Source organism: Diceros bicornis (assembly GCF_020826845.1).
Source record: "Diceros bicornis minor isolate mBicDic1 chromosome 30 unlocalized genomic scaffold, mDicBic1.mat.cur SUPER_30_unloc_6, whole genome shotgun sequence".
NCBI lineage: Eukaryota > Metazoa > Chordata > Mammalia > Perissodactyla > Rhinocerotidae > Diceros > Diceros bicornis.
The window spans coordinates 514,039-658,217 of NW_026690904.1; the positions used below are offsets into that span (position 1 = coordinate 514,039).

General features: G+C 44.6%; 1 pseudogene; it reads left to right on the top strand.

Annotated features, from left to right (window-relative positions):
• The first annotated feature begins 53,706 nt into the window (after positions 1 to 53,706).
• On the top strand, positions 53,707 to 54,274 carry LOC131402194 (methyl-CpG-binding domain protein 3-like 1; annotated as a pseudogene).
• The last annotated feature ends 89,905 nt before the right edge of the window (positions 54,275 to 144,179 follow it).

Sequence of the window (144,179 nt, forward strand, 5' to 3'; positions counted from 1 at the left end):
GCTTAGGGTTAGGGTAGGGTTACTCTTAAGGCTAGGGCTGGGTTATGATTAGCTAATGCTGGGTTATGATTAGATAGGGCTAGGATTAGTGTTATGGTTATTATTAGTGATAGAGGAAGTGGTTTGAGTTTCGGTTAAGGTTAGGTTTAACGGTAGGTATAGGATTAGAAATAGGGCTAGGTTTTGTGTTAGGACTGGTTTAGGGCTACAGCAATGGTTAGGGTTAGGGTTACGCTTGGGTTACGTGTAGGGTTAGGGTGAAGTTTAGGTGTGGGGGTAGTGTTAGGGTTAGTGTTATGGCAAGAGTTATCGTTAGGGCTGGGATTAAGGTTAGGTTTCATTATTATATTTAAGGTTAGGTTTCTCTTTAAGTTTATGGCTAGATTTATTTTTAGGGTTAGGATGAACCCAACTTTAGCTAAGATGAACCCAAATTTAGCTCTAAGCCTAAGCTTATCGCAAACCCTAACACTAGCCCTAGCACTAACCCTAATAGTATGCCTAACCCTAACACTCAGTGTAACTGTAACAATAAACCAACTCTAACCCTAACTTTAACCGTAGTCCTAGCCCTAGCCCTAACAGTAACCTTAACACTAGCATAACACTAACTCTAACCCTCCTCCTAAGCCAAACCAAAGCCCTATGCCTACTACTACCTTTTCCATTGTCCCAACTCTAAGGCACACCCAACACTAACGTCAGACCTAATCCTAATCCTACCCCTAGCCATAACCTCAAAACCAGCCCCATCCCTGACACAAACAACCTACCCTAACACTAATAATAACCATAACACTAATTCTAGACCTATGTAATCATAACCCATCCATAGCTAATCATAACCCAGCTCTAGCCCTAAGAGTAACCCTACCCTAGCCCTAAGCAACACTAACCCTAACCCAAACGGTAAACCTCACCTTAAACATAACCTTAAACTTAACATTAACCCTAGTAATGACCCTAAACCTTACACTAACCCTAACATTAACTTTAGCCGTAACCAACAATAAGCCTAACCCTAATTGTAACACCAAGCCTACACTTTGCCCTGGACCTAACTCTAAACCAGTCCTAGACCTGACCCTAACCCTGGCTCTAGAAGGAAGCATGAAACTTCACCAAGCCCTATATCTAACGCTTACCTTAGCACTAACCCTAGCAATGGCCATAAACCTAACATTTACGCTAACCCTAACCTTAGCCCTAACCAACAATAACCCTAACCCTAATTGTAACAGTAAGTCTACTCCTTGCTCTGGACCTAACCCTAAACCAGTCCTAGACCTGACCCTAACCCTGGCTCTAGAGCGAACCGTAAACATTCACCAAGCTCTAGAACTAACCCTAGTTTTAGCACTAACATCAGCAATGTCCCTAAACCTAAACATAACACTAAATCTATCCCTAACCCTAACACAAGCCCTAAAACTAACAGTAACCCGCACCCTAAACACAACACAAAACCAAACACTAAACCTAACCCAAACCCTAACCAGAACTGTATCCCTGACGCAAACACGAACCATAACTCAAACTAGAACATGAACCCTAACACTAACACGAACCACAACACTAACCCACATCATAACCCTAAGCCTAACATGTACCCTAACCCTAACCCAAACACTAACCTGAATGCTAACCCTAAACTGAACCCAAACCCAAATACTAACCCTAACCAGAACTCTAATCCTAATCTAACCCTAAGCCGAACACTTACTCTAACACTAGAACTAAGCCTAAACCTAAACCAAACCCTACACCTAACCCAACCAACCCCTAACCTGACCACTAGACCTAACCTTAACATTAACCCTATCCCTAAGCCTAACCCTAACCCAAACCAAATCGTAACCATAACCGAAAGCATAACCCCACCCTAACGCTAAATGTAACCTGAACCCAAACCGTAAGCATAACCTTAACACTAACCCTAATCCTACCATAACCCTAAACACTGACACTAACACTAACCCTAAATAAAACCAGTGCCCGTACCCTAACCCTAACATTAACCATACCCATAACCCTAGCCCTAACTCCAACCCAAATCCCTAACGCTAACCTGAAACCTAAACCTAACTGTAACCTGAAATCTAACCCTAACACTAACCCTCAAACAAACCCTAACCCGAACACAAACCTTAGACCTAAATGGAATCCAAACATAAGCTTAACCCTAACCCTAACAGTAACCCTCAGCCTGACACTATCCTGAAACCTAACACTAATACTAACCATAAACCTAACCAGAACCTTAACCCTTACCTTAACCCAACCCAACCCTAAAACTAAACCTAGCCTTAACTCTAAGCCTAACCATAACCCAAACCCTAGCAGTAACCCTCAGCCTAACCCGTACCTGAACCCAAAACTTAACCCTAAACCTAACCCTAACACTAATGCTAACCCTAAGCGAACCCAAACCTAATACTAACCTTAGCCCTAATCCTAATTCTAACCCTAAACTTTACACTAACATGAAACCTAATGTTAACCACAAACTGTACTTGAACCCACACCATGATCCTAAACCTAAACCTAACCAGAACACTAGCCCTAACACTAAGTCACACTCTAAGCTTAAACCTAAGCTGAACCCTAACCCTAGCCCTAACCCGAATCCTAAACCTAATCCAAAGCATAATCACAACCCTAACCCTAACCCTAACACTAACCATAATGCTCAACCGAACCCTAAGCCTAACCCGAACACAACCCTAACATGAAACCTAGCCATTACCCTAACACGAACCCTACCACTAATCCGACCCTAACCTGAACCCGAAATCTAACCGGAAACCTAACCCTAATCTGAACACTAATTCTAAACCTAAACCTAAACCTAACACTAACGCTAACATGAAGCCTAACCCTAATCATCAGCCAACCAATCCTAACCCTAACCCAAACCTTAATGATAACCCTAACCTTAACACTACCCCTAAACCAATCCATAACCCAAACCCTAATTCTAAAATTAACCCGACCCTAAACCTAACTTTAATCCAATCTTGAATCCGTAACCATACCCTGACTCTAATCCTAACCATAAAATCAACCTTAACCCTAACACTAACACTAACCCTAATCTTCACCCGAACCCTAACCCTAACCCTAACCCGAAACCAACTCTAACCTGAACCCTAGTCCTAAGCCTAACCAGAACCCTACCAATAATCTTAACCTTAACGCGAACCTGAAAGCTATCTCTAACCATAATCTGAACACTAACTCTAAGACTAAACATAAACTTAACCCTAACATGAACTCTAACAGTAACCCTAACTCAACCCAACCTTAACCCTAAACCTAGCCCTAAGCATAAGCCTAACCCTAACCCAAACCCTAACCTGGAGCCCAAAAGTAATCCTAACCCAAAGCCTAATTTGATGCTAACCTTAAACCTAATCTTATTCTGACCCAAAACCTAAACCTAACCCTAATCTGAAGACAAACCGCACAGTAAACCTAAGCCTAAACCTCACAGTAACCCTAATCCTAACCCTAACCCTAGATGAACATGAACTAGAACCGTAAACCTAAACCGAAACTTGCACCTAAACCGAACCAGAACCCAACCCTACCCCTAAAACTAAAACTAACACTAAGGTGAACACTAACCCAAACCCGAAACCTAACCCTAACTCAAACGCTAACCTGAACCCTAACAGTAAACCTAACCTGATACTGACACCAAACACTAAGCATAACCGTAAACCAAACACCAACCCTAACACTAAACATAACGCTAACCCTAACTCTAACCCGAACCCAACCCTAACCCTCAATCTAACTGTGATCCTAAACCGAACACTAACTCTAACCATAACCCTAACCTGAACCCTAAGCCTAAACCTAACCCTAACCCTAACGTTAACTCCAAAATGAACCCTAACTGTAACCATAATGCTAACTCTAACATGAAAACTAACCTTAACCATAACCCGAACCCGAATCCTAAACCTAACCCTAACTCAAACTCAAATCCAACCTGAACCCAACCCTATCCTTAATCCAAAACTAACTCTAAACCTAGTCTTAAACCTAAGTTTAACCTAACCCAAACCCTAACAATAACCCTAACCCAAACCCGAACCCCACCCTTAAACTTGTCTCTAAACCCAACCTTAACACTTTCCCTAAAACTAACACAAACCCAAAGCCTAATCCAACCGTGACGCTAACCCCATTGAGACACCAAACCCTGAACCTAACCCTAAGCCAAACACTAACTTCATGCTAAACGTTAACATAACTCTAATCCTAACCATGACAAAATAGCAAAACATAACCCCAACTCTATCTGGAACATGAACCAGAAACCCAGCCTTAACACTAACACGAAAACAACCCTGACGTTACCTAACCCTAAACATAACACGAACATTAAACCTAACCCTACCAGCAGCACTAACCCGAAACTTAATCCTAACTATAACCCTAATCCTAGCCCGAATCTAACCCTAACTCTAACCAGATCCTGAAACTGAACCCTAACCCTAAACCTAACCCTAACCCTAACGTTAACTCCAAAATGAACCCTAACTGTAACCATAATGCTAACTCTAACATGAAAACTAGCCTTAACCATAACCCGAACCCGAATCCTAAACCTAACCCTAACTCAAACTCAAATCTAACTTGAACCCAACCCTATCCCTAATCCAAAACTAACTAAACCTAGCCCTAAACCTAAGCTTAAACCTAACCCAAACCCTAACAATAACCCTAACCCTAACCCCAACCTTAACCTTGTCTCTAAACCCAACCTTAACACTTTCCCTAAAACTAACACAAACCCAAAGCCTAATCCAACCGTAACGCTAACCCCATCGAGACACCAAACCCTGACGCTAACCCTAAGCCAAACACTAACTTCACCCTAAAAGTTAACATAACCCTAATCCTAACCATGACAAAAAAGCAAAACATAACCCTGACTCTATCTGGACCATAAACCATAAACCCAGCCCTAACACTAACACGAAACAACCCTGACGTTACCTAACCCTAAACATAACATGAACATTAAACCTAACCCTACCAGGAGCCCTAACTCGAAACTTAATCCTAACTATAACCCTAATCCTAGCCCGAATCTAACCCTAACTCTAACCAGATCCTGAAACTGAACCCTAACCCTAAACCTAATTCGAACACTAGCCCTAACACTAAAACTAAACCTTACCCTAACCTGAACCCTATTGCTAACCCTAACCCTAACCAAAACTCTAATCATAATTCTAACCCTAATGCTAACACTAACCCTAACCCGAATCCTAATCCAAACCCAACCATAACCCTAAGCCTAGCCCTAACTCTAACCCTGAATTGTACCCTAAAGTTAACCCTAACCCACATCCGAAACTAAAACCTAACCCTAAATCTAACCAAAATCTGAACCCAACTTGAACCCTACACCTAAACCTAGCCCTAACCCTAAGAAGAAACCTAACACTAGGCTAAGACTTTCTCGAACCCAAAACCTAATCATAACCCTAATCTAAATACTAACCCTAAACATAAACCTAACCTGAAACCTAACCTGAAATCTGACCCGACCATAATCCTGAGCCTAAAACGATACCGAAACCAAACAGTAACCCTTACGTTAACCTGAAAATTAACACTAACACTAAACCTAACACTAACCGTAACTCTAATCGACACCTAATAATAACTCTAATACTAAACAGAACCTGACCACTGACCCTAATCCTAACCCTAATTGTAACCCTAAATTCTAAACCTAACCCTACATGTAAAACAAACCCGTACCAAGCCCAAACCCTAACCCTACCCAGAACCCTAATCCTAACTCTAACCCTAACCCCAACTCCAAAGGTAACACTAACAGTAACAATAACCTGATCACACCCTGAAGCTAAAGTGAACCCTAACTCTAACCTGAAATCTAGAGAGGTCAGGGATCTCACTGTCTTTCCATCTCTCTGGCTCTCTCTGTGTCTCCCTTTGTCAAGGACCTGAGGAGGGGGGGAGGCGCACCCTGCCCACGTCACCTAACTCTCCCGTGGGCCATTCTTTGTCTGGCCACTCCGGGAGCCTTGCAGCTTGAGTTCAACCACTCAGGCCAAGGGCGCATGCACAGCCGTCGGGCCTTAGGGGTCCACAGTGAAGGCCCCGCCCACCCGTGAGGCTCAGACCAGGTGGGGCACTCTTTTGCGTCAGCCAGGTGAAGGGGAAGAAGGAACACCACCATTCTTGACTTGGTTTCAGCTGTTGTCTCTCTCCCATCCGACCACTTTCACTCAGCTCGCTGGATGCTTCCCTTCTTTAGAAGTGGTGGTCTGGCCCTGTTAGCGAAAGGCGGACTGGGGTGCGAGGTCGATGCTCTGCCTGGGCCAGCTGCTTCATGCAAGACCTCATTTCTTCCTAGAAAAACAAAAGCATGGCCTCACCCCACACCTCCACTTGTCGACTCCAGCCAGGTGGAGGAGAGGCTCTGTGGAGTCAGAAGACCTGAAATAAGCATATGGCAAAGCTTTGAGTGTGGCCCCAGCAGGCCACAGGCACAGGGAGCTGTGGCCACACTGGGAAAACCCTTCTGGCAACAGGTCCCAGCCTCTTCTCTGGAGTCGGGAGGGCCTGGCCTTCCTAGTGCCCAGGACATGGCTCTGGAGAGAAATCCACGAAGAAGGGCACCAGCGAGGCCCTCTTCCTGAGGTCGCCAGTGCCAAGCCCAGGGCAACTGGAAGGATGGCTCAGCTCACCTGCTTTGTCCTAAGTCAGCTGGCTGGCCGGCCGGCCCATACTTCTCGGCCAGGCCCCGACCAAGGGGACATGTTCTGGAGGAAAGAGCCCTGGGGCCTGCTGCCAAGTTTTCTGGGGTGTGTGCTGGACACTGTCAGAGGTGGAAGCTGCCTTGCAACCAGTGTGTCAGACCTGGGATCTATCTGCCTCCCACACCCAGGTCCCTGAACTCCCCAGGCATCCCGACGGAGGACGATGGACTTGACAGTGGTGAGAGGGTGGGGGCTGGTGGTGATCCTTTTCTGGGATGCCCTGGGAGATGGCCTCTGCGTAAGGGCTGTCCCTGGCCAAGTCTGAGGGAGGGACCAAGCACAGGGGTCTCAGCGGCAGAGAGAGAGCCCCCTTCCACCCTTTCCCTTCAATTTCTTTTGGCTGGCCAAATCATTAACAGGATAGGTTAGCTGGAGAAAATAACCTCAAGCTTAATAACATGGGTAGATGGGAAAAACAAGGAAACTGAGTTTCTAAACACAATGGCAGAGTTCTCCTCTTCAATACTATCTCCAATTCAAGACAAAGGAGGATGTTGGGGCTGAGGTTTTCAGATTTGAGAGGGGAAGAAGACCATTCTCATGGATAGGGACATGGAAAGCTTTGTCTGAAAGTTTTCCCCTGCTCTGGCATCAGGTCCCGAAGGGACAGCATGGAAGTGACAAGGAACCAACTTCACTGTGGTGGGGCTGGCCCAGGGGCGGACATGGGGGTGGCGGGGAGAAGTGGGATGGTGTGTGAGTTGGAACCAGTGGTGGAGGCAGTGACTCATAGTTCAGAGATTTCTCTCTCTCTCTGTTTCTCTGTGTCTCTCTCTTCCTCCCTCAGGGACCTGAGGAGAGATGTGGACTCAACCTACCCACCTTGCCTACCTCTCTCATGGGCCCATCTTTCTCTGGCCGCTCAGGGACCCCTGCGGGCTTGGGTTCAATGTGTCAGGCCAATGGCGCAGGCACGGCCACCAGGCCTCGGGGGTCCTCATTGAACGCTTCACCAGCCTGCTGGTCTCTGACCAACTGGGGCGCTCTCTCGCACCTGCCACATGCAGGTGAAGAAGGAACTCTGCCTTTCTTGACTTGGCTTCAGCTGTTGTCTCCCTCCTATGACCCCACACCCACTCAGCTCGCCAGCCACTTCCCTTCTTTGGAAGTGGTAGTCTGGCCCTGGCTGCCAAGGCGGACTGGGGTGCGAGGTCAAGGCTCTGCCTCAACCAGCTTCATCGTCCTGGGCCTCATTTCTTCCTGGAATGACCAAACCATGTCATCACCACCCCCCCGCACTTTTCAATTCCATCCAGGTAGTGGAAAGCATCTGTAGAGTCACAAGTGCGGAGACAGGCATATGGAAATGCAGTGAGTTTGGCCCCAGCAGGACGGAGGCCTAAGGATTGGGGCCACGCTTGGTGTGCCCTTTAGGCGACAGGTCCCAGCCTCCTCTCTGGAGTAGTGAAGCCCGGGCCGTCTAAGCGCCCAAGGTTAGGGTTAACTCTAACTTTAACCGTAACCGAACCCCGAACCCAAACCCTATCCATAACTCAAACCCTAACCCTAATTCTAAACCTAACACTAACACTAACCCGCATGCTAATACTAAGCCTAAACTGAACCCTAACCCTAAATACAACACTAACTGAAAAAAACCCTAAATCTAAACTGAACCTGAAACCTAACCCTAATCCTAAACAGAACCCAAAACATAGCATAAAGCTAACACTGACCCGGCCTACCTGTAACCCCAAACTGAACCGACCTCTAGTGATAAACCTAACCTTTACCAGAACCCTCACCCTTAGCATAAACAGGACAGTAACGCTAACTCGTGCCTGAATGCTAAGTCTAAACAGTACTGAAAACCTAACCCTAACCTTAAGTAGAGCCTGAATGCCAACTCTAAACTGAAACGGAAACCTAACCCAAACCATAAAGCTAACACGAACACTAAGCCTGTCCCTAATACCTAACTCGAATGCAATCCTAACTGTAAACTGAAACTGAATCCTAACCCTAACACTAACACTAACCAGATTAGTAATGCCTCTCCCTAAACAGAACCCTAATGCTAACTCTAACCCCAACAGTATCACTAACCTTAACCCTAACCTGATCATAACACTAACCCTAAACTGAATCTGAACACTAACCTAACATGTAGCTGAATCCTAACCCTAACCAGAAACCTAACATCAACAATAAACCTAACCTTAATCCCAACCCTAACCCTAACCCTAACACTAACCATAACATTAACATGAATCATTAACCTATCCATAACCTGAGGCATAAACCTAACAATAACCTTAACCTAATCATAAAGCTAAACCTAACCTGAATCCTAGTGCTAATGCTAACAAGACGCCTAACCCTAACTCTAACAGGATCCCGAACCCGAACCCTAACCCTAACCCAAATGTGACCACTAACTATAACACTAAACCTAAACCTAAGCAAAACAATAAGCCTAACCAGAACCCTAACGTGAACCCAACCCTAACCCTAAACTGAAACCAAACCCTGAATCTAACATTAAATGTAACCTGAAACCGAACCATAACCTTAACACTCACCCTATCCCTAAACCTAACCTAAACCATAACCCTAATCCTAACCATTAATCTAACTCAACCTTAATCCTAACATGAAACCACCCTAATCCTAACAGTATACTTAACATGAACCCTAACCCTAACCCCAAACCTAACCTTAAAACTCTACCTACCAATAACCCTAACAAGAATGCTAACCCTAACCCACCTGAACCCTAACACTAAAGCTAACCCTAACTCAAACCGTAACCCAAACCCTAACCCTAACACTAACCCACACCATAACCCTAACCCTAACCGGTACCCTAAATCTAACCCAAACCCTAACCCTACACCACATTTGAACCCAATTACTAACGCGAATCCGAACACTAACCCTAACATAACTCTAAACTGAACCCTTAGCCTAACCCTAAAACTAACCCTAAACCTAAAGCAAACACTAGCTCTAACCCAACTAAACCCTAACCCGAACACTAACCCTAAACCTAACCAGAATTCTTACCCTAAGCATAATCCTAACTCAAACCCTCGCCTGAACCAAATGGTAACTGTAATCCAAAGCATGACGCCATCCCAGCATTAAATGTAACCCAAACCCGAACCCGAACTCTAACCCTAACACTAACCCTAATCCTAACGCGAGCCCTAACCCTAACCCTAACCCTAAGCCTAATCCTACGCTAACTCTAACCCTAAACCAAATCCCGAACCCAAACTGGAACCAGAACCCCAATCAGACCACTAACTCTAATCTTACACCTAACCATAACCTTAAACCAAAACCGAACCCTAACCCTTGCACTAACCCTAAACTTAAGAGTAACCCTAAACCTAACCCTAACCCTAACCCTAGCCTGAAAACTAACACTAAACCTAACCCAAAACATAAACCTAACCCTAACCCTAATCTAACCCACCCCTAAACCTAGCCATAAACCTTGGCCTAACCATAACCCAAACCATAGCAGTAACCCTATCACTAATCCGAACGGCAACCCTAACCCTAAAACTTCCTAGATCCCCAAAACGAAGCCTAACCCCAACACTAGCCCAACAATAACCCTAACACTAATAATAAACTTAACCCTAAACCCTAAGATTAACTTTAAGCCCAAAGAAAACGGGTGCTGGCCCTGACCCTAACACTGACCAGACCCCTAACCCTAGCTTTACAACAACCCAAACCCTAAACCCTAACCTGAACCCTAACCCAGACCGTAACCTGAACCCTAACACTAACACTAACCCGAACCCTAACCTGACCCCTAAGCTTAAACCTAACTGTAAGCCAAACAGAGCCTAAGCATAACCCTAACGGTAACCTTAACCATAAGCCTCTCCTGAAACCTAACACTAATCCTAACCCTAACCCTAACCTGAACCCTAACCCTAAACCTAACCGGAACCCAACCATAACCATAAACCTAACCCTAACAGTAATCATATACCTAACCCTAACCCGAACCTGCACCCAACTCTACCACTAACCCTAGGCCTAACCCTAACACTAACTCGTACCGGAACACTAACCCTAGCCCTAAACTTTAACCTGTACTCTAACCCTAATCCTAACCTGAAGCCTAACCCGAGCCTAACCCTAACCATAAACAATCCCTAACCTGAAATGGAACCCTCACGCTAATCCAAACACTAACCCTAAAACTAAACTTAACCTTATACCTAACCCTAACCCAAACTGTAAGGCTTACCCTAACACGAAACCTAATCAAAACCCTAACCTGAAGTTGTATCATAAAACTAACCCTAACTCTTATTCTAACTCTTTCTCTGACTCTAAACCTAACCTGTACCCTAACCCTAACACTAACCCTAACTGTAACCTTAACCCTAACCTTAATCCTCACCCGAAACCTAAACTTAACGCTAAACATAAACCTAATCCGAACCCTAACCTTAACCCAAAACCAAACCTAAACAGAACTCTAGCCCTAACAATAACCTGAACATTATCGCTATCCCTAACCCTAACCAAACTAACCATGACACAAACACTAACCCAAACCCTAACCCTTTTTTTTTTTATTATTTTTTTGTTTATTGCAGTAACATTGGTTTATAACATTGTAAAACTTTCAGGTGTACATCATTGTACTTCTATTTCTGCATAGGTTACATCATGTTCACCACCAAAATACTAATTACAACCCATCACCACACACATGTACCGAATTATCCCTTTCACCCTCCTCCCTCCCCCCTTCCCCTCTGGTAACCACCAATCCAATCTCTGTCCCTATCTGTTTGTTTATAGTTGTTATTATCTACTACTTAATGAAGGAAATCATACAGTATTTGACCTTCTCCCTCTGACTTATTTCACTTTGCATAGATGCAGAGAAAGCATTTGACAAGATACAGCATCCATTTATGATAAAAACTCTGAATAAAATGGGTATAGAAGGAAAGTACCTCAACATAATAAAGACCATATATGAGAAACCCACAGCTAATATCATCCTCAATGGTGAAAAACTGAAAGCTATCCCTCTAAGAACAGGAACCAGACAAGGATGCCCACTGTCACCACTCCTATTTAACATACTCCCTAAACCCTAACCCTAACCCTAACCCAACCAAAGCCTAAGAGTAAACCTAGCCCTAACCCTAAGCCTAACCATAACTCGAACTCCAACAGCAACCCAAACACTAACCCGAACCATAACCCTAAACCTAACCTAAACTTGAACCCTAATGCTATCTGTAACCCAACCCAACCCTAACCCTAACCCTAGCGCTAACCCGAAGCCTAACCCTAACCCAAACTCTATCACTAAACCTAATCCTAACTCAAACCCGAACCCTAACCCTAACCCATTCCTACCCCTAAACCTAAAAATCTCTAACCCAAACCCAAACCAACTCTAACTTTAACCCTAGCACTAAACCGAAGCCTAATCCTAACCCCAACCCCAAACCTAATAGTAACCCAAAACCAAAGGCTAACCCTAACCCTCACCCTAACCGTTAGCTAAACTGAACTCAAAACCTAACCCTGACACGAAGCCGAACCCGACAATAAGCAAAACCCTAACACAATCCGGAACCCGAACCCTAACCCTAACCCCAATCAGAACACTAACCGCTCCCTAAATGTAACACTAACAATAACTGTAACCCTAATCCTAACCCTAAACATAACCCGAAACGTAACACTAACACTAACCCGAACAAGAAGTTGAAACCTAAATCTAACCTGAACCCCATATCTAACCCTAAAATGAACCCAACCCTAACCCTACAGCTAACCATTATCCTAACATGAATATTAACCCTAAAATTATCAGAAACCCTAACCTGAACCGTAACCCTAACCCTAACCCGACTCCTAGCTCGACACTAACCCTAACCCTAACATGATCTTGAAGCTGAACCCTAACCCTAACACTAACCTGAACACTAACTCTAACACTAAACCCAATCCTAACCCTAACCCCAACCCTTTACCTAACTTTAAACCTAACACTACACCGAACCATAACCCTAAATCCCGCCCTAATTCTAACCCTAACCTTAACCCGAATCCAACCCTAACCCTAACCCTAACACTAAGCCAAACCCTAAAGCTAAGGCTAACCCTAAACCGAAACTAAAACCTAATCGTAACATTAATCCGAAAACTAAACATAACCCTATACATAACCCAACTCCAACCCTAAACTGAAGGCAACCGTAATGCTAATCCTAACGTGAACCCTAACGTTAAAGCTAACCCTAAACCAAACCTGAAACATAACCATAACCATAATCCAAATACTAACACTAAAACTAAACTTAATGCTAACCCAAACCATAGCCCTTACCCTAACATGAATCCTAACCCTAACTCTAACCCAAAATCGAACCATAATTCTAAACCTAAGTGTAAACTTAACATTAACCCTAAGCCTAACCCTAATCCTAACCTGAAACCTAACCCTAATGTTAACACTAACCAGAACCCGAACCCTAGCCCTAACGTGAACACTAATACTAAATCTAATCCGAACCCGAACCTGACCCCTAACCATAACCCGAACCCTATCCCTAACCCGAACATGAACCCAACCATAGCCCTAAACCTAACCCTAATCCTAACATGAACCCTAACCCTATCTCGTACCCTAAACCGATCCCTCACACTAACCCTAACCTGAAGACGGACCCCATCCTAACCCCAACCCTAACCCTAACACAAACCCTAACACTAACTCTAACTCTAACACTAAACAGACTACCAAACCTAACCCTAACCCTAAGCTGAACCCTAGCACGAACCTTAAACTAAAGCTAAGCCGACCACTGACCTGAGGGCTAACTCTAACCCTAAACCTAAACCAAAAGAGTACACGAATCCTAACTCCAACCCTAACCAGAACCCTAACCCTAATCCTAACCCCACCCCTAACCCTAACACTAACCCTAAACTAAACCCTAACCGGAACCATAACCCTAACGTTAACCCTAATGGGAAGGCAACGATAGCCCTAATTCTAAGGAAACAGTAACACTTACCCTAAGCCTAACCCTAACTCAATCCTGAACCCTAACTCTAACCCTCACCCAAAGCCTAACCCGACCCTAACACTAACCAGAATCCTAAGCCTAACCTTAACCCCAATCCTAAATGTAACCCTAGCCATAAACCTAAACCAAACCAGTACACAAACCCTAATCTGAACCCTAAGCCTAACCTTAACCCTAACCGGAACCCGAACCCAAACCCTAAACCTAACCCAATCCCTAACCCAAACTCTAACACGAACCTTAACCCGAAAGCTAGTAATGATTCACACTTGGATACAAAGATGTTTCTTTCTGTCAACTTACAAACCGAGAGAAGAAAGTGTGTTCTCTAAGGAATTTGAGAGTGTTCCTGTCCCTAGGAACTCCACGGCCCTGTTTCCAAACCTCCTTTTGGATGGTGATCATTAGCAGGTGGAAGGAAGGGAGATGGGGCATGAAGGTAATTCCAGGAATGGATGTTAGCCATAGTTTAACTCAGCTGTAGTAGTGATTGCCCCTCAGATACCAAGATGTTTCTTACCATCTTCTCACAAAGCCAGGATAAGAAAGTGCCTTCTCTAAGGAATTTGACTGAGATTCTGTCTCAAGGCCCTACATGGTGCTGTGCACAACTTTCTTTGGGAAGGCCATCCTTAGCAGCTGGAAGGAAAGGAGACTGGGCATGAAGTTACTTCCAGGAATGGCTGGTATCCATCGTTTCACTCAGCTCTAGTAGTGATTGCCACAAAGATAGAAAGATGTTTCATAACATCTACTTACTGTCCAGGATAAGAAAGTGCCCAGTCTAAGGCAAGTGAGTGAGATTCTCTCTGAAGGCCCTATGTGGACCTGTGCAAAACCTTTTTGGGAAGGCAATTTTTAGGAGTGGGAAGGAAAAGAGATGGGGCATGAATTTACTTCCAGGAATGGGTGCTATACATAGTTTATCTGAGTTGTAGTAGTGATTGCCACTCAGATACAAAGATGTCTCTTACTATCTAAATACAAACCAGGATAAGAAAGTGCTTTCTCTAAATCATGTGGATGAGATTGTCTCTCAAGGCCCTTCATGGGCCTGTGTAAACCTGCTTTGGCAAGGCGATCCTTTTGCACTGGAAGGAAGGGAGATCTGGCAAGAAGTTTTTCCCAGTAATGGGTGTTATACATAGTTTAACTCAGCTTCAGTAGTGATTGTCACTCAGATAGGAAGATATTCCTTTCCATCTACTTAGAAGCCGAGATAAGAAAGTGCCTTCCCTAAGACATGTGTGTGAAATCCTCTCTCAAGGCCCTCCATGGCCCTGTGCACAAGCTCGTTTTGGATGGCGATCATTAGGAGCTGGGAGAAAGGGAGATTGGGCACCAAGTTGTTTCCAGGAATGGGTCTCATACATAGTTTAACTCAGCTGTAGTAATGATTGCCACTCACAAACAAAGATGTTTCTAGCCATCTACTTCCAACCCAGGATAAGAAATTCCGTTCTCTAAGGCATTTGAGAGTGATCCTGTGTCAAGGCACTACAAGGCCCTGTTTCCATACCTGCTTTGGGAAAGTGATTCTTTGGAGCTGGAAGGAGGGAGATTGGGCACATAGTAATTTCCAGGAATGGGAGTCATACTTAGTTTACCTCAGCTGTAGTAATGCCTGCCACTCAGATACAAACACGCTTCTAGCCATCTACTTAGAATATAGTATGAGAAAATGCGCTCTCAATGGCTTATGAGTGAGATGCTGTCACAAGACAATGCACAGTCCTGTTTCCAAACCTGCTTTGAGAAGGCAATCATTAGGAGTTGGAAGGAAGGGAGAGTGGGCACTAAGTCATTTCCAGGAATGGGTGTTATACTTAGTTTAGCTCAGCTGTAGTAATTCATCCCACTCAGATACAAACATGCTCCTAACCCTCTACTTAGAATCTGCTATCATTAAGTGTGTTCTCTATGGCTTGTGAGTGAGATTGTCTCAAGGCACTACATGGTCCTCGTTCCACACTTTCCTTAGGAAGGCAATCCTCATGTAACGGAAGGAAGGGATATTGGGCCTGAACTTCGTTCCAGGAACTGGCATTATCCACAGTTTAACTCAGTTGTAGTAGTGATGCCACTCAGAGAGAAAGATGTTTCTTACCATCTACTTACAAACCGGAATAAGAAAGTTCCTTCTCTAAGGCATGTGCGTGAGATTCTCTCTCAAGACCCTACATGGCCCTGTGCAAAACCTGCTTTGGGATGGCGATCCTTAGGAGCTGGAAGGAAGACAGATTGGGCATGAAGTTACTATCAGGAATGGTTGTAATACATAGTTCAATTCAGCTGTAGTAATGAATGCCTCTCAGATACCAAGGTGTTTCATACCGTCTATATTCAAACCGGGAAAAGAAATTGTGTTCTCCAAGGCATTTGAGAGTGATCCTGCCTCAAGATCCTACATGGCCCTGTTTACAAGCCTGCTTTTGGAAGGAGATCTGTAGCAGCTGGAAGGAAGGGAGATTGGGCATGAAGTCATGTGCAGAAACAGGTGTTATACATAGGTTAGCTCAGTTGTAATAACAATTACCACTCATATAGCTACTCGTTCATAGACTGTTACTTACAAGGGGGTTGAGAAAGTGCCTTATCAAAGGAGTATGAGATTCGTTCTCAGGGCACAAAATGGCATTATGCTCCAAAACGGGTTCAGGTTTTTCACCATTACAAGATGGAAAGTAGAGAGGTTAAGCACAAATTTATTTCCAGGAATGGGCGTTACACATACTTTTGCTAAGCTGTAGGAAGATTGCCACTCATATATAAACTTGCTCATGGACTTCTACTTAGAAGCCTGCATCAGAAATTTCCTTCTCAAAGGAATGTAAGATTAATTCTCAGGTCCTGAAATGGCATTATTTTCCAAATTATGTTCCTGGGTGAACAAAGTGATCCTTACAACATGGGAGGAAGAGAGATTATGCACAAAATTGTTTCAGGGATTAGGTGTTATACACCTTTTAAATCCGCTTTAAAAATGATTATCACTCATTTACAAATTTGTTCGTGCATATCTACATATAGGCTGGGATTAGAAAGTGCCTTCTCATAGGAATGTGAGATACCTTCTCAGGGTCCCAATGCCAATATGTTCCAAAACATTTAGGTTGGTGATGCTTATGAGCTGGAAGGAAGAGAGATTGGGCATCAAGTTATTTTCAAGAATAGGTGATATATATTTCATCTCTGCTGTAGTAATGATTGCCACTCATATTCAAACTTGCTCCTAGACATTTACTTACAAGCCAGAATCAGAAATTGCCTTCTCAAAGAAATATGAGATTCGTTCTCAATGGCCGAATTGGCATTATTTACCAAACCTCGTTTTGGGTTGTGATCCTTACGTGATTGAAGGAAGCGAGATAAGGCACAAAGTTATTTCTGGGAATGGGTGTTATACAAAATAAAGCTCACCTCTATTAATGATTGAAACTCATATAGCAACGTTTTCCTAGACATCTACTTAGAGCCTTCTCAAGGGAATGTGTGTTTTGTTGTCCAGGTACAAAATGACAGTATGTTCGAAATCTGGTTTAGGTTTGTGATCTTTATGAGATGGAAGGAAGAGAGATTAGGCACAAAGTTACTTCCAGGAATGGGTGTTATGTGAAGTTCACCTCAACTGTAGTAATGATTGCCAATCATATACAAACTTGTTCCTAGACATCTACGTAAAATCCAGGATCAGAACATTCCTTCTGAAAGCAATGTGAGACTCCTTCTTTAGGAATGAAATGACATTATGATCCAAATCAGGTTTAGGTTTTTGATCCTTACGAGATGGAAAGAAGAGAGACTAGGCACAAAGTGATTTCCAAGAATGGGTGTTATACCAAATTTGTCAGCTGTAGTAATGACAGACACGCCTATACAAACTTGTTCCTAGATATCTACTTCTAAGCTGGTATCAGAGAGTGTGTTCTCAAAAGAATGTGAGATTCCTTCTAAAGGCCTGAGAGGGCACTATATTCCAAACCTGGTTGACGAACGTGGTCCTTATGAGCCGGAATGAAGAGAGTTTGGGCATGAAGTTATTTCCAGGAATGGCTGTTAGTCACAGTTTAGCTCAGCTGTAGTAATGATTGCCAAACAATACTTGTTCCTTGTCTTCTACTTAGAAGCCGGGATAAGAAGGTTCCTTCTGAAAGGAATATGAGGTTCCTTCTCTTCTTTCTTTGTGAGGAAGATCAACCCTGAGCTAACGTCCATGCAAATCCTCCTCTATTTGCTGAGGAAGTCTGGCCCATAACTAACATTCGTCCCAATCTTCCTCCACTTTATGTGGGATGCCACCACAGCATGGCCTGACAAACTGTGTGTCGGTGTCTGCCCGGTATCTGAACACGGGCCACCAGCAACAGAGGGTGCACACTTAACCACTACGCCATGGGGCTGGACCCTATGAGGTTCCTTCTCAAGGCCCAAAATACCATGATGTTCCAACAATGGTTGATCAAGCTGATCTTGATGAGATAAAGGAAGAGAGATTAAGCACAAAGTGATTTCCAGGAATGGCTGTTATACATACTTTAGCTCCTGTCGTCATGATTGCCACTCATATGCAAACTTGTTGACAGAACAAGTTCCCTACATACAGGTCGGGAACACAAAGGGCCTTCGCAAAGGAATGTGACTTTCCTTCTCAGGGCCCAAAATCGCAATATGTCCCAAACCTGGTTTAGGTTTGTGATCCTTACTGGATGGAAGGAAGAGAGATTGGGCACAATGACAATTTCATGAATGAGTTTTCTACATAGATTAACTCAGGTGTAGTAATGATTGCCACCTATATACAAACTTGTTCCTAGACATCTACATAACCCCAGGATCAGAGAGCAACTTCTCAAAGAAATGTGATATTCCTTCTGAAGGTCTGAAACAGCAATATGTTCCAAACTTGGTCGAGGAAGGTCGTACTTACGGGCTGGAAATAAGAGAGATTGAGCATGAAGTTTTTTTACAGGAATTGATGTTATTCATAGAATAGCTCATTTGTACTAACGATTGCCACTTATATAGAATCTTGTTCCTGGACATATACTTAGAAGCAGTGATCAGAAAGTGCCTTCTTAAAGGAATATGAGATTCCTTCTCAAGGCCGGAAATGGCAATATGTTCCAAACGTGGTTGAGGAAGGTGGGCCTTATGATCTGGAAGGAAAAGAGACTGGCACGAAGTTATTTTCAGGAATAGGTGTTATTCATAGTTCAGCTCAGTGGTAGTAATGATTCCACTCATATACAAACTTGTTTCTAGGGATCTACTTAGAAGCTGGGATCAGAAAGTTCCTTCTCAAGGTAGCGTGAGATTCATTCTCAATGCCCGACATGGTATTACATTCAAAACCTTGCTTAGGAATGGAATCCTTTAGAGCTGGAAGGAAGAGAGATAGGGTAGGAAGTTATTTTGAGGAATGGTTCTGATACATAGTTTAGCTCAGCTGTAGTAATGATTGCCACTCATTTAGAAACTCGTTACTAGACATTTACTTACAAGCCGGGATCAGAAAGTGCTTTCTCAAAGGCGTGTGAGATTTGTTCTCAAGGGCCTGAAGTGGCATTATGTTCCAAAGATGATTTAGGCTTGTGATCCTTATGAGATGGAAGGAAGAGAAAAGCACAGCTCTATTAGTGATTGCAAATCACATACAAACTTGATCCTAGACGTCTACGTGCAGGCTGTGATCAGAAACTGCTGTCTCAAAGGAATGTGAGATTTCTTCTCAAGGTCTGAAATGGCAATATGTTCCCAACTTGCTTGAGGAAGGTCTTCATTACGAGCTGGAAGGAAGATAGATTGGGCATGAAGTTATTTTCGGGATTGGGTGTTATTCAAAGAATAGTTCAGTTGTAGTAATGATTGCCACTTATATGGAATCTTGTCCTGGACATCTACTTAGAAGCAGAGATCAGAAAGTGCCTTCAAAGTAGTGTGAGATTCATTCTCAAGGCCTGAAATGGCATCGCATGATGCATGAAACTTGGTTTATATTTGTGATCCTTATGAGATTGAAGAAGGAGAGATGAGGCAAAAAGTATTACCAGGAATGTTTGTTATAGACAGTTGAGCTCAGATCTAGTAATGATTAACACTCATAAACATACTTATTCCTAGACATCAACATTCTGGACAGGATCAGAATGTGCCTTCTCAAAGGAATATGAGTTTCCATCTCAAGGAGTGACATGGCAATATGTTCCAAACCTGGTTTAGCTTTGTGATCCTTATGAGTTGGAAGGAAGAGAGATGAGGCACAAAGTTATTTTCAGGAATGGGTATTATACACAGCTTAGCTCAGCTGTAGTAACGCTTGCCACTCATATACAAACTTGTTCCTAGACATCTACTTCCACTCTGGGATCAGAAAGTGCCTTCTTAAATGAATGCGAGAATCATTCTTGGGGCCCAACAAGGCAATATGGTTCCAAAGTGGTTTATTTTAGTGATGCTTAGTGCTAGAAGGAAGAGAGTTTTTACATGAAGTTATTTCGTGGAATGGTTATTATAAATCATTTTACTCATTTGTAGTACTGATTGATGCTCCAATATAAACTTGTTCCTAGACATCTACTTACAAGAAGTTATCAGTAAGTGTCTTCACAGAGGAATGTGAGATTTGCTCTCAACTACCAAAATAGCATTATGTTCTAAACCTGGTTTAGGAAGGTGATTGTCACTAGCTGAAAGGAAGAGCGAGTGAGCACAAAGATACTTCCAGGGATGGGTATTTTATACAGATGAGCTCAGATGTAGAGATGATTGCCATTCATATACAAAATCGTTTCTAGATATTTGCTAATAAGCCTGGGTCAGAATGTGCCCTCTCAAAGGAATATGAGATTCAATCTCAAGGCCTGAAACTGCATTCTGTTATATACCTGTTTTAGGTTTCTGATCTTTACGAGATGGAATGAAGAGATAGTGGGCATGAAGTTATTTCCAACAATAGGTGTTATACATAGTTCAGCTAAGTTCCAGTAATCATTGAAATTCAATTACTAACTTGTTCCTAGAGCTCTACTTAGAACCCAGGATCAGAAATTGCCTTCTCAAAGGAATGTGATATTCATTCTCAAGGCCTGAAATGGCAATATGTCCCCAACCTGGTTAAGGAAGGATGGACCTCATTTGCTGGAAGGAAGAGAGACAGGGCACGAAGTTATTTCCTTAGTTGTTACTGGCAAAAGTGCCTGAGCAGTGGTATTTTGTCTTTCCATTGAGAATGCAGCCTCAGTGCAGGCAACGGACCAAAAGGAAGAAAAGGCACTTTCCATTATGACTCTCAAAAGCTAAATGGAAATGTTTTTCTCCACAAAGTATGTTCATTAGATGGATACAATAGATATTCTCTCCCAGCTGCAGTTTAAAGTTTAAAAGCTCTCAGGGGTACATGCTCCTTAAACCTACTTGCAAACAGAGTTAAGCAAGAACTTGCTGACATTACATGGGAGAGAATTCTCTTTTTTTTGTGAGGAAGATCAGCCCTGAGGTAACATCCGATGTTGATCCTCCTCTTTTTTGCTGAGGAAGTTTGGCCCTGAGATAAAATCTGTGCCCATCTTCATTTACTATATATGGGACGCCACCACAGCATGTCCTGGCAAGCTGTGTGTTGGTGCATGCCCAGCGTTGGGAAACTGAAAACCTCAGGACACCAAAGTGGAGCGTGCACACGAAACCGTTTGCACCACCAGGCAGGCACCAGGGAGAAAATTCTTAAGTAAATGTCATTAACAACAATGTTGGGAGAGGCAATTTTCAGGATAGTCTTCTACAGATGCAAGGAAGAATTTCGCTCCAGACTGATCTTTCCTATTACAGATGCTATAGATACTATCTCTCAAGTGTACTGAAATTTTCAAATCTCTCATATGAAGATGTTACTTACACTTATTGGGTATCTGTGTTAAACAAAAATGTTCGTCATGATATGCTAGTGAGACCCTGAATGTAGTTTGAACTGCAGTGTGTTCAAATTCTCAAGATGATCCTAAAAAGCTACAAGGAGGAGTTTCTCTGAAGAGTCAACTGTCATCGAATGGATGGTAAAGATAATCTGCACCACCTGTAGTGATAGCTCTCCTAGTAAGATGATCCTGAAAACTACTAGCAAACTTGGTTGCTTAGTGGTGTTTTGTCATTCCATTAGGAAGACAGCCTCAGTGCAGGCAATGAACGGCAAAGAGGAAAAGGTACTGAACCACATCATCCAAAAATCTACAAGGAAGAGTTTTTCTGCACAGAGTACTTTCATGTACTGGATGTTATGGATATTGTGTCCCAGCTGCGGTGGAAAGTTTAAAAGCTCTCAGAGGCAGATGCAGCGGAAAGCTACTTGCAATCTGAGTTCAGCAATGTCTTTCTTTCATTTAATAGGGAGAGAATTACTAAGTGAATGTTGTTCACTGCAAGGATGCAAAGGAAATTTTCAGGCTAGTCTTATACCGATATTAGCAAGAAATTTTCTCTACAATGATCTTTCATTTTATAGATGTTATAGATACTCCTATCTGTACTGAAATTTTAAAACCTCTCATATGAAGGTATTCCTAACAGATACTTGCAACCTGTGTTAAACAATAGTGTTGATAATGATATGCTAGTGAGACCCTGAAGGTAGACTGAACTACAATGTTTTTAATGTCACTCATGTATATGATTCTAAACAGCGACACGTAAAGATATTCTTCACACGGTACTTTCATTGAATGGATGTGATAGAGTTTCTTCCCGGTTGTGGTGACAATTTTAACATCTCATAGGAATGTGTTCCTAGCAGCAACTGGCAAAATAGGTTTACAGTGGTGTTTTGTCTTTATGTTGTGGAGGAGGCCTGAGTGCAGGCAGTGAACTGCAGAAATGAAAAGGCACTTTGCAAGATGATCTTAAAAAGCTAAAATGATATATGTTCCTCCACAGAGTACTTACATGGAATGTATGGTATAGATATTCTGTCCCAGCTGCAGTGGAAAGTTTAAAAGCTCGCAGAGGCAGATCTGCTGAAAGCCACTTGCCATCTGAGTTCACCAAGATCGTTCTTGCCTTACCTGGGAGCGAATTCCTAAGTGCAGGTCGTTAACTACAATGGTGGAAAAGGCAATTTTCAAGATACTCCTATACAGATACAACCAAGAGATTTTCTCCACACTGAATTCTCATTTCATGGATGTTATAGATACTCTCTCCAGCTGTACTGAAAATTTAAAACTTCTCATATGAAGATGTTACTAACAGATATTGGCAACCTGTGTTAAGCAATAGTGTTCATTATGATATGCTAATGATACCCTAAATGCAGACTGAACTGCAGTGCCTTTAAAGTCATTCATGAACATAATCCTAAGCAGGTACAAGAAGAGGTCTTCTTCACGGTATACTTTCATTGAATGGATTTGGTAAAGCTTCTTTCCGAGGTGTGTTGAAATGTTGAAACTCTCAAAGGAAGGTGTTCCTAACAGCTACTGGCAGAGTAGGTTTAGCAGTAGTGTTTTCTCTTTAAATCAGGGAGGAAACGTGAGTGCAGGCAATGAAATGCAAAGATGAAAATGCAATTGACAATATGATCTGATGAAGCCAAAAGCAAGTGTTTTCCTCCACATGGTACTTACATGGAATGGATATTATAGATAAGTTCTCCCAGCTGCAATGAACATTTTAAAAGCTCTCAGAAGATCATTCTTAAAGGACCCTGCAAGTTGAGTTCAACAAACGCTTTCTTGCTTTACTTGGGAGAGAGAGCTGAGTGAAGGCCATTAAATTCAATGAGGGAAAAGGCAATTTGCATGATGAACGTACACAGTTACACGAACGAGATTTTCACTAAACTTGTCTTTCATATTATGGATGTTATAGATACTGTCTCCCAGCACTACTGAAATTTAAAACCCCTAAGATGAAGACGTTGCTTTCAGATATTGGCCTCCTGTCTTAAGCAATATAATTCATCATGAGATGCTAGTGGGAACCTGACTAGTGTTTGAACTGCAGTCTATTAAAAGTCTCTTCTGAAGATGACCCTTAACAGCCACAAGCTGGAGTTTCTCTGAAATGTCGACTTTCTTTGAGTTGATCTTAACAATAATCTGCACCACCTGTAGTGATCATTCGAAAGCTCTCCTAAGAAGATGCTTTGATGGTTACTGGCAAAGATCATTGAGCAGGAGTGTTTTGTGTTTCCATTGGGAAGGGAGGCTCAGTGCAGGCAATGAACGACAAAGAGGAAAAGACACTTTACCATATGATCCTAAAAAGCTAAAAGGAAGAATTTTTCTCCACAGGGTACATTCCTGAAATGGATGTTATTGATATTCGCTCCCCGCTGCAGTGAAAAGTTTAAAAGCTCTCAGAGGGAGAGCCTCCTTAAAGATACTTCCAAGCTGAGTTCAGCAAACATTTTTTACCTGACGTGGGAGAAAGAGCACGGATGAAAGTTATTTACTGCAATGTTGGAAAAGGCAATTTTCAGAATAGTCCTATACAGATACACGCAAAATATTTTCTCCACACCTGAATTTCAATTGATGGATGTTATAGAGACACTTTGCCAGCTGTACTGACATTTGAAAACCACTCATATGAAGATGTTACTTACAGATATTGGCCAACTGTGATAAGCAATAGTGTTCATCATGATACGTTACTGAGAACCTGAAGGCAGACTGAACTGCAGTGTAGTCAAAGTCTCTTCTCAAGATGATCCCAAACAGCTGTAAGAAGAGTTTCTCTGAAGAGCCCACTTTCGTTGAACGTAGGGTAACGATAATCTGCACCACATGTAGTGATAGTTTGAAAGCTCTCCTAGGAGTGTTTCAAAGAGTTACTCGTCAACATCGTTGAGCAGTGGTATTTTGTCTTTCGTGTGGGAAGGAATCCTCAGTGCAGGACATGAACTACAAATAGGAAAAGGCACTTTTCTATGTGATCCAAAAAACTAAAAGGAAGACTTTTCCACCACACAGTATGTTCATGGAATGGATGTTATAGATATTCTCTCCCAGCTGCAATGGAAAGTTTCAAAGCTCTCAGAAGGAGGTGCTCCTTAAAGATACTTGCAAGTTAGTTCACCAAGGACTTTCTGGCATTACAAGGAGAGAATTACTATGTGTAGGTCGTTAACAGCAATGATGTAAATGGCAATTTTCAGGATAATCTTATACAGATATAAACAAGAGATTGTCTCCAAAGTGAAATTTCATTTTATGGATGTTACATATACTGTCTACCAACCGTACTGAAATTTTAAAACCTCTCCAATGAGGATGTTACTAAGAGATATTCGTCACCTGTGTTAAGCAATAGTGTTCGTCATGACATGCTAGTGAGACCCTGAACGCAGATTGAACTGCAGTGTATTTGAAGTCATTTATGAAGATGCCCCGAAACAGTTATAAGCAGAAGTTATCTTCACGGTGTACTTTCATTAAATAGATGTGATAGAGCTTTTTTCTGAGCTGTGGTGAAATATGTAAACTCTCATGGGAGGGTGTCCCTAATCGCTACTGGCAGAGTAGGTATAGCAGTGGCGTTTTTTCTTTACATCCGGGAGGAAGCTTGAGGGCAGGCAATGAAATTCAAAGATGAGAATGCAATTGACAATAAGATCCAAAGAAGCTAAAAGCAAGTGTTTTCCTCCAGAGTACTTACATGGAATGGATGTAATGAATAGGTTCTCCTAGCTGCAGTGAAAAGTTTACAAGCTCTCAGAGGAAGATCGTCCTTAAAGATTCCCAAAGGTGAGTTAAGAAACACTTTCTTGCATTACATGGAATAGAGAGCCTGAGCGAAGGTCATTAACTGCAGTGATCTAAAGGCAATATGCAGGCTGATCCCATAAAGAGACAAGCCACAGATTTTCTGCATATTTCACTTTCATTTTATGGATGTTATAGATAAGCTCTCCCAGCTGTACTGAAAATTTAAAACATCTCAGATGAAGATGTTACGTACAGATATAGGCCACATGTGTTAAGCTATAATGTTTGTCATGATATGTTCATGAGAGCCTGAAAGTGGATTGAACTGTAGTGTACTAACTATCTCTTCTCCAGGTGATCCTAAACAGCTACTATCAGGAGTGTCTCTGAAGATTCAACTTCAATGGAATGGATGTTAAATATAATCAGCAAAACCCGTAGTAATACTCTGAAATCTCTAATACGAAAATGTTCCTTACAGCTACTGGCAAAATTGGTTGAGCAGTGGTGTTTTGTCTCTATATAGTGAAGGAAACATCATTGCAGGCAATGAACAGCAAAGAGGAAAAGGCAATTTACCATATAATCCTAATACCTAAAAGGAGGACTTTTTCTGCACAGATTATGTTCATGGAATGGATGTTGGAGATATTCTTTCCCAGATGCAGTGAATTGTTTAATAGATCACAGAGGAAAATCCTCCTCAGAGATACTTGCATGCTGAGTTCAGCAAATATTTTCTTGCATGTCTTGGGAGAGAGAGACTGAGTGAAGGTCGTTAACTGCAAAGAGGGAAAAGGAAATTTGCAGGAGATTCTATATAGATGCAAGGATGAGATTTTCTCCACACTTGACTTTCATTTTAGGGATGTTATAGATACTCTCCTCTAGCTGCAGTGAAACTGAAAAATCTCTCATATGAAGATGTAACCTATGATATTGACCACGTGTCTTAATCAATAGTGTTCATCATAATATGCTACTCAGACCCCGAATGCAGATTGAACTGCAGTAATTAAAAGACTTTTCTCAAGATGATCCTAAACACCTACAAGCAGGACTTGCTCTGAACAGTCAACTTTTATTGAATGTATGATAATGATCATCTGCACCACCTATAGTGATAGTTGGAAAGTTGTCATAAGACGTTGTTCCTAACAGCTACTTTCAAATTTGTTTGAACAGTGGTGAGTTGTCTTTCAGTTGGGAAGGGAGCCTCAGTGCAGGCAATGAGCGACAAAGAGGAAAAGACACTTTAACATATCCTAAAATGCTAACTTTAAGAGTTGCTCACCACAGAGTAGGTTCATGGAATGGATGTTAGAGTAATACTCGCCCCACTGCAGTGGAAAGTTTAAAAGCTCTCAGAGGCAGATCCTCCTGTAAAGTACTTGGAAGAAGAGGTCAGCAAGAACTTTCTTGCTTTACATGGCGAAGAATCCCTGATTGAAGGTAGTTAACTGCAATGTTGATAAAGGCAATTATCAGGATAGTCGTATACAGATAGAAGCAAGAAATTTTATACATACTGCACTCTCGTTTTATGGATGTTATAGATACACTTTCCCAGTGTTACTGAAATTTTAAATCCTCTCATATGACGATGTTACTATCAGATACTGGCAAACTGTGATAAGAAATAATGGTCATCATGATATGCTAGTGAGACCCTGAATACAGATTGAACTGCAGTGTAGTTAAAGCCACTTAAGAACATGGTCATAAACGCTTACAAGGGGAGGTTTTCTTCATGGTGTACTTTCATTGAATGGATGTGATACAGCTTCTTTCCGAGCTGTGGTGAAAAGTAGAAACTATCCTAAGAAGGTGTTCCCAACAGCACTGGCAAAGTAGGTTTAGCAGGGGTGTTTTCTTTTATATCAGGAAGAAAGCCTGAGTGCATGCAATCAACTGCAAAGATGAAAGGCACTTTACAATATGATCCTAAAAAGATAAAAGGAAGTGTTTACCTCCACAGAGAACTTACATAGAATGGATGTTACAGATATTCTCTTGCAGCTGCAGTGCAAGTTTACAAGCTCTCAAAGGAGTATCCTGCTTAAAGCTCCTTGCCAGCTGAATTCAGCAAGTAGTTTCTTGCCTTACATAGGAAAGAGAGCCTGAGTGACGGTCGTTAACTACAATGATGGAAAAGGCAATTTGCAGGAGGCTATAGACATACCAGGCAGAGATTTTCTGCACACTTGACTTTCATTTTATGAATGTTACAGATACTATCTCCCAGCTGTAGTCATAAGTTTAAAAGCCCTCCAAGGAAGAGCTGACTTACAGCTACGGGCCTGTTGGGTTCAGAACAGGTGTTCTTTCATTATATTTGAGGGAAAGCCTGAGTGCAGGCCATGAAAATCAATGATTGAAAATTTCACTCATCAAGATGATCCTCAACAACTAAAATGAGTGTTTTTCCACCATTTATGTTATTTCAATGGATGTTATAGATATTTTCTCCAAGCAGTAGTGAAAAGCTTAAAAGCTCTCTTCGGAAGATCTTACTTACAGCTAATGGCAACATTTGCTCAGTCAGAATATTCTCTCCTATACTGTGAGAGAGAGCCTGAGTAAATGTCGTGAGCTGAAATGTTTGAAAAATTACTTTCCAGTGCAAATGCTAAATAGGTACAAGCAAGAGTTTTCTCCACATTGTGCTTTTCATAAATGGATATTATAGATATTCTCTTCCTTGTGCAGTGAAAAGTTTAAGCCCTCTCATAGGAAGATATTCCCAACAGCTACTGGCAAAGTGAAATCAACGTGCACATTCTTTTGTTCCATGTATGAGAAAGCCTGAATGAAAGACGCCAACTGCAACCTTTGAAAAGGGACTTTTCAAGACGATCATAAACAGATCTAAAAAAGGAGTTTTTCTTCACACTGTACTTTCATTGAAAGGATGTTACAGATAATCTGTACCAGTTGTAGTGAAAAGTATAAAAAGTCTCATTAGAGTATGTTCCCTAGAGCTACTGGCAAGCTGAGTTCAGCAGAAATGCTCTTTCAATACATTAGATAGAAACCTGAGTGTAGACTATTAACAGGTTATGTGTGATATCAGTCATGTGTCCTTTGTGAGATTACTCACATATTTATGTGTGAAATCACGCCCATTGTTAAGAGTGACATCACATCAATAGTGACATAACTCCCACTGCTCTTTGAGATCAGTGACATGTAAATTGTGACATCACTCCCATTGTGTGAATGCGATATCACACCCAATGTTATGTGTGATGTGACACACTTGTTTATGGGTGACATCACAGCCCTTTGTGTGTGCCAACATCCTCATTGCGTGTCACATTCCATCAATTGTGAGTGACATCAACTTTAATTGTCATATGATATCAAACCATTATTATGTGCGGTGTCACTCCCAGTATTATGTATGACATCACACCACTTGATTGTGACAACACTCTGATAATGTGTTTGACATCACTCCAACAGTGTGTGACATCGCTCACATTTTGTGTGTGATATCATTCCAATTGTTATGTGTGACATCACACCCATTTTGAGACATCACACACTTTGAGCAGGATAAAACTAGGTTAGCATGTCACATCTCTCAAATTGTGTGATATCACTCCAGTTGTGTGAGGGCAGTCATATTGTTAACTTTGATATGACATCCACAGTTTGTAGGAAATCACTCCCAGGTTTCTGTTAAGTCTTTCCCATTTAGTCTAACTTATATCCCGATTGTGTGTTTTATGTAACTCTCATTGTTATGTATGAATTCACACTCATTATCCTTATAGATACCACTCCAAATGTCCATGACAGCACCAGGTTGGTGTGTGGTTTCACACACTTTGTGTGTCTGACCTCACTCAAAGTCTGTATGACATCACACCAATGGTGTATGTGTGATAGTGCTCACATTTGTGTGTGAAAACACACTTATGATATGTCTGACACCATTCACATTTTTGTGACATAATTCACATTTTTATGTATGACATCACACCTATTGTGTGTGTGTGACAACATTCACATATGTTGACATCACACCGATTGTGTGTGACATCACTCGAATTTACCATATGAAATGGCTATTCTTAAGTGTCATGTCACTCCCAATATTCTGTGATTTCACATTAATTCTCGAGGACATCAGTCTACTAGTGTTGTGACATCACTCCCATGGTGTTTCTGTGACTTCACTCATATATTTTGGGTGACGTCTTTCTGTTATGTGTGATATCACGCTTGTTGTGTTGTATGACATCAGACCAATAGTGTGACATCATTCCCACATATGTGTGACATCAGTCACATGTCCTTTGTGATATTACTCACATGTTTATGTGTGACCTCAGTCTCATTATGTGTGACATCACATCAATAGTGTGACATTACATCCGCTATATGTGACATCAGTGACATGTCCCTAGTGACATAATTCACATTTTAAGGGTGACATCACTCCCACTGTGTGCATGTGATATCACTCCCACTATTTTGCTTGGCGTGACCACATGCTTCTTGGTGACATCACATCAATTGTTTGTGTGACAACATCCTCATTGTGTGTCACACCACAACATTTGTGTGTGACATTAACCTTAATTCCCGTATGATATATCAACCATTATTTTGTGCAGTGTCACTCCCAGTATTATGTATGATATCACACCAATTGAGTGTGGCATCACTCTCATAGTGTTTGACATCATTCCAATGGATTGTGACATGTTTCACATTTTGTGGCTGACATCACTCCAATCGTTATGTGGGACATCACCTCCATTTTGGGACATCACACAACATGAGTGTGCTAACAATAAGATAGACGATCACATCTCTCAAATTGTGTAATATCACTCCCATTGTGTGTGATGGCAGTCATATTCTTAACTGTGATGTGACACCCACTATTATGTATGACGTCACTTCCAGGTTTCTGTGAAATCTCTCACATTTTACTCTGACATATCGCACTGGTGTGTTTTGTGTAACTCTCATTGTTATGTGTGAATATTCACTCATTTTCCTTAGAGACACCACTCCCATTGTCTGTGACATAGCGAGGTTGGTGTGAGCATTCACACACATTTTGTGTCTGACATCACACCAATGGTGTATTTGTGACAGGGCTCACATTTGTGATTGAAAACATACCCAATGATATGTGTGACACCATTCACCTTTTTTGTGACATAATTCACATTTTTATGTATAACATCACACCTATTGTGTGTGACAACTTTCACATGTGTTGAAATCAAACCAAGTGTGTGTGGGTTAGGGTTAGTGTTAGCATTAGGTTTAGAGTTTTGGTTAGGGTTAAGGTTAGGTTTAGGGTTAGGGTTAGGGCTAGGGCTGGGTCTAAGGCTAGGGTTAGGTTTATCATTAGGCTTATGGCTAGGGATAGGGTTAGGGTTATGGCTAGGGTTAGGTTTGCAGGTAGGGTTAGGTCTAGGGCTATGTTTGGGTTTAGGGCTAAGGCTAGGGTTACTGCTAGGTTTAGGGTTATTGCCAGGGTTATGGATAGGTTTAGGGTGTGTGTTAGGGCTGTGATTAGTGTTAGGTTTAGGGATAGGTTTAGGGCTAGGGTTAGTGTTAGGGTTAAAGCTAGGGTTAGGGTGAGGGTGAGGGTTAGAGTTAGGGTTACTGCTCGGGCTAGGCTTATGGCTAAGTTTATTGTTATGGTTAGGGTTAGTGTTAGGGTTAGGGTAAGTGTTATGGCTGGGGTTATGTCCAGGGCTAGGATTAGGATTAGGTTTAGTGCTAGGTTTAGGGCTAGGGCTACTGTTAGCTCTAGACTTAGAATTAGTGCTAGTCTAGGGCTAGTGTTAGGTCTAGAGCTGAGTCTAGGCCTAGTGTTCTGGCTAGGGTTAGCCTTAAGTTTACAGTTATGGTTAGAGCTTGGTCTAGGTCTAGGTCTAGGGCTAGCATTAGGGCTAGGGTTAGAGTTAGGTTGAGGGCTATGGTTAAGGTTAAGTTTATGTTTTTGTTTAGTCCTAGTGTTGATGTCAAGCTTAGGGTTCTTGTTATTGTTCAGATTCAGGTTTGTGTTTGGGTAAGAGTTTGGGTTCGTGTTTGGGTTCTGGTTCGGTGAGGTTTAGGGTTAGGCTTATGGCTTAGGGTCAGTTTTAGGGTTAAAGTCAGGATTAGTATTAAGTCTGTGCTATGGTTAGGGTTAGGTTACAGATTAGGGTTAAGATTAGTGTTAGCTTTAAGGTTGTTAGTGATAGCGCTAGGGCTAGTGTTAGAGTTAGGTTTATGGATAGGATTTGGGTTAGTGTTAGGATTAATACTCCGTTTAGGGTTAGGGTTACACATAGTGGTAGGTGTTGGTTTTGGGCTACAGTTCGGTTTAGTGTCACTGTTATGGCTAGGGCTAGATTGAACATTATGGTTAGTGACATGGTACAGGTTAGGGCTAGGGTTAGGGTTAGAGTTAAGTCTAGGTCTAGCGTTATGTTTAGGGCTATGTCTAGGATCATGGTTAAGTTTAGGGTCATGGTTTGTGTTAGACTCAGTGGCAGGGGTACTGTTAGGTTTAGGGTTAATGGTTGGGCTATTGGTTGGGAATGGGAGAGATCGGTTTAGGGTCATGGTTAGGGTTAGGATTAGCATTAGTGTTGTGGCTACGGTTAAGGATAAGGTTAGGGTTAGGGCCAGGGTTCGGGTTAGGACTGGGGTTAGACTTAGGGCTAGGGATAGGTCTGTGGTTATGGTTAGTGTTAGGGCTAGTGTAAGGGTCCGGTTTAGGTTTGGGTTATAATTAGGTCTAGGACAAGTGTTAAGGTTAATATTACACTTAAGGTTAGGATTTGGCATAGGCCTAGGTTTAGGCTTAGGGTTGTTTTAGGCTTAGGATTGGGATTTGGGTAGCGGTTTTGGTTGGGGTTGGGGATAGGGTTACTGTTAGGGCTTGGAGTTGGGTTAGGAACAGAGTTCTGGTTAGTCTTAGGGCTAGGCCTAGGGCTAGGGCTAAGGTTAGGGTTAGGTTTATGCTTGGGGTAGGTTTAGTGTTGGATGATGGTCAGGTGTATGGTTAGCATTAGGATTAGGTTTTGAGAAAGGCTTAGCTTTAGGTCTAGGGTTAGAGCTAAAGTTAGGTTTAGGGTTAGAGTTCAGTTAGGTTTATGGCTATGGTTAGCGTTAGGGCTAGGTTTAGTGCTAGGATGCTGGTTAGGGCTAGGGCTGGGGCTGGCTTTAGGCTTATTGCTATGGCTAGGATTAGGGTTAGTGTTAGGGTTAATGTTGTGTGCGTTAGAGTTTGGGTTATGGGTAGGGTCAGGGTTAACTTTAGGTTTATGTGTAAGGTTAGGTTTATATTTAGGGTAAGCGTGGGGCCGGCCCTATGGCTTAGCGGCTAAGTGCATGGGATCCGATGTTGGCGACCCAGCTTTGTATCCCAGGTGCACACCGACACACCACATTTCCGGCCATGCTGAGGCCGCGTCCCACATACAGCAACTAGAAGGATGTGCAGCTATAACATACAACTATCTACTGTGGCTTTGGGGGAAAAAATATGGTAAGCATTGAGGTGATGGGTAGGAGTAGTGGTAGAGTTAGGTGTAAGGTTAGAGTTTGGTTAGAGTTAGGGTTGTGGTTGGGGTAGGGTTAGGGTTTGGACTAGGGCTAATGTTAGTGTTAGCATTAAGGTTAAGGTTAGGGCTAGGGTTAGGGCTAGAGTTAGGCTTAGGGTTAGGGTTAGCATTAGTGTTAAGGCTAGTTTTAGGCATAGGGTTAAGGGTAGGGTTAAGGTTAGCACTATGTCTAGGGATAAGGCTAGGGTTAGTGTTAGTTCTAGGGCTAGGTCTAGGGTTACTGTTAGGGTTACAGTATGGGTTAGGGCTAGGCTTAGGGTTAGGGTTAAGGCTATGTTTAGGGTTAGGCTTAGGTTTAGAGCTAGATTTATATCCGTGGTTAGGGTTAGGGTTAGGACTAGGGCTTGTGTTGGGGTTAGGGCTAGGGCTATGATTAGGTCATGTTTAGCATTAGGGTTAGGGCTACTGTTGGGTTAGAGTTAGGGTTAGGGTCAGGTCTACGGCTAGGGTAGAAGTTAAGCCTATGGCTAGGGTTATGGTTATTTTTATGGTTACAGTTACGGTTATGGTTACAGGTAGGTCTCGGGTTAGGTTAAGGTTTCTGTCTAGGGTTTGGCTTATCCCTAGGTCTATGACTAGGTTTAGGGTCAGGGTTAGGTTTAGGGTTAGTACTAGAGCTACGTTTAGGTTTACGTTTAGGGGAAGGGTTAGAGTTACAGCTAGGTTTAGGGTAGGGTTAGAGTTAGGGCTAGGGTTAGGGTTCGATCTATGGTTATGGTTAAGGTTATGGTTGTGTTAGGTTTAGATGTAGTGCTAGATTTATGGGGAGGTCTAGCGTTAGGGTTACTATTAGGACAAGGGTTAGTGTTAGGACTAGGTTTAGGCCTTGGATTAGCCTTAGGTTTAAGCTTAGAGTTTGGGTTAAGTTTATAGCTACAGTTAGTGTTAGGTTTAGATTTAGTGCTACAGTTAGGATTAGGGCTAGGGCTGGTCTTCGGTTTAGAGTTAGGGTTAGTTTTGGGTTAGGGTTAGGACTAGAGCTAGAGCTAGGGCTATCATTAGGGTTACGACTAAGTTAGGGATAGTGTTAGGGCTAGGGTTATGCTTAGGATAAAGGCTAGGGTTAGGATTAATGTTATGGTTATGGTTAGGGATTGTTTCGGTTTTCAATTAAGGGTAGAGGTAGGGATAGGTGTAGGGTAAGGGATAGGTTAGGATTAGGGATAGTATAGTGGTAGGAGTTGGGTTAGGGTTATAGTTAGAGGAGTGGTAGGCTTAGGGTTAGGGTGACGGTTGGGTTCGGGTTAACGTTGCGATGAGTGTTAGGGCTGGTGGTAGCATGAGAATTAGCGTTAGGGCTAGAGTTAGGGTTAGGGCTAGGATTATGCTGAAGGCTAGGGTTTGGCCTAGCATTAGGAGTAGGGCTAGGATTAGGGTTATGGTTAGCATTATGGGTAGGGACAATTTTAGGGCTACAGCTAGGTTTACTTTTAGGTTAGGGTTATATTTAGAGTTAGGGTTTGGGTTATGCATAGACTTAGGGTTAGTGTCACGTTTAGGGCTTGTATCATCTTTAGAAGTAGGATTAGGACTAGGGTTAGGGTTAGGGTTTGGACTTGGGCTAGTGTTGGCATTAGGGTTAGGGCTAGGATTAGGGCAGAGTTAACATTAGGGTTAGGGTTAGTGTTGGGTTATGATTAGTGTTGGGTGATGGTTAGTGTTAGCGTTAGGGTCACCTCTAAGCTAATGTTGGGGTTAGGCCTAGAGCTAGATTTAGAGTTAGGATAAGTTTTAGGTTTAGGGTTAGTCCTAGAGCTATGTTAGAGGTAGATTTATTGTTAGAGGTAAGTTTAGTTTAGGGGCAGGGCTAGGGCAATTGCTGGGGCTCGGCTTTTGTTAGGGACAGAGTTACGGTTAGTGTTAGTGATGAAACTAAGGTTAGGGCTGTTGCTTAGAATAGGGTAAGTGTTAGGGTCAAGGTTAGCCTAGGGCTGAGTTAGAGTTAGGCTTAATGTTAGGCTTAGGGTAATGGGTAAGGTTGTTGTTAGAGATGGTTTAGGGGTAGTTTTAGGGTTAGGGTTAGTGATAGGGCTAGTGTTAGGGTTACGGTTAGAACCAAGGCTATGGACAGGGTTAGGGTTAGCGTTAGTGCTAGGACTAGGTCTAGATTTATGATTAGGGTTAGGGTTAGTGTTAGGGTTCGAATTATGGCTAGGGCTAGGGCTAAGTTTAACGTCACATCTAGGGCTAGGATTTGTGTTGGGTTAGGGCTAGCTTTGAGGGTTAGGGTTAGGGATATGGTTAGGGTTAGAGTCAGGTGTAAGGGTAGAGTTTGGCATAAGGTAGTGTCACGGTTTGTGTTAGGGTTAGAACTAGTGTTAGGCTTAAAGGTAGGGCTAGGGCTAGGGCTAGAGTTAGGTTTAGGGTTAGGGTTAGGGTTAGGTCTAGCACTAGCGTGAGGGTAGGGCTAGGGCTAGAATTAAGGTAAGATTAGGAGTTATAGTAGGGTAAGGATTTGCTTTAGTGTTAGGTGTAGTGCAGGGTCACGGTTAGGGCTAGGTTTAGGGTTAAGGGTAGGGTTAGTGTTAGGGGTATGAGGATGGGTTTATAGTGGGGAATGGGGATGGCTTTTTACTGTTTGTTTAGGTTCAGGGTTAGTATTAGTGTTTGTGCTAGGGTTATGGATATTGTTAATGTTAGGGTTAAGGTCAGGGCCATGGCTAGGGTTAAGGATAGGTCTAGATTTAGGGCTAGGGCTAGACCTGGGTTTATGGTTAGGACTAGGACTATGGTTAATTTCATGTGTAGGGCTGGGTTAGTGTTAGGTCTAGGTCAATGGTTAACGTTAACCTTACAGATGGGGTTAGTGCTAGGGTTAGGGTTACGGCTAGGGTTATGGTTACTGTGAACGATAGTGCTAGGGTTAGCGTTTGGTTTAGGGTAGAGGTTGGGTTGGGGTTGGATTAGGGTGAGAGTTAGGGCTCAGGGTGGCGATGGAGTGTTAGTGCAATGGTTAGGGTAGGACTATGTTTAGTGCTAGGTTTAGTGTTAGGTTTAGGGCTAGGGTTAGTGCTAGGTCAGGTTTAGGGCTAGGGCTGTTGTTGGTTTTATGTTTAGGGCTATGGCTAGGATTAATGTTGGCGTACGAATGGGTTAGGGTTAACGTTAGGGGTAGCGTTATGTGTAGAGCTGGGTTAAAGTTCGTGTTAGGTTTAGGGGTAAGTGTAGAGGTCGGGGGGTTAGGGATCGGTTTGGATTAGGGTTAGGTTTAGATTTAATAGTAGGTGTAGGTGAAGGACTTGGACTAGTGTTAGGGTAAAGTTTAGGGATAAGGTTAGGTTTGGTACAGAGTTAATGTTAGTTTTATGGTTAACGTTAGTGTTATGTTTGGGGTTAAACTTGCGTTAGGGTTAGGTTTAAGCTTAGGGTTGGGGTAGGGTTTGGATTAGGATTAGGGGAGGTGTAGGTGTAGGGATAGAGTTAGACTTAAGGTTAGGGTTTGTGTTAGTGCTAGGACTGGGGTTAAGATTAGTGTTAGGCTTGGCTTAAGGTTAGGTTTAGCAGAGCGGTACATGTAGGGGTAGTGTTAGGGTTAATGTTAGTGTTAGGGTTAGAGGTAAGTTTAGGCCTAGGGCTAGGTTTAGGATTAGGGCTGGGGCAAAGGTTAGGATTATGGCTATTGTTAGGAATAGTGTTATTATTTGAGATGTAGTTGGGGTTAAGTTTGGGTTAGGGTTAGGGTTAGTTTTATGGTTATTGGTAGGGTTGGGGTTAAGTTTGCATTCGAGTTTGGCCTATGGTTATGGAGGGACTAGGGTTTCGATTACGGTTCTGGTTAGTGGAGGAGTAGGTGTAGGGATAGGTTTAGGGATAGTGTTCGGGGTAAGGTCAGTGGTAGTTGTAAGGATTGGGTTAGGGTTAGTTATAAGTTTAGGGTTAGATTTAGGTTTACGTCAAGTGTTAGAGTTGGCATTAGGGTCTAGAGCCATGGTTAGGGTTAAGGGTAGGTTTATGTTTAGGGGTAGGTCTGGGGTACAATTAGGGTTAGGGTTTGGTTTTGTCTTAGGTTTAGGGTTAGGGTTAAGGATGGCTCTAGGGCTGGTTTTAGAGTTAGGGCTAGGGTTAGGGTTAGGGTTAGTTCTAGGTTTAGGACAAGGGTTTGGGTTAGGGTTAATGCTAGGATTAGTGTTGGGGTTAGTTTTGTGGTTGGGTTAAAGAGTTAATGTTAAAGTTCAGGGTAGTATTAGGGGTAGGAGTAGGGTTAGTGTTAGGGTTAGTGTTAGAGTTAGGGTTAGGGTTAGACTTAGGGGTAGGGGTTATCTAAGATTTAGGGTTATAGTTACAGTTAGACATAGGGTTAGGGTTAGGTGTAGGGCTAAGTTTAGGGTTATGATTATGCTTAATATTAGTGTTATTGTTATCACTAGGGATTGGGTTATTGTTAGGCTTAAGGTTAGGGTTAGGGTTACGGTTAGGTTTGGGTTTAGAGTTGGGTTAGTGTTATGGTTCATGTTACCTTCAGTCTTATGGTCTGGGTAAAGAGTGTTTTAAGGATAGGGGTAGTGTTACAGTTAAGGTTAGGGGTAGTGATACAGTAAGCTGTGGGAATTGCATTAAGATTAACATTAGGGCCAGGGCTAGAGCTAAGTCTAGGGTTACGTTTATGGTTAGGGCTTGGTCTAGGGCTTAGACTAGGGTTAGGTTCAGTTTTACTGTTAGGTTTAGTGTCAGATTTAGGACTAGGCATAGGGCTGCGTTAGTGTTAGTGATCGGGGTTGGGCTAAGTTTTAGGCCCAGTTTTAGGGTTAGGGTTAGAGTTAAGGTTAGGTCTAGGGCTGGGGCTCGTTTTAGGATTATGGATAACAGTAGGGTTAGTGTTAAGGCAAGGGATAGTGTTAGGGGTCAGGTGAGGACAAGGATTAGCATTAGGGTTGGGGCTGGGTTTAGGGCTAGGGTTAGTTCAAGACTTGGTTCTAGGTTAGAGTTAGCATTATGGTTAGAAGTAGATTTAGGTTTAGGGTAAGGGTTATGGTTAGGTTTAGGGTTAGGTTTATGGCTATGGCGAGGGTTAGGGCTAGGTTTAGTGTTAGTTTTAGGTTTATGGTTATGGTTAGGTTTAGAGCTAAACATATGTTTAGGGTTAGTCACACCGGTAGGGTTAGGTTTAGGGTTACATAAAAGGTACAGTTACAGTTAGCATAAGTTTAAGATTAGAGGTAGGCGTAAGGATAGGGGTGGGGTTGGATTAGGGTTATGGTTATGGTTAGGTTTTGGGTTAGGGTTAGTGTTCGTGTATTGGTTAAGGTTAGGGCTAGGGACAGGGCTAGACTTAGAGTTATGACTAGTGTTATGGTTAGTGTTAGAACTAAGGCTAGGGTTAGGATTAGAACTTGGGGCTAAGATTAGTGTTAGAGTTAGCATTAGGGTTGGGTTATGCTTGGTGTTACAGATATTGTTAGGGGTAGGGGTAGGTGTTTGGTTAGGTTTAGGTTTAGGGGAGTGGTTGGTGTATGGGTGGTGTTAGGGTTAATGTTGCATTAGGGTTAGGGTTAAAGATAAAATTAAACCTAGAGTTAGGGTGAGAATTACGGTTCAGGTTAGGGTTAGGGTTAAAGTTAGAGTTAGGTTTGGTTAGGGTTAGGGGTAGGGTTAGGGTTAGTGTTGGGTTAAGTTTTGGTGTGGGGTAGTAGTAGGGGTAGGTGTTGGGTTAGTGTTTGGTTTAGGGTTAGGGTCAGGGTTAGGGTTAGGGTTGTGGTGAGAGTTAGGGGTAGGTTTAGTGTTAGAGTTAGCATTAGGGTTAGAGTTCAGGTTAGGGTTAGGGCTGATAATAGGCCTAGATTTATGGATAGGTTTAGGACTAGGGTTAGGGTGGGTTAATATAAGGGTTTTGTTAGGGTAGTTTTAGATCTACGGTTAAGGTTAGTGCTGCGTTAGAGTTATAGTTAAGCTTAGTGTTTGGTTTAGTGCTAGGGTTAGGGTTAAGGATAGTGTTATGTCTAGGCTTAGTGTTAGGGTTAGGACTAGGGCTAGTGTTGGGTTTAGGGCTATGGTTAAGGTTAGCCTTAGTGTTAGTTCTAAGTTTAGGGATAGTGCTAGTGTTAGAGTTAGCGTTAGGGCCAGGGCTTTGGAAAGCGCTAGGGTTATCATTAGGGCTAAAGCTAGGTCTATAGTTATGGTTAGGTTTAGAATTTGGCCTAGAGCTGGGGTTAAGGATAGGGATATGGTCATTTCTGGGGCTAAGTTTAGGGTCAGGTCTGGGGCTTGGATTTGTGTTAGGGTTGGGGCTTGTGTGCAGTGCTACGGTTAGGTGTAGGGTTAAGTCTAGTGCTAGGGTTAGGGTTATGGTTAGCGCTAGCTTTAGGGTTAGTGTTATGTGTAGTGCTAGCATTTTGTTTAAGCCTAGTGTTAGACTTAGCAATTGACTTAGGCTTAGGGCTGATATTAGGGTTAAGGTTAGGTTTAAGAGTAGGTTTAGTGTTCAGGTTACCATTATGTTTAGTGTTTAGGTTTGGCTTAGGGTTAGGAATAGGCTTAGGGTTAGGGCAAGGGTTTGTGTTAGGAGTCTGTGCAGGATTACGGTTAGAGTTATGGTTGGGTTAGACTAAGTGTTAGTGTTAGGGTTAGGTTTAGGGCTATGACTAGGGTCTGGGGTAGTGGTCAGTGTTGGCTTAGGGATAGGGTTAGGGTAGTGCTGTGGTTTGTGTTAGGTTTAGGGTTAAGGTTAGGGATAGGGCTTGGGCTAGAGCCAGGTTTAGGGTTAGGGCTAGCATTAAGTCTAGGTTAAGTGTTATTTTAAGACTATGGGTAACATTAGAGTAGGATTAGGGTTAGGGCTATGGGTAGGGGTAGGCTAAGTGTTTGGGTTAAGAGTAGGGGTAGGGATAAGGTCACAGTTAGGGTTAGGTTTAGGGTTAAAGTTAGGGGTAATGTTAGGTGTGGGTGATGTCTCGTCTTAGTGTTATGGTTAATATTAGTGTTTGTGTTAGCGTTAGGGTTCTGCATATGATTACTGTTAGGGGTAGTGTTAGGCTTAGGCTTCGGATTGGATTAGGGTTAGGGTTAGGGTTTGGGTAGGGTTAGAGATAGTTTATGGAGAGAAGGAGGAGTAGGGTTTGGGTTAAGGCTGTGTTCAGTTTAGGGTTAGGATTAGGGTTCAGGTTCTGGTTAAGGTTAGGCTTAGAGTTCAGATTAGGGTTTGTGTATTGGTTTGGTTTAGGATTCCAAACAGCAATCTGTGCCAAATTTTTTTTAGGTATCATGTGATCCTTACTAGCTGAAGGGAAGGGAGATGTGGTATGGATTTATTTCCAGGAATGGGTGCTAGACATGATTTGGCTTAGCTCTACTCTGGATTCCCTGTCCTATACAAACCTGTTCCCAGGTTTAAGGATAGGGTTAGGGTTAGGTTTTGGTTACGGTTAGAGTTAGTTTTATAGAGAGAAGGCGTGGTAGCTTGGGGTTAGGCTTGTGTTAGGCTTGGATTTAAGATTAGGGATAAGGATAAGGTTTGGGTTAGAGTTAAGGTGAGGGTTAGGGTTCGGGTTAGGGCTAGTGTTGTATTAGTGTTAGGGTTATTGTTAGGCATAAATTTAAGTTTAGTGTTAGCCTTAATGTTTAGAGTTAGTGTACTAGATTTAGCATAGTGTTAGGGTTAGGGTTAAGGTTAGGACAAATGCTAGGTTTAGACATAGAGTTAGCGTTATGTCTACTGTAAAGTCTGGGTCTTAGGACCAGGGCTAGGGCTAGGATTAGTTTCAGCTGTAGGTTGGGTTCGGGCTAGATCTAGCCAAGTGTTAGGGTTAGGGTTACAGTTAGGGTTAGGGTTAGGGCTAGGGCTAGTGCCAGGGTTAGGGTTAAGTCTAGGACTAGGGTTAGTGTTAGAGATAGGGTTAGGCTTAGGCTTAGTGCTAATTCTTGAATTATTGTTATTGTTAATGTTAGTGTTGGGGTTGGAGTTGTGTTGCAGTAAGTGTCAGGTTTAGGGTTAGTGGTAACCGTAGGTTTAGTGTAGGGGTAATTGTAGGTTTAGATTTAGGGTTAAGGTTAGGGATATGGTTACGACTAGGGCTATGGTTAGGGTTAGGGTTAGGGCTATGATGAGAATTAGGCTTCACGTTCGGATTAATGTTAACATTAGTTTTAGGGCTAAGGTTGGTGGTGTATCATGAATCCGAGCCCAACTTTAGCTCTAAGCCTAAACCTACCCCAAGCCCTAAATCTCTCCCTGACCTTAACCCTAATCATATGCAAACTAACTGTAACTGTAACCCTAAGCCAACTCTAACCGTAACTTAAAACCTAGTCTTAGCCCTAGCCCTAACAGTAACTCTAACCCTAGCATAACCCTAACTCTAACCCAAACCCAAACCGTACGCCTGTTCCTACACTTTCCATTGTCCCAACCCTAAGGTACAGACGACACTAACATCAGACCTAACCCTAATCATACCCCTAACCATAACCTCAAAACCCGCCCCGTCCCAAACCATAAAAATGAATCTAGTTATAAACCTAAAGAGAATCATAACTCTAAATGTAATAACTAAACTTAGCCCTAAAACCAGCCCTAACGATAACTCTTGCCATAACACTAACACTATCACTACACCTACTCCTAACTCTCACCATAACCCTACATGTAATCCAACCCTAACCCTATCTCTAGCCCTTGATGTAGCCCTAAACCAGTCCTAACACAAACACTAGCCCTATTCCTAGTCATATCCTTATTGCTAAACCTAAGCTTAACTGAAACACAAACCACCTTACCTAGCCCTAGCCCTAAACATAATCCAGCCCTAGCCCTAAGCCTAACACTAACCCTACCCCGACCCTAACCCTAACCCTAAACCTAATATGAACACTAACTCTAAGACTAAACATAACCCTAACCCTAACATGAACACTAACAGTAAACCTAACCCAACCCAACCCTAACCTTAAAGCTAGCCCTAAGCTTAAGCCGAACCCTAAACCGGGCACCAAATTTAACCCAAACCCGAAACCTAATCCGAACTAAACATAAACCTAATCTTATCCTGACCCGAAACCTAACCCTTACCCTAATCCGAAGGCAAACCTCAAAAGAAAGCTAAGCCTAAACCTCACAATAACCCTAATCTTAACCCTAACATGAACACAAATTGGAACCCTAACCCTAAACAGAACCCTAGACCTAAACCGAACCAGAACCTAGCCCTATACATAAAACTAACACTTACGTGAACACTAACCCTAACCCGAACCAGAATCCAAACCCTAAACCTAACTCAAACGCTAACCCAAACCCTAACCTGATACTGACACTAAACAGCAACCATAACCCTAAACCAAACACTAACCCTAACACTAAAACTAACGCTAACCGCAACCTTAACCCGAACCAAAACATGACACTAACTTGAACTCTAAGCCAAAACCTAACCCTAACCCTAACAATAACCCTAATCCAAACACTAACCCTAACCATAACATTAAGCATATCACGAAAAATAACCCTAACTGTAACCCAAGTCTGAATCCTAAACCTAACCCTAACTCGAACCCAAACCCAACCTGAACCCAGCCCTATCCCTTATCCAAAACTAACCCCAACCCCAGCCCTAACCCTAAGCCTAAAGTTAACCCGAACTCTAACAATAACCTGAACCCCAAACTTAACCCAGACTCTAACCCGAACCTTAACCCTAACCCTAAAACTATCACAAACACAAAGCCTAATCCGACCCTAACACTAACACCATCAAGAACCCAAACCTTAACTCTAATCCTAATCCAAACACTAACCTCACCCTAAACCTTAACATAACCTTAACAGTAACCCGAATCCTAACTGTCCCAACGAAGCAAAACATAACCCTAACCCTAACCAGAAAATGAACTCGAACCCTAGCCATAACCCTAACCCAAAAAAACCCTGACCTTAAACATAACCCTAAACCTAACATGAAAATTAACCCTAACCATATCAGCAATCCTAGCCTGAAATGTAACCCGAACCCTAAACCTAATCTTAGCCCGACTCTAACCCTAACCCTAACCAGAACACGAACCTGAACCCTAAGCCTAACCCTGACTCAAACACTAGCCCTAACACTGAAACTAAACATTACCCTAACGTGAACCCTATTGCTAAGCCTAACCATAACTTGAACTCTAAACATATTTCTAACCCTAATGCTAACCCTAACCCTAATCAAAACCCAACGCTCACCCTAACCCTAACCCTAATCCTAGACCTAAATCGAACCCTAACCCTAATCGGAAACCAAAACGTAAACCTAACCCTAACCATAACCCAAACCCAACCCTAACCCTAACCCTAACCCTAACCCTAACCCTAACCCTAACAAGAAACCTAAAGCTAAAGCTGAGCATTTTTCGAACCCGAAACCTAATAATAACCCTAATCCGAATACTAACCCTAACCTCAGCCTAACCCAAATCCTAACACTAACCCGAACGCTAACCTGAATCCTAACCCTAACAAGAACCCGAAACCGAACCCAAAACCTAACACTAACCCGAAGCCTAACCCAACCAGAACCCTAAGGCTAAACTGATATCAAAACCAAGCTCTGACCCTGACATTAACCCGAATACTAACACTAACACTACACCTAACCATAACCCTAAATCTAACTCAAACACTAACTCTAACCCCAATACTAAACTGAACCAGACCACTGACCCTAACCCTAACCCTAAACTCTAAAACTAACCCTACAGGTAAAACAAATCTGTACCAAACCCAAACCATAACACTAACCAGAACCATAACCCTAATGCTAACCATAACCCTAACCCCAACCCCAATAGGAACAGAAACCATAACACTTACACTAACCAGATGATAACCCTATGCTAACTGAACCCTAACCCTAACCTGAAATCTAACCCAAAACTGACAATGAACTATAACACTAACGTCAACCCTAACCCTAACACTAACCTAAACTCAAACATATCATTAACGCGAATCATAACCCTATCCCTAACTAGAACCATAAACTTAACCCTAACCAGAAACATATGCCTAAATATAAACCTAACACAAACCCGAAAAGTAAACCAAACCCTAAAACTGACAGTAACCGGAAACCAAACTTAACACTAACGTAACACTAAGAGTACCCCAGGAAATGGTTCTGGGGAGAAAAGAATGATGAAGGACACGTGTGACGCCTTCTGTTTGAGTGCAGAGGTGCCAGGCAGAGGGCGACAGGATGGCTGGATCGGCTCACCTGTTTTCTCCAAAGGAGGCTGGACAACCAGCCAAACACCCTACCTGGGCCAGGCCACTTCCAGAGGGGACAAGGTCAAGAGCACATAGCCCTGGGGATGGCTGCCAAGTCTCCTGGGGTGTGTTCTGGGCCCCGTCAGAGGAGGAAGCAGCCTGGCAACGGGTGTGCCAGACGTGAGATCAGGAGGCCTCCCACACCCGGGTCCCTGTTCTGCCCAGGCCTCACGAGGGAGGACGAAGGTCGTGGCAGTGGCGTGTAGGGTGGGGCTGCCGGCTAGCCTGCCCCGGGATGTCCTGGGAGAGGGCGCCTGGGGATGGGCTGCCACTGGAGAGGTCTGAGGGACCCACCCAGCTCCAGGCAGTCGGGGGCAGAGAGAGAATCCCACTCTGCCCTTTCCCTTAAGTTTCTTATGGCTTGCCAAACCGTTAACAAGACAGGTTCGCAAGAGAAAATCATACTCAACTGAAGAATATGAGTGCATGGCAGAAACCCGAGAAAGTGAGTCTCTCCACACAAAGGTAGAGATTTTCATTTTGCAAACTCTCCTGAGCTTATGAGAAAGGAGGATGTTGGGGGAGGGCATGCGGAATTCAAGACTGGAATAAGACAATTGTCATGCAGAGGAACATGTAATGTCTTGTAGGAACCATTTCCCCTGCACCGGGGTCAGGTCCGGAAGGGACAGCACAGAGGTGACCAGCAACCCTCCTCTCTGTGGTGGCAGTGGCCCCGGGGCAGGCGTGGGGGTGGTAGGTGGAAGCGGGATGGCGTGTGAGTTGGTACCAGCGGTGGAGGCAGCGATTCAGAGGTCAGAGATCTCTCTTAATCTCTCTGTCTCTCTCTCTCTCATCTCTCCCTCTGAGACCTGAGGAGAGAAAGGTGGGGCGCCCTACCCACCTCTCCTACCGATTCCATGGTCCCTTCTTTCTCTGGCAGCTCTCGGAACCATGTGGGCTTGGGTTTAACCCCCTCAGGCCAAGGGTGCATGTTGGGCCACCCGGGACTAGGGCTGGCCTCGGGGGTCCTCAGTGAACGCCCCATCCTCCCACCAGGATCTGACCAGCTGGGGCATCCCTCGGTGACTACCAGCTGCAGCTGAAGGAGCTCCACCCTTCTTGACTTGGCATCAGGTGCTGTCTCCCTCACCTCCCACAATACCTCACAGATCGCAGGCCTCATCACTTACTTGGAAGGGTGGGTCTGTCCAGGGTGGCCACAGTCAGACTGGGGTTCGAGCTCAAGGTTCTTCCTAGGCCAGTTGCTTTGTCCTGGGGCTCATTTCTTTCTGGAAAGACAAAGCCATGGCCTCACCCCACGCCTAGACTTGGCGACTGCAGCCAGGTGGAGGAAAGGATCTGTGGAGACAAAAGGGCCGAGACAGGCATATGGCAAAGCAGCAAGTGCAGCGCCAGCAGCCCGTAGGCATTTGGGAGCCTATGCCAAAATGGGCAAGCCCTTCTGGGGTCAGTTCCAAGCCTCCTCTCTGGCGCTGGGAAAGCTTGGCCTTCCTAGGGCCCAGGCTAAGTTTCTGGGGAGAAATCCGCGATGGAGGGCACTCGTGAGGCCCTCTGCCTGAGGTCACAGGTGTCAAGCCCAGGGCAACTGCAAGCCTGGCTCTGCTTGCCAGCTTTATCAAAAGAAGTCTGGCCAAAAATCCGAACCTGGCACCTAAGCCAGGCCCCTTCTGAGGGGACAAGTTATGGAGGACATAGCCCTGGGGACCTCTGTCAAGTCTCCTGGGGCGTGTGCTGGGCCCCGTCAGAGGAGGAAACAGCCCGGGAAGCGGGGTGAGATACCAGAGATCAGGCAGCCTCCCACACCGAGGTCCCTGTCCTCCCCAGGAATCCCAAGGGAGGACGATGGTCTTGGCAGTGGTGAGAGTGCTGGGGCGGGTGCTGAGCCTGCACGTGGATGACCCAAGAGAGGGCGCCGGGGTATGGGCTGCCCCTGGCCAGGTCTGAGGGACTGACCCAGATAGGGGTTGTTGGGGGAAGAGAGAGAATGCCCCTCCGCCATTTCCTTTCAGGTTCTCATGGCTGGCCAAATAATTAACAAGACAGGTTCCATGGTGCAAATCAGACCCAGCTGAAGAACATGTGTCCATGGGAGAAACCCGGGAAACTGAGTCTCTCCACACAATGGCAGAGACTCTCATCGTGCATCCTCTCCTGAGTTAATGACAAAGGTGGATGTCGTGGGTGGGCTTGTGGGAAGGGAGAAGGGAGGGAGAAGATTGTCATGCAGAGGGACATGTAAAGGCTTGTCTGAAGAGTTTCACATGCAATGGGGTCAGGTCTGGAAGGGAAGGCATGGAGGTGACCAGGAACCGGCCTCTCTGTGGTGGGGCTGGCCCTGGGGCAGGCGTGGGGGTGGTGGGTGCAAGTGGGATGGCGTGTGAGTTGGCACCAGCCAGCGGTGGAGGCAGTGACTCAGAGGTCATGGATCTCTCTCTCTCTCCCTCTCTCTCTCTCTCCCCCTCGGGGACCTGAGGAGAGGAAGATGGCCTGCCCTGCCCACCTTGACTACCTCCCCCATGGGCCCTTCTTTCTCTGGCCGCTCCGGGAGGCCTACGGGCTTGGGTTCAACCCCCCACACCCCTGCACAGGTCAAGGGTGCATGCACGACCGCCGGGGCCTAGGGCTGGCCGCGGGTGTCCTCAATGAAGGTCCCGCCCTCCCTCCAGGCTCGGACGGGTGGGGGTGGACCTCTGGCGCCACCCAGCTGCAGCTGTTCCATCCCCCCCCTTCTTGACTTGGCTTCAGCTGTTGTTTCCCTCCCCTCCCCCACTCCCACTCAGTTGAAGGCCGCTTCCTTTCCTTGTAAGCATTGCTCTGGCCCTGATGGCCACAGGTGTATTGGGCTTCAAGCTCAAGGCTCTGCCTGGGCCAACTGCTTCATCCAGGGCCTCATTTCTTCCTGGAAAGACAAAGCCATGGCCACACCCCACTCCTGCTCTTTGCGACTGCAGCCAGGCCAGGTGTAAGAAAGGCTCTGTGGAGTCAGAAGGGCCGAGACAGGCAGATGGCACCAGAGGGCTAGGGACCCAGGGCCAAACTGGGCAAACCTTTCCGGCGACAGGTCCCAGGTTCCTCCCTGGAGTCGGGAAGTCCTGGCCTTGCTGGTGTCCAGGCCATGGCTCCGGGAAGAAATCTGCCATGGAGGGCACGCAAGTGGCCCTCTGCCTGAGGTCGCAGGTGTCACCCCCAGGGCACTGCAAGCCTGGCTCGGCTTGCCTGCTTTATCCCAAGGAGGCTGGCCAACTAGCCGAACTTGACACCTGGGCCAGGCCCCTTCCAAGGGGACGAGTTCCAGAGGACACAGCCCTTGGGACGGCTGCCAAGTCACCTGGGGCGTGTGCTGGGCCCCCGTCAGAGGAGAATCAGCCTGGCAAGTGGTGTGCCAGACCTGAGATATAGCGGCCTCCCACACCTGGGTCCCTGTCCTGCCCAGGCCTCCCGAGGGAGGACGATGGTCATGACAGCGGCGAGTGGTGTGGGGCTGGCGCCGAGCCAGCCCTTGGATGTTCCAGGAGAGGCACCGAGGGATGGACTGCCCCTGGCCAGGTCTGAGGGACCGACCCAGCTCGGGGCTGCCGGGGGCCAACCACAGCATGTCCACAGCCCTCTCTGCAGACACAAGCACCAGGCAAGCACCTGCCAGGGCTGATCCCATTAGTCCCTACAAGATCACCATGAAATTTATCCTCCCCCTCAACTTTTCAGGACAGCAAACTGAGGCTCAGAGTGATATGGGGATTTGCACAAGGTACACAGCTGACAGTGGGCAGAGTCACCACTGTGCTGAGGGGTGAGTGGCTACTCACCTAGTAAACAGCTGGTCCAGGACCTGGTGGCATGTGTCTGAGGCCGAGTAGTTGACCATGAAGGTGGTGAAGCTGGAGATGTTCCTACTGAGGAAAGCTGGTGCAATGGACTCTGTCAGCTTCTCCATCATGCCTGCCTGGAGGTCACGCATTCTGCAGGCCTCATTTAAATTCACAGTGGACTCATCCTCACACTGGGGGAGAGGAGGAGGAACATACAGTAAGTGACATCATGGTGAACCACCAGGAGGAATGAGGTGTCTCTCTACCATCCTGTGTAGCTTCTGGGGAGGAGTGGAGGACCAGATTCCTTTGGGAGTGGGACTGTGGGGCACTGTAGTGAGAAAATTCTGGAGCAGCGGTTCCCAGGGGAATCTCATATTTGAGTCTGGGTTCTACTACTGCCTTGTTCTTCTCAGGGTCCTGGGTGTGATGACACCTCTGCACCCACACTCACCTCAGAGCAGCCCTGGTCATTGATGGACTGGTGCACTTGTGTCGACTCCAGGGAGATGGCAAACTGGAAAGCATCCACCAGCTCCTCGACCATCTCCTGGGTGCAGCTCTGCAGTGACAGTGCCCAGCGGTCAGGACAGGAGGGATCAGGGGCCTGCCTGGACTTTGCCACAGTGGGAAACTCCACCACAGATCAGGCACAGAGGGGAATCTGCATAGACTCCACCAAAGAAGGAATGCGAGGACAGCTTGAGGGCCTGGCATTCAGATGCAGATAGAGGAGCTTGGTCCCCAGCACTCACCATCCTCTCCTGCAGCCAAGATCTTGAGTATGAACATGACACACTGCCCTACTCCCACCATCTAGCTTCCTGCTCCTGCCCAGGCTGGGTCCTCCTCATCCCCAGCTTCCCTAACTCCACCTCCCCCCCACACAGACACAATGAGGGTCAAGGGGTGTGGGGCTCTCCTTTTGGGATCACAGTTCTGGCCTGTCCTAGAGTGGTCTGCCCTGGCCTACACTGTTACTTCATGGTTCCTCCTGCCAAAAGGCCACAAACATTCGCAGTGAGGGCTGAGCCAATGTCTAAAGCGACTTAACACGCTCTCTTCCTTGGCATTCTGGGGGCCAGAGCCTCGGAAAGTCACGGGACAACACGAGAACATCCTGCTGTGTCGAGTGTCTCCACTCAAATGAACTGGACTGGAGGCTGTGATTACAATGTTGGTGCCCGGTAACCAGAGTTTTAAGTTCTATTGGGGGCTGTCACCAAGGAAGTGACGTCACTTCTTCAAGTTTCTATTACTTGGCCCCATCCTTCAATCAGACCCACTCAAAGCCCCCGCTAGGCTGTTGGCTGCTCTCCCTCCTTGCCCATGTCATCTCCATCACTGTATACAAATAGCCATCACCACCCTCCCCACAGCTCCTTGGGAGTGGATCTAGGCCCCAGCTTTGAGGAGACAGAGCTGAGGTCAGACCTCTTTGTTCCTACCACTTCTGTGTCCTGGAAAAGCTGCTGTGCCTCTCAAGATCTCCCCAGTCTCCCAAGCTTCACAATGAGGATTGGGCTAAAAACAGCTTCCTAGGGACCTCATCAGGTGTATATGTAATAATACGTACAACACCTGTGGGCTGGTGTCACATGTGTCTAATATACACACTTAGAAATGGAGGAAGTACAAGGAGTAGGACATCACATAGAATACCAGTCAGAACTTTTCTGGGTCCCAGATGTGTGAACTTTGGTAAGTCACTGCCGCTCTGAGCCTCATTTTCAGGTCTGCATCCTGAAGGGGTTGAAATTAGAGGAAATTCAGACATTGTGATCCACTGTTATTAACCCTTCCAGGGTCCCCTGTTTTACTCAGAATCAGTCCCAAGAGGCTGATTTTGGCCTATGTGCTGGGAACCTCCACAATGATCCCAATGCTCTCTGCCTCCTGGAGTGCACATCCTGTGTCACCACTAAGTGGTCAGTATCTGGCTTCTGAACCACAGAACGCAGCCAAGGTGATGGGATGTCACTACCAAGTTTTAATTACAAAACGTCTCTCACTTCCTGCTTACTGGTTTACTTGGGTTCCCTACTTACCTCCATCCTTCTGTTTCCATCTCTTTCTCTCTCTCTCTAAAATCACCAGAACTGGGAAACCAAGTGCTGATGTTTTCAGTTGCACTATGTAGAGGCTCCATAGGAGAGAACTGAGGGAGTGTCCAGCCAACAGACAGACAGGAGCTCAGACATTCAGTCCAAATGGATCCTGACAAAACCCATGTGAGTGATCTTGGGTGGGAATCTTCCCCCATTTGAGCCCTGTTGAGACCACAACCCTGCTTCACACAGACTTTGAGGCAAAGGCACCCAGCTAAGCCATGCCAGATGCTTGGATCACAGAAATTATGAGATATTATATATTTGTACTGTATAGGTGGTTGGTTTTGGAGTAATGTTGTCACAGAGGAACAGAAAGTAACAGTCTACCGTGTCCCAGGATCCAGCCTGATCACCCTCCTTTCTCCCCTCACTCTCTCTTCTCAGGCTCCCTCCAGCCACACTGGCCAAATTTCTGACCTTCCCTAGTCAAACTCGCTTCTTCCTGTGAGTCTCTGCGCCAGGGAGCCTTCTCCTTGACATACTAACTCTTCCCAGACATACGCAGGAGTGCTTACACTTGTCAATCTGGTCACAGCAAAGGTCTGAAATGCCTCAGAGAAGCCTTTCAGAACCTCCTACCACAGTCTCTACCATCACAGATCTCACATCCAGAAGAGCATTATATGATTTCCTCCTCGTTCCTCCCATTGAGATATAATGAGTGCATGAGGAAGGGCTGTCTGCTTTGGCTGATGCAGAGACAACTCCTTCTGGTTATAGCAGGCACACGACTGTCTCTTCCAGGCCGAATTTTTCTCACCACGAGTCCATTGTTTAAGGAAATCATCATTCCCTCTCTTTCATGGGACTGGTTTCCACAAGAACACAGTGAACCAGCCCATCTCCCTGTGCTGCATCACCATAAACCCACAGCCAGAAGATAAGCACCAGGTTAAAACACCACCAGATCCTGAATTCAGTCACTGCTAAGACCCTCCCATCAATGTTGTCATTCAATGGTGACTCCTGAGGACACCTTTCCCCTGAGACCCACTCCCAGCCTGTCCTCAGCTTCTTACAGTAACACAGAGATTTCCTCAGAGTCCTCCCAACCTGGGCAAAAAACATTCTGAAATGTTCTCTTTATTAATTTTCAAGGACTGGGGACATAGGTAGATGTAATTTGAGTGTGTATGTGCAGTAGTTTCTATGCACGTAGTCTGTTTTTCAGACACAGATAAAATAGTGTGGCTACTGAGTGCAACAAGAAAATGAATAACTGATCAAATTTTTTCATGATGTGAAGTCTTTAGAGAGTAAATGTCATGGTTAAGAGCACAGACTATGGAGCTAACTCCTCACGTCCAAATTCCAGCTCAATCCCTTATTAGATATTCGTATTGACCAAGTTATTTACCTGATTGGTGCCTCAGTTTCTTCATCTGTCAGTTGGCAATAATGATCAGCTTACCTATTTTGTACGTTTATGGAGAGTATTAAAGGAGTTAATGTTTGAAAAATGCTTGGAACAACTAGTGTATTGCCAGTGCTGTACCTATATATTAGAAATAAAATTTAGAAATTCTTCTGACACTGCCTGTGAGCCCCAGAGGGTGAGACTGTTGCCTGGATGTATGTAGAAAGCACTCCATGACATACGATGAATAAATGAGTGAACAACATTGGCGAATGCATTACCAATGTCACCTATGTCACCCTACAGGCATTCCCAAGCCGAACCACAGGCAGACATTCCTTCTCTGTCCTGCATCACAGTCCCTGGAGGAATGACTGGGGTTTCTTGGACCCTGGTAACTGTGCCCACTAAAGGTTCTTTTCTGTCAGTAAACCCCAGTCTTTGTCCAATTGCTGCAGCTCACAGGGTCTGCGCTGTGATGTTTGTCTTCACTAGAGGGAGAATTGCCATCCCCAGAGCTTGGCACACGCAGAGCCTGAGTCTTGGAGAAAATGATTCCCTTGCCCTGGAGCAGGTAGAAGAGCGCAGGGACAGAGTGGGATTTGGGGAAAATCGTCCAGGTGTTGTCAGAAGGGATGGAGGCAGGGGATGTGTCAGCAAGGACTGGTCTGGTTGGTGGGCCTTGGTGGTTAAATAGTAGAGGGGCTGGGAAGTTTCATAGCTTCTAGCATAATACAATCAATATGACGGTCATAAACTCAGAATCAGCCTGATTAAGGCCAAATTAACCCAATGTCAGCTGTTCCCTGACTCTCTAATCCAGTAGTGACTTATAATAAGGGTATTCTTGATCTATCATCTCCTTTTCATTGATTGGCTAGAGTAATTATTCTTTACATAGCCTGTCTATTTTTACATAGTAAAGAAAATGTGAGTTTTAAAACAACCCTCCTTGGAAAAGTCTCCCTAACATATTGAATTAATAACAGAAGCCAAGACAGGAAATTCATCACTTATCTTGAGCTTTAGTCTCTGGTTTTAGATCTTCCTAACTGGTAATTTACCTACACTTCTGCCTTCTTTCTTGAGATTAGTCCACTTAGGACTAAGTAAGAGTGCCACCTCACACCATGTGAGAAGTGGTGGGACTCTAGGAAAAGGTTTGTTTCATTCTGTCAGTGTGTGTGTGTGCGCGTGTGTGTATGAGACTTTTTGCTGCATCTGGCAGTGTGGGCCAGTGTAGACTCCTTTTCTAGGGAAAAAATTTCCCTAATCACTTTCTCTGGACTTTCTTTTCACTGATGGTTTCACCAGCACTGTCCAATAGTAACATTAAGCACATAATAAATTCCATATTATGGAATTTAAATATTTTTTGTAGTCACATTTTAAAAAATGAAAACAAACAGGTGAAACTAATTTTAATAGTATATTGTAACCCACTATAACCAAGATATTATCAATGTGGGTGCAGTCTATACAAAACTTAATAATGAGAGTTTACATTTTTTCCTGAGTTTCATAAATCCAGTGTGTACTTCCCACATACAGTACAATCTCCATTTGTAAGTAGAATTTTTTCAGACATACATTCTCTGCACTGAGATTTAATGTTCACAGTTGTCAAATAAGAGTCACTAGGAGTGGGGTGGATGATAATTTCACTATTGATTTAAGCTTTAATGGAGTTATGAGCACCAACTGGTCAATGGGTTAATCAAATGAATAGTCATTTAATATAGAAGAATGGTATGATTTGGGATTTAGAAAAAAACTGGGGACTGTGTGTCCTGACAGGGAGCTCCAAGGATTTTGTTGTTGAGAGTGACAAGGACAAAAAGAGAATAAAGTCATACACATAAGTGTCTAACAACATGGGGGGGAAGCAATGACCTGCTATAGTCCTGAGTTTTGACCTCATGGTTACTTTTCTTGACCCAAATCTCTTTGATGATGTCCCAGGACACAGGTCAGATTAATCCCCACATGGAGGGGGGGGTAGAATTACAAGGCATCTGACATAATTGTCTTGGGAAGGCAGGCTTCATTTGCAACTCTGATACACTTTCACAATTTATTTTTATATGGTAAGAGGAAAAGAAGTATGATGGTCCAATCATCACAGAGGAAGTGAAATGATTGTGGAAAGCAATCAAAACCAAAGCCTGGTTTGAGCATCTCCATCCCTTTGAGAATGTCCAGTTACATATTCAAGAGGCCAGTTACTAGAATCACATCCTATCCTGGCAATGATGTCAGATGTCATCAAAGGGAGGAAATCTTGGACCTGCCCCAACAACTCTGCTGGCAGAAGAGACTGCAAGGTCTCCAGGCCTGCAGAGTACAGGAGAACTGTTAAGTGCTTTGGACCTTGCCAAAACCCTGCCCAACCTTGCACCTAGTAGCACAGGTGTATCCCTGCCAGGTGAGCTCGCAGGTGTTCTGAACTCCAGTCTCATGCCCACCCCTGCCTGGTCTTCAGATTCGGCAGAGATGATCCCAGGAGCTTGTCTGTACATCCCACAGCTCCTTTGCAAACGTCTTCTGGTGACTGAGGAAGATATCAGGAAACAGGAAGGGAAAGTGAAGACGGCAAGAGACAGACTGGCGGTAGCACTGATGCAGACACACTCGCTAGTGAGGCAGGGAGAGTGAGGGGCCAAGAAGGACATCCCGACAAACACGATGAAGAAAACAGACGACGGTGCAGATGACATGGAGCTCACAGTACATTAATGCCTCCGCAAGGGTCCTGAAGTCTTCTTCCTTTGACCTCTTGAAACTTTAAGATATACCAATAATTTTCTTTTCTTTGATTCCTTTGCATGACAGAAGATACAGACAGTGATACTTCGGAGGTGAGAGATTGGGTTTCAGGTGAGGAGAGAAAGGAGATCTTTCCTTCTCATTTTGTTCTCTCATTTTCCTTTACTGAGTGTTATCTATTTGTATTTTAAGACCAAGAGTTATCACAATCAGGGTATTCCTTAGAGTTTTGCCTTCACAGTCACAGAGAAAACATACATAGTCCAAATGGATTGTCCTTTTTGTGTAATATTGCAATAAATTCCAACATAATATTTCACTAAAGAGCTGTTATATCTGTCTTCTCAAAAAAGACACCTACTTCTGGGTCTCTATTTTTCTGGTATTTGTTGCATGTGGAATCACAGTTGCATATAATGAGATACTAGATTGTCCCTTTTTTTAGATTTATATGTGTTGGAAATTTGATTCATGAAAATTGATATGCCATTGTGGTATCATGCTGTCAGGAGAACGACTGTTTTCAGCATCACAAGTCTCACAATAAGCCAGTGTGTTGGGATTTGTCTATTTGCCCGATCGACTATGTTGCACTCTTCAAATCCTCTTTATCATTACTTACTTTTGTCCCACAGATTTATCAGTTTCTAAGAGCAACGTGTTAAACAATAATAGAGTATCTTAGTATTTATATCTTCCCTAAAAAATGAGTTATCTTTTAGCTAAATTTTCTCTCCTCTATTCTTCCATGTGGTAATCATCTGGAATTTTCGTTCGAATGTTTTTAATGTCTTGTTTTAAAACTAATACTAAATTAGACAGACGGTTTTTTCCTTTCCTCATGACTCCTCTTATGTTTTCCTGGGTTCACATTTCTTCTTCCTGATGTACATTATTTACCGGTTCTTTCACTGCAGGCCTGTGGGAGGTCAACTTTGAGTCTGTTTGTAAGTCAGAAAATGTCTTTCTTTCTTTGACACATAGTTTGAATAGGTTTTTAATTTAGCTTTGTAGTAATTTTTTTCCTTCTTTGTGAAGTTATTTAATATTTCTGAGCCTCCACGTCTTTAGCTTAAAATGGGAATAAATCCCTAAAATTGTGACTGTAACTGAGATAATACATGCAGAGATTTCCAGTCATGTTGCTTAGAAGAAATTAGTCAATAACCATAACTATTATCAATCATTATAATGATATTATAATAATCAATATATAATAATATATTAATGTATAATAATAATTATACATTAATTTATAATTCTAATGTACAGTAAATAATGTATATTTTATGCAATGTATAATAATAATATATTAATATTGTTAATCATTAGAATCTTCATAGTGTACATTCTCGGAGAATCACTGCTTCAGATTGAGAATGTGAAGCTCATACACAAATATTCTGAGAGAGTGCCATGACTGTGACTTTAATTCTCAGCCCTTGGGTATCTTCAGCTGTGGTCGTCTGCACAGTGTGTACAGATAATGTAATCTGTTCCCACAGACGCACTGCAGAACAGCCCAGTCTGCCTCATGCCTGGGATGCTCTAGGCTGCTTGATGGGGAGCCGCTGCTGTGAGGCTAGTTGGACTCTGTACAGAGAAAGATGAAAAAAGACTCTTTATTTTCCCTCAGATTTCTCCCATCGAGTATTATTCACTTTTACACCCAGAGCAGATACTCTCTTCCCAGAGCCTTGGTTTTTCTCTGGGATTCAGGCTTCCCAGATACCTAGTCATTTCATCTCCCAAGGCCCAAGGTGACTGCAGAGTCATGTCTCACCCACTCCTCCCATCTTGGCCTGTTTCCCGTCATGGAGCACCCATGAGTGGGGAGAGGTGCCATCAAGGGAGATTGATCTGAAAATCCTGGTGAATATGAGCTTCAGAGAATGAAGCAGAAAAGGGGAACCTGAGACTGCCAGGGCTTCAGTGGGGGAGGAATATAGAGGAAACGAGAGGGGTGTGATGGCTGCACAGAGTGAAGGGGAGGGATGTTCCAAATTTTCCTAAGAAGGGAAAACTTGCATTGAAGTGGGGATTCGATTTTACATGATGGCAACGTCTGTGCTGGTTTCACCAATTCTGGTGTCCCTGAGGGATGAACTGGTGTGACACCACAGGACAGAAGTTGCAGTCACTTTCAGGACTTAAGGAAGGTGACACCTTTCAGCTTAGTCCCCCGTGAGCCAGTCAGAGGCCAAGTCTAGACAGGCTCGGAGCCTGTGTCCATCCAATGTGGTTTCGTTCTGTTCCAGTCAAGCTCCTCTGGACCCCAGCAGGGAAAAAGGGACCTCAGTTCTAGTCATATCTAGTCATCACAGCTTCCGTAGGTCGCCATGAGGCTGGTTAATAGCCCAGACATCGTCACTGGACCTCACTGTCGCCCACCTTCTTCCGCTGGCAGACAATGACTTGTGAGGTGAGGAGAGCGCATCAGCATGGTCCAGTTAGCTGCCCCGTATGGGAGAGTCCAGGGGAAGGAGATGCCAAAGCCACAGAGACCCAATGCCTCCTGTGTCTCTCTTTCTTTTTTCCACTTAATTTTCACCCTCAGTCCTTCTTTTCCTTCCCTTTTCCCTCGTTCGGCTCTCTCTCCCTTTCTTTCCCCTACATGTTCTAGCTTAATTGAGGTATTAACGACATACAGAAAACTGCAAACATTTAAAGTGATCAATTTGATACATTTTGATTATAACTTATTGAATCATCACCAGAATCAAGAAAAGGAACACTATCTTCCCCAAATTTACTCATGTTCATTTTAATTTCTCCTTCCCTGCCCTTTGCAAACACATTCTCATTCCCAGGCAACGAGTGATCTGGTATATGTCCCTATAGATTTTACTAAAATGTTTATAAATGGGATCATATACTATGTACTCATTTTTTACTGGCTTCTTTCACTCAGCATAAATATTTTGACATTTATGCTTGTCATTGCATGTACTATGAATTCATTCTTATTCCCAACCCTTCCCTGGCAGCACTGTGCACACACCCGAGCACTTCCCATGTTGGCGTGAAAGCCAATACTAATGCTGCATCCCCAAAAGTAGGAATGCGCCTTGGTGCAACTCTGGGAGGGGTTGGCGTGAGCCCTGGAACCACACACGAATGCTTTCCTGGATGGTTGGAAAGCGCACCATGCCACTGCAGTCCCAAAGATTGGCCAATGCTCAGAACCCATGAAGAAGCACCAACCACCAAACACAGAGGCTGGCATGAGCATAAGAAAAGGCAGCAGCAGATATACACTCATATGCAAATGATTTCCCAGGTGGCACAAATATCCATAGTAGTGCTGCGGTGTCACAACTGTGCACGTGCCTCCATGTGGTGGCAGCTCTGAGCCCAGTGGGAATGCTTTCCCAGCGAGTGGAAACACCCACTGTACCCACACAACTTCCAGCATATGGGGTGGGATCAGAAACACAGCTCATCTTTCCCCACAGTGGTAGCAGCTAGAATTTGTGACCTGATACTACCACAAATACACAGGCAAAAGATCAGTTCATCAAACACCATAAGGAAATACAGTAACACTTCAGGGCAGAAGGAAACGACAAATCTCCAGAAACGAAACTTGAAGTCACAGAAATTTACAATCTAAATGACAGAGTTCAAAATAACTGTCATAAATAAACTCACCAAGTTACAAGAATGTTCAGAGAGTTCGATGAACTCAGGAATAAAATTAATGAGGAAAAGGAATACTTCATCAAAGAGACTGAAGCTATTAAAAAATATCAAGCAGAAAATCTGGATATGAAGAATATAATTAAAAAGATAAAAAAGAATCTAGAATCCTTAAAAAATAGAGTTGATATTATGAATGAAAGAATTAGTGATTTAGAAGATAGAAATATAAAACTGCTTCCAGTGGACGAGGAGAGAGAACTCTGATTTTTAAAAAAGGAAGGAATTCTTGTAGAAATATACGACTCAATTATAAAAGCAACATAAGAATTATATGTATTCCAGAGGGAGAAGAGAGGCAGAAAGGAGCAGAGAGCTTGTTCAAAGAAATAATAGCTGAGAACTTCCCAAACCTGATGAAGAACCGGACTTACAAATACATGAAGCCAACAGAACGACTAATAATATCAACGCTAAAAGACCTTCTCCAAGGCATATAATAGTAAAATTGGCAAAAGCCAATGACAAAGAAAAAATATAAAGGGAAGCAAGACAGAAGAAAATAACCTACAAAGGAACACCTAGCAGGCTTTCAGCATATTTCTTAGCAGAAACTTTACAGGCAAGGAAAGAATGGAATGATATATTAAAAATACTAAAAGACAAAGACTTTCAGCCAAGAATACTCTATCCAGTGAAAAGATCCTTATGATACAATGGAGAAATAGAAATTTTCCCAGATAAACAAAGGCTGAGGGATTTCATTGCCACTAGATCTCCCATACAAGCAATGATCAAGAACGTACTCATACCCAAAATAAAAAGAAGGCAAATGTCTACAAAGCTTTGAGCAAAAAGATAAATAGACAGACAAAATCAGAAAGCTACAGCTCTGTTTCACAACAGGGTAGCAAATGCTTAATTATAACTTAAAATAAGAAGGGAAGGAAAGCATCAAAAGTAACTATAAACACTTCAACTTAGTCACAAACTCACAACACAAAAATGAATAACTTGTGACAACAATAACTCAGAAGGAGAAGAGAAAAGGGATGGAACCTGCTTAGCCTAATGGAGATAAGAGGCTATCAGAAGATGGACTATCTCATCTATGAGTTCTTCATACAAACCCCACAGTAACCAGCAAACAAAAAATCAGAGCAGAGCCATAGATCACAAAAAAAGAGACAACCTCCATGAAAACACCCAAAGTGAAATGGTAGTCAGAAACACAATGGAAGAGAAACAATGAAAATATAGATTAGGTGGGATTAAGCCCTCAAGTATCAATAATCACTCTAAATGTAAATCAATTGAATTCTCCAGTCAACAGACACAGAGTGGTGGGGTGGATTAGAAAACAAGACCCAACAATATGCTGCCTCCAGGAAACACATCTCAGCTCTAAAAACAAACAGGCTCAGAAGGAAGAGATGGGAGAAAATATTCCAATCAAATGGCAAAAAAAAAGAAAGTAGGTGTTGCCATACTTATATCACACAAAGCAGACTTCAAGATAAAAAAAGACTATGAGAGACAAAGCGGGGCAGTATATAATGACAAAGGGGACTTTCCACCAAGAGGACATAACACTTATAAAAATATATGCACCTAACACAGCAGTAAAAAAGAATATAAAGCAACCCTCTATAGAGCCAAAGGGAGAAATTAACAACAACACAATAATAGCAGGGTAACTGAACACCCCACTTACATCCATGGATTGATCATGCAGAGAAAGGCAACAAGTCAATAGTGTAATTAAATGAAACGTATGATCAGATGAACTTAATCGATATACATAGAGCATACCCTCCCAAAACAACAGAATACACATTCTTCTTAAGTGTACATGGAACATTCTCAAAGATAGACGATATGTTGTGAAACAAGGCAAGCCTGAATAAATTTAAGATTGAAATCATATCAAGCTTCTTTTCTGACCACAAAGCTATGACACTTGAAATCAACTACAAGAAAAAAGATGGGGAAGTCACAAATATGTGGAGACTAAAGAACACACGACTGAAGAACCATTAGATCAATGAACAAATCAAAGGAGAAATCGAAAAATACCTGAAGACAAACGAAAAAGACAACAAAACACCTCTTATGGGATGCAGCAAAAGCAGTTCTAAGAAGGAAATTCATAGTAATACAAGCACACCTCAACAAACAAGAAAAATACCAAATAAGTACCCTTAAACTACACCTAATAGAATCAGAAAATGAAGAATAAATGAAGCCTCAAGTCAGCAGAATGAGGGAAATAATAAAAATTAGAGAAGAAATAAATGAAATAGAGACTAAAAAAACTGTAGAATGGATCAATGAAACAAGGAGCTGGATCTTTGAGAAGACTGAAACAAGATTGACAGACCCTTAGCCAGACTCACTAAGAAAAAAAGAGAGAAGGCTCAAAGACATAAAATTAGAAATGAAAGAGGAGAAACTACAACAGATACCACAGAAATCCAAAGGACAATAAGAGAATACACTGAACAACTTATATGCTATCAAATTGGATAACCTAAAAGAAATAGATAAATTCTTAGATTCACACAACCTCCCAAAACTGAATCAAGAAGAAATAGAGAAAATGAACAGACCAATCACATGTAAAGAGAACGAAATGGTTATCAAAAACCTCCCAAATAACAAAAGTCCAGGACCAGATGTCTTCTCTGGAGAATTCTACCAAATATTCAAACAAGATTTAATACCTATGCTTCTCAAACTATTCCAAACAGTTGAAGAAGATGGAACACGTCCTAATTCATTCTATGAGGCCAACATCATCCTGACAGCAAAAGTAGCCTAGGACAGCACAAAGAAGTAATATTACAGGCCAATATCACTGATGAACACAGATGCAAAAATCCTCAACTAAATATCAGCAAATCGAACACAGCAATATATTAAAAGAATCATATACCATGATCAAGTGGAATTTATACCAGGGATGCAGGGATGTTTCAACATTCGCAAATGAATCAGTGTGATACACCACATTAACAAATTGAAGAATAAAAATCACATGATCCTCTCCACAGATGCAGAGAAAGGATTTGACAACATGCAACATCCATTTATGATAAAAACTCTCAATAAAATGGGTATAGAAGGAACGTACCTCAACACAATAAAGGCCATATATCACAAACACACTGCCAACGTCATACATAAAGCCATTAAGTATGGCTTTAAGTTTTTCACTTAAAGCCATTCCTCTGAGAACAAGAAGAAGACAAAGGTGCCCACTCTCGCCACTCCCATTCAACATAGTACTGGAGGTTTTGGCCAGAGCAATTAGGCTGGAAAAAGAAATAAAAGGAATCCAAATTGGAAAGGAAGAAATGAAACTCTTGCTGTTTGTAGATGACATGATTGTAAATATAGAAAACCCTAAAGAATCCATCAGAAAACTATTAGAAATAATCAACAACTACAGCAAAGTTGCAGTGTACAAAATCAACTTACAAATATCAGTTGCATTTCTATACTCTAATAATGACCTAACAGAAAGAGAACTCAAGAATACAATCCCATTTACAATTGCAACAAAAATAAAAAAGTGTCTAGGGATAAATTTAACCAAAGAGGTTAAAGACCTATACAATGAAAACTATAAGACATTATTGAAAGAAATCAATGATGACATGAAGTAATGGGAAGATATTCCATGCACATGGATTGGAAGAATAAACACAGTTAAAATGTCCATATTACCTAAAGTAATCTACAGATTCAATGCAATCCCAATCAGAATCCCAATGACATTCTTCATAGAAATAGAACACAGAATCTTAAAATATATATGGAAAAACAAAAGACCTCAAATAGCCAAAGCCATCCTGAGAAGAAAGAACAAAGCTGGAGGCATCACAATCCTAACTTGAAAATATATTACACAGCTATACTAATCAAAATGGCATGCTGCTGGCACAAAAGCAGACTCATAGATCAATGGAGCAGAACTGAAAGCCCAGAAAGAAAACCACACATCTGTGGTCAGTTAATCTCTGACAAAGGAGCCAAGATCATACAATGGAGAAAGGAAAATCTCTTCAATAAATGCTGTTGGGAAAACTGGACAGCCACATGCAAAAGAACGAAAGTAGATCATTATCTTCCAGCATACACAAAAAATTACTCGAAATGGATAAAAGACCTGACTCTAACACTTGAAAGCATAAAACTCCTAGAAGAAAATATACGGAGTGCAGTCTTTGACATCGGTCTTAGCAGCATCTTTTCCAATACCTTGTCTACTCAGGCAAGGGAAAGAAAAGAAAAAATATACAAATGGGACTACATGAGACTAAAAGGCTTCTGCAAGGCAAAGGAAACGATGAACAAAATGAAGAGACAGGGCTGGCCACGTGGCTAAGTGGTTAAGTGCACGCGAACCTCTACTGGCGGCCCATGTTCGGATCCCGGACACTCACAGACGCACCGCTGGTCCGGCCATGCTGAGGCCGTGTCCCCCATACAGCAACTAGAAGGATGTGCAACTATGACATACAACTATCCACTGGGACTTTGAGGAAAAGAAAAAAGGAGGAGGATTGGCAATAGATGTTAGCTCAGAGCTGGTCTTCCTCAGGAAAAAAGAGAAGGATTAGCAGAGATGTTAGCTCAGGGCTGCTCTTCCTCACAAAAAAAAAAAAAAAAAAAAAAAACGAAAAGACAATCCACCAACTGGGAGAAAATATTTGCAAATCATATATCTGACAAGGTGTTAATCTCAAAAATATATAAACAACTCATACAACCCAACAACAAAAAACAGATAATCCAATCTAAAAATCGGCAGAGCATATGAACAGACATTTTTCCAAAGAAGATATACAGAAGCCCAACAAGCACATGAAAATATGTATAACATCACTAACTATTAGGGATATTCAAATCAAATCTACAATGAGAGATCACCTTACACCTGTCAGAATGGCTAAAACTCCCAAGAGAAAAAATAACAAATGTTGGAGACGATAAGGAGAAAAGGTCACCCTCACACACTGCTGGTGGGAATGCAAACTGGTGCAGCCACCAGGGAAAACAGTATGGAGATTTCTCAAAAAATTAAAAATAGAAATACCATATCTTCCAGCTATCCCACTACTGGGTATTTATCCAAAGAAACTGAAATCAACAATTCAAAGAGATTTATGCACCCCTGTGTTCACTGCGGCATTATTCACAATAACCAAGACATGGAAGCAATCCAAGTACCCTGCTACAGAGGAACAGATAAAGAAGATGTGGTATGTATTATATACAATGGAATACTACTCAGGCAGAAAAAGAAAACAGGATCGTCCTGTTTGCAACAACCTGGACGGACCTTGAGGGTATGATGATAAGCAAAATAAGCCAGACAAAGACAAATAGCATTATTTCACTCATATGTAGAAGATAAACATACACAGGGATAAAGAGAACAGATTAGTGGTTACCAGAGGGGAAGGGGGCTGGGTGTTGAGTTAAAGGGGCACATATGCATGGTGATGGATAAAAGTTAGACTACCGCTGGTAAGCACGATGCAGTCTATACAGAAATTCACAAATAATAATGAACACCCGAAATTACACCATGTTAAAACCCTTTATAATTTCAATACAATAATTAAAAAAGAAAAAAAATAATTCATTCCTCTTTATGGTTGAATCGTATCCGACTGTGGGGATATATCACACTTTGTGTATCCGTTCACCAGTAGATGGACATTTGGGTTGTTTTCCATTTTTATCTACTATAAATAGGTTGTTATCAACATGTGTGTACAAGTCTGTGTATAGAAATATGTGTTTATTTCCCTTAGATGGATTCCTAGGAGAGGAATGGCTGGATAGACGTATGTAATTATTAAAGACGCATCCAAGCTATTTTTGACCAGCACTTGATGAGAGTTTCAGTGACTTGACATCTTCAACAACACTTGCTATAGTCAGTCTTTTTAATTTTAGCCACTCTTAAGTGTGGTGGAATCTCATGATGACTGTAACTTACATTTCCCCAATGACTCATGTGGAGGAGGAGAAGGCAAGCCACACACAGACTGGGAGAAAACATCTGCAAAACATATCCCTAGAAAAGGACATGTATTTAGAATATATACAGAGCTCTTACAACCCAATAGTAAGAAGACAAGCAACACGTCATGTCTTACCAAGACACAGCAGATCAGGCCTGTGATGAGCACCAGGAGTCCCGCCAAGCAGATGAGGATGAGGGCCCAGAAGGGGAGGTCTGGGGAGACATGTGGTGGGGTGAGCCACGTCCTGTCATTGCCCCAGAGCTCTTGGTGACCCCACTGTGCCTCAACCCTCCTTGACAAGGGTTGGCCAATATTCTTCATCATCCAAGACCCTGTGCGCATGGTTCTCTTCGAAGAGACACAGCATCAACATAGTCGCCCCCTACCATGGGCTGGGGCTTCCTGCAGGTTTACCAGGCTTCTCAGTCAAGGCATCATCTCTGTTTGGAGAATACTCTGGAAGTGAATGAAATGGAGAATGCATGTGAGTGTGTTTCACTCTTTTTAATAAAACTTTTTAGACACAGAAAATTAAAGGGAACAGTCTCATAAACATCCATCATCTAGATTTAACAGTGTATATTCCATCTAATTAAAACAATATTGCATCAATGTATAAAGTATTAACACTTTCCAACCTTGATTCATCCCATGTTTTCAATGAAATATTAAAGTCAAGTAGACATCATGATGTTTCACCCAATTTTAGTTTCCATCTCTAAAAAGTGAGCACACTTTGCTACAAAATACAAGACCATTATCACAGAACAAAAGTGTAATAAATTAAACCAAATTCATACCTCTGGGAACAGAGGACTGAATTTGGGCTGGACTTTCTTATGACAGCCGGGGGCAGAATGGGTCATCACAGTTGGAAAGCCTATGGGATCTCTCTAAATTTGTAAAATCCAACTCAAAAGTGTTCTTCTGTGCCTAGAAACACATCATCCCCTTCTCCTTCAACTATTTGCTTAATATTCATTTTCTAGGATTAACCTACAATGTAATTTCCTGCAGGATGTCTTCCCTGATTTCCGCCTGCAAGCATGAGTTTGTTCACATCAAATAATTGATAAGTTTCAAATCTCTATTCTTGTTATTCCCAGCTACAAGATAAACTCCAGGAGGGTAGGACACACAACACCCAGTGGGCATGGGGGGAGGGGTGCATGTCCCACTACTTGTACCTCTACCCAGACAACCTCTTAGAGGTGTGCTGTCTAATATGGAGCAGCTACAAGTATCTTTTGAATTAAAATTAATTTTAGTTAAATAAAATAAAAATTCTAGTACCTCAGTAACAATAAAGACCAGTCACAATACCATCTTTCGAGTACTCAACAGCCACATGTGGCTGTGCACTGGAGAGCACAGATATAGAACATTCCATCACTGCAGAAAGTTCTAGCCCATTGGTGATCATCTAGAGCGGGAATTGGCAAACTATAGCCTGTGGATCAGAAACTACATCCACCCCCAAACCTGTGACACTGCTTCACACACAGCTGGAGGCCCTCACTGACCATCTGGCCCAGTTGCTGTCAGTGCAGAGATAAGGAAACAAAAGTCCAGAGAGGGGAGGTGACTATCTTTAAGTCACAGAGCTGTCTAAGAGAAGGTGAGGGCCTCCTATATTACACTGGTTTCCTTTTCTCTCTCTCAATGGTGGGTAAAGACTGGGGGACTATGCCACCTCCTGCCAGCCTGAGAAAGCTCAATGCTCTCTAAGCCCCAGGAATCCAGAGTCCCAGAAAGGCCTCACTTTCTTTCCCAATTACCAGGGAGCTGTATCATCCCCAAGGATACTCTTCCTGTCCAGGGTCAAGTTCTGCAGCTGGGTCCATTCTGGGTCAGCCACAGGAATTCCTCATAGATGGCATCTCTGTGCAGTCTCTGTGCCAAGTTGGCAAGGTACACAGGGAGTATGCTCCAGTGTGGTTACTGTGGGGGCCAGACCTGGTAGGGCACAAGGGATGAAAAAGTGTGTCTGGAATTCTACCCTGATTTTAGATTCCCTGCTTCAGGGTCCTGTAGAAGATAAGTTTCTGCAATAATGTAAACATTTGTCTGCAATACCATATACACACATTATTAGCCCCATGTTGTTATCAAGCACTTAAAATGTGGCTAGTGTGTGTGAGTGAGGAACTGAATTTCTCACATAATTTCATTTAAAGTAATTAATTTATAAATAAATAACCACAGGGAGAACATTTTTGAAACTTTGGAGTAAGGACTTCTGCAAATGCATAAAAACAATGAGAACACTGGTAAAAATGGTCAAAATCAAATTTTCAGAAGTCTAGAAATTAATCAACGGCATGTAAGAATCTGAGGATGGTTTAGTGAAGAAACATGGTGGAATCTTGACAAAGGGAGCCAAGTTTGTGGCACTATAACTTGCACTTTCCCATCCTGCTCTTACAATATCCTCCATAACTTTGAAAACTGTCATTCTCAGAACTAGAGTGGCTGAGACATCCAGAAGCCCAGCAGCCATAATGGGTTTGGAGCTCTCAAAAGACCCATCCCCACCGAACTCTCACTAGCTGACCTGCCTGGCAGCTCCCCGAAAAAGCCCCATGTTCAGGGCTTGTAGTTACTTGACTCAGAGCTTGCCCAGGGAGGAAAGTCCGTCCCCAGGGCACTTGCTAAAAACAATCAGGGCTAATTGTTTTCTATTGTAGTTGCCTGAGGGAGTGATACCAGCTGAGGCAGGCAAGAGGTGAGCCAAATCTTAGAAGAAAAATTGGGAGAATGAGATGTCCACAGGGGCCTTTGAAAAGCTCCAGTGTATTTGTGGGCATCTAGAAGGACACAAGGGCTCAGGGCTGTGGCACGCCCGGGAAAGACTTGAGAACATCTTAATCTCTCACCGCTATTTGAAGGGTTGGCTTAATATCTGAAAACTTGATTATGTAATACATCATATTAATAGAATAAGGGCCAATACCACGTAATCTCAACCACATATACAGAAAAGAATTTGACAAAATACAATGCCCTTCATGTCTAAAAAAGTAAACACTCAACAAATTAGGAATAGAAGAAAACTTTATCAACATATAAACAGCATCAGTGAAAAACCCACGGCTAACACCATTTTCAATGGTGAAAGACTGAAAATTTCCCCCTAAGACCAGGGACAAGAAAATGATTTCTTCCCTTATCTCGTATGTTAATCACAGGTACTAGAGGTTCTAATGAGGGCAATTAGGCAAGAAAAAGGAATAAAAGAAACTCAGATTGGAAGGGAAGAGGTAAAACTATTTGTTTTGCAGAGGAGAAGATATTGTATATAGAAAAACCTAAAAAATACACTCCTCCCAACACACAATATGTGAACCGTATAGCAATAGATGTATAAAAAATTTAAATTGCCCCATGTGCTTAGTGGCTCCACTACTGGACAACACAGTTAGACTGCTGATATTTGTTGAAAGTTTCCAGAAGAGGAAGAGGAGGAGGATGCTGGAGGTTGGTGGCCCCAAATGTTAATGCTTTTCTCATCTTCTGAAAACCTAAGGAAGGAGATGGTAGGATTAGCTGATAGGGATGTGGGGCAGAATGGGCACCATGTCAGTGACATTCAGATCAAGGATGTGTCACTTGAGCTCAGAGTCATCAGCCACTAGCTCAGCCAATGCTTCCAATCTCCTCAACATACATCAAGTCGGTGACCAGGCAGGAGTGGAATATATCTCACATCTGGCTGCTCTTGTAGAGCTTGGTGACCTAGAACAAACGCGAGGGAGAGTGGGTGAGATGGAGGTCTCCTGGGGATGCAGGGGGCCACTGGAGCCAGTGAAAGATCACAGACTTTGGGGCAAGGGAGACCTGACTTCAAATCCTGGCTCTGCCCCTAACTCACTGTGTCACCCTAGGCACAATACTCCCCTATCTGAGCTTCAGTTTACCCAAGTGAGAAATGGGCAAGACAGCTAGGACATCACCTCTGGACACTGAGAGAACCCAGACATGCAGGGAAAATGAAGGGTTGAAACAATCACGTAACAGATGTAAGTCAGGCAGAGGAATGACGCTGCCCTCAGGGCAAGGAGGACGGGAGAGGGGAGACCCCCACATGTTCCGGGGTGTCTCTCGGCAGGGCGGTGTACTCCGAGGATGTGGGATCCAGGTTGCTGAGGTTCCCAACGATGATGCAGAAGTGTAGTAGGTGCTCTCTGTGGATGGATAAACTCTGGGCTGCAGAGCATGGAGCCACTGAGAGGAAGAGCAGACAGGTGGAGACTCTCCATTCCCAGCACAGAGGCATGGTGGCCCACGGGATCAGGGTGCTGGTGCAGACGGTGTCACCCTGGTGGCTGCCCCATCCTTCTCAGGCCTGGGGAGAGAGGGATGTGGGGACTCTAGTGAGAGGTCCTGAAACCTCTGGGGGTGGGGGCCAGAACTGGAAGGAGGAAATGGGAGGACAGTGGGGAGACAAAGACGGGTGGTCACAAAAGTGGTCATTAAGGGCAGATGCTCAGGGGAGGGTCTCACCTGAGGGAGACCAGTCTGCAACTCGAGTAGAAGGGACCCAGGCTGCTCCTCTTGAACTAGGAGCCAGCGGGGGAGGAAGGAGGAGGAGGATGAGCAGGAGGGACAAGAGTTAGGGGAGGGGCTCGGTGGGATTTAACCCACCAGGAGCTGCTGGGACCAGGGTCTCACCAGGCTCTGCAGGACCCTCACAGTGGAGTTGAATGAGGCTGAGCCATTGCTCCTGTCTGATGAATACCAGAGAGTGGAGATGGGGAAGGTGACTGTGAGGGTCTTCAGGTTGTGCCCCAAAGCTGCAAGACGAGAGGGAGTGCGATGGCCATCACTGAGTGCTGGCCTGAGACCAGAGCAGAGTCCTGCACTAATTATCATCTGTCGTCTTCTCTCACAGTGGCACCACCACCCACCCGTGTGGTCACCCAATTCAGAACCAGCATATCTGCTCAGCTCCCCTTCCCTCCCAGTAACACCCATTCACCTTGCACACTGGTCCTCACATACACTCCATCCCTGTCCCAGCTCAGGTCTTAACTTCCTTCACCCAGACAAACACCCCAGCAGGCTCACTGGATGCTCTGTCTAAAGGATGTTCTACATGGACTACAAGAAGAATCTTTCTGAAATGAATACCTCACTAGAGCCACCACTGCTCTAGTACCACCCATGGCTCCCTATGGCCTTCAGTGATTAGTTCAACCTTCTTGACCTGGCACTCAAGGCTCTACTCAATCTGGCTCCTGCTGAACTTTCAGTATCATTTTATTCATCTACTGCACTTTAAACTTCATGCTTTGCGCAAACCAAATTCGTTTCAATTCTCCCCTTACAGCATGTTGTTTCTGGCTGGAGCCTTTGCTCATGGAATCCACTCTGCCAGGAAAACCCTTCATCCTCTATTTGCCAGGCTCCCCCCTTTTCATTCTTAAAGACTCCATTCTGGTGAAACTTTCTCTAGCAAGCTCTTCCCCTCCAAATTATGCCAGGTACCTCTCCCTGAAACATCCCACATTGTATTATAATGGTGTGTTAATTTCACAAGACTAGGGGCTCTCTGAGGTCTGGCCTTAGACTGAATCGTTGATATAATCTTTGTGATCAGCATGATTGCCCTAAAACCAGAATGTCACACCCTGGCTTCCCAGCTCCTGGATCACAACTGGCTGGTGGAGGATAGGGGCCGGAGAACTTCTCCTGGGAAGGACAAGGGGCCCCCGATACCTGTGGTGTCTTCTGGTAGCACAGGTGTTGATCAAGTATGCAGGGACGTGGTGGCTGGCTCGGGAGTTGTGGCGAGTGCTGTCTTCAGGGAGGGATAGAGTGGGAGGAGACCCCAAGCTCACCAGGGCTCCAGCAGTGGCTGTCCCAGGACCACCATTCACAGATGAATCATAAATGAGAGTGAGGGGATGGGTGACTGTGTGAGTAGAGGGATGAGCAAGCCTGTGGATGAGAGGAGCCCAAGAGAGAGAGATAGGTGAACAAGAGAGACTGAACTCGGAGGAGAGACAGATGGATGGGCAGAAAACTGGACAGACGGATGGGATACCTGGAAAAGGAGGACAAAGGGCGGCGCTTTAGCAGAATTAAAGTGAAAATCACGTGGGGTCTGAATGTGTGGAGAACATGTCTCTGTCAAAGGCTTTCTCACACTGGGCTGGGACTCTCCACCAGAACCCGGGAGGGAGTAAAGGGATGAATTAGGGCCCTTCCAGGTCCTTCTCTCACCAAGGACAGCAGGTGTAGGAGAACATGTGCTCCCCATCTCCAAATGCGGACGGGACCCAGGAGATCAGGTCCAGGAATACTCACTGTTGGTAGTCAGGGCCACGGCTCCATAGGTGTAACCTGTGGAGAGAAGGCAAGAGGAACTGAGCAAGAGTTGGGGTGAACATAAAGGATTAAGGAGAGGGAGGATGTAGGGACCTTTGTTGGAAAAGCAGATGGGAAGGCAGAGGGGAAGAGGGGAGGGGTGTTGAGGGGGGAGGCAACGAGATGGAAGGTGGCTGGACCCAGTGATCACACAGTGATGAGAAGTCTGAACCCAGACCGGGTGGATAGAGAGATGGATCATAGCTCACTTTAGAGCAAAGGAGGCAAAACAGAACTTCGACTGGGAGAGACAGCGTGGCTGTAGCACAGGCCCTCACCACTGACATAGAGGCTGTCCCTCTCCAGGGTGAAGGAGCCCAGGTGGGAGAAGCCCTGGGTCTCATGGCTCAACTCCCAGTAGAGTCACTCTCTGTCCAGCCCTGCACGTGCACGGGTCAGAGTGGAAGGTGCAGATGATGTCCACCCCAGTGGCTGCCCTACCCTTCTCAAGCCTGGGGGAGTAAGAACATGGGGATGTGGAATACTGAGCAGGGATCCTTGTGGGTGTGGAAGGCGAGAGAGGGGAAGGGAGGAGGCTGAGGGAGATGCTGAAGGGGCTGCTCTGATGCCTGCAGGGGCTCTCCTAGGTGTCACCCATGTGAGACAACCCCCTCACAAGTAATGCCTGACATCCTTTAGGATGTGGAGGGGGGCATGTGAGTGGCAAAGAGGGGTGAACACACAGACCTGTGCGAGGGGGCACCTGCAAGTCTGCACGGACAGCAGCGAGGAGCACAGTCAGTGCCCTGTGCCATCTGACACATGCAGGCAAGAAAGTACCGTTACATTCTCTCGGTTCTACACTCCACGGTCTTTTCTTTCTACTTAGTTCTTGCTCCACAGCCATCAGCCAGGCGTAGGGAACAATCATCTTATTCCTAATTTTATTCCCAGCTCCTCCCATCTCGCCTCTTAAGTCTTCATTCTTAACCATGAAGTCCATTTTAACCCCCGTGCTTATACCAAACACTGATTGCATCATCCTTCTACTCGCATTTCTCCAGAGTCTTCCCACTGGTCTTAGAACAGAGTCCCAAGTCACTCCTGACCTTGTCCAGCCTGTCCCCCACACTGGTCTGGCTCACACCTCTCCCCCTGTGTTGATTCGGCTCAGCCATCCCTCTTCTCAGTTCATGGACACACCGGGCTCTCTGCTTCAGGGGTGTCCTCATGCGGATCCCTCTGCCTGAAACACTTTCTTGAACACACTCCCACACCCTCACTCCAGTCTAACCCTCCAACTAGCTAAATCCAGTTCCAACTCTAGCTCTCAAGCTAAATATCAGTCCTTCTCAAGAGGGCTTCCTTGCCCCCTTAGGTTGAGTCCCCTTGTCCCAAACTCCCACATCACTCCCATCATTAACTGTCTAAAATCCAAATAACCAAATACAATATAAATTCCATGGATGTGGGACAAGGTCTCTCTGGTTCTCCAGGTCCCCATGCATGTGGCCCAGGGCCTGGCTCATGAGATGAGGAACCATCCCGGTTTGTCTAGGACTGCCCTGGTTTGAACACTAAACGTCCTGTGTCCTGGAAAAACCCTCTGTCCTGAATAAATGAGGATGTTTGGTCACCATAAATTATACACTCAGAGACTATCTATTGCATGACAAGCACACATTCCCCTCAAGAACATCACAGGAAAGCTAGAATGAAAAAGGCACACATACACAAAATTAGTAGAAGCCAACAACTAAATACAAAATTACTTAGCAAGATACTCTGCAACGTGAATCACTAGACCGTTATTTCAGAAAAGTTTCAAGAAACAAAGTTAATTCCCTTTAGAAGGCAAGGTGGTGTGGACAGTCTTTTTGGAGACTATTGCCCTTCCCTTCAATCTACAGTGTTGCTTAGTATTCCTCCAAATGATTTGAAATGTCATAAAGAAAAAAATGCTCTAAATGAATCTGGCTACTGGCAAATTCAATTTTAAATTTGTTATTAATACAAGGAAGTTCCAATCATCTTTTTCCCTGAATGCTCCTCTATTTCAAATTTTTGTGGAGGATTGATAGGACTTTAGAAGTCAAATTGAATGGTTCTAAGGAATGTTGCTGGGTATCCCTGCTAATATTTCATGGGATGTCTTCTAATACTACATACACACGCAAAACATTTTTGTATTTATTATATATAAATCCTGACTTTTGAGTATTATGCAATGCAAGTAAATCTATATTTTCTACTATAATCCACATTTGCAGTTCTTTACGTTTCTTTCATATGTTCTTATTTGCATATAACTGTACTTACTGAAATATTTACCACCCAGAACCACACACAGTTTACCATCTTTCCCTTGAATATAATTCATCAAACATCAATAATTTTTCTCAAGATACCCTCACTCTCAGTGAGTCCATGTGGTGACAACCCGAGCCCAGGAAACCCCACTGGCAGGTCTTCTGCACAGCGGAGGCTGCCGGAACCTGTTGGTACCAGGTCCACAGGGTACTCACCTGGTCACACAGAAATCCATGGATCAGTGAGGACAGGTGGACCCTGAGCCCGGTTTCACCTCAAAGTTGAGCTCCACAGATGCTTTTCGTGTCTGAGGGGAGAAAAAAAAAGCGCAAACAAGCTTTTGAGGCCTTTTATAGGGTGTTGGATGGAAAGGCCACACCATTCACTCTTCTTTTTTTGTATTTACTGATTTAACTGTAACTGTTGGTTGTGACAGGATTTTCCCAATTCCTATCCAGCCACCTGCTCCCCGAGATGGGAGAAAGCAGCTTCGTGCTGTGTACACTTGAGTCACTCAACTCGGCTGGACAGAGACGTTTTGGTGACTCTGGACTCTTTAAACAAGCTTGTCATTTAGGGACCCTGTAAGTGACTCGCTGACTTGTCAACAATTTCCACACTTCATTCAGGGCTCGGGAGATTTTCAGGCCCTGGAGCAGGTTTCCCAACCTCCGCACCACTGACATCTGGGGCCTGGCAATTCTGTGTCGGGCTGTCCTGGGCCCTGGAGGATGCTGAGAAGCATTCCTGCCTCCCCCTCTAGATGCCAGGAGCGTCCCCATTTGTAACAACCAAACACCGCCTGCAGATGTGGATAAGCCCCCTGGGGACAAAATCACACGGAGGACGGTGTTGGGGACTCTGAGGAGGGGACGGCGGCGCCCAGAGCCTGGAGGAACAGCAGCCTCGGGGGCCCTGAGCCAACAGCCTGGGGGAAATGGAGCTGCGGGGGGACGGAGAGACGTCGGGCACTGACGGGGCTGCCCGCGGCCCAGGCGCATCCCTGGACCCCTACCCGAGCCGGGACCGCCCGCTGCTCACCAAGCCCCACCCCTGAGAGCAAACGTCCAGGAGATTCCGATCTGCACCAAGAAGATGGAACACACCGCGAAGCCCCCGGCTCCATCCATGGCTGCCGCCCGTGCTTCCACTTCCTGTCTTGGGCGGGCGTTCGGGGAGGACGGAAGTTCGGGGAGGACGGTCGTTTGGGGGCTCCGGGTCGAGGCGGCGTGCAGGTCGGGGCGGGGCCATGCACCCCAGCCTTGAGGGAGGTGTCTAGTTTCTAGAGTGAGTGCTAGGGCGGGCAGCGGGCTGGGTCAGCAACAGTGACAGGACCAGGTCTAGGGGCAGGGCTGTGGGGGGGGACAAGGGTGTGGGCGGGGACCACGCTGTGGGCGGAGCCAGGCCCGAATGTTGTGGGCAGAGACGAGTTCCAGGGACGTGAAGAGGCAGAGGTGGGGCTGGAATAAGTCAGGTGGACTTGACAGGGGGAGGAAATGAGCTCCAGGGGCAGGACTGGAGGCACAGCTTTCCCTGGACCCCTAGACTGTACAGGTAGCTGGATGTTGAACAGCTTTTCTTCATTCCTTTCCCCACCTTTACACAGACACATAGAATGATGTGCCAGATGGGGAACAGGTGTCAGAGCATGGCTGACTTCTGGGAAGCATCAGTCATTGTGGGGTGGTCATAAAGAGAAGCCTGGAACTTGCTCAGGAAGTTTAGACAGGCAAGAGCAGGACAGTGTAGGGTGGTGGATCCCAAGGACAAATGGTCTCTTAAAATGACATTGGAGTCCGCAATGTCACGTGCTACTGCAGAGCATGTCAGAAAAATCATGAAAAGTCCCCAGTGGATTAGTAAGAGACATGGCTTGTGAGGTTAGCAAGAGAAGCATCCACAGAATGGGGATGTGATTGGGTGGGCACCCTGGAAACATAGGCATTGGGATATATGTGAACTTTTCACAATGGATCCCTGGCAAGAGGAGGAGAGGAGGGGCGTGGAGGGTGAGGACTCTTAGGAACGCTGGCTGAGAGATTAGTTTGTAGATGGTAGAGATTTGTGCGTATTTGAAACTTGAGGGATGATTCCAGTAGGGAAGTTATGGAAAGCACAACAAATAGTGAGGGCATAATGCCATTAAAATGGAAGAATAAGATAAAAATCAGAGTGGTTTCAGCCAAAAAATCAATTTCTTTGGATATAACAACAGAAAAGTTGTGATAAATGAATTCCTTATGAGGAATATATGTAGATCTGATGACTAGAGAGTGAAATAGTTCTTGTCTGGTGGTTAACAATTTATCTGTGAAATATGGAGGAGGTCGGAATATAGAGATTTATGGAACTCAAGAAATGGAAAAAATGAGCAGAGCATTCAGGAAGCATTAGAGAAATGCATATAGGTCCATTGGTTGCTGTGATTCTCTGTTGGGATCCACAGGCTCCTGGTGCATTCTCTGTTCAGTGCAAGTGTCAACATGGCATGGCAGGTATTTGAAATCATCTGAAGTGTGCAGGGTGGATATGGTGGCAATAAAATATCTGGGAGTATGGTCAGTGAATGATTGAAATGATGGGCTGTGAATCTGAGATTACTAGAAAGGATTAGGAGAAGAAAAGAAAGGTTTGTGAAGATATTCCTACTGGAGTAATCTAGTTTATTGAAGAATGGTTATTTAGAGTGGATTTCTTTGTGTACAAACTGGAAATGTGGAAATTTGTGGTGGGAATATGGTGTTTGTGAATTACTGACTGGGGAGCAGGAGAATTTTGGGTGAAGATAGGATCGGGGTGTGGAAGTGAATGACTAAGGATGGAGTAGTGAATAATTTCATTAGAGATGAGGCAGTGAAAGGAGCTCTGGAGTACTTGGAACTCTGTGTCCCAATAACAGTGGGCTGTGGGGCACCAGCATGTGTGTATTTGACCATGACAGAGAGCGGAAGAGAGGAACGTCCTGAAGCAAGATGGCGGAGGGAAGTTGGTCTGTATTTGACACTGGATAATGACCTTGAGCTTTCTGTCCTTGTCTCACTTCAGCTTGATGATGTCACTGAATCCTGTTCTCCGTGTGGTCCCTGTACCAGCAGATCAACATCACCTCTTAGAATTGAAAATTCTCTATTCCTTCCCCAGACCTACTTGGGTTGAGTTCCAGCAATCTGAGTTTTAAAAACCCTCCAATGATAGTGATGCACAGTGTGATTTGAGACACATGTCTCCAGGGAGAGAAGGAGGGCGGAATATCCACGTGAGCAGAGAACGTTCTCCATGGATGGTAGTCTTCATCCTCCATTTTGTTCAAATTTCACATTTTATTTTGTTTTGAAAGAGAAAGCTCCAAAAATATTCCCCGACTTCATAGTGGAAACAGTAAGATCATGAAACTAAAACCATTCAGAAAACTAAATATCTATGCACCCTGAAGCCTAAGCAGCTGCATATTCCAGAGGCCAGTTACTGGAATAACTTCCCATCCTGGTGGTGAGGTCAGGTGCAGTCAGTGGGAGGAGACCCTGGAGAAGCCGCAGCAAGGCTGTGGATACAGTAGACTGCAGGGACTCCAGGCCTGCAGCAGTAAAGGAGAACTCTTAAGTTCTTTGGAGTCGCAAATACCTTCGAAACAGTCACACAGCCTGGTCCATGTGAATCCCTGGACCATGCAGGGGCTGATGGATCTGCACACCAGCTCTGAGCCCACCCTGGCTCGCTGTCCATATTGGGCAGAGATGAGTCCAGGAATGGGTCTGAGTCGCTCACAGACCCTCTGCAGGCAACAGGTATCTTCTAGAGATATCAGGAGACAGACACAGAAAGTGAAGAAAAGCATGGGAGAGACTGACTGTGGTCTCGAGGACAGACGAGATTGCTGGGGAGGCAGAGAGAGCAAGGAGCCAAGAAGGGCATCCTGAAAACAGTGAGGAAAGCAACATCGGTGCTGAAGAAAAGCTGAGTGGCGCCGTTGAGAATTTCCCCATGAGACAGGCTTGACTCTCACAGCATCTCTTTGTAACGTCCATCATGATCTTGACCTTTCATGGTAAACCTCAATTTTACTTTACGATGAGTTTTCTCCTTTTTATATTAAAATTGATAGGATAATTGAAGCTGAGGAATTAGTGTTTTGAACTTACATTTGTTTTTTCTAGACCTTACACTCAATGAAGTGATGATACCTACTAGAATGAGATTTGTCTTTGAATGTATATTAAAGCCGATTCCATAAATTTTTATTATGATTTTGCATCTAATTTTTTTTTTTCGCTGAGAAAGATTTACCCTGAGCTAACATTTGTTGCCAATATTCCTCTACTTTTTGTGTGGGTCACCATCACGGCATGGCTGCTAATGAATATTGTAGGTCCGTGCCTAGTAACCGAACCTGGGCCACCAAAGCAGAACATGCCAAACTTAACCACTTGGCCAGGGGCCAGTACGATGATTTTGCATCTAATTATAACTTAAAATCCATCAGTATTTCCCTTCATTGTCACATGGTAATTCAGACATATGTGATTTCTATATCATGAATTAAGTATCTCTTATCTGTTACCTGGCAAACTTGTGTAGCTTTGATTTTGGAATCTCAAGAATGAGCATACCCCCTGTGGACATTATTTTCCACTTAGAGAACCTTGGCAACAGGCTCATTGCCTTCCTTCCCACACTAGATCCAGAGTCGTGGAAATGTGTTTTCCTTGCACACAGCACAGAGCACATAGGAATTACTCAACAAACATGTGATAAGTGAATAATTGGTGGCATCATCAGGTCATTCACAGAAGCCAGACTGAGAGAGAGCTTCCTTAGGTCAGAAGGAGAACCATTCCTTTATATTTGTGATATTTTAATTTGTAACATTATAATGTGGACACCAAGTATAATGTTTTTATCAAACTTGTGTTCTGAAGGTTTTCAAAAATCTCTAAAACTCAGAGTACAGAAAAATAAATCTCTGTGACCCTGTTACTTGCTTCAAACATTGTCAACTCGTATACCATCTGACTTTGTTTATCCTCACACCAAGACCCCAAGAATTAACCAGAGGACATGGCTGAGAGCACATCATTTCAGCTGTAAATATTTCAGTTTCTCTTACAGATGAGGGATTTTTGGAACACAAACACAATAACGTTATCACACACAAAAATAAAAATATCATTCATATAATCAACTATCTAGTCAGTATCCAAAGTCTCCAAGTTTTGTCAAGGTTATTTCCTGGTTTGACATTTTATTTGAGTCAGGATCTTAATGAAACCCTTCTTTTGCAATTGGTTGATCTGTTTTTGAAGTCGCCTCAGGAGCTAGGTCCTGCCTGCCTTTAGTCCATTTGTTAATGAGCTTCCTTGGGCCTTGTCCTCTCCACGTGCAAGTTTTGATCTTTTTACATTGTTTTCCCCACTTAGAGCTGATGTTATTCCAGAGATTGAGCTAGAAAACTACAAGTTCCTAAAATTTCTTCAAAAGAAATCTCAACTAGAGAAGCAGAAAACGTTCCCTGTTCCTCAAGAATGTAGAGAGGCAGCCCCTGCCTGTGGCACGACATGGTCCTAGGTAGTGCTGTTTTAAAGACACCCACATTTCAGTGGTTGTTGCTCTGCCTGTGAAAGTACCTTCAACCTTAAAATCCCAAGAGAACAGGCGGGGGGCCATGTCTGCTCCTGGAGGAGCTGAATGATACTGAAATGAACTGGTATTCGGAATTAGGGGGACTTGGGTGTGTTCCCACTAGCCAGCGAAGGGGTGGACCTTCTCCCTTCACCCACATTCAATAAGCTGATGACCCAGAAGAGTTCGTGATTCAAGGAGAACTGTGAGATTCAGTGTCTCACTTACATGCCTACAGAAAGCGAGAGAACCACACCACAGCTCCCAGACTGTAAAGAGAACAGGACTTTAATATAATATTCAAATATGGCATTTATTGTTTACAACAAATAACTACTGTCCCTCCACAACGTGTGAATAGGTGCTGGGGTAGAGACATCAGGGAGCTGGGCTGAAGTCGTCCCCTCTCTCTTGGGTTTAAGGGGACCTCAGAGATCAGTTTACAATGTTCCCCTTCCCGTCAGAAGGGAGGAGGTGGCCCAGTGCATCCCAAGCATCCCAGCTGTGTCCCCGCTGCTGAGGATGGGGCTGTGATAGGCCACTGGTACGGGGCTCAGTGTTTGGGCTTGGGGACTGAGTAGAAGAGTCGGGTTATACTGGGGGGCCTCCCTCAGAATCATGGCCCCCCACACTGTCCCCACTGCACTGAGTGCTGCAGGCTCTGTGCTCAGTGCTGTCATCCACCAGTACCCCATTTATCCCTGCCACGCAAGAGATCATTTAGTATCACCTATTTCACAGAGGAGGAAACAGAGTCTCAGGAAGCTGAAGAGAGTCACCCCAGTCACAGGACTGCTCAGTAGTGGAGCTGGGATCCCAGTGCCAGTTGTCTGACTCCCCAAGGGCACTTTTAGCCCGAAGTTTTACTGAACCAATAGGAGTCAGTCACCACAGCCCAGACACTCACTCACCACTGACTTTGATGATGGCGGGTTCTTCTTATCCTTGAGTATTCTGCTGGCCAACTAGGTCTGGGAATCCAGCTGGCAGGACAGGCTGTAGCTCCAGGACAGAGAGGCACCTGTGAGCCTAACAGGATCCACACTTCAGGTGTCCCTCCACTGCCTGCCCAGCAGCTGGAGTCTGGGTGTCCCAGAAGTTGCCATGCAATAAGACTTGGGGCTGAGTGGGGGGCCACGGAGACAGGCTCTGTGGACTGGCCAACAGGGAGCGTCCATCCCTGCCCTCACCCAACTCCTGCCCGGCCTCACTTATCATTCTCGTTGAGCAGTTCCATGTCCTGGAACCAGGCCCCAAATCACTCCTCGGGCTCTAGGTTGTAATTTTTTATGGCCACTTGGAGCAGCAGGAGCTCCCTCATGACTGGGTATTCTTGGGACTAGAGGGAAAGAGAGGCTGCAGATAGGGCCTGAGTGGGGGATGCTGCATGGACCTTGTGGGTGGTGAGGAGTGGGGCAGGGGAACAGTCCTTTAAACTGTCCTTCCCTTCAGTTCCATCCAGGCTCTACCTGTTCACAGAATGGGAATGATCAGCCCCTCCTCCAGGAAATTTTCCTTGATGTCATCCTCCCCTCAACCCACCCAAAAATTGGATGGGTCTCCCACTTCTCTGTTATCAAACTCTTCCACTCAATGTAAGACACAGTGGGTGGAGCCAGGGACTGTTCTGCCCAGAGGGTCTCTGATTTGCTCCTTCTTCCCCTTCCTGCAGGGGGTGTGGCAGCTGTTCACTTCAGTCCTCTTCTCAGGTTGATCTCATTCCCCTGGAAGGCAGACAGCAAGAGTCAATCAGACAGAGCCCCCTAGCCTGACTAGACCCCTATGCCCACCCCTTCTCAAGTTGCATTACTGTCAGGTCCCCAGAGGGGACCGGGCATGCAGAGAAAACAGGACTTGGACCTAGGCCTGGCTCTGGGTTCCAGAGAAAGAGGACATGGGGGAGAGGCTAAGGGACCTGGCAGCACAACCCTCTCTGATGACAGACTTGGAGGCTGAGGCCTCAGGCAGAGGGGACTGCTCAGCCACTTATGTGTTGCCTGACTTGGAGGGGCCCGAATCCTCTCTCCCTCTACGGGCAGCATGGGAGGGATAGGCTGAGTCCAGCTCAGATAAAACCTCACGCAGCTGTGCCGTCAGGCAGCTCTGAGCTTCCCCAGCCTGGGGAACCGGAATGGGTGTCTCAGGTGGAACCTCTGTTCACTCATCCATAAGATGTGCCTGATGTCCCAACTCCGAGGGGCGGCTGCAAGGCTCTCATGAGACATGTGCCAAGTGCTGAGAGTTCAGAGCTCAGTTCAGGGGCTCCCGCAGCCCAAGGCTCAGGATCCTGTTTCTCCCTGCCTGGTTCTCAGGTTCACCCACCTTGAGATTATCACCCATCAGCAGGTGCAGCATCAACAGGTGACCAAGGAAAGTGCCAATATAGGGGATGACACTCTGTGACATCAGAGTGTGGGTGGGATGAGCCCTAACTCTCAAGTTGGTGCCCTGCAGACCCTCCCTGAAAAGTCCTCACCCTCAGCCTCCTGGCCTACACCAGGGTTCCCACGAGGAGCAGCCTAGGACCCTTAGCAGCCTCCCCTCAATTCCTCCTCCCTGCACACCCCAAGAACACCATATTCCTGCTCCTCACCTCCCAGGGCCGGCTTCTGGCAAATCACAGGGTATGTGGTCTCTGGCCCTCCCCACAACAACCCAACCTGCACCAGACCTTCCAGACCCTCCTCCTGGTAACTTCTACTGGGGGATTCAGGCACTGTGGCACCAAGAGGAAGGGCCGTCCTCTCTTGATTTGAGGCCTGCATCTGGGAAGGAAGAGCCCCTCCCCCACAGGAACACTCACCTGCTGCTGCTGCTGCTTCTCTTGCACTCTCTGGGGGCTGATCTGAGGGGGGGCAAACGTGGAGGGCCCCTCCTGCTAGGGTCGAGGACAGTGTCCGTAAGGCCATAGTCCCCTCACCATATTTCTCTCCAGCACCACTGGCCTCTGACCCTGGACATCTGACTCCATGCAACTGGTACCAATAGCACTCCATCTTCCAAGATGTTGTGATTCTAGAAGAAGCCCAGCTCCAACTCTCACTCTGGGTGTGAGCTTGGGCTTTGGGTCAGGCCTCCCCGAGCCTGTTTCCTCATCTGGAATATGTGAGAACTCCAGCTACCTCACAGGTTCTCCTGAGGACTCAGTGTCACATGACATTGTTCTCACCCTCACCCTTCCAGGTGGAGCAGGCAGAAAGCTCCCACATTCCTTTCCTCCCTCTTACCTCATCATCACCCTGTGTGGCCTGCAACTGAGGCTCACCTGGGGGAGGACTGACCCCCAACTTCACTTTCAGCTTTCAGGATTCAGTTTGGAATGAGAGTCTGAGTTTCATTCTGTCTGTTGGCCTGGGCAATCTCGTGATTCTCTCCTTTATAGTCGTCCACATTGGGCAGCCCGAAAACACTGGTATTTGATTCCTCAGTTACAGAGATTCGACAGAGTGAGAGAGAGAGAGATGGAACATGAAAGAGGGAGTAAGAGGATGTGAGAGACTTTTTTAGTTAAAATTTAGACAAGACATCCCATCACTTTGGCTGTTATTATGTTAAGAAGCCAGTTACTAACTACTTAGTGGTTCCACTGGGATGCCTATAACATGGGTGGGGCTTACTGGGTACCACTGTGGAGATTGCCCACCTCATAGTTCAAGACGAGGCACTTGGGTGGCATTCTCCCTTAAACAGGAAACAATTGAATGGTTTTATGCCACAGGATGACAGTATCTAAATTTCCATTAGTTTCAACCTCCTCATGATGCTGACATGAAAATGAGGCCAAGTTGGAAGCGACTGTTCCAATATCACATTGCTAGAACCCAGGCCTGTTTTGAGTGGTGTTCTGTGCTACCTGTCACCCCTTCTTGTTATTCTTCCATCTCTAAGTTTGTGCCTTAGGTACATGGGACACCAGCCCACAGGGGTAATAGATGTTATGTCATATACACCAGGTGACATCCCTAGGAAGTAGATTCTAGCCTGATCCCCATGGTGCAGGTTTAGGGACAGGGGAGGACCTGAGAGGTACAGGGACTTTCTCAGGGTGAAGAACTGGTAAGAAAAAAGAGGTCTACGTTCATCTCTGTCTCCTCAAAGCTAAGACCCGACTTGGGTTTCCAGGGAGCTGTGGCTAGGGCTGTGTAGGCTCCTTGTGTATAGTTCAAGAGATGACATGGGGGAGAAGGGTTAGCAGCCAGGGCACAGGAGGCAGCTCTGGACAAGTCTGATTGAGGTAAGGCGTCCAGGTAAAGGAATCTTGAAAAATGACCTCACTTCCTTGTTCATAGACCTCAACAGATCTTAGAACTCTGGTAACCAGGCACCCACAACCCCCCATCCAGCTCACATGACTGGAGACAGTCAACAGGCAAAAATATTTTGTTGGTGTATCCCAACTTTTGGAGGATCTAGGCACAAAAAAAACCCAGAAAGAGAAACTTTTTGGTAGTTGCCGACGTTGGCTCAGCCCTGATCCCCGAGGCCACTGGGCGTCTAGCAGGAGGCAGTGAAGGGTAACACGGGGCAGCCCAGGAAAGGCTAGTGCAGGCCAGGACGCAACTGTGATCCCACCTGATCAGCCCCACACCCCTTGTTCCTCATCGTGTGTGTGTGTGTGTCTGTGTGTGTATGTGTGGAGGGAAGAAGACAGGGTATGAGGGGCAGGCCATTCCTGGGCAGGAGCTGGTTGTTAGGTGTCGGAAGCATGGTGGGCCTGTCATATTCATAGCCCAGGTCATGGCTGGCAGCATGAGAAGTTGATCTCCTCTACTCTTATGTTACTGAGCCATAGAGGTTTCATCTCTTTTCCTGCCTGACCACAGTTCTTTGCAGGGATGTCCCTCTGTGCCTGAACTGAGGAGCAGACTTTCTCTTGAGGGATGACCCCAGTGGCAGTGTGCAGGCAGCCCTTCATTCCTTCTGGCCCAGATCCGGAACAGTCTTTGCAGAACTCCAGTCAGTAGGTCATTGAGGAGCTGCCCAATGGTTTCAATTTCACCAACTCACTAGGAAAGGGGAAGGTGCCTGAGGCCACAAACACCATCCAGTGCTGCTCTGAGATGAGAGCAGGAGCAGAGGGTCTCCACACTCAGGACCTTGAGATGACCAGGTTGGACCAGAACTAGGGCATGACCAGACTGGGGCTGTCCCTTTTTCAAGCTAACGGGGATGTACACGCAGGTAACTTTGCCTGTTTTGGAGCTGAGCTGCCATGACCCTCTTACCCTTGCCCGGTGTGAGCTTCTGGAGGCCACTGAGGCAGAGGCAGAGGGTAACTGGGACTGCAGGCTGGATATTCCTGGAAGGGAAGTGGGATCTTTCCTGTGTTTAGAAGGACACATGGAAAGTCAGCTATGTGGGTGAATCTTTCTCTTTGTTCCACTGTAGCACCAGCTGCAGAGCTCCAGCCAGTGGAAGGAGCAGAGCAGTGGGCAGTGGTGGAGGGAGAGCTGGCTACATCTCCGTTCACATCACCACTACTAGTGCTGAGGCCAGCGTCCCCTCCTTCAGCCGTGTTGGAGCTGGAGCAAGGGCCAACATCGGCTCCAGCAGCAGTGAGAGCTGCTGAACTGAAGTCACCTACACCATCATTTCTAGTGGGAAGTCCATCTCCACCTGTGGCTGTTAAGGAGCGTGAGAAGAAGCCCAACCTCACGGCCTTCTCTCCTAAGCTGGTGGTGGAGCAGTTGACCGTGATGGATGTGGTGAACAGCTGGGCTCTCAGCGCGAGGAGGGGCAGGCCTTCCCTATGCCATCGTTGTCCCAGACTTGATCCAGACTCCCATGATCTGGGCCCAAATCCCAGCTCCACCCCTTCCCAACCATATGAGCTGGGCAACTTCCGGAACACCCAAGCCTTTGCTGTCCACCTGCAGACCGTAGAGGTATACACTAACAGTACCTGCTCCATAGAGTGGCTGTGCCGGCTCCATGAGGTAAAAGAGATGGAAAGCTGGGCAGGGCCTGGCCCATCAGGGGTGTAGGGGAACTCACTGTGTGCAGACAGGACTACGGTGGCCAAGCGGTCTCCTCAGGAGGGTCAAGAGCCTCAGGACTTGACACCTGATGTGTGCTTCAGTACAAGGGAGACAGACAAGGCCAGTGGTTGCAGCTGCCATGGGGGAATGTGCATCAGAATGGGGACTGGTACCAGAGCGGAGTTCAGGGTGGTGGCAGATGCCCCCTTGGCATGAGCAGAGTTGAGCCACCATCTGGAGCTTGGAGTTAGCCAGGACGGGCTGGGTGCAAATGCCCCTCTCCCTTCCCTGCCGGGATTGGGTCTTGGGTCATCCTGTGTTGGGTACCCTAGGTGGACAGAGAAGAAAACGCAGGGACTCTCACAAGGCTCAGGCCACATCCTGAGCTTCCTGAGCTCCAGCTCTAAACTGTGACAACTGTGTGCGACTTTAGTGGTTGTGGACACAGAGGTGGCCTGTGGCAGGGCTGGATGACACTCCCCCTGTTCCTCAGGAGCTCTTCTGGAAGGTGGTGCCCACTCAGTGCCTGGGATCCACCTGGCGCAAGAAGAACAAGCCTGGCAGTGAGCACTAGACACCCACCATCCAGGCCACCATCGACCAGTTCAGGAGGGTGGCCAGCCTCGTCATCACCACCTGCCTCAGGGACGTGAGTATGACAGCCCAGGACAGGGCAAGGGTGGTAGAGCACTGGGTCTAGGTGGCCCAGGTGTGCCGTGGGAGGCCCAGTAGAGAACCTCTCTGGAGAATTGGGAACTGCCTCTCCACCTTTATCAGCTCCCAGGATTGAAGTGTGTGATCCAAGCTCCTGCAAGTCCCTAGGCCCTTCCTGCCAGGACCCCCGCTGACCTTGACTCCAGGTCCCAGTGGGAGGATGCTCACTTCCTACCTGGCTCCTTCCCTGTGTTGAGCTAAACTCCTTCTCCTTGTGAGTGTTACTTTCTGGGTCCTAAATGTCCTTCTGGGGCTCCCTGAGTATCTGTTTCATCCAGGAGGGGCGATTTAAATAGAAGGGGACTGAAGCTAGAGCAAGCGGGGCTCCAGTGCCCAACCTCACACCTCATTCTCTTCCCTTACCCAGGAGTGCGAGATCTGGAAGACCTTCTCCTCACCCCGCACTTTCATCTCTGCTCTGCAGAAAACCTCCACAAGCCACCTGAAGAACACAAGGGGAGAAGATTCCCTGTGGGTAGGCCTCTCTCCATAGGAGGACCAGGATGGATGGGGGATCTCCTGTATGTCTCTCATTGGTGCCTCAGTCAGCCGGGAACTCCTGGAAGGCAGCAAATGCTGGGTACAGGGCCTGGGAGTGGGTAGTTGGTCTCTAAGTCTCCTGGTGTCCTTAGTGAACCAGTTCTGCTTCAGGACTCGGTTTCCCTAAATGTCAGGTACTGAGTTGAGCCACATTGGAGATTTTCATGTGTTTATAGCAACAGAACTCTATGGCCAGCTGAAACTCATAGTGGTCAAAAGAGAGCTGCTCTGTAGAGCTGGGGAGTGGAGACCCCAGTGACCAACAGGAGAGTCCCCTCCCAGTCCCATGAGCCCTTAGCGCTCAGAGGAGCCCAGTGAGAACACTCCTCCAGGCAGGTTGAATCTCTTGGGTTGTCAAAGAAAAGGGATTTGCACTCAGACCCCTCACATTATCCCTAAATTTATCCTTCCCTCTTTCCCCTCCCCTCGGGTAAAGCTCTGAAAAACTTAAGGAGCTCTATAGCCAAGATGAGTCCTTGAGCAGAGAACTGATGACCAAGATAGAGTGGAGGCTGTGGGTCTGGAAAGAGAGGAGAGGGGAGAGGGGCAGGGGTACTGGGCAGGCTGTGGTTTTGATAGTTTCTCACTTGAACTTTCTCTGAAACATTCCCGTCTATCTTGTCTAGGTTAACAAGCAGAGGGATCTGTTCAGCTCATGGGCAGCAGGGTGCCATTTTTGGGCAGGAGGCCCTGGTCATGGGACACAGTGGTGTTGGCTGGGCTGTTCCAAGAGGAGTTGCCGAGCTGGTGCCATCAGTATGTCTCTGGCTTCCGTGCACATCCATCCTGCTGGATGTAGCTTCTTCCAGGCTGTTGCGGTGGGTTTAGCCCTCAGCCTAATCCTGTCCTCAGGAAGCCAGGCCCCTGCTGCTCCTTCTGTCTTCACCATGTCTCCAAGGGGAGGACTCCCTGCCTGTGCCAGGGACATGCATGGCAGAGGATTCCCATGGTCCAGGTGGACAAACAGGCTGCTCATCCTTGGGCCTGAGCAGCTGGACCAGAGACGGATGTGTGTGCTTTTGGGGACCCCCCTCGGATTGCTAGAGTAGTCACTCGTGTCAACCACAAGAGTCTCACCTGAGTGCCTGGTTGACAATGACATATGTCCCCAGGGGCTTATGAGAAGCATCTAGGCAACTCATGGATTCTTAGTGGATCCTGCTGAAAGGACGTTTGGAGCTTCACGTAAATGAGGAAGCAAAGCGTCCTGTCACCACCTTCCCTGTGCATCAGAGGTGGCACATTGGGGGTTCAGTTCCTGAGTGGATAAAGAAAGAGTTCAGGGCAGGGGAATGTCCTGAGGGGTTCCTTGGGGAGGAGAAGGCTTTGGCATGGCCTCTGGCGCTGCCTGGGGGCCAGACACTCCACGAGACTGGGGCAGGCAGGAGCCATGCAACCAGACTCCCAAGACACCCCGTCCTCTCCACTGCTCGGCCCAGGACCAAGCTTTGAGAGCTCAGAGGACAAGACTGTTGTCAGTGGTGGGGCTGCGAGCTAGTTGAGGATGTGGGAACAGGGCATCTGGCTGGGAGTGTCAAGCGGCCTCTCCTCTTTGGGCCCCTGAGCAACTCACTGCCCCTGTTTGGGCCTCTGTCTCCTCATCAGGGAAGGGAGGGATGGTGATTGTGTGGTGCAGGCCTCACAGGGTGGTGATGAGTTAAGAGGGAGGAAGACTGTGGGAGCTTTCTGCCTGCTCCACCTGGAAGGGTGAGTGCAAGCACAATGATGACAGTCATCTGACATTGAGTCTTCAGGAGTACTTGTGACGTAGCTGGAGTTCTCACACCTTCCATATGAGAAAACAGGCTCGGGGAGGCCAGACCGAAAGCCTAAGCTCACACCCAGAGTGAAAGTTGGAGCTGGGCTTGTTCTAGAATCACAACACCTTGGAGGATGGAGTGGCATTTGTACCAGTTGACTCGAGTCAGATGTCCAGGTTCGGAGGCCAGTGGAGCTGGAGAGAAATGGGGTGAGGGGAGTATGGCCCGTTGACACTCTCTTTGACCCTGGCTGGAGGTGCACTCCATGTTTGCCCCCCCACAGATCAACCCTCAGAGAGTGCAGGAGAAGCAGCAACAGCAGCAGGTGAGTGTGCCTGTGGGGGAGGGGCTCTGCCCTCCCAGCTGGAGGCCTCAAATCAAGAGAGGACAGCCCTTCCTCTTGCTGCCACAGTGCCTGAATCCCCCAGTAGAAGTGACCAGGAGGAGGGCCTGGGAGATCTGGTGCAGGATGGTTGTTGTTGGGAGGACCAGGGACCGCAGACCCTGTGATTTGCCAGAAGCAGGCCCTGGGAGGTGAGGAGGAGGAGTGTGGTGTTCTTGGGGTGTGAAGGGAGGAGGAATTGAGGGGTAGCTGCTAAGGGTCCTAGGCTGTTCCCAGTGGGAACCCTGGGGTGGGCCAGGAGACTGAGGGTGAGGACTTTTCAGGAGAGGGTCAGCAGGGGGCCGACTTGAGAGCAAATGTTCATCTCACCCACACTCTGATGTCACAGAGTATCATCCCCTATATTGGCACTTTCCTTGGTCACCTGTTGATGCTGTACCTGCTGATGGGTGATAATCTCGAGGTGGGTGCACCTGAGGACCAGACATTGAGGACCAGGATCCTGAGCCTTGGTATGTGGGAGCCCCTGAACTGAGCTCTGAGGTCTCAGCACTTGGCACATCTCTCCTGAGAGCCTCACAGCTGCTTCTGGGAGCTGGGGCATCAGGCACATCTTAGGGATGAGTGAACAGAGGTTCCACCTGAGACACCCATTCCGGTTCCCCAGGCTGAGTATGCTCAGAGCTGCCTGACGGCACAGCTGCTTGAGGTTTTATCTGAGCTAGACTCAGCCTGTCCCTCCTATGCTGCCCATGGAGGGAGAGAGGATTCGGGCCCCTCCAAGTCAGGCAACACATAAGTGGCTGAGCAGTCCCCTCTGCCTGAGGCCTCAGCCTCCAAGTCTGTCATCAGAGAGGGTTGTGCTGCCAGGTCCCTCAGCCTCTCCCCCATGTCCTCCTTCTCTGGAGCCCAGAGCCAGGCCTAGGTCCAAGTCCTGTTTTCTCTGCATGTCCGGCCCCCTCTGGGGACCTGGCAGTAGTGCAACTTGAGAAGGTGTGGGCCTAGGGGTCTAGTCAGGCTAGAGGGCTCTGTCTGATGGACTCTGGCTGTCTGCCTTCCAGGGGAATGAGATCAACCTGAGAAGAGGACTGAAGTGAACAGCTGCTGCACTCCCTTCAGGGGAGGGGAAGGAGGAGGAATTCAGAGACCCTCTGGGCAGAACAGTCCCTGGCTCCACCCACTGTGTCTTACATTGAGTGGAATAGTTTGATAACAGAGAAGTGGGAGACCCATCTAATTGGAGGGTGGGTTGAGGGGAGGATGGCATCAAGGAAAAAGTCCTGGAGAAGGCGCTGCTTATTCCCATTCTGAGAACAGGTAAAACCTGGTAGGAACTGGAGGGAAGGAGTGTTCCCAGGACTGGTCCCTGCCCCACACCTGGCACCCGACAAGGCCCATGCAGCATTCCTCACCCAGGCCCTAAATGCAGCCTCTCCTTCCCTCTGGTCCCAGGATTACTCAGTCATGAGGGAGATCCTGCTGCTCCAGGTGGCCACAAAAAATTATAACCTAGAGCCCGAGGAGCGATTTGGGGCCTGGTTCCAGGACATGGAGCTGCTCAACGAGAATGATAAGTGAGGCCGGGCAGGAGTTGGGTGAGGGCAGGGGTGGACTCTCCCTGTTGGCCAGTCCAGAGATCCTGCCTCCGTGGCCCCCCACTCAGCCCCAGGCCTTATTGCATGGCGATCTCTGGGACACTCAGACTCCAGCTGCTGGGCAGGCAGTGGGGGGACACCTGAGGTGTTGTTTCTCTTAGGTTCACAGGAGCCTCTCTGTCCTGGAGCTACAGCCTGTCTTGCCAGCTGGACCCCCAGACCTAGTTGACCAGCAGAATACTCAAGACCAAGAAGAACCCGGCATCATCAAGTTCAGGGATGAGTGCGTGTCTGGGCCGGGGTGACTGACTCCTAGGTGTTCAGGAAGGCTTCGGGCTAAGCATGGCCTTGGGTAGTCGAACAGCTGGCAATGGGATCCCAGCTCCACTACTGAGCAGTCCTGTGACTGGGGTGACTCTCTTCAGCTTCCTGAGACTCCATTTCCCTCTCTGTGAAATAGGTGATACTAAATGATCCCTCGCGTGGCAGGGACAAATGGGGTACTGCTGGTTGACAGCACTGAGCACGGGGTCTGGAGCACCCAGTGCAGTGGGGACAGGGTGGGGGACCATGATTCTTCCAGGCCACCAAGATAACCCCACTCTTCTACTCAGTCCCCAGGCCCCAACACTGAGCCCCGTACCAGTGGCCGATCACAGCCCCATCCTCAGTGCCGGGGACACAGCTGGGAGGTTTTCCATGGAGCGGGCCAGCTCCCCCCACCTGACAGGAAGGGGAGCATTGTAAGCTGATTCCTGTGACCCCTGATGCCCAAGAGAGAGGGGACACACCCACCTCAGCTCCCTGATATCTCTACCCCAGCAACTACTCACCCACTGGGGAAGCACAGAAGTTAATTGTTGTAAACAATAAATGCCATATTTGAATATTATATTAAAGTATTGTTCCCTTTACAGTATGGGAGTTGTGGTGTGGATCTCTTGCTTTCTGTAGGCATGTAAGTGAGACACTGAATCTCACATTTCTCCTTGAATCACTAACTCTTCCGGGTCATCAGCTTATTGTATGTGGGAGAAGGGAGAAGGGCCAGCAACTTCCCTGGCTAGTGGGGACACCGCCAAGTCCCTCTAATTCCGAATACAAGTTCATTTCAGTATCATTCAGCTCCTCCAGGAACAGACATGACCCCCAGCCCGTTCTCTTGGGATTTAAATGTTGAAGGTACTTTCACAGGTAGAGCAACAACCACTGAAATGTGGGTGTCTTTAAAACAGCACTACCCAGGACCATGTCGTGCCACAGGCAGGGGCTGCCTTTCCACATTCTTGAGGAACAGAGAACATTTTCTGCTTCTCCTGTTGAGATTTCTTTTGACTAAATTTTAGGAACTTGTAGTCTTCTAGTTCAATCTCTGGAATTGCATCAGCTCCAAGTGGGGAAAACAATGTAAAAAGATCAGAACGTACACGTGGAGAGGACAAGACCCAAGGAAGCTCATTTGCAAATGGACTAAAGGCAGGAAAGACCTCGCTCCTGAGGCCCCTCTAGGGGCTCCCTGTTCACCCCTGACCTGGATTTGAATCCTGATGTGATCCTTGTCCAAGACACTGAATTCCTTTTCCTGCTTGTTTTGTATCCAGGAGGAAAGATTTGTGATGCAGCTTTTAAGGCTACTGCTGGGCCTCGTTCCATAAACATGACTGCTCCCTGTGAACTAGGATTTTCAGCACCCCTGCCTTCCTTAAGCAATTCCCTTTAGGGCAGAAATTCCCTAGAATGTCCCAAGCCTCCTCTCTGGCTTGGCCAGAGGATCCCCGGTGAGCTCTACTTTGACAATATAAGGGGCCATAATCCTGGCCAGTGAGTGACCCCACACTGTCCCTTGCTGTCCAAGGTGACATCTGAGCCTATGTCGTTCTTAGGTCCATCATCTTGGACAATCCTCCAGTTTACACACTAAGTGTTGGTGTTACCAACTCGTCCAAATGGGGCAATTGGGCCCAAGTCCTTAAACTGTGTCACCCCTGGGTGGCTGTGTTTTCTTCCCCAATCCTGTGCTGTGATTACATTACTACAACCTCCTGGGGTGTGAAGACTGTTTGGAGCTTTGAAAGATGAGGTATGACAGGGGTGTGGGTGGCTCCAGCAGGGAATGCCACGGAACTGATAGTCCATAGACGTGCATGAACACAGCCTTACCAATTAAAATACTGAAATGCTTCTCATCTGGTGGTGAACAGACACTGCTCTGAGCTGACACAGAGAACCCACCCCATGACTAGGAGATTTCAAATTGTTACCAAGTGGCATTTTGAACCTCATCACTTGTGAACACCCTGTAAGACAAGGGACAGATGAATCGCTTGGCACTTGTGAGTTATCCCCTCCTTTCTGATGGCTGCAAGTGTCACCCAGACACACAGGCTGCATTCTGCCAGGGAAGCCTTGTCAGGACAGCCAGAAGTTGAGGATGAAGCCTGGTTCCCGTCATCCCAAGCCCTTCCTGACACGGTACAGCCACCCAGGAAAGTGACTTGGTAATGAAAATACTGGGAAGGCCGTACTTTCCCTCCAAAGAGAAAGAGAAGTGCCAACAGTGAAAGCTTGATCCCACAAATAGACAATTAAATCCCAACAAGCACTGGTTTCTTTCAGTATCACTGATGCTGAAAAGATCTCTTTCGATAATAGCACGATCCCTCAACTGCCATGTCCATTTTCATTAATCACATTTCCAACACATATGGATCTAAAAAACTGTGGGAAATCTGGTATTTCCTTAGATGCAACTCTGAATTGGCATGCAACAGAGAACAGAAAAATGGAGACCTAGAAGTAAATATCTAATTTGAGAACATAGACACAAAAGTGCTTTTGAAATAATATTTTGGAATCTATTGGAATACTATACAAAAAGAATAATCCACTTTATGTAGGTTTTACTGTGACTGTGATGGGAAAAGCTGAATCATCCCGTGACATTGATAACTGGCTGCTGACTTTAAAGTACAAATAAATATTGTACATAGTAAACGAAAATGTGAAAACAGCATGAAAATGGAAGATCTTTCTCTCCTCACCCGAAACTCAACCTCTCACCTCAGAAAGAAACCGCTATCTATATTTTCTATGTCACGCAGCAGAGTTTAATAAAAGAAAAGTATTGGTATATTTTAAATGTTCAAGAGCTCAAAGCAAGGAAACATTAGGGACGCAGCCATGAGACCTCACTGAGGCGCCTGCTCCATTTCATCTGCTGTCAGGACGGCCTTCTTGGCCCCTCACTTTCTCTGCCTCGCCAGCAAGTCTGTCCGCCATCAGTGCTATCACCAGTATCACTCCTTTGCTCTTCACTGCCCTTTCCTCCTTCTTGACACCTTCCTCAGTCGTCAGAAATTGTTGGCAGTCGAGCTGTGGAATGCCCATATCACCTCCTGGAATCATCTCTGCCACATCTGAAGACCAGCAGGAGTGCGCAAGGGACCTGGAATGTAGACCACCTGCGATCCCACTTGGCAGGGATTCACCTGTGTGACTAAGTGCAAGTTTTTGCAATGCTTTGGCAAGATTGAAAGGACTTACGAGTCCTGCACTGCTGCAGGCCTGGAGTCCTTGCGGTCTCTCGGCCCAGCAGACTTGGTGGGGATGGTCCAAGGAGTCCTCCCAGGGACCTGTCATTGCGAGGACGTGATGGGATTCTAGTCACTGTCCTCTTGAATATGTGACTGGACATCCTCAAAGGGATGGAGCTGCTTAAACTAGGCTTTGCTTTGGACTGGTTTTCACAGTTATGTTGCTTCCTCTGCGAAGACGTGACTGACATCCTTCTTATCATACTTCTTTTCCTCTTACCCTACAAAAACCAATCATGAAAGTGGGTCAAATGATAAAAGACGCCTGCCTTTTTAGGACAATTATCCTGGCTGTTTTGTACTTCCACCACCCCTCTATCCTCTGGGGATAGATCTGACCTGTGTCCTGGGATGTCATCAGGCAGATTTGCATCAAGAACGGAAAGCTCAAGGTCAAAATTCAAAGCTACTCCAGATCATTTCTCCCCCTCCATCCTGTTAACATCCCCTCCTTGTTTGAGTGTGATTCTTTTCTCTTCTTGTCCTTGTAACTCTCAACCGCACAAGTCCTGGCACTCCCACTCAGGACAGCCAGTCCCCAGTCTTTTACTAAAACCCAAATATTACTATTTCTGTGTTTTCTATCTACTCATTTGCTTAATCCATTGACCACGTGGTGTTCATAGAGGTTAAATCAATAGTGATATTATCAACCACCCCGTGTTAACGACTTCCTCCAATCACCCAGATGTTCACATAATACTAGTGGTTATGTTCAAAAGTAAATAATTCAGAAAACATATTCACCTACCACAAATTCCTGATCTCTAATATTTTTATTCAAACACTCATACAGTAGATACCTGTCCCTCAAGATCAGAAGTAATGCCAGATCACCAATCCTCACCGTAATTTCCTCCTACACCTAACTAATCCTGGATTCCATGGATTATGATCACAATAATTTCCTTGGAAATATAAAAAATTCCTTACCACTCACTTATTTTGTAAACCTCGAAACCCAGAAGATCCCGATTATCTGCCATGCCGCAGCTACTGCTGGTCTTATGACAAGCTGAAGAAAAAGCACAAAACATGACCTTTTGGTATCACTGTAAACACAAGACCGTCTGCATCAACTGGGAAGCACCCGTAATGCCTGGAAATTTTGTTCTCCTTTTTTTCTGTTGGCTCAATAACAAAAAGACAAATCAATTTAAAAAATGGGCAAGAGACCACAATAGACTTTTTCCAGTGAAGACATACAAGTGGCCAATAGGCGTATGAAAATGTGTTTGGCATCGTTAAGCATCAGGAACTGCAAATCAAACCCACAATGAGGTATCACTTCACACTTGTTAAGATGGCGATTATCAAAAAAACTAAAGATGACAAATATTGGTGAAGATGTGGAGAAAAGGAAGCCTTGTGGGAATGTAAACCTGTATAGCCATTATGGAAAACAGTAGGGAGGTTCCTCCAAAAAAGAAAACTAGCATATGATCCAGCAATCCCACTTCTGATGTATACCCACAGGAATTGAAATCAAGGTCTCAAAGAGATACCTGTACTCTAATGTTCATTGCAGCTAATTCACAATAGCGAAGATATGGAAGTAACCTAAACGTCATTGATGGATGAATGGATAAAGAAATGGAATATTCGTCAACCTTGAAAAAAGAAGGAATTCCTACCATTTTTGACAACGTGAGGGACCTAGAAGATATTATGCTAAGTGAAATAAGGCAGACATAGAAAAGCAAATACTTATATGTGGAATGTAAAATTGTCAAACTCATACAAGCAGAGGTTAGAATGGTGGTTGCCAGGGGCTGGAGGGATGGGGAAATGGAGAGCTGATTATGAAAGGATACAAAGTTTCAGTTATCAAGATAAATAAGTTCTGGAGATGTAGGATATGGCGAAATGCCTTCAGCTAACAAAACTCTATTGCATACGTCACATTTGCTACTTGAGTAGATGCTAAGAGTTCTTACCACAGAATGATAGTAATAAAGGAGGTGAGAGAAAACTTTGGAAGGTGATGGATATGTTTGTGACCTTGATGTTGGTGACAGTCTCAAGGGTGTATACTTATGTCCAAATTCATCAAGCTGTATATAGAAAAGTATGACACCATCGTTGATTCTTCTGCACCTTGAAATATGCCATGTCCTCATCACAAGAGAAAACATTTGTAACTATGTATGGACGGATGTTAACTGGACTTATTGTGGTGAACATTTCAATATATACTCAAACATTGAATCATTACGTTGTACCCATGTAACTGATAAAATGTTGTATGTCAACTTTACCTCAATAAAAAAACCACAACAGACAAAACCATTTGAATATTGTAAATGAGTTCAGTGAATCCCTGAAAGTGCCCCATTCCCATATGAGAGTTACAGGAAGCAGAGAGGATGAAGTAAATGGAAGAAAGTTGTAAAAACCAGTATTCAAATTAAAATCATTTAAGTTGCTATCAGCTCCTTGTGGCAAAGTTCTGTGAGCACTAATCTTCTTTCACATTTTTCCTGGAAATCATACTTTCAGATCCAACCCATAACAGTTTCATCATTTGCTCTAATGAGACAATTTCAACTTAATAAATAAAACCAAAAGCATCCCTTATGTATGAATAAAGTTAGTGAACTTTACAGAGAAAAGAGCATATTTGCACAATCTCAATAAAGGAAATAGAAGAACTGAATGATGATCAAGTCTCATTCAAGCTTATCTTTGAAAGCCAGTAAGACCAGGTTATCTTTTCAAGGATGTGTATAGAGCTTTCAGCCTTGGAAGATAGAAATAGTGGCCTCCTCTGGAGCAAAGGGCAGGCTTGTTTACCCCCCAGTATAATAAAACTAACACCCCCCACCCAGGGCAAAGGTTAGCAGACATCTTGCCCTTTATTAAAGATTTGAGTTCCTTAGGCTCTGAGATCTTGCAACCCTTTGAATGTGACCTGGCCCACTGTGTATCACCCTGTAGAAAGTGAGATTTAGTGAACCGGTGTAAATGCTGATACTCTGGCCACTGCTATTGCTGTGTCTTTAAGTCCTTTGTCTCTGACCCATGGGTTTCGTGTCTTTTGTCAGCATCTGTTAAACCATTGTAGGCTAACTTATTAGCTTGCAGGTAAGGTAAAATATCACACCTTTCACAGTTCCCGACAAGCCCGTAAAGTAACTAGTAGTCTTAGGAACAGAGAGCTATCCAGAACAATATGCATGGATGGTCTTCACAGAAGACTTCATGCAACCAAAACTTCAATAAGTCTCTCTAATCTCCTTTATTTCTACCCCAATTAGAAGGAGAGGCACCAAGCTATTACAGACCTAGGTCTTGTGCAAGCCACCTGGAGACCTAGTGACCAGAAACTTCTCATGGGGAGCAAAGACAGATGGGAATATTTCCAAAATGGACCCATATGCCTCCCTATCATCCAAAAGACAGTACATTATCTTAATTTATGATGATTTGAGTCAATAAAATCTTGTGATGGGCCAAAGATACACTTCTAAGAGGAATGAGGTACATAGCAGTTGTAAGCAGATTAAGACGCTTGGTGAATATCAAACGCCGAACTAAATGCAGTGTTCTAATCAATTATAAGGTACAACAAATTTAATAAGGTCAATTAAATGATATTTAATGGTATCCTTGATTATTACTCTGAAATAATGAACAAGAAACTCATGTAGATAACTATCATTCGTCTTACTTTAAAATATGGTAGTCAGGACTGTTTGAGATAAACTGGAGATAAGGAAGGGGAGAAATAGATAAAAGTTAGCTGCTCTGAAGCCACTGTCAAGACCCCTGGATCTACTTGTAACCCACGAGATCGAGGCAGACGGCTGTGTACCTAGATCCTCCTGCACTGTGGTTCTTAGGGATGTCACGGAGCTGAAGCAGCTTCCTGAATCGTGTTTACACGTCCATGTGTACAATACCCTTGACCATGGTGATGAACCACCATTCAATCATGCCTTACACCCCCCTAATTAACAATTAGATTTCAAAATCATTGTATCATTACTTGATCATTTATTTCTCAAACCTGTGGGATGCCGAGCTAAAAGAAAATTAAATTTCAATGGTTTCTTTTCTTTGAAGGACCAAGATGTTCTTTCACACTTGGAATCCGGGTTACAAGATAAATCCATCAAATCAATGGAAACAACTTAAGAAATGGACAGAGGGATACTTCATTCACATATACACAGTTTGCACTGTGGCAAAACTAGAGTTATATTTTTAAAAATTAGAATTTTTTGAAATTTTAGAGATATTAAAGACTTTATTCTGCTTATACTCCCTTTGGTTTACCAAACCAAACTCACCCTTTAATGGGCGTGTCTAGCATTGAGTGCTAATAACTGCAGCTTTTTTAAATTCTTATTTTTCCCAGCTCAAAAACCAAGGGAAGAGGTCATCAAGAGGTCAAGTCTAATCTACCTACAGATGTGGCAGGATTAACTATGGATGTTCAAGCCAGACATTGCCAGCAGAACCACATCTCTTCACCCATAGGTGAGTTTTTACAAGTAATATCAGGGACTTAAGGATATCAAAGGAAATTCTTTATTAAGAATCAAAGTTATAGATTCCTATCTTGGGTTCATTACTTTGAATTTTTGAACCAAATCATGTATATCGATTGGACCGTGTTCAATTCTGTGATCTTTAGAAGACGCAGCCTATAGCTGAAGAGAAATAGATACAACACCAATATCTTACACTCTCTGAAGCACAACTGAGAGCCACTGGAGTCAGAAGTTTTCAAGACAAGAAAAAGTCATCCTTCATTTGAACAGAAAGAGTAGAGGCTATTCAAAGATTCAACTTTAAATTGTTAACATGACTTGTTAGAATGTGATGGAGCAAGCATAATACTTTCTAAGTTTCATGATTTTTCTCCAGAATAGTGAGATGGATGACCTTGAAGTCCAGCTTCCCCATACATGTCATTATTCAGTGATGAAATTAATTTCCCTATAAAACAATTCCCATAAAATTGTTACAAATATATCATAGTCTCTGACTAAAAGGAAACAAAGCAAATTGAGCAGTTGAAAGCAGTGTAATAAATTCCACACAAGGATCTTATAGCAGCATTATGTATAATAGTGTAACTGGATGTAATCACTTTGCTATCAAAGAAGATATAAACAGATCATGGTATGCCTATTCTTTGGAATACCTCTAAAACTTCTAAAAAGGTAAATTAGAATGATGTGCACTGATAAGGAGAGAGGTCTATGATATATGGTTTGGGAAACAGCAAATTGAAAAAAGATGTAGTTATGAAATTTATTTTTAAAAAATAACTTTGTGTATTTACAAGATCATAGGAAATTTCCAGAAGAATAAGCCACAACCTCTTAACAAGAGTTCCTTCTGAGTAGGAGAGTGAGTTTTCAGGGAAGGGGATGAAAGGGGAATGTTTCACTTTACTCTACATAGATCAGTGTAATTTGACTTTTTTTACAGTGTGTACTTGTTTCATAATTAGAAAAATGTGTGATGTGACCGTTTGGTGCAGGGCAACAGTATTATGTTCAGCAGTCTCTGTTCTTTATGTTACTGCACAGCATGGACTGTAGGAGAAAGCCCAGAGGAGCAACGAAGACAAAGAAGACATGACACCTGCAAAAAGTCAATGGAGTATTTCTACATAACAAACCTTCCAGGTGAGTGACAACCAGTATCTTCCACTGCTCTAGCTCTCTCAATGAACCTAGAACCTGCCCAGGGTAAGCCGGAGGACCACGCCCGCTAGTCCACTCCCTGCCTGGAGCCTGTTTGTGCAGGGTGACTGCCATCAAGCAGACAATGGACTCAGGATGGGGCGTGTGCCTTTGGGGAGGCTGGCAGAGAGGCATAAAGTGGAACACCAGCTAAGTGCAAACCTGAGAGGTGGAACTCCAGGTGGAGACACAAAATATACCAAGAAACTGTGTGAAGTGAAGGAAGCTATTTCATCTCTCTGAGCTTCAGTGTCCCCCCTGTAATGTGTGGATCACAGGCCTACTTCACAGAGCTGTTGGTGAAGATACATAAAAGTTACTGTGACAGCAAGTGTCCACATTATTAACAAAGTCATATCTGACTTCAAAATAATCGATGAAAAGAATAATGCTAATGAGACCAAAGACGGGATGCTCAACATTGTAAGCAGCCCCAACAACATGAGAGTGAGAGGAGCTCCGAGGAAGCAGGGTTCATCACAGCTCCACTGGAGACGATGAACACGGGCTACACCAGTATAAGTCGCTGTTGTACAGTGACTCATGTAGTGAGGGTGGGTCCCTAAAGACACTGTGAAATCCAGTTACACACAGTGGCTCCTAGGAAACAACTACAAAGCAATCAACTCAGCAGATAGGAATGGGAAGGGGGTGAGCATAGGAGGGTCAGAGCCACAAAATCTGACAGAAGACACTGGACCACGAGCGCTCAGCTCTGTCAACAGCTGCTGTGGTTGCACCAGGAGATCACACGTCTGAGACAGCCATTGTGGGGACTGCTGGGAGTACAGTGGTCACTGCAGCCATACCCCAACAGCAGTTGCATCGGAGCACACAGACCCCGAGACTTTCCTCTCCATTAATCCTTGTTTCAAAATGAGGAATATCCTCATTTTACAATGTCTCCTTCCAAACCTTGTGGACGAGTGTCATCAGAACCCCCTGAAGAGGTCACAGACCAGAGTAGGATGGAACACTGGGGGTGGGGGAGCGGCATTGCACCTGACCACAAGGACTATCACCCGGGTCTATTGAACACGAGAGAAGAACCCGAGGATGTAGTCTAACGAGAATTCCCCATGTTGCCAAATTCAGAGACACTGCAGAGTTTCTTGTCCGTTCTTTAAAAAAATGTTAAAGAATTCGTGTCATTAATTCATAACGAGGCAAATTCTTCACATAGTGACAGGGTCCAGTTTCCATGACCAGCTTATTCAGTTGTTTTGATAATATCCCACATTCAAGAATTGGAAATGTAACCTATTGGGATGTGTAATATAAACAAGGACTTTTTTTCATGTAGATCAACACCCAAAGTTTTAGGGAGGACATAAATCGTGAAAGCTGCTAACCATTCCTCCACAGGATTCAATAAGACTTTTAAGTTAATTTACCAATCTCAGGAAAAGAGAACTTTTCTTTTTTTTTTTTTTAAATAACTGCAAATGTGTATTATAGTAGAAAATATAGATTTACTTGCATTACATAATACTCAAAAGTCAGGATTTATATATAATATAAATACAAAAATGTTTTACGTGTGTATGTAGTATTAGAAGACATCCCATTAAAGATTAGCAGGGATACTCAGCAACATTCCTTACAACCATTCAATTTGACGTCTTTTTTTTTTTTTAATTTCTTGTTTATTGCAGTAACATTGGTTTATAACATTGTAAAAATTTCAGGTGTACATCATTGTACTTCTATTTCTGCATAGATTCCATCATGTTCACCACCAAAATACTAATTACAACCCATCACCACACACATGAACCGAATTATCCCTTTCACCCTCGTCCCTCCCCCCTTCCCCTCTGGTAACCACCAATCCAATCTCTGTCCCTATGTGTTTGTTTATTGTTGTTATTATCTACTACTTAATGAAGGAAATCATGCGGTATTTGACCTTCTCCCTCTGACTTATTTCACTTTGCATTATACCCTCAATGTCCATCCATGATGTCACAAATGGCTGGATTTCATCGTTTCTTATGGCTGAGTAGTATTCCATTGTGTATATATACCACTGTTTCTTTATCCATTCGTCCCTTGATGGGCACTTAGGTTGCTTCCAAGTCTTGGCTATTGTGAATAACGCTGCAATGAACACAGGGGTGCATGTACCTTTGCAAATTGGTGTTTTCAAGTTCTTTGGATAAATACCCAGCAGTGGGATAGCTGGATCATATGGTAGTTCTACCTTGATTTTTTGAGGAATCTCCATACTGTTTTCCATAGTGGCTGCACCAGTTTGCACTCCCACCAGCAGTGTATGAGAGTTCCCTTCTCTCCACATCCTCTCCAACACATGTTGTTTCCTGTCTTGTTAATTATAGCCATTCTGACGGGCGTCAGGTGATATCTCATTGTAGTTTTGATTTGCATTTCCCTGATAGTTAATGATTTTGAACATCTTTTCATGTGTCTGTTGGCCATCTGTATATCTTCTTTGGAGAAATGCCTGTTCAGGTCCTTTACCCATTTTTTAATTGGGTTGGTAGTTTTTGTGTTGTTGAGATGCATGAGTTCTTTATATATTTTGGAGATTAAGCCCTTATCAGAAGTATGGTTTCAAATATCTTCTCCCAATTGTTAGGTTGTCTTTTTGTTTTGTTGATGGTTTCCTTTGTTGTGCAGAAGCTTTTAGTTTGATGTAGTCCCATTTGTTTATTTTTTCTATTGTTTCTCTTGCCCGGTCAGACGTGGTGTTTGAGAAGATGTTGCTAAGACCGTTGTCGAAGAGCTTACTGCCTATGTTTTCTTCTAGAACTTTCACAGTTTCAGGTCTTACATTCAAGTCTTTAATCCATTTGGAGTTAATTTTTGTGTATGGTGTAAGGCAAGGGTCTACTATCATTTTTTTGCATGTGGCTATCCAGTTTTCCCAAGACCATTTGTTGAAGAGATTTTCTTTTCCCCATTGTATGTTCTTGGCTCCTTTGTCAAAGATTAGCTGTCCATAGATGTGTGGGTTTATTTCCGGGCTTTCGATTCTATTCCATTGATCTGTGTGTCTGTTTTGGTGCCAGTACCAAGCTGTTTTGGTTACTACAGCTTTGTAGTATATTTTGAAATCAGGGAGTGTGATACCTCCAGCTTTGTTCTTTTTTCTCAGGATTCCTTTAGCTATTCGAAGTCTTTTGTTGTTCCATATAAATTTTAGGATTCTTTGTTCTATTTCTGTGAAAAATGCTGTTGGAACTTTGATAGGGATTGCATTGAATCTATAGATGGCTTTAGGAAGTATGGTCATCTTAACTATGTTAATTCTTCCAATCCAAGAGCACGGAATATCTTTCCATTTCTTTGTGTCTTCTTCAATTTCTTTCAGAAATGTTTTATAGTTTTTGATGTACAGATCTTTCACCTCTTTGGTTAAGTTTATTCCTAGGTATTTTATTCTTTTTGTTGCAATTGTAAATGGGATGGTATTCTTAATTTCTCTTTCTGCTACTTCGTTGTTAGTGTACAGAAATGCAATTGATTTTTGTATGTTGATTTTGTATCCTGCAACTTTACCATATTCGTTTATTACTTCTAAAAGTTTTCTGGTGGATTCTTTAGGGTTTTCTATATATAAAATCATGTCATCTGCAAATAGTGACAGTTTCACTTCTTCCTTTCCAATTTGGATCCCTTTTATTTCTTTCTCTTGCCTGATTGCTCTGGCTAGGACTTCCAGTACTATGTTAAATAGGAGTGGTGAGAGTGGGCATCCTTGTCTGGTTCCTGTTCTTAGAGGGATGGCTTTCAGTTTTTCACCATTAAGGATGATATTAGCTGTGGGTTTCTCATATATGGTCTTTATTATGTTGAGGTACTTTCCTTCTATACCCATTTTATTCAGAGATTTTATCATAAATGGATGCTGTATCCTGTCAAATGCTTTCTCTGCCTCTATTGAGATGATCATGTGATTTTTATTCTTCATTTTATTAATGTGGTGTATTACGTTGATTGATGTGCGAATGTTAAACCATCTCTGCATCTCTGGAATAAATCCCACTTGATCATGGTGTATAATCTTTTTAACGTATTGTTGTATGCGATTTGCTAGTATTTTATTGAGGATTTTTGCATTGATGTTCATCAGTGATATTGGCCTGTAATTTTCTTTTTTTGTGTTGTCCTTGTCTGGTTTTGGTATCAGGGTAATGTCAGCTTCGTAGAATGAGTTAGGGAGCTTCCCCCCCTCCTCAATTTTTTGGGAGAGTTTGAGAAGGATACGTATTAAGTCTTCTTTGAATGTTTGGTAGAATTCACCAGGGAAGCCGTCTGGTCCTGGACTTTTTTTTTGGGGGGGAGGTTTGTGATTACTGTTTTGATCTCCTTACTGGTGATTGGCCTATTCAAATTCTCTACTTCTTCTTGTTCCAGTTTTGGAAGGTTGTATAATTCTAAGAATTTATCCATTTCTTCCAGATTGTCGAATTTGTTGGCATATAGCTTTTCAAAATATTCTCTTATAATCTTTTGTATTTCTGAGGTGTCTGTTGTAACCTCTCCTCTTTCATTTCTGATTTTACTTATTTGTGCCTTGTCTCTTTTTTTCTTGGTGAGTCTAGCTAAAGGTTTGTCTATTTTGTTGATCTTTTCAAAGAACCAACTCTTGCTTTTAGAAGACTTTTAAGTTAATTTACCAATCTCAGGAAAAGAGAACTTTTCAATTCAAATTTTTTTTTTTTGCATTCAAGAGTACAGTACAACCAAGAGAATGAGCATAAAAAAATTAACAAGAAGGTCTTGCTTGCATTTCATCTTTTGCAAATAATCAGGATATTTTATGCTCTGTTCCTTTCACTACTCTAATCAATTTTTAGAGAATACGGTACATCTGACTATCCCGGGGCTTGTTAATCCTGGAACCTTGCCGGAATCCAAAGCATAGATGTTAAAACTGACGGGTTTCAAATGCTGCCCAGGTGCTGTCTACCACGAAAATGCCTCTCCCAAAGCCGGACCACTGGTCTCTTCCTGAGAGATCAGAGTCATCCCTCATGTCCCTGAGAGACTGGCCACTCAGGCCTGAGCTGAGATTAGGTGATCAATATAAAGGGCAAAATCCTTAAGCTATTCTCATCCTAACGATGCTGTTTTGGAGACCTCTGTACTGGAATGGGTTAGTGAAAATGGCCTACTAGATACTTGCCTGGGAATTGTGTTGTTCTACTCTGCCCTTAGCAGATCCTGGGGAATCCAATCATTAACCTCAAGGATGCTTCAACTTCCACATCTGTGAAAAAGGCAAGCAACAGCCAATGTCACCACCTTGTAAAACTCCAAAGTTGTGCTTCCAAGAGGGACCACAAGGGCGAATTTCTCCCAAAAGCTGATGAAATGATGGCACTTTGGCTGGAGAAGGCAGAGGGCAGCAGGCAAAGTGGAAAGTTTCTGGCATGTCAAACCAGTTCCCATAAGCAGTTTAGAGAAGCACCTGGCCCTGGACTAGGTAGGAGGCTGTGGAAAGACCCACAAGCACACAGGGGGGAGGAGGAATCAAGCAAAGGAGGGGGGCGGTGGGGAAGAGGTGCCAGTCTGGGCTTCAATTTTGGACAAAAGCAGTTGCATGCTGCAGGCCCGAGGCTTCCCATGCATCTGCCACACTCTCCTAACTCCCTGGTCCCTTTCGTCCAGTCACATCCTTCTGGGAATCAGTCCACATGGAGCGGGTGCAGGACCTGAGTCCTGAATCAATGGTTTGGCCCTCGGCCAAGCTCACACCGCCCTGCTCCTCCCCCCAGGACCAGGCACCGCCCCGTGCCCAGAGCATCCTGGGAGCTCTAGTCCTGCAGCCCTACAGGTTGCCAGCTGGGAGCGGTTAAAAGAGAAAAGCTCCCAGCATGCACAGCTCATGGCTCCAACTCTTGCCTTGTCCTTCGACCCATGGGCCCCACCCCTCTGCTTCTCCATCCCACCCTCTTCCCCACCTGTTCTGTATACCACGCCCAATCTCCATGCCCTGCCCACTCCTCACAGTATGTGCAGTGTGGTTGGGCTGCATCCCTTGAGTTCGGTACTCAGGTAGGGGTGGGGCTCACAAGCCTGGCTATTGCTGAGGTTGCTTGCAGCACCTGTCGAAGCCCCCTGGCCAGTATTTGAAATGTAAATTCAATATGTAAAATGGAAATATCAGGTGCCTGGGATCCTGGAATTTGCCTTTTCAATGCCACCTGTACTACCATCCCCCCTATGTCTCCAGGCTGCCATGATCCTCCCTCTGGACCCCGTGGTCAGGGTCGCTGCAGAGATCCTCCCTTTGCACCCAATCTGCCTGAATGGCCCATCCCTTGGTCAGGAGTTTTTGAAGGACTGCCCTGAGCCATGTCATAAAAAGGAGAAAACATCACATTGGACAGCCCCAATTCCTGCATTATACAGACAGGAAACTCAGGTGCACTGGCAAGTGACCCCTAAGCCACTTCAGGGGACAATAAGCATGCCCCTACTCCCACTCTGCACACAGGCTGGTTCACTGGACTTTCTTATCCCAGTGTGGACCTCTTGGCCTTGTTAACATAGGCAACAACACCGAAACTTCCCATTGGTCCTTCCCACAATGTTAGGCAAGTTTGTGCAGGAAGGTAATATGCAATTTCTGCTCTACTATGGGGCTGGCTCCTTGGGAACTAGTTTTAATATCTCTGTTTAAATATACCTGCAGAATCACAAAATAATTAAGCAAAATAATTTGTTGCTGTGGAGGGTTATGGTGATAATTCTCTGAAGTCGTTTTTCCATTTAGCTTTTCTGATTGATTCTAAATACTACAGCACCACACGCTTCTCAGACTGGTGGATGCACAGCTCCACTTCTTTCAGGGAGAACGCACAACAGCAGAATATCCGTGGCCTGACTTTCTGGGGCATCGGTATTACTACAAGATTTGGAAGAAGCAAAGTTAGGTCATTTCCAAGGTAAGGAATTAAAAACTTAACACTAAGATGAGGTGGGAAAGTCATAGGCCATTAATAATTGTCAATAATCTGTGCCTGAAATATCAGACTTTCTCTGAGAAAGAACTCTGACACCCTATTTCCCATTGTTTTAAATAGGAAAAATTAGAAGGCATAGCAAATCTATTGAAAAACTCTACCAATTTCCTAAGTCACAATATGGTACCTAGAAATAAGTTACGAACATCTTGTGCTCCTCATTTTGTTTCTCATTCAACCCAGTCCCACAGGTCTTGAGTGCATGCTGTGAACACGGCACTGTGCTAGGTGTCGAGGCCTTGGTGAGCATCGTGGTGGGGGTGGACCTTACTGGAGAAAGATGGCATCATAAAATCTCAAATCCATGCCAGGTACAAAACTGAGGCAAAAATGGAAAGACCCAAGGGACCACGCAAAGATGAGGGCATTAATAGATACTTGGGAGTATTAAAATCCATCTGATGGTGTCATGAGTGAATGTGTTCCACTTTAACACAAAACACTGCTGTTATTCTGAGATATTGAGTTAGTATCTTTGTGCAAATATGCAGGATTTAAAATGTTTATTGACATATAACATGTGTACAGAAATATGTGCAGAAGTCATCCACGTAAATCACAAAGAATTATTACAAAGTGAACACACTTGTGTGACCAAGAACTAGCACCAGCTTCACTCAGGCCCCGACAATCCCTCTCTCCCTATTTCCTCCCCAAAGTTACTGATATCTTACCAGCGAACACTGTATGTCAAGTTTGTCTTCTTATACAAGTGTTTTATTACAGAACAATTTAAACAATATACTAAATAAACAAAATAGCACAGTAGGCCCGTCACCCAGCTTCAGCAACTACTAATCATCTGCCATTTTTGTTTCATCCACACTCCATCCCATTCCCACCTCACTTTATTATTCTTTTAAGCCTTTGTGCGTGTGTGGTGAGAAAGATGTATGCACATTGAAAGGCACAAATCTCAACCGTACAGTTTTGGCAAATAAACATGCCCATATAACTTTCATCCCTTTAAGAATAAGATATTTCCATCACCGCCAGAAAACTTCTTCTTGTTCCTTCCCAGGCAATTTTTTCCTTCCCCCAATGCAACCCCTGTTCTCATTTTCTCTGTTAATTTTTAAAGTTTTTAACTGTATGTGTATTATCATCTATTTCTCTCATAGTGTTTTTCTCACTAAATTGGATACTCCAAGAAGTGAAGACTGATGTGGACTGTAATGTTTTACACTGCCGTATTCACTCACTGCTTTTCCCTTAGAAGGTGCTGAACATATTTATCTAAAGAAATTATTCAAACTCCAAAAAATACTTTCTAAAGCTTTCAAAGAAATTCACTCAACTACAGTTATACAAGGATAGAATCTCTTTTGTGGTATACTGCAATAAATTATTACTAAGATTGCAAATCCTTTCTCTCTGTAATTCATTTTAAGACTCTAGCCACAATAATCTATTTAAAATGTAAACCAAATCAGTGCACCATTACTTTACAATCTCTCGTTTATGTTCAGATCCTTTTTAAAAGTGAAGTCATACATCTGATTTCATCCCTGTTGTCTTGCCATAATCATTTATAACATCCATTTCACTCTCCAACATATCCCAGTTTGGAGGGAAAATTATTTGATCCTCCCATTTATAGAGCAGCTATTATAAGCCAAGTTATGTAGTAAAACCCATGATCCAGAATTATCTTAAAAAGTCACTGCCCCTGTTTATTTTAATCTTGGTGAGAGGAATGAGTTAATAAAGAGACTGATGAATGTCTAATATAGTGTTAGGTATAATTAGATCCTGTAATAAACAGTAAGGGCTACGCAGAGATAGAGAGACAGAGGGAGGGATGGAGGAAGAAGAGTAAGGAGGGATAAAGGGGAAAGAAGTTACCTACAATTATTTCATTTATTTATTTATCTTGTGAGGAAGATTAGCCCTGAGCTAACACCCATGCCAATCCTCCTCTTTTTTGTTTTGTTGAGGAAGACTTGCCCTGTGCTATCATCTGTGCCCATCTTCCTCAACTTCATATGAGATGCTGCCATAGCATGGTCTGACAAGTGGTGCGTTGGTGCGTGCCCAGGATCTGAACCTGGGCCGCCGGCAGCAGAGCATGAGCACTTAACCGCTACGCCATGGGGGCCGGCCCACCTATAATTAGATGATGCAGAGATCAGGGAAAGACTAACTGATGAGGTGATATTTGAGCACAGAACTGAATATTTTTTTAAAAGACCAATCACATTGTGGGTAAAAGATTTTCCAGAGATGGGAACAATGTCAACAGTGCAGAGTTGAATACTACTTGCACTTCCCAGTGATGTTTTTTGTTAAAAACAAAACAAAACAAATGTCTGGCCTATTATCCCAAGAAAGCTCCCTATACAGAAAAGTACAACACCTTGATCATTACTTAACAAACATTAACACCTAGGAAACAACTTTCAATAAGGTATCTTCTTGTTTTAAGAGCTACTGCCTGCTCACTTAAAGAGGGTTCACAGAAGGACAAAGTGTACAAAAGGGCACTCTTGCTGTCCGTAGGGCTTCCACGCTTACCAGAATAGGTTGGCTTGCAAAATAAGCCGATGTATGTTCCTCCATGGCTTCAGAGTTGTCCTGCTGACACCACTCCTGATGTGCAGACAGCCTGTGGAATGCTGGAAAATGCAAGGACTTCTGCCTCTGATTCCCCTTTTATTGAGGAAGGGAGTGGATAATCCAATCAGTGGATAATTCAGTGGAGACATCCTGTCTCTTATCAATGGGATTTGAGAGATTCCTAAAGCTTTATACTTAAAAAAAAATGTTGGGTTATTGACACTGTCAGCTACTGTTGGTATGAAAACATTTAATACAATAGTGTCGGGAGGTGGTATTTGCAGTTTCTATCAACATTTTAATGTTTCCTTTTTCTTCCACTAATGATACCTTTGTAAAAATAGGAATGGAAGTTCATATGTACAAAAATGTCCATCTCACTTATGTTTTAATAGGAAAAAATAGAGACTGTGTAAACCTTTGTCAATAAAAGTATGTCCAAAATATTTATTAACAAGTCTCTAGAATATATCACACAGCCATTAACAAGAAATTGGTATTTAGTGCATTTACATCTCGTGTAATTACCAGTAAACTTGTAATTATTTCAACCATCTTACACTTTCCCTAACATTTGACCTGAATAATTAATGTTCCTTTACTCTCTTTACTTCACTGATGTTGATTTAACTCTTATTACTCCATTATTTCCTCTATAAACTTATTAATTGGAATCCTATAGAAATCTTTAATTGCACTAATGGTTACATCCTGAATGCTTAATACAGTCTAATATGAATAATTACTTTTACCATCTCCCCCAAATGTTAATACCCTCAACACTTTCAATTCTATTTTTAACATTCCTGACATTTGTATTACTGTTTTCATACATTTTATTCGACGTATATTTTAATCTCCATGAGAAATTTCTAGAATAAATTCACAAAATAAAATTCATTTATATTTATTTATAAATTATCCTTTCCTTTCCTCTTCAGTCCTTCCTGTATTCCTGGTTTTCAAGCTGGGTTAATTGTCCTTTGGATGTGATAACTCACTGCAGTATTTTGTCTAATTCAAGGCTGCTAACAGTGAAAAGTTTCACTTTAAGTTCTTCTAGGACATCTTTATTTGGGGCACTATTGCTGCTGGGTGTAGAATTCTGGTTTGACATGAGATTTCTTTTAGCATTTTTAAAAATGCTGCTCTGTTGATGTCTATCTTATTTTCTTTATAGTTAGAAATCACCAATTGGCCTTTTTCTTGCTTATTTGGCCTCTCTTGTCCCTAAAATCCTTTACATTAACTTTGGTTTTTAGACCATAGATTAGTTCATTAATATTTCCTGTGTAGTCACTCTGCTTCGGGAATGTTGAATTAATTGAATCTGTGGATTGATGTCTTTCATCAACTTGGAACATGCTTGTGTATTTTCACTTCTGATATCAATTCCTCCCTACATTCTCTCCACTTTCATTTTAATCACACCCTATGTGTCCTCTAATTCTACCCTGAATTTCCAATGTCATTGGCCCTATGGTTTTCTTGGGAGATTTGCTCTTGAACTGTCTTCCATTTTAGTAAACCAGCCTTTTGCTAGAATCAGTTCCTTCTTAATTACTTAAATTCTTAATTTCTGTTCTAACATAAACACAATATATCGCTTTAATTTATAAAAAAAGAGACAGCAGAGCAGTTTGACAATGAGAAAATGATTTCCTTTTGATGCAATAAAGCTCAAATAGATGGGAGAAAATTATATATTGGATCATATTAAGGTATATGAGGGGCCAGTATTCATTAAAATTCACCAGCAAGACAGAGGGTCGGAAAACCTGAGTATCTTGTTCTTTGTAGTGATGTGGACTACATTTTGAAATGATAATATTTAGATTTCTTGGGTTAAAGAAAAATGTTATAAAATCCGGTTTAAATGTTTGTATTTACTTACTTTAACATGTGTTCTGGAAAGTTTAAATGGCATAGGACACGTTGTGATATCTCTGTTGGTCTTGTTTGGATAGAGCCATGATGTGATGGTTAATTTTAGCTGTCAACTTGACTAGACTCAGGGGTTCCCAGATAGACTGTGAAGCATTATTGCTGGGTGTATCTGTGAGAATATTTCTGGAAGACATCATTTGATTCCATGGTCTACATAAACAAACCCACTCTCACTAGTGTGGGTGGGCATCATCTAATCTGTTGAGGGCTCAGTAGAACAAAAAGCAAGGAAAGGCTGAATCCATTGTCTCTTCCTGACCTGGGATGTCCATCTTTTCCTGCACTTGGACATCTGAGGTCCTGGTTCTCAGGCCTTTAGTATTTGACTGAATTATATCATTGGTTTTTCTGGTTCTCCAGCTTGCAGATGGCATATTGTGGGACTTCTCAATCTCCATATCCTTGTGAGCCAATTCTTACAATAAATCTCCACTTGTACATGTTTATATATATTCTATGGTTCTCATTCTCTAGAGAATCCTGACTAATACACATGGATAACAAAGTTCATATTAAGTGCATATGGAGGAAATTTCCCGAGTCATAGGAGGCTCCCCCAATCCCCAGGAAGAAACAACTCATCAGATCAAGGCAGCAGTCATGAGCACGTGCACACACACACACACACACATACACACACACACACAAGAAATTTGAAAATGTGCTTAAGCTCAAACTCTCACTCTCTGCCTTATTGTTCATCACAGCAGTGATTTCTATATGACATGTTATACATCCTTTGCCATTTATTATCTATTTCCTCCCACTAACACTAAATCAAACAGGGTCAGTGTGTCTGTTTAGTTATTTTGTAGATCACAGGTTTTACACCAGAGCTTTGCATGTAGTAAGTGCTCTAAAAATAGAATGATCAAATAGTTTTCCCTCCAAACTGGAACATATCAGGGAATGAAAAGGGTAATATTAATAATTATGATAAGACAACAGGAGAAATATGTGCTGAAGACAGAAATGGAGGATTTAAAAGTTAAGATGAATTGATCACTTTCGCATTTTAAACAGATCATTGTGACTAGAGTCTCATGACTGGATTAGAAGGAGAAAGGATTTGGAATCTTAAGCTACTCCTGCTAATTTATTGCAGTGTACCATCTAAAGGTGGTATGTTTGCACAAGAGTAGTTAAGTGGAGTGGCCGGCCCCGTGGCTTAGTGGTTAAGTGTGTGTGCTCTGCTGCTGGCGACTGTGGTTCGGAACCCCAGGTGGGCTTCTCCAGCCATGCTGAGGCTGAGTCAAACATACAGCAACTAGAAGGATGTGCAACTATGACATACAACTATCTGCTGGGGCTTTGGGGAAAAAGAGGAGGAGGTCTGGCAATAGATGTTAGCTCAGAGTCGGTTTTCCTCAGCAAAAAGAGGAGGATTAGCATGGATGTTAGCTCAGGGCTGATCTTCCTCGGGGAAAAAAAAAAAGAGTAGTTAAGTGGATGGATTTAAAATATTTCATGAAGCAAAATTTTAGTGTTTGAATTTTATATGTATATGAATATAATTTATATATTGTACACATAATATATGTGAGCCCTTTTTGTGTGCAAAGCCATATGTGAACACTATTTTGGGAAAATTTGGAAAATCCAAATTAGTCTTGTCTTCATGAAATAACTAATTTAGTGAGAAAGAACTAAATCTTGAAAGAAATAGATAATAATGCACATATAACTAAAATAGAAAAAAATCAACAAAGAGGAAAAATGGAGTTTTGAAATTCAGGTTACTGGAGCAGGAGTGTTCACTGTCTGGAAGTGATATTTTGTATGAGGTCTGAAAGGTGAGTAGAAATAAATCAGAAGTGGATAGCCTGTAGGTAGATTCAGAAGGGTGGATGGATGGTTCATTGATATGTGAGTGTGGGGTGATAGGGTGTCCAGAGTGACACCCAGGGGTAGACAGGTTATTACCACAAATAAGTGAGTTTGGAGACACTGAGAGAGAAGCCAATTATTTGGGTAAGTGACTTGTTCAACTTGGGACCTGGTCATTGTGAGTTGAGTCATCACTGATGTGGTGAATGCGCAGGTAGATAAATGGGTCTGGGGTTCAGAGTTAGGTCTCTGCTGATTCTTTGGACATGTTTGTCTCATTAGTGGTATTTGAAGCCAAGGAAATGGATGGGGTTGCCCCAGAAGGAGGGTACAGATGGGGAACAAGTGTCAGAGCAAGGCTGACTTCTGGGAAGCATCAGTCATTGTGGGGTGGTCATAAAGAGAAGCCTGGAAGTTGCTCAGGAAGTTTAGACAGGCAAGAGCAGGACAGTGTAGGGTGGTGGATCCCAAGGACAAATGGTCTTTTAAAAGGAAATTGGAGTCCGCAATGTCACGTGCTGCTGCAGAGCATGTCAGAAAAATCATGACAAGTCCCCAGTGAATTAGTAAGATATATGGCTCTTGAGGTTAGCAAGAGAAGCATCCACAGAATGGGGATGGGATTGGGTGGGCACTGTGGAAACAGAGGCATTGGGATACAGGTGACCTTTTCAAAATGGATCACTGGCAGGAGGAAGAGAGGAGGGGCATGGAGGGTGAGGACTATTAGGAATGCTGGCTGAGAGATTGGTTTGTAGATGGTAGAGATTTGTGCATATTTGAAACTTGAGGGATGATTCCAGTAGGGAAGTTATGGAAATCAAAACAAATATTGAGGGCATAATGTCATTGAAATGGAAGGATAAGATTAAAATCAGAGTGGTTTCAGCCAAAAAATCAATTTCTTTGGATATAACAACAGAAAAGGTATGATAAATGAATTCCTTATGAGGAATATTTGTAGATATGATGACTAGAGATTGAAATAGTTCTTGTCTGGGGGTTAACAATTTATCTGTGAAATATGGAGGAGGTCGGAATATAGAGATTTATGGAACTCAAGAAATGGAAAGAAATGAGCAGAGCATTCAGAAAGCATTAGAGGAATGCATATAGGTCCATTGGTTGCTGTTGATTCTCTGTTGGGATCCACAGGCTCCTGGCGCATTCTCTGTTCAGTGTAAGTGTCAACATGGCATGGCAGGTATTTGAAATCATCTGAAGTGTGCAGGGTGGATATGATGGCAATAAAGAATCTGGGAGTATGGTCAGTGGATGATTGAAATGATGACTGTGAATCTGAGATTACTAGAAAGGATTAGGAGAAGAAAAGAAAGAAAGCGTTGTGAAGATATTCCTACTGGACTAATCTAGTTTATTGAAGAACGGATATTTAGAGTGGATTTCTTTGTGTAAAACCTGGAAATGTGCAAATTTGTGGTGAGAATATGGTGTTTGTGAATTACTGATTGGTGAGCAGGAGAATTATGGGTGAAGATAGGATCGGATGTGGAAGTGAATGACTAAGGGTGGAGTAGAGAATAATTTCATTAGAGGTGAGGCCCTGAAAGGAGTTCTGAAGTCCTTGGAACTCTGTGTCCCAATAACAGTGGGCTGTGAGGCACCAGCCTGTGTGTATTTGACCATGACAGAGAGAGGAGGAGAGGAACGTCCTGAAGCAAGATGACGGAGGGAAGTTGGTTTGGATTTGACACTGGATAATGACCTTGAGCTTTCTTTCCTTGTCTCACGTCAGCTTGATGATTTCACTGAATCCTGTTCTCCACGTGTGGTCCCTGTACCAGCAGCTCAACATCACCTCTTAGAAATGAAAATTCTCCATTCCTTCCCCAGACCTACTTGAGTTGAGATCCAGTAATCTGAGTTTTAAAAACCCTCCAATGATTGTGATGCACTGTGTGATTTGCGACACATGTCTCCAGGGAGAGAAGGAGGGCGGAATATCCACGTGAGCTGAGAAGATTCTCCATGGATGGTAGTCTTCATCCTCCATTTTGTTGAAATTTCACATTTTATTTTGTTTTGAAAGAGAAAGCTCCAAAAATATTCCCTGACGTCATAGTGGAAACAGTATGACCATGAAACTAAACCCATTCAGAAAACTGAAGATCTATGCACCCTGAAGCCTAAGCAGCTGCATCTTCCAGAGGCCAGTTACTGGAATAACTTCCCATCCTGGCGGTGAGGTCAGGGGCAGTCAGTAGGAGGAGACCTTGGAGAAACCGCAGCAAGACTGTGGATACAGTAGACTGCAGGGACTCCAGGCCTGCAGCAGTGAAAGAGAACTCTTAAGTTCTTTGGAGTCGCAAATACCTTCGAAAGAGTCACACAGGCTGGTCCATGTGAATCCCTGGACCATGCCTGGGCCGAGGCATCTGCACACCAGCCCTGAGCTCACCCGGGCCACTGTCAATATTGGTCAGAGATGAGTCGAGGAATGGGTCTGGGTCGCTCACAGCCCCTCTGCAGACAATGGGCAACTTCTAGAGATATCAGGACACAGACACAGAAAGAGAAGAATAGCATGGGAGAGACTGACTGTGGTTTGGAGCACAGACGAGATTGCCGGGGAGGCAGAGAGAGCAAGGAGCCAGGAAAGGCATCCTGAAAACACAGTGAGGAAAGCAACATCGGTGCTGAAGAAAAGGAGCGTGGTGCCGTTGAGAAATTCCCCATGAGACAGGCTTGACTCTCACAGCATCGCTTTGTAACGTCTATCATGATCTTGACCTTTCATGGTAAAACTCAATTTTTATTTACCATGATTTTTCTCCTTTCTATATGAAAATTGATAGGACAATTGAAGCTGAAGAATTAGTGTTTTGAACTTACGTATGTTTTTTCTAGAACTTGCACTCAATGAAGTGATGAGACCTACTAGAATGAGATTTGTCTTTGAATGTATATTAAATCAGATTCCATAAATTTTTACTATGATTTTGTATCTAATTATTTTTTTTTTTTTGCAGAAAAAGATTCACCATGAGCTAACATTTGTTGCCATTCTTCCTCTACTTTTTGTGTGGGTCACCATCACGGCATGGTTGCTAATGAGTATTGTTAGTCCATGCCTAGTAACTGAACCTGGGCCACCAAAGCAGAACATGCCAAGCTTAACCACTCAGCCAGGGGCCAGCACGATGATTTCGCATCTAATTATAACATAAAATCCATCAATCTTTCTCTTCATTGTCACATGGTAATTCAGACATATGTGATTTCTATATCGTGAATTAAGTAACTCTTATCTGTTACCTGGCAAACTTGTGTAGCTTTGATTTTGGAATCTCAAGAATGAGCATACCCCCAGGGACATTATTTTCCACTTAGAGAACCTTGGCAGCAGGCTCATTGTCTCCCTTCTCACACTAGATCCAGAGTCGTGGAAATGTGTTTGCCTTGCACACAGCACAGAGCACATAGGAATTACTCAACAAACATGTGATAAGTGAATATTTGGTGTCATCATCAGGTCATTCACAGACGCCAGACTGAGAGAGAGCTTCCTTAGGTCAGGAAGGAGAAGCATTCCTTTATATTTGTGATGTTTTAATTTGTAACATTGTAATGTGAACACCAAGTATACTGTTTTTATCAAAATTGTGTTCTGAAGGTTTTCAAAAATCTCTAAAACTCAGATTAGAGAAAAATCAATCTCTGTGTACCTATTACTTGCTTCAAAGATTGTCAACTCATATACAATCTGGCTTTGATTATCCTCACACCAAGACCCCAAGAATTAATCAGAGGAGATGGCTGAGAGCACATCATTTCAACTGTAAATATTTCAGTTTCTCTATCAGATGAGGGATTTTTGGAACACAAACACAATAACGTTATCACACACAAAATTAAAAATGTCATTCGTATAATCAACTCTCTAGTCAGTATCCAAAGTCTCCCAGTTTTGTCAAGGTTATTTCCTGGTTTTACATTTTATTTGAGTCAGGATCTTAATGAAACTTTTCTTTTGTAATTGGTTGATCTGTTTCTGAAGTCACTTTTAATCTCTTAGTAGTTCATGCATCTTGGGATTTGGGTGGGATATGAGTGTGTGTGTTTGTGTTGTCTACACCGATGTGTGAATTCTTTCTTTCCTGGATGGCAGTGACCTGAAAAGAAGGACCTGGGCTGTGGGAACCAGGATTTCTACTCTGCTTCTGGCTGAAAAGGCCTCCCTGGGTGACACTTGCAGCCTTCAGAAAGGAGGGGGAAGAAGTACCAAGGAATTCAAGACAATGGCCCTTGTCTTACAGGGTGTTTCCAGGGCGTGATGTTCAAAATGCCGGATGCTAACCCTTTAGCTCCAGGTCGTTGAGTGGGTTCTCGGCATGAGCTCTGAGCAGTGTCTGTTAACCACCCACCTGGGGAGCATCTCAGCATTTTAATTTCTAAGGTTGTGTCTGTTGTGTCAAAGATTGGTGGCATTCCCCTGCTGGACCAACTTCTATACCTGCCCCTCTCCTGCCTCATCTTTCAAAACTCTCAACAAGAAAGTTTCACATCCCTGTAACACAAATCCATATAACCACAGCACAGACTGGGGAAAAGAACACAGCCATCCCAGGGGTTACGTGCTCTACGACCTCAGGCCCAGCTGCCCCTTTGGGAGAAGTCAGTAACAACACGAGTGTGTAAACTAGTGATTGTCTGAGACCAGGGACCTCAGAACCACATGCGCCCAGATGTCACCCAGGGCAGCAAGGGATGGTGTGGGTCATTCAGTGGACAGGATTAAGGTCTCTTGTCCTGGTAAACCAGAGCTTACCCCTGATCCATCAGGCCCAGCCGGGGAGGAATGGCCATGATGTACCTGACAGAGAGGCTGGGGGCCATCTAGGGAATTTCTACCCAAAAAGAATCATACAAGGAAGTGCAGGGATGTTGGAAATGCTAGTTCACTGGGAGCAGTTAGGTTTATGGAACAAAGTCCTGTTGTAGTTTTAAAAGGTGCATCATGAATCTTTCCCTCTGGATATGAAACAAGCGGGAAAAGGACTTCCAAGGGCATGGGCCATGATCCCAGGAGGATTCCAATCTAGGCGAAGAGTGAACAGGGAGCCCTAGAGGCGGCCTGATGGGGATGTCCTGTGGGCCCTTAGTCCGTCTGCACATGGTCTTCCTCTGTCCTTGTCCTTTACATATGCAAACTTTTATCTTTTTACATTATTTTTCTCATTTAGTGTTGATGCAATTCCAGAGACTGGTTAGAAAATGGCAAGTTCCAGTATCTGATAAAAGAAACCTCAACAAGAGAAGCAAAAAACATTCCTTCTTCCTGGAAAGCTGTAGAAAGACAGCCACTGACCTGGGGAAGGACATGGTCCTGGTAGGTGCTATTTGAAAGACACCCACATTTGAGTGGTTATTGCTCTGCCTGGGAAAGTCCCTCCAACCTCTACATCCAGGGAGATCTGAGGGGTTGTCTCTGCTCCTGGCCCAGGTGAACCACACAGAAATGCACCTGTCCTCTGTGGAAGGGGGGCTTGAGGGTTTCATTCAGTAGCCAGGGAGGAGGCTGGCCCTCCTCCCTTCTGCCACATACAATAAGCTGTGACCATACACAAGTTCTTAATTCAAGGAGGAAAGTGAGATTCTGTGTCTCATTTACATGAGCATAAGAAGTGAAAGAACCACACCACAACACCCAGGCTGTGACAGAAACAGGATATAACGTAAGTGTCAAATCTACCATTTACTAGTAAAGAAATAATATCACTCCTCCCCAATCGGTTAACAGTCGCTGTGGTGCAGATGTCAGGGAGTTGGGGGGGGTGGCGCCTCACTCTCGCGCTTTAGGGGAAACAAGGGAAAATCTTAGGATGTCCTCATTCACTCAGGGTGGGAAGAGCTGCCCCGGTACACCCCGAGGGCGCCAGTGTCCCTGCTGGTCAGGAGGAGCTCCACTTGTGGTCTCCATAGTGTGACGGCTCATCGCCAAATGCGTGGCGGCTGAAGAGAAGAAACAGACTATTTTGGGGTACCTCCCTGAGATTCATGGCACACCTCCCTGCCCCGCTGCACTCTGATCCAAACCCTGTGCTGTGTGCTGAGTCCATCAACAGCACCCTGTTTGTACCTGATGCAGGAGGCATCATTGAGCATCAGCCATTTCAGAGGATGCAACTGAATCCCAGAGAGGAGAGGGGAGCGGCCAGTCCCAGGCCTGGTCAGCAGTGGAGCTGGGATCCAGGCCCATGCTTAGCCTGAAGCTGTACTGAGCCCCTGGATTGAGTTGCTGCTGGTCCCAACACTCACTCGGCCCTAAACTGGAGGATGTCCGGTTCCTCTTTCTCTTGAAGAGCCGCATTTTGCTCGCCATCTGGTGTGCGGGCTCCAGCTGCCAGGAGACCCAGTAGCTACAGGACAGAGTGGACCTTTGAGCTACCGGGAGACCCAGTAGCTACAGGACAGAGTGGACCTGTGAGCTACCAGGAGCCACACCTCTGGTGCCCCTCCCAGAGCCTGCCAGCAGCTGAGTCCCAGTGACCCATGGGTCACCACGCTACGAGTTCTGAGGCTGATTAGCGAACCAGGCCACAGGCTGTGGAGCTGGCCATCAGAGAGAGTCTGCCCTGCCCTCACCCAACTCCTGTCCCCCTCACCTCTCATGGACACTGATGGGCTCCAGGGCCTGGAACCAGGCCCCAAATCGCTCTTCGGGCTCCAGGTCATACGCATTTGCAGCCTGCTGGAGCAGCTGGATCCTCCTGATGACTTTGAATTTCTGAGAGGAAGGACAGGATGCAGACAGGGCTTGGGTGGGGAACCCTGCTAGGGATTTGTGCGGAGTGAGGATCTGGTCTGGGGTCTGTGCTCACTCGGGAACCTTCCTTCCTTCCCACTCCATTCAGGACTTGCCTGTCCTCACAGTTAGCTTGAATTAGTTCTTCATCCAGGAAGGTGTCCTTGATGCCAGGCCCCCCCGCACCCACCAACGTGATGGGATTCCCAGCTTTGTGGATCTGACCCAAGGGATGAGGCCAGAGAATGTCTTGCTAGGGGAGGTCTGTGATTTCCACTTCCCCACCCTCCCCACAGCTGCTCACCTCACACCATTTCTGGAAGTTGGACTGTTTTCCCTGGAAGGGAGACAGCCAATGTCCATCAGAAACAGCGCCCTAAGCCCATAACTAACCCCCATCCCACCCCTTCTCAGGCTGCAGGAACGTCAGGGCCCAACAGAGGGCAGACCTTCCACAAAGAGAACTTGACACTGGGCCAGGCTCTGGGCTCCAGAGCAGGAGGGACAGGGGAGCTGAGGCCAGAGACCTTATGTAGCGCACCCTCTCTGATGACAGATGGGAAGACTGAGGCTCCAGGGAGGAAGGGACAGCTGGACCATAGAAGTGCTTCCTCACTTGCAGGGGCTGATGGCACTCCCCCAGGGGCAGGGTCTGAGGGGGAGGCTGAGTGCAGCTCAGACACAGCCTCCTGCAGCTCTGCAGGCAGGCAGCTCTGAGCTTCACCAGCCCAAGGAGCCTAGTGGGGGGCTTACGCAGAGCGTCTATTCATGCATTGCTAAGATGGGCCTGACTCCCCAGCTCCCAGGGGTGGCCATGGGGCTCTCATGAGAGAAGGTTTGCCAGGTACTGAGAGCTCAGGGCCCAGTGCAGGGCTCTCGCCTCCCAAACCTCAGGATCCTGTTCCCTGGCCCCACCTCCAGGCTCACTCACTTCCAGATCTACCTCCATCCCAATGTCCAGCAGCTTCAGGTGATAGAGGAACGTGCCCAGGAAGGGGATGACACCCTGTGAAATCAGGGTGGGAGTGGTGAGATGAGTCCCACCTCTCAGGTGCCCCCATGGACCCTCCCCCAAATCCCTTCACCCCAGCCTCCTGCCCACCACAGACTCCCACAGAGAGCAGCCTAGGATCCTCAGCAGCCTCCCCTCAGTTGCCCCTCCAGGAGCACACAACTTCCCCAGTCACCTCCTACGGGCTGCTCTTGGCAAATCCCAGGGTATGTGCTCCCTGCCCCTCTCCACTCTAATTCATCTTGGGCCCAGCCCTCTCAGGCCTCATCCTGGTCACTTCCAGGGCAGGCATTTGAGGCTCTGGGGCTCCAGGATCTTGGCTGGAGGAGGAGGGAGCCCTCTCTTAGGGAGGCCTCAAGCCATGAGGAGAGAGACCCCCTCCTCTGACACCCTCCCCCTCAGGCCCCCTCACCTGTTGTTGCGGCCTCTCCTGGGCTCCCTGGGGATCCATCTCTAGGGTGGCCCACACAGAGGTCACCTCCTGCAGGGTCAAGGACATGCTGAGGGAGGCCATGCTCCCTTCCCCGTGTCTCCCAGGCGCCTGATCCTAGACCCCGGACATCTGGTGTCTATGGCTGATCCCATTCCAGAGTGCTCTGATTCTAGATCACTCCCATCTCCAACACTCCCTCCTCTGTGCCCTCAGGTCTGCCCAGGCCCCTAAGCCTCTCTCCTCATCAGGAAAATGTGAGGAGGATTCCCATGCCTCCCAGGGTCGCCTGAGGACTCAGTGTCATCTGACTGTAACCAGTACTCTCCACTCCCCCCTCGAGGACGAGGAGCACAAAGCTCCTGCACATTGCTCTCTCCCTTGTACCTCATCACCACTGTGAGGCCTGCACCACAGATCATCTCCCTCCATATCCTAGATGAGGAGACCGAGGCCCACAGAGGTGCAGTGACTTGCTCAGGGGCGCACAGAGGAGACCACCCCCCCTCTCAGCCAAAGGGCCTGGCCCTCGGTCTTCACTCCTCCTCCAGACACACCTCTGACCAAGGTCCTGTCCTCTGGACTCTCGGGGTGTGTTGAGGCCCTCAGTCAGCCTGAGCCACGGATTGGGAGGCACAAGGTGTCTCGGGGTCCTATCCAAGTGGATTCTTTGTTTTCCAGCCCCCTGGGATTCTCTGACACCAGGCTGGACCTGAGGCCATGCCAAAGCCTCAGCTCCCTAGGATCCCCTCAGGATAAACCCTGCACAGAACCCCTCCTTTATTCACTCAGGAAGGGGACCCCCTTGTGCCACATCTGAGTGACAGTGTAGGGGGTGACCATGGCGCTGTGTAATGGTGACATTTGAATCCTTTTTTACTTGGAGACGTCTAATGTCCTGTCAGGAAGGTCCATTAAGGATCTGTAGGTTCCCCGATAATTCTCATTGCCATCTGGGGTGTATCTTTGTCAACAAGGCACCGGGCGAGACTCACTGATTTGTCAGCAGTGACCACTATAGGGTTAGATCGCACACTCCCAGAGAGCACACAGTTCTGTCCCAGATCCACCATTTGGCCCAAGGCTTGGCAGCCCCTGTGTTCACAAGGCCTGTGTGACCTCACAGTGCCCATCCCTGGAGCAGGCAGAGTGCCCTCCCCTGCAAGGTGCAGTGAAGACAGAAGGAGCAGCAGGGGCCTGGCTTCCTGAGGACAGGCTGGGCTGCTTTAGGAAGAAAGGAACCCCCACCCACTCCATCCACCCACCAGCCTGGAGGAAGAGGGCCAGCTGATAGGTCCACATGGAAGCCAGAGACCTGTTCATTCTGCCAGCTCTTCACCTCCTGGAAAAGTCCAGGCGACACCACTGTATCCCGTTCCCAACACCTCCTGCCCCAAACAGTCCCCACCAGCCCCTGCAGCTCACAACCCCCGCTTCCTGTCAAGCTGGACAAAACAGACCGTTATTTCTCATTGAACTTTAAGTGAAAAACTTCCCAAAGCACATCCTGGCTAGTCCCTCCCCACCTCACCTCCCCTCCTTCCAGATCTCCAGCCTCCACTCACCTCCTTGAGCCACTTCCTGCTCTCTCGCTGGCTTGTTTTCATCAACCGTTTAAGTTTTGTCCAGTTCTTCCTGAGGAGGGAAAAAAGGAAAGAAACACTATGGAGTTGTTTGAGGGAAAATCCCTTTTGTTTGAAAACCCAGAAGATCCAGACAGCTTGGATGAGCGTTTTGACTGTGTCCTCTGAGCCCTGAGGTGTCTGGCACTGGGGAAGGGGCTCTCCTATTGTCACCTGGGGCCTCCATTCTCTTATCTTCTCAGCAGATGTGTTTTAAACAGTCTTAATTTCATGTGGACAGAGAGTTTTGTTGCTGAAAACACTTGAAAATCTTCAATTTGGCTCAAGCCAGGATCTGTCACTTAGGGAAACTGATTCCTGAAGCAGAACCACTGGCCTAAGTTTTCAGAAAGACTCCAAGCCTTCCAACCAGGTTAGACCCTATCGCCAGGGTTTGCTGTCTTCCAGGAGGTCCCAACTGACTGAAGAGCAATGCCAGCCCTGTGTGGCGTCTGGTCCACCCAGGTGGTGCTAGCATGGAGAGAGGCCTACCCACCTGGACACCCATCTCCATGTCTCTTTTAAAGGCTGAATGGAGGGGCCCTGCAGAGCCCAGAGGATCACATGGAGTGAGGAAAGTTTCCTCAAGCCTTGGCATTCCTGGGGAAGGGAAGAGAATGAGCTGTGAGGGGGAGCTGGAGCACTGCTTCCTCTGGTTTCTGTCGCCTCATTGACATCTCCTGTCCTGGATGAGACAGCGGCTCAGGGAACCCGGGAAAGGCACAGCTGGAACCTGATGAGGAATACTTCCAAGAGGAGGATTTTGGCTCAAGCCAAGGAAGGAGCCCAGGAAGGGGTGAGATTCCCACCACTGGGACCAAGAGTCAGGTCATCGAAGCACTGGCAGGAGGGGTCTAAGTATTGTGCAAAGGCTCAGACCACAGACTTCAAACATGAGAGCTGAGAAAGGAGAAGGGGCAGTTCCCCTGACTCCAGAGAGGGGCTCTCAGGGCCTCCCACATCTTACCCTGGCCATCTGGGTTCAGAGCTCCACCACCCTGGCCCTGTCCTGGACCGTCATGCTCGGGTCCCCAATGCAGGTGGTGATGACACATTCGACCATTCTGTTAAAGTGGGTCATGTTGGCAAGGATGGTGGGTGCCAGGTGCTCATTACCCCTGTTGTCACACTGGCACCAGATGGAGTCCAGGAAGTCGTGGGACATCACTTTCTTGAAGAGATCCTGGGCAGGACAGGGAGTGTCACCCAGCCCTGCCACAACCCAGCTCAGTGTCCAGCTCCCCCAGTCCCAGGCCGGGTCAGAGGTCAGAGCTGGAGCTCAGGAAGCTGATAATGCGGCCTGAGGCTTGTGGGAGTCCCTGCGTGTTACCTGTGTCCCCTGAGGGCACCCAGCACAGGATGACCCAGGACACGATAATGTGGTGCAGGGAAGTGGCATTTGCTCGCTGCCCAGTCTCACTTCCAACAAGCATCAGAACTCGGCTCCTGCTTGACCGTCTCTAGGGGCATCTCCCACCCATATTGACCATCCTAGGGTCTTTCTTCTCTTTCAGGTACACATTTCTCCAAGGCAGCAACAACCACAGACTTTGTTTTTCTGCCTTGTAGTCATGTACACATGAGGTGCCTAATTAGTGCTGAGGCTGTTGAGGCCTCCTGGGCAAATGAGTGAACTACCCAGGACGATACAGCACTTCAGTGTGCTCCCCTCCCCCACCAAAGCGCAGACTCTGCCCAACGTCCTCTCTGTTTCACCTCGTCCAGCTGCACAGCCACTCTGCATGGCAGCTGCTCTCAGTGTCCATCTCTACTGTCCACATGAGGACAGCAAAAGCTTGGGAGTTAAGAAGTCTGCTCAGGTCACATGAGGGTAAGCAGGGAAGCTGGACCGAGATCATGGGATTCTGGATCAGGAAATGTCAGGTGTGGGGCAGCTCATGGCACAGCGAAGGCCGAACCCACCTGCCCTGAGAGCCCCGCTGCTCACCACATCCATCAGTGTCAACTGCTCTGCCACCAGCCGGGGAGGTAACTCCAAGAAGTCAGGCCTCTCCTCCCTCAACAGGTTTTTTCTGGTCACATCCCAGGGGCAGGTGGGCTCTGGGGCTGGATCTGGCTCTGCTGTTATCTCTCCAGGTGGAGTGATGATTCTCCCTGGAGCCAATGGTCCAGCTGGCTCCAGCTCAGGAGCTGGCACTGGGGCTGGAGCTGATGTTGGTGGTGGCTCTGTCCCTGGAGGGACTGATGGAGGTGACACTGGCTCCCGCTGTAGCACAGGTGGTGGAACTAGAACTGGAGCTGGATCTAGCCATGGAGCTAGACCTTGCTCTGGCTCTGGAGCCGGAGGGAGCTCTGGAGATGGTACTGCAGCAGGAGACAGAAACAGTGTAACTCAAGTAGCTGACTTCCCCGGTCCCTGTCACAGCCAGGAAAGACCCCACTGCCTTTAAGGGAAACTAGACTTTGAAGATCCTGCAAATCATCTTCCCAGACTGCAGTCTTCTCACCTTCCAGATCTGCCTCAATGGGCATTGGATGCTCCAGCTGGACCTGGAGAAAAGTAGGCGTGGCCCCCCAGCTCCGAGCCAGGCAAGCTGAGATGCAGAGATGTCAGCTTCATCCTGAAGCAGGGAAAGTGCAGGGGTTCCCAGAAATCCTGCCCTGGGTCCAGGCAGGTTACCACCAGAGAAGAAATGACACTGGGGGAGGCAATTGGGCAACAGATTCAGAGGCCTGGCCTTTCCCTCCACACTTCTCATGCAAGGCACAGATGCCTGCCCCTTCTCATCCCGGCGATGAGCCCCTGCTCATCCAGCACGTTGAACACAGAGCCTGTCGTGACTCTCTTCCTGCTGACACTCTTCTCCTGAAGGGCCGGGACACAGCCCAGCCTAACCCTCCATGTACTTGTGCAACTGGATTGAGCAGAGGCCGGTTTTTGAGCGGGTTGCTCCTGTCTTGGGCCTGGAGGTGGTGGTCACAAGAGGTAGATATGGAAAAAAGGGACAGATTAAGATGGGTCTGTGATGGGAATGGGTCTCTTGAAGACAACTCAGCCTAGCCACCCCTCTGTTTCCCAGGGGTCCTGGCACCCATCCATAATTCTTTGACTCCTGTCTTCCTGGAGTGGAAGCCACCAGACCTCAGCCTTCCCTTGGGAATCAAAAGATGTGTGAGATGCAAGGTTCTGACAGGCGCGCCCCAGCCACAGCCCCCATCTCTCCCTCCAAAGCTTGTTCAGTAGAGACAGGAAGCCCTTCTTCTGGACCCAAAGACCACTCACTTTTTTAGATGGTCCTGTGCTCTGCCCTACTGGCTGGAATAAGGGAAGATGCCTCAAGCTATAAAGGAGGCTATCAGGGCATCACTTGGGATGTACCATGGAAGACAGGACCTGCAAAAGATGTCTAATGTCACTGTCTGACTCTCAGACGACAACTGAGGCACAGCGATTGTGTCTACTTCATTCACTGACTTTACTAAGTGTCCTCAAAAATCCTGCATGTAGTAGGTATTTAATCTACACACTTGAATGAATGAAGTCCAGCCAGACCATCCCAGACATTTGAGTGGGCCTAGGGCCTCTCTGCTGCCCCAGAAATCCTTAATTGGCTACCCCAAGGAAAAGGATCAGGACCAGCTGGATGGAAGCTCAACTCCATGACAGGGTGATTTCTATGTGTTTTTCCACACTCAGAAAGGCCACATCCTAGAGATCAGTGAGGCAGACTACTTTTCACAGTGAAGAGAAAAATAAACACCATGGACAACCACAGCACGTCCACAGCGCTCTCTGCAGATCCAGGCACCAGGTAAGCACCTGCCATTTCTGATCCCATTAGTCCCTACAAGATCACCATGAAATTTATCCTCCCCCCCGACTTTTCAGAAGAGTAAACTGAGGTTCAGAGAGATGTGGGGATTTGCCGAATGTACACAGCTGGCAGTGGACAGAGTCACCACTGTGCTGAGGAGGGAATGGCTACTCACCTAGTAAACAGCTGGTCCAGAACCCGGTAGGATGTGTCTAAGGCCGAGTAGTTGACCATGAAGGTGGTGAAGCTGGACGTGTTCCTACTCAGGAAAGCTGGTGCCATGGACTCTGTCAGCTTCTCCATCATGCCTGCCTGGAGGGCACGCATCCTGAAGGCCTCATTTAAATTCACAGTGAACTCATCCTCACGCTGGGTGTGAGGAGGGGGCACATACAGTAAGTGATATCACAGTGAACCACCAGGAGGACTGAGGTGACTTTCTACCCTCCTGTGTAGCTGGTGGGGAGGAGTGGAGGTCCAGATTCCTTTGAGAGTGGGACTGTGGGGTACTCTAGTGAGAAAATTCTGGATGTGGGGACTCCAGGGGGTTCTCAGATTTGAGCCTGCATTCTAGTACTGCCTTTGTCATCTAAGAGTCCTGCGTGTGAAGACCCCTCTGCACCCACACTCACCTCAGAGCAGCCCTGGTCATGGATGGACTGGTGCACTTGTGTTCTCTCCAGGGAGAGGGTGAACTGGAAACCATCCACCAGCTCCTCGACCATCTCTTGGGTGCAGCTCTGCAGTGACAGTGCCCAGCAGTCAGGCCAGGAGGGATCAGGGGCCTGCCTGGACTTTGCCACAGGGGGAAACACCCCCACAGATCAGGCACAGAGGGGAATCTGCATAGACTTCATCAGGGAAGGAATGCGAGGACACTTTGAGGGCCCGGGATTCACATGCAGATAGAGGATCTTGGTCCCCAGCACTCACCTTCCTCTTCTGCAACCAAGATCTTGAGCATGAACATAACACACTGCTCGACTCCCACCATCTAGCTTCCTGCTCCTGCCCAGGCTGGGTCCTCCTCATCCTCAGCTTCCCTAACTCCACCTCACACACACACACACACACACACACACACACACGAGTGTCAAGGGGTGTGGGGCTGTCCTTTTGGGATCACAGTTCTGGCCTGACTTAGAGTGGCCTGCCCTGGCCCACACTGATACCTGATGGTTCCTCCTGCCAAAAGGCCATAGACATTCGAGGTGAGGGCTGAGCCAATGTCGAAAGCGACTTAACATGCTCTCATTCTGGGCTTTCCGGGGGCCAGAGCCTCGGAAAGTCACGGGACAACATGAGAACATCCTGCTCTGTCGAGTGTCTCCACTCAAATGACTGGACAGGAGGCTGTGATTACAATGTGGGTGCCTGGTAACCAGAGTTCTAAGTTCTGTTGGGGGCTGTCACCAAGGAAGTGAGGTCACTTCTTCAATGTTCCAATACTTGACCCCTTCATTCAATCAGACCCACCCAAAGCCCCCGCTAGGCTGTTGGCTGCTCTCCCTCCTTGCTCGTGTCATCTCCATCACCGTACACAAATACCCATCACCACCCTCCCCACAGCTCCTTGGGAGTGGATCCAGGGGCCCAGCTTTGAGGAGACAGAGCTTAAGTCAGACCTCTTTTCTCCTACCAGTTCTGTGTCCTGGAAAAGATGCTGTGCCTCTCAAGATCTCCCCAGTCTCCCAAACTGCACAATGAGGATTGGGCTAAAAACAGCTTCCTAGGGACCTTGTCAGGGTACATGTGATAATACGTACAACACCTTTGGGCTGGTGTCACAAGTGTCTAATGTACACACTTAGAGATGGAGGAAGTACAAGAAGGAGTAGGACATCACATAGACTACCAGTCAGAACTTCTCTGGCTTCCAGATGTGTGATCTTGAGAAAGTGACTGCCCCTCTGGGCCTCATTTTCAGGTCTGCATCCTGAAGGAGTTGAAATTAGAGGAAATTCAGACATTGTGATCCACTGTCATTAACCCTTCCACGGTCACCTGTTTTACTCAGAATCAGTCCCAAGTGCCTCACGTTGGCATATGTGATGGGCAGCCCCCACAATGGCCCCAATGCTCCCTGCCTCCTGAAGTGCACATCCTTTTGTCATCACTAAGTGGTCAGTATCTGGCTTCTGAACAACAGAACACAGCCAAGGTGATGGGGTGTCACTTCCAAGTTTAAATTACAAAACGTCTGTCACTTCCTGCTTACTGGCTTACTTGGGTTCCCTACTTACCTCCCTCCTTCTGTTTCCCTCTCTCTCTCTCTCTCTAGCTCACTCTCTCTCTCTCTCACTCTCGCTCTGTATCAAATCACCAGAACTGGGAATGCAAGTGCTGATGTTTTCAGTTGCACTATGTATAGGCTCCATAAGAGAGAAATGAGGGAGTGTCCAGCCAACAGACAGACAGGAACTCAGACTTTCAGTCCAAATGGATCCTGACAAAACCCATGTGAGTGATCTTGGGTGGGAATCCTCCCCCATTTGAGCCCTGTTGAGACCACAACCCTGCTTCACAGAGACTTTGAGGCACAGGGACCCAGCTAACTCATGCCAGATGCTTGGCTCACAGAAATTATGAGATGTTATATATTTGTACTGTATAGGTGGTAGGTTTTGGAGTAATGTTGTCACAGAGGAACAGAAAGTAACAGTCTACCATGTCCCAGCATCCAGCCTGATCACCCTCCTCTCTCCTCTCACTCTCTCTTCTCAGGCTCACTCCAGCCACACTGGCCACATTTCTGACCTTCCCTAGTCAATCTCGCTTCTTCCTGTGAGTCTCTGCATCAGGGAGCCTTCTCCTTGACACACTAAGTGTTCCCAGACATACACAGGGGTGCTTACACTTGTCATTCTGGTCACAGCAAAGGTCTGAAATGCCTCAGAGAGGCCTTTCAGAACCTCCTAGCACAGTCGCTACCATCACAGATCTTACATCCAGAAGAGCATTATATGATTACCTCCTCCTTCCTCCCATTGAGATAAAATGAGTGCACGGGGAAGGGCTGTCTGCTTTGGTTGATGTAGAGGCAATTCCTTCTGGTTATAGCAGGCATAGGACTGTCTCTTCCAGGCCGAATTTTTCCCACCACGAGTCCATTGTTTAAGGGAACCGTCATTCCCTCTCTTTCATGGGTCTGGTTTCCCCAAGAACACAGTGAACACTCTCCCTGTGCTGCATCACCATAAACCCACAGCCAGAAGATAAGCACCAGGTTAAAACACCACCAGATCCTGAATTCAGTCACTGCTGAGACACTCCCATCAATGTTGTCATTCAATGGTGACTCCTGAGGACACTTTTCCCCTGAGATCCAGTCCCATCCTGTCCTCAGCTTCTTACAGTAACACTGAGATTTCGTCAGAGTCCTCCCAACCTGAGCAAGAAACATTCTGAAATGTTCTCTGTATTAATTTTCAGGGACTGGGGACATTGGTAGATGTAATTTGAGTGTGTATGTGCAGTAGTTTCTATGCAGGTATTCTATTTTTCATACAAATAAAATAGTGTGGCTAATCAATGCACCAAGAAAATGAATAACTGTTCAAATTTGTTCATGATGTGAAGTCTTTAGAGAATAAATGTCGTGGTTAAGAGCACAGAGTATGGAGCTAACTCCTCATGTCCAAATTCCAGCTCAATCCCTTACTAGATATTTGTATTGACTGAGTTATTTACCTGATTGGTGCCTCAGTTTCTTCATCACTCAGTTGACAATAATGATCAGCATACCTACTTTGTAGGTTTATGGAGAGTATTAAAGGAGGTAATGTTTGAAAAATGCTTGGAACACCTAGCGTATTGCCAGTGTTGTGCCTATATATTAGAAATTCTTCTGACACTGCCTGTGAGCCCCAGAGGGTGAGACTGTTGCCTGGATGTATGTAGAAAGCACTCCATGACATACGATGAATAAATGAGTGAACAACATTGGCGAATGCATTACCAATGTCACCTATGTGACTTTACAAGCATTCCCAAGCCGAACCACACGCAGACATTCCTGCTTTGTCCTGCATCACATTCCCTGGAGGAATCACTGGGGCTTCTTGGACCCTGGTAACCGTGCCCACTAAAGGTTCTTTTCTGTCAGCAAACCCCAGTCTTTGTCCAATTGCTGCAGCTCACAGCGTCTGCGCTCTGATCCTTGTCTTCACTGGAGGGAGAAGTGCCATCCTCAGAGCTGGGCACACACAGAGCCTGAACCTTGGATAAAATGATTCCCTGGCCCTTGGTCAGGTAGAAGAGCGCAGGGACAGAGTGGGATTTGGGGAAAATCCTCCAGGTGTTGTCAGAAGGGATGGAGGCATGGGATGTGTCAGCAAGGACTTGTCTGCTTGGTGGGCCTTAGTAGTTAAATAGTAGGGAGGCTGGGAAGTTTCGTAGGTTCTAGCATAATACAATCAATATGACGGTCATGAAATCAGAATCAGCCTAATTAAGGCCAAATTAACCCAATGTCAGCTGTTCCCTGAATCTCTAATCCAGTAGTGTTCTATCATCTCCTTTCCATTGATTGGCTAGAGTAATTATAATTTACATAGCCTGTCTATTTTTACATAGAAAAGAAAAAGTGAGTTTTAAAACAACCCTCCTTGGAAAAGTCTCCCTAACATATTGAATTAATAACAGAAGCCACGACAGGAAATTCACCACATATCTTGAGCTTTAGTCTCTGGTTTTAGATCTTCCTAACTGGTAAATTACCTTGACTTCTGCCTTCTTTCTTGAGATTAGTCCACTTAAGACTAAATAGGAGTGCAACCTCATGCCATGGGAGAAGTGGTGACTCTAGGAAGAGGTTTGTTTCATTATGTCAGTGTGTGTGTGTGTGTGTGTGTGTGTGTGTGTGTGTGTATGACAGTTTTTGTTTCATCTTGCAGTGTGGGCCAGTGTAGATGCCTTTTCTAGGGAAAAAAATTTCCCTAACCACTTTCTCTGGTATTTATTTTCACTGATGGTTTCATCGGCACTGTCCAATAGTAACATTAAGCACTCTATATTATAGAATTTAATTTTTTTCTTAGTAGCCACATTTTAAAAAATGAAAGCAAACAAGTGAAACTAATTTTAACAGTATATTTTAACCAACTATAACCAAGATATCATCAATGTGGGTGCAGTCTATACAAAAGTTAATAATGAGAGAGTTTACATTTTTTTCCTGGATTTCATAAATCCAGTGTGTACTTCCCACTTACAGCACATTCTCCATTTTTAAGTTGAATTTTTTCAGACATAGTTTCGCTGTACTGAGATTTAATATTCACAGCTGTCAAATAAGAGTCACTAGGAGAGGGGTGGATGATAATTTCACTACTGATTTAAGCTCTAATGGAGCTATGAACACCAACTTGTCAATGGGTTAATCAAATGAATAGTCATATAGTACAGAAGAATACTATGATTTGGGATTTAGAGAATGACTGGGGAAAGTGGGTCCTGACAGGGAGCACCAGGGATTTTGTTGTTGAGAGTGACAAGGACAAAAAGAGAATAAAGTCATACTCATAAGTGTCTAACAACATGGGGGAGAAGAAATGACCTGCCGTAGTCCTGAGTTTTGACCTCGAGCTTTCTGTTCTTGACCCAAATCTCTTTGACGATGTCCCAGGACACAGGTCAGATTAATCCCCACAGGGAGAGAGGGAAGGTAGAAGTACAAGGCATCTGACATAATTGTCCTGGGAAGGCAGGCTTCATTTATCACTCTGATCCACATTCCCAATTTTGATTTGGTATTTAGAAAAAGACTGGGGATCGTGTGTCCTGACAGGGAGCACCAAGGATTTTGTTGTTGAGAGAGAAAAGGACAAAAAGAGAATAAAGTCATACACATAAGTGTCTAACAACACGGGGGAGAAGAAATGACCTGCCGTAGTCCTGAGTTTTGACCTCGTGGTTTCTTTTCTTGACCCAAATCTCTTTGATGATGTCCCAGGACACAGGTCAGATTAATCCCCACAGGGAGAGAGGGAGGGTAGAAGTACAGGGAATCTGAAATAATTGTCCTGGGAAGGCAGGCTTCATTTATAACTCTGATCCACTTTCAAAATTTATTTTTATAGGGTAAGAGGAGAAGAAGTATGATGGTCAAATCATCACAGAGGAAGTGATATGATTGTGGAAAGCAATCTAAACCAAAGCCTGGTTTGAGCATCTCCAACCCTTTGAGGATGTCCAGTTACATATTCAAGAGACCAGTTACTAGAATCACATCCTATCCTGGCAATGAGGTCAGATACCATCAAAGGTAAGAAAACTTGGAGCAGCCCCAACAACTCTGCTGGCAGAAGAGACTCCAAGGTCTCCAGGCCTGCAGAGTGCAGGAGAAGTGTTAAGTGCTTTGGACCTTGCCAAAGCCCTGCTGAATCTTGCACCTAGTTGCACAGGTGTATCCCTGCCAGGTGAGCTCGCAGGTGTTCTGAACTCCATTCCCCTTGCCCACCCCTTCCTGGTCTTCAGATTCAGCAGAGATGATCCCAGGAGCTTGTCTGTACATCCCACAGCTCCTTTGCAAACGTCTTCTGGTGACTGAGGAAGATATCAGGAAACAGGAAGGGAAAGTGAAGATGACAAGAGACAGACTGTCGGTAGCACTGATGCAGACAGACTTGCTAGCTAGGCAGGGAGAGTGAGGGGCCAAGAAGGACATCCCGACAAACACGTTGAAGAAAACAGAAGACGGCGCAGATAACATGGAGCTCACACTACATTAATGCCTCTGCAGGGGTCCCGATGATTTCTTTCTTTGAGCTCTTGAAACTTTAATATATACCAATAATTTTCTTTTCTTGGACTCCTTTGTATGACAGAGAAGATACAGACAGTGATCCTTCTGAGGTTAGAGATTGGGTTTCCGGTGAGAAGAGAAAGGAGATATTTCTTTCTCATTTTGTTCTCTCATTTTCCTTTACTGAGTTTTATCTATTTGTATTTTAAGACCAAGAGTTTTCACAGTCAGGGGATTCTTTAGAGTTTTGCCCTCACATTCACAGAAAAAACACACGTAGTCCAAATGGATTGTCCTTTTTGTGTAATATTGCAATAGATTCCAACGTAATATAGCACTAAAGAGCTGTTATATCTGTCTTCTCAAAAAAGACACCTACTTCTGGGTCTCTATTTTTCTGGTATTTGTTGCATGTTGAATCACAGTTGCATATCATGAACTTCTGGGTTGTCCCTTTTTTTAGATTTATATGTGTTGAAAATTTGATTCATGAAAATCGATATGCCATTGTGGTATCATGCTGTCAGGAGAACGACTGTTTTCAGCATCACAAGTCTCACAATAAGCCAGTGTGTTGGGATTTGTCTATTTGCCTGATCGAGTATATTGCACTCTTCAAATCCTCTTTATCATTACTTACTTTTGTTCCACAGATTTATCAGTTTCTGAGAGCAATGTGTTAAACAATAATAGAGTATCTTAGTATTTATATCTTCCCTAAAAAATGAGTTATTTTTTAGCTTAATCTTCTCTCCTCTATTCTTCCATGTGGTAATCATCTGGAATTTTGGTTCGAATGTGTTTTTAATGTCTTGCTTTAAAACTAATACTAAATTAGACAGATGTTTTTTCCTTTCCTTGTGACTCCTGTTATGTTTTCCTGGGTTCACATTTCTTCTTCCTGATGTACATTCTTTACCGCTTCTTTCACTGTGGGCCTGTGTGAGGTCAAATTTGAGTCTGTTTGTAGGTCAGATAACGTCTTTTTTTCTTTCACACATAGTTTGAATAGGTGTTTAATTTAGCTTTGTAGTAATTTTTTTCCTTCTTTGTCAAGTTATTTAATATTTCTGAGCCTCCACATCTTTAGCTTAAAATGGGAATAAATCCCTAAAATTGTGACTGTAACTGAGATCATACACGCAGAGCTTTCCAGTCATGTTGTTTAGAAGAAATTTGTCAATAATGATAACTATTATCATTACTTATAATGATATTATAATAATTAATATATAATAATATATTAATGTATAATGATTATACATTAATTTATAATTATAATGTACACTATATAATGTATAATGTATGCAGTGTGTAATAATAATATATTAATATTATTAATCATTAGAATCTTCATAGTGTGCATTCTTGGAGAATCACTGCTTCAGATTGAGAATGTGAAGCTCATACACAAAAAGTCTGCGATAGTGCCATGACTGTGACTTTAATTATCAGCCGTTGGGTATCTTCAGCTGTGGTCGTCTGCACAGAGTGTACAGATAATGTAATCTGTTCCCACAGACCCACGGCAGAACAGCGCAGCCTGCCTGATGCCTGGGATGCTCTGGGCTGCTTTTTGGGGAGCCTCTGCTGTGAGGCTAATTGGACTCTGTACAGAGAAAGATGAAAAAAGACTCTTTCTTTTCCCTCAGATTTCTCCCGCCGAGTATTATTCACTTTTACATCCAGAGCAGACACACTCTTCCCAGAGCCTGGGTGTTTCTCTGGGATTCAGGCTTCCCAGACACCTAGTCATTTCAGGTCCCAAGGCCCAAGGGGACTGCAGAATCATGTCTCACCCACTCCTCCTCCCATCTTGGCCTGTTTCCCGTCACGGAGGACGCATGAGTGGGGAGAGGAGCCATCAAGGGAGATTGACCTGGAACTCCTGGTGAATCTGAGCTTCAGAGAATGAAGCAGAAAAGGGGAACCTGAGACTGCCAGGGCTTCAGTGGGGGAGGAATATGGAGGAACCAAGAGGGGTGTGATGGCTGCACAGAGTGAAGGGGAGGGAGGTTCCAAATTTTCCTTAGAAGGGAAACCTTGCGCTGAAGTGGGGATTCGATATTACATGATGGCAACATCTGTGCTGGTTTCACCAATTCTGGTATCCCCGAGGGATGAACTGGTGTGACACCACAGGACAGAAGTTGCAGTCACTTTCAGGACTTAAGGAAGGTGAAACCTTTCAGCTTAGTCCCCTGTGAGCCAATCAGGGGCCAATTCTAGACAGGCTCAGAACCTGCATCCGTCCAATGTGGTTTCATTCTGTTCCAGTCAAGCTCCTGTGGACTCCAGCTGGGCAAAGGGGACCTCAGATCTAGTCATGTCTAGTCATCACAGCTTCCGTAGGTCACCATGAGGCAGGTAATAGCCCAGGCGTCGTCATTGGACCTCATAGTTGCTCTCCTTCCTCCGTCAGCAGACAGTGACTTGTGAGATGAGGAGAGCTCATCAGAATGGTCCAGTCAGCTGCCCAGTATGGGAGACTCCAGGGGAAGGAGATGCCAAAGCCACAGAGACCCGATGCCTCCTGTGTCTCCCTCTTCCTTTTTTCCACTTAATTTTCACCCTCAGTCCTTCTTTTCCTTTCCTTTTCCCTCGTTCGGCTCTCTCTCTCTCTCTTTCCCCTACATGTTCTAGTTTAATTGAGGTATTCACGATATACAGAAAACTGCATATATTTAAAGTGAACAATTTGATACATTTTGATTATAACTTATTGAACCATCACCACAATGAAGAAAAGGAACACTATCTTCCCCAAATTTCCTCATGCTCATTTTAATTCCTCCTTCCCTGCCGTTTGCAAACACATTCTCATTCCCAGAGACGAGTGATCTGGTATATGTCCCTATAGATTTTCCTGCATTTTACAAAAATGTTTATAAATGGGATCATATACTATGTACTCATTTTTTACTGGCTTCTTTCACTCAGCATAATTATTTTGATATTTATGCTTGTCATTGCATGTACTATGAATTCATTCCTATCCCCAACCATTCCCTGGCAGCACTGTGCACACGCCCGAACACTTCCCATGTTGGTGTGAGAGCCAATAGTAAAGCTGCATCCCCAAAAGTAGGAATGCGCCTTGGTGCAACTCTGGGAGGGGTTGGTGGCAGCCCTGGAGCTGCACATGAACACTTTCCTGGATGGATGGAAAGCCCACCATGCCACTGCAGTCCCAAGGATTGGACAATGCTCAGAACCCATGAAGAAGCCCCACCCACCAAGTACAGAGGCTGGCATGAGCATAAGAAAAAGCAGCAGCAGATATACGTGCACATATCTGCTTTCGCAGGTGGCACAAATACCCATAGTAGTGTTGTGGTCTCACAACTGTGTACGTGCCTCCATGTGCTGGCAGCTCTGAGCCCAGTGGGAATGCTTTCCCAGCGAGTGGAACACCCACTGTTCCCACGCAACTTCCAGCATTTGGGGTGGGATCAGAAACACAGCTCATGCTTTCCCCACAGCGGTAGCAGGTGGAATCTGCGACCTGATACTACCACAAATACACAAACAAGAGTTTAGTTCATCAAACAGCATAAGAAACTACAGTAAAAATTCAGAGCAGAAGGAAATGACAAATCTCCAGAAACGAAACTTGAAGTCACAGAAATTTACAATCTAAATGACAGAGTTCAAAATAACTATCATAAAGAAACTCACCAAATTACAAGAGTGTTCAGACAGTTTGATGAACTCAAGAATAAAATTAATGAGGAAAAGGAATACTTCATCAAAGATACTGAAACTATTAAAAAAAAAACAAGCAGAAATTCTGGATATGAATAACATAATTAAAAAGATAAAAAAGAATCTAGAATCCTTAAAAAATAGAGCTGATATTATGGATGAAAGAATTAGTGATTTAGAGGATCGAAAAATAGAAATTCTTCCAGTGGACGAGGAAAGAGAACTCTGATTTTTAAAAAAGGAATGAATTCTTGTAGAAATATACAACTCAATTATAAAAGCAACATAAGAATTATATGTATTTCAGAGGGAGAAAAGAGGGAGAGAGGAGCAGAGAGATTGTTAAAAGAAATAATAGTTGAGAACTTCCCAAACCTGGGGAAGAACCGGACCTACAAGTACATGAAGCCAAGAGAAAGCCTAATAACATCAATGCTAAAAGAGCTTCTCCAAGGCATATAATAGTAAAATTGGTAAAAGCCAATGACAAAAAAAAAATATTAAGGGAAGCAAGACAGAAGAAAATAACCTACAAAGGAACCCCTATCAGGCTTTCAGCATATTTCTTGGCAGAAACTTTAAAAGCAAGGAAAGAATGGAATGATATATTACAAATACAGAAAGGCAAAAACTTTCAGCCAAGAATACGCTATCCAGTGAAATGATGCTTATGATACAATGGAGAAATAAAAGTTTTCCCAGATAAACAAAGTCTGAGGGAGTTCATCGCCACTAGATCTCCCATACAAGCAATGATCACGAACGTCCTCATACCAGAAATAAAAAGATGGCAAATGTCTACAAAGTTTTGAGCAAAAAGATAAATAGACAGACAAAATCAGAAAGCTACAGCTTTGTTTCACAACAGGGTAACAAATACTTAATTATAACTTAAAATAAGAAGGGAAGGAAAGCTTCAAAAGTAACTATAAACACTTCAACTTAGTCACAAACGTACAACACAAAAATGAATAACTTGTGACAACAATAACTCAGAAGGAGAAGAGGAAAGAGATGGAACCTGCTTAGACTAATGGAGATAAGAGGCTATCAGAAGATGTACTATCTCATCTATGAGATCTTCATACAAACCTTACAGTAACCAGCAAAGAAAAAGTCAGAACACAGGCATAGATCATAAAAAAAGAGAAACCCTCCACAGAAAACCCCCAAAATGAAATGGTAGTTAGAAACACAAAGGAAGAGAAACAATGGAAATATAGATTAGGTGGGATTAAGCCCTCATGTATCAATAATCACTCTAAATGTAAATCGATTGAATTCTCCAATCAACAGACACAGAGAGGTGAGGTGGATTAGAAAACAAGACCCAACAATACGCTGCCTCCAGGAAACACATCTCAGCTCTAAAAACAAACAGGCTCAGAATGAAGGGATGGGAGACAATACTCCAAGCAAATGGCAAATAAAAGAAAGTAGGTGTTGCCATACTTATATCAGAAAAAGCAGACTTCAAGAAAAAAAAAGACTACGAGAGACAAAGAGGGGCGGTATATAATGATAAAGGGGACTTTCCACCAAGAGGACATAACATTTATAAAGATGTATGCACCTAACACAGCAGCACAAAAGAATATAAAGCAACTATTAATAGACCCACAGTTAGAAATTAACAGCAACACAATAATAGCAGGGGAACTGAACATCCCACATACATCCATGGATAGATCATGCAGAGAAAGGCAAAAAGTCAATAGTGGAATTAAATGAAACATATGATCAGATGAACTTAATCGATATACATAGAGCATACCCTCCCAAAACAGCAAAATACACATTCTTCTTAAGTGTACATGGAACATTCTCAACGATAGACCATATGTTGTGAAACAAGGCAAGCCTGAATAAATTTAAGATTGAAATCATATCCAGCTTCTTTTCTGACCACAATGCTATGACACTTGAAATCAACTACAAGAAAAAAGATGGGGAAGTCACAAATATGTGGAAACTAAAGAACACATGACTGAAGAACCATTGGATCAATGAACAAATCAAAGGAGAAATAAAAAAATACCTGAAGACAAACGAAAATGAAAAGACAACAAAACAACTCTTATGGGATGCGCCAAAAGCAGTTCTAAAAAGGAAATTCATAGCAATACAAGCACAGCTCAACAAAAAAGAAAAATACCAAATAAGTAACCTTAAACTACACCTAATAGAACCAGAAAATGAAGAATAAATGAAGCCCCAAGTCAGCAGAATGAGGGAAATAATAAAAATTAGAGCAGAATTAAATGAAATAGAGACTGAAAAAAACTGTAGAAAGGATCAATGAAACAAAGAGCTGGTTCTTTGAGAAGACTGAAACAAAACTGACAGACCCTTAGCCAGACTCACTAAGGAAAAAAGAGAGAAGGCTCAAAGACATAAAATTAGAAATGAAAGATGAGAAATTACAACAGATACCACAGAAAACAAAAGAACAATAATAAAATACACTGAACAACTTACATACCACAAAATTGGATAACCTAAAAGAAATAGATAAATTCTTAGATTCACACAAACTCCCAAACTGAATCAAGAAGAAATACTGAAAATGAACAGATCAATCACAAGTAAAGGGAACGAAATTCTCATCAAAAACCTCCCAAATAACAAAAGTCCAGGACCAGATGTCTTCTCTGGAGAATTCTACCATATATTCAAACAAGATTTAATACCTATGTTTCTCAAACTATTCCAAACAGTTGAAGAAGATGGAACACTTCCTAATTCATTCTATGAGGCCAACATCACCATGACAGCAAAAGCAGGCAAGGATAGCACAAAGAAGAAATATTACAGGCCGATATCGCTGATGAACACAGAAGCAAAAATACTCAGCTAAATATCAACAAATCGAACACAGCAATATATTAAAAGGATCATATACCATGATCAAGTGGAATTTATACCAGGGATACAGGGATGGTTCAACATCGGCAAATCAATCAATGTGATACACCACATTAACAAAATGAGGAATAAAAATCATATGAACCTCTCCACAGATGCAGAGAAAGGATTTGACAAGATCCAACATCCATTTATGATAAAAACTCTCAATAAAATGGGTATAGAAGGAACGTACCTCAACAGTATAAAGGCCATATATCTCAAACCCACAGCCAACATCATACTTAATGGTGAAAAACTTAAAGCCATTCCTCTGAGAACAGGAAGAAGACAAAGGTGCCCACTCTCGCCACTCCCATTCAACATAGTACTGGAGGTTTTGGCCAGAGCAATGAGGCTGGAAAAAGAAATAAAAGGAATCCAAATTGGAAAGGAAGAAATGAAACTCTTGCTGTTTGCAGATGACATGATTGTAAATATAGAAAACCCTAAAGAATCCATCAGAAAACTATTAGAAATAATCAACAACTACAGCAAAGTTGCAGTGTACAAAATCAACTTACAAATATCAGTTTCATTTCTATACTCTAATAATGACATAACAGAAAGAGAACTCAAGAATACAATCCCACTTACAATTGCAACAAAAAGAAAAAAATTGTCTAGGGATAAATTTAACCAAAGAGTTTAAAGACCTATACAATGAAAACTATAAGACATTATTGCAAGAAATCAGTGATGACCTGAAGTAATGGGAAGATATTCCATGCACATGGATTGGAAGAATAAAGACAGTTAAAATGTCCATATTACCTAAAGTAATCTACAGATTCAATGCAATCCCAATCAGAATCCCAATGACATTCTTCATAGAAATAGAAAACAGAATCCTAAAATGTATACGGAATAACAAAAGACCTTGAACAGGCAAAGCAATCCTGAGAAGAAAGAAAAAAGCTGGAGGCATCACAATCCTAACTTGAAAATATATTACATAGCCATAGTAATCAAAATGGTATGGTGTTGGCACAAAAGCAGACTCATAAATCAATGGAACAGAACTGAAAGCCCAGACAGAAAACCACACATCTGTGCTCAGTTAATCTCTGACAAAGGAGTCAAGATCATACAATGGAGAAAGGAATGTCTCTTCAATAAATGCTGTTGGGAAAACTGGACAGCCACATGCAAAAGAATGAAAGTAGATCATTATCTTCCGCCATACACAAAAATTAACTTGAAATGGATAAAAGACTTGACTGTAACACTTGAAACCATAAAACTCCTAGAAGAATATATACACAGTACAGTTTTTGACATCGGTCTTAGTAGCATATTTTACAATACCATGTCTACTCAGGCAAGAGAAAGAAAAGAAAAAATATACAAATGGGACTAAAAGCCTTCTGCAAGGTAAAGGAAACAATGAACAAAACAAAAAGCCAGTGCCGGTCCCGTGGCTTAGTCGTTAAGTGCACGCGAACTGCTACTGGCTGCCCAGGTTCGGATCCGAGACGCACACAGACGCACCACTTGTTCGGCCATGCTGAGGTCGCATCTCACATACAGCAACTAGAAGGATGTGCAACTATGACATACAACTATCAACTGGGACTTTGGGGGGGAAAATAAAAGAGAAGGATTGGCAATAGATGTTAGCTCAGAGCCAGTCTTCCTCAGAAAATAAGAGGAGGATTAGCACAGATGTTAGCTCATGGCTGATCTTCCTCACAAAAAAAAAAAAAACGAAAAAACAACCCACTAACTGGGAGAAAATATTTGCAAATCATATATCTGACAAGGGGTTAATCTCAAAAATATATAAAAAACTCATACAACCCAACAACAAAAAAACAGATAATCCAATCTAAAAATGGGCAGAGAATATGAACAGACATTTTTCCAAAGAAGATATACATAAGGCCAACAGACACATGAAAAGATGTATATCATCACTAATTATTAGGGATATTCAAATCAAAACTACAATTAGAGATCACCTTACACCTGTCAGAATGGCTATAAACCCCAAGACAAAAAATAACAAATGTTGGATAGGATAATGAGAAAAGGTCACCCTCACACACTGCTGGTGGGAATGCAAACTGGTGCAGCCACCAGGGAAAACAGTATGGAGATTTCTCAAAAAATTAAAAATAGAAATACCATACATTCCAGCTATGCCACTACTGGGTATTTATCCAAAGAAACTGAAATCAACAATTCAAAGAGATTTATGCACCCCTGTGTTCACTGCGGCATTATTCACAATAGGCAAGCCGTGGAAGCAATCCAAGTGCCCTGCTACAGACGAACAGATAAAGAAAATGTGGTATGTATTATATACAATGGAATACTACTCAGCCCTACCATGGGCTGAGGTTTCCTGCAGGTTTACCTGGCTTCTCAGCCAAGGCATCATCTCTGTTGGGAGAATATTCTGGAATTGAATGAAATGGAGAATGCATGTGAGTGTGTTTCACTCTTTTTAACAAAACTTTTTAGACACAGAAAAATAAAGGGAGCAGTCTCATAAACACCCATCATCTAAATTTAACAATGTATATTCCATCTAATTAAAACAATATTGCATCAATGTATAAATTATTAACACTTTCCAACCTTGATGCATCCCATGTTTTCAATGAAATATTAAAGTCAAGTAGACATCATGATGTTTCACCCCATTTTAGCTTCCATCTCTAAAAAGTGAGCACACTTTGCTACAAAATACAAGACCATTATCACAGAACAAAAGTGTAATAAATTAAACTAAATTCATACCTCTGGGCACAGAGGACTGAATTTGGGCTGAACTTTCTTATGACAGCTGGCGGCAGAATGATTCATCACAGGTGGCAAGCCTACGGGATCTCTCTAAATTTGTAAAATCCAACTCAAAAGTGTTCTTCCGTGCCTAGAAACACATCATCCCCTTCTCCATTTCTATTTGCTTAATATTCATTTTCTAGGATTAACCTACAATGTAATTTCCTGCAGGAAGTCTTCTCTGATTTCTGCCTGCAAGCATGAGTGTGTTCACATCAAATAATTGATAAGATTCAATTCTCTATTCTTGTTATTGCCCGCTACAACATAAACTCTAAGAGGAGGACACAAAACACCCAGTGGGCATGGGGGGAGGGGTGCAGGTCCCCCAACTTATACCTCTACCCAGACAACCTCTTAGAGGTTTGCTGTCTGATATGGAGCAGCAACAAGTCTCTTTTTGAATTAAAATTAATTTTAGTTAAATAAAATAAAAATTCTAGTACCTCAGTAACATTAAAAATCAGTAACAATAAAAACCAGTCCCAACACCATTCTTCGAGTACTCAACAGCCACATGCGGCTGTGCACTGGACAGCACAGATATAGAACATTGCACCACTGCAGAAAGTTCTAGCCCATTGGTGCTCATCTACAGCAGGACTTGGCAAACTATAGCCTGTGGATCAGAAACTACATCCACCCACAAACCTGTAAGTCTGCTTCACACACAGCTGGAGGCCATCACTGACGATCTGGCCAAGTTGCTGTCAGTGCAGAGATAAGGAAACAAAAGTCCAGAGAGGGGAGGTGACTATCTTTAAGTCACAGAGCTGTGTAGGAGAAGGTGAGGGCCTCCTATATTACACTGGTTTCCTTTTCTCTCTCTCAATGGTGGGTAAAGACTAGGGGACTAAGCCACCTCCTGCCAGCTTGAGAAAGTTCAATGCTCTCTAAGCCCCAGGCATCAAGAGTCCCCGGAAAGGCCTCACTTTCTTTCTCAATGACCAGGAAGCCTTATCATCCCCAAGGACACTCTTCCTATCCAGGGTCAAGTTCTGCAGCTGTGTCATATTCTAGATCACCCGCAGGATTTCCTCATAGATGGCAACTCTGTCCAGTCTCTGGACCGAGGTGGCAAGGCACACAGGGAGTCTGCTCCAGTGTGGTTACTGTGGGGGACAGACCTGGAGGGGCACAAGTGATCAACAAGGGTGTCTAGAATTCTACCCTGATTCTAGATTCCCTGCTTCAGGGTTCTGTCCAAGAGAACTTTCTGCAATAATGTAAACATTTGTCTGCACTACCAAATACACTCATTATTAGCCCCATGTTGTTATCAAGCACTTAAAATGTGGCTACTGTGTGTGAGTGAGGAACTGAATTTCTCATATAATTTCATTTAAAGTAATTAATTTATAAATAAATAACCACAGGGAGAACATTTTTGAAACTTTGGAGTAAGGACTTCTGCAAATGCATGACAACAATGAGAACAATGGTAAAAATGGTCAAAATCAACTTTTCAGATATCTAGAAATTAATCAACGGCTTGTAAGAATCTGAGGAGGGTTTAGTGAAGAAACATGGTGGACTCTTGATAAAGGGAGCCAACTTTGTGGCACTATAACTTGCACTATTCCCATCCTTCTCTCACAATATCCTCCATAACTTTGAAAACGATCATTCTCAGAACTATAGTGGCTGAGACATCCAGCAGCCCAGCAGCCATAATGGGTTTGGAGCTCTCAAAAGACCCATCCCCACCGAACTCTCACTACCTGACATGCCTGGCAGCTCCCCGATAAAGCCCCATGTTCAGGGCTTGTCGTTACTTGACTCAGAGCTTGCCCATGGAGGAAAGGCCAACCCCAGGGCACTTGCTAAAAACAATCAGAGATAATTGATTTCTACTGTAGTTGCCTGAGGGCGTGATACCAGCTGAGGCAGGTAAGAGGTGAGCCAAAAACTTAGAAGAAAAATTGGGGGAATGTGATGTCCACAGGGGCCTTTGAAAAGCTGCAGTGTATTTGAGGGCATCTAGAAGGCCACAAGGGCTCAGGGCTATGGCACGCCCAGGAAAGACTTGAGAACATCTTAATCTCTCACCTCTAGTTGAAGGGTTGGCTTAATATCTGAAAACTTGATTATGTAATACACCATATTAATAGAATAAGGGCCAATACCACGCAATCTCAACCACATATACAGAAAACAATTTGACAAAATACAACGCCCTTCATGTCTAAAAAAGAAAACACTCAACAAATTAGGAATATAAAATAACTTTCTCAACCTATAAACAGCATCGATGAAAAACCCACGGCTAACACCATATTCGATGGTGAAAGACTGAAAATTTCCCCCTAAGACCAGGGACAAGACAATGATGTCTTCCCTTATCTCGTATGTTAATCACAGGTACAAAAGGTTCTAATGAGGGCAATTAGGCAAGAAAAAGGAATAAAAGTATCCCAGATTGGAAGGGAAGAGGTAAAACTATTTATTTTGCAGATGAGAAGATACTGTATATAGAAAAAACTTAAAAATACACTCCTCCCCACACACAATATGTGAACCATATCTCAATAGGTGTATAAATAATTTAAATTGCCCCATGTGCTTAATGGCTCCACTACTGGAGAGCACATTTAGACTGCTG